A 144,179-nucleotide genomic window follows, 5' to 3' on the forward strand; every position below is an offset into this window, starting at 1 on the left:
GATTCATTGTCAATCTTGCACTCCAGGACTAGTCTGTGTAAAACAATGATTGACTGATCAATAATCCCTTTATTCGTAGGTCCTTCCTTCATTAGTTTTTGTGCTTCCATCATCATGAGTTTAGTAGGATTGATCTCTATTATGTTTTTATTTTCAACATGTGAGGTGTCAATTGATAAAAATGATGGACCAACTACCGGTTCCCTACTAGATTCTCCTTTCTTCTTCTCTAATGATTTTTCCTTTATAGCTTCCTCACTTGCACCCATGGCTTCACCACTTGGTGTAGTCTCTGTAACTGTTGGTTCCTCTGTAGGAACTATAACCTCAACCTGTACATTTTTGTCTGGAGGACTAATATTGAGTATTGAGTATATTAGCCAGTATCTCAATATTTGTCTGTACACTGGTATCTACCAAGGGCTTGATTTCCAATATCTTAATATTTTTCAAAACTAAGGGTGAAGTACTCATAATCCCCTTTCCTTTTCCTTCAACCTGTTGGATATTATTGGCATATGATGATAATGTATATTGTCATTGATGTCAATAAGTTCAAGTGAACTAGTATGGAGAGGTATGAGGAGATGCAGTGAACCAGTGTCAGGGTTTCACTAAAGTGTGACTACCGGTTTGTAGTCTCTAATCTAGGGTTACTAGTTTGGTGATCCAGCTTGTGAGATGCAACCAATGATATTATGTGATGAGTTAGCCAAGAGATGTGAATGAGATTGAGGTTGTTGGAAGTGGGCCAATGTCCCTCATGGAGATTTGCGACATGGTTTAACAGCCTCCTATGGATTCTATAAGTCTAGTGGTTGTGATGGGCATTGATAGGTCGAAGGTCAATATTTTGGTGCAGCGACAACTCTAGCTTGTAACAAGTGGTATCAAGGATTGGTCACAGGTTCGAATCACGCAAGCCATGATGAGTGATGCTGGGAGGGGGATTGTTGGTAGTGGGCCAACGTCCCTTGTGGAGATTCGCGACATGGTTTAATAGCCTCCTATGGATTCTATAAGTCTAGTGGTTGTATCGAGCATTGACAGGTCGAAGGTCGATCTTTTGGTGCAATGGCAACTCTAGCTTGTAATAGAGGTGCCATGTCATCTTGGTGCATGTGAAGGATTTCCTTGAGGATCTCACTTGAGAAGATCGACTACATTAGATGTCTACCTCGGGAATGATCATTCCTCTTAGTAGTATGAGAAGAGAGTGTGATGGGTTACTGATTCCCATGTGCGATGATGAATGAACGATGCAGATTGTCTTGTGATCTGTTTGAAATTGTAATACTCTATGCAACATGTTTGGATAGTCAGGATTGGACCACCTGTGTTATAAACCTAAGATGCTTAGGGGTTAGGGTTTATGATACTGACCTAACTGTTGTCTATAAGGTCGATGATGTTTGTTATTGTAAAGTTATTGGCAAAAGTTGTGTGTGTGTATCGGAGTGATGAGATACTTGCTAGACTAGTGAGTGGAGAACTATAGAGTGTGATTACAAAGTAGAGGAACTAAAAAAGGATCCACCTTAGCATGTTATACTATTATTAGATCAGAGTTTTACCTGTTGTCATCTAATCATTTCAACAGTTGGAAAATCCCTTTACTGGGTAGCTTTAACATGCTTATTATAAAACCTTTAACCGGGTGACTCAAGATCATTGAGTTGTTCAAATCCTCTAGCGAGGTAACCTTTAATAGGGTTTCAACCTTTAACAAGGTATATAGCCATCCCTTAATCCGGTGATCTCTAATAGCATTGGTTCCTAGCAGAACCTATTATAAAGTCTTTAACCAGACTAGGCTCCTAACTGAACGAGCTTCAAAAGAGTTCAAAAACAAGCTTGTGGGTATTCATCCCCATCGTGGTTTTTCCCATTTGGGTTTCCACATGAAAAATCTATGTGTTATGTGTTATGCATTTTTCATGTGATGATTATGTATTCTTTGGTTGAAAAATTATGCATGCAGACTTAATAAGTTATGGTATTACTGGTATATGACATGCATATGTTTATGGGTGAAGTTATTATCAAGTATTGAATGCATTTGATGTGTTCAAACTTATCAGTTTATGGTGTCTGATATCTTAATGTGTTTAACCGATACTGCCATGGTTAAGTTCAGTAATGATGACAATCAGTTGGTATTTCTTTAACTTGATAAGTTGTTGAGAACATTTTTGTTTGTATTGATTCACCACCCCATCTCAGTACCAGTTAGGGTATCTGTAATTCATCATTATTCATCAATTGGTATTAGAGTGTCTCCAGGTCCTCGGTGATATAAGCTTAACCGCTTGAGGTAAAATATCCTATTGTAATGATGAAGAGGGAAGGTCCTAAGTTCAATAGAGATAACTTCAAGATATGGAAGGACAAAATAAAGATTTACATCAAGAGTATGGGTTCTCAACACTGGAGCTATGTTGAGAATGCCTATGTGACTCCTACTAGCACTTTGACAGATGATCAAAAGAGAGAGATACAAGAAAACCGGGTAAGTCATGGAAGCCCTTATCAGAAGCCTATCAGATATTGAGTTTATTGATGTACAAGACAAGGACACACTTAAGGATGTATGGGATGCACTGGAAAAAATTTATGGTGGTGATGAGCATGTAAAGCAAGCTAACGAAGAGAGCCTTAGAGGTAAATTTGAGGATATGAGGATGGTTGAAGGTGAGACCATTCAACAATATGGCATTAGGATTAAGACTGTGGTTGGTGATATCAAAAGCATTGGTGGAACCATTGATGATAGCACCATTGTTAGTAAAGTCCTTAGATCATTGTTACCAATCTATGCAATCAGAGTTGTTGCTATCCAGCAACTAAGTTCTATTGATAAAACCAAGGTATCCTTAGTTTCTATTATTGCAATGCTAACTGCATATGAGTTGAATAGCTATGATGGCAGTGTTCAGAAGACTCAGTCCACCTTTAAAGCATCTATTGTACCATCTAGAAAAGGAAAAGAAACTAGTACCAGTTATGAATCCAGACAATGTAGAGATATGGATGATGAAGAGATTTTGATGGAGTTTGAAGCTCTTCTTGCTAAAATACTTTTGAAGGGAACTGGAAAATATAGAGGTAAACTTCCTTTGAAATGTTTTGTCCTGCAACAAGATAGGACATATAGCTATAAATTGTCCTAACAGTGATAATAAAGATAAACCAGAGAAGTTTAGAAAGTATAAAGGAGGAAACATAAGAAATTGCCTTGTTGCTGTGGATGAAGGTGTCACTGATGAAGAATCAAACGATGAAGAAAATGAAGACATAGTATTTGTAGCTATAAAGGAATAAGTGTCTAATAAGAAAGCACTTGTCTCTCGCATTAACAACTCTAATGAGTGGATTATAGATAGTGGGTGTTCTCACCACATGACTGGTGACCGGAGAAAGTTTCTATCTCTAGAGGAATATGATGGAGGTGTTGTCAGATTTGGCAATGATGCACCATGTTTGGTGAAAGGTAAAGGATCCATCTCACTGAATGGAAAGAGCCATGCAGATAATGTCTACTGGGTAGAAGGTCTTAAGCATAACCTATTGAGTGTTGCTCAACTCAATGAAAAAAGACTCATTGTGGAATTCAAAGGCAGAGTCTGCAGTATAATTGGGAAGAGTGGTGAACTTATTGCCACCGGTAAGCAGACTAGAGGTAACCTATTTCAGTTGAATGCCAAGATAAGTTGGTGTCTAATGGAAAAGTTTGATGATAGTTGGATATGGCATAGGAGACTCTGTCATATGAACTTTGACAATATTGTTAAAGTTGGTAAGATCAAGGCAGTAAGAGGATTACCTTTGCTGAACAAACTTGAGAATTTTTTGTGTAGAGAATGTCAACTTGAGAAGAAGTCTTCCTCAACTTTTAAAGGTAAGTCTTTCTCAATAGAAAATTTACTTGATCTTGTGCATACTGATTTGTGTGGTCCTATGAAAACTAGAAGTATTTAGGGAGATAGGTATTTTATGATTCTTACTGATGACTTCTCAAGAATGATGTGGGTCACATTCTTGAAAGATGAGTATGAAGCATTTGGAAAGTTCAAAGTCTTCAGAGCATTAGTAGAGAAAGAAAGTGGTAAAAAGATAAAATGCCTAAGAACTTATCAAGGAAGAGAATTCACTTCTAATGAATTCAATAAGTACTGTGAAGATAACGGTATCAAGAGGCAGTTGTCTGCCCCAAGGACACCATAATAGAATGGCATAGCAAAGAGAAATAACAAGACTGTAGTTGAAGTGGCTAGAACAATGCTGATCCAAGGAAAGGTTGACCACACCTTTTGGAGAGAAGCGATGAGTACTACAGTCTATACTATGAACCATGTACTTATAAAGAAAGGAAAAGATAAAACCCCTTATGAGTATTGGACCGGGAAAATTCCCACTCTGAGTTACTTTAAAGTGTTTGGTAGTAAGTGATGTATCAAGAGAGGTGAGAATTTGAGAAAGTTTGATGCAAAATGTAATGAAGGAATATTTTTGGGATATTCCTCTAAGAGCAAAACTCTCAAGAGCTACAACAATAGAACACATAATATTGTTGAAAGTATCAATGTCAGGGTTGATGAATCCCTTGAAGAACCTGAGGAAACCTGTAGCAAAGAAGTGGAAGATGGACTGGGTATAGCCTTCTGGGAATTGGTTAAGAAAGAAACTTGTAAAGATCTCAGTGTTCCTGTAGAAGCTGCAACAAGAAAAGAAGAAGAGGTAAGTGAAGGAGAAGAAGAAAAGATAGTAGATCAAGCTAGAGTCATTCCTAGATATGTGAAGCTACATCATGATCCAAAGAAAATCATAGGAGATAAAGATGCAGGGATACTCACAAGAAGAAAAGTAAAGGAGAACTCTTGCATGATTTTTGAATTTGAACCCAAGACTTCTAGAGAAGCTCTTATAGATGAAGACTAGATTAAAGCAATTGAAGAGGAGGCAGACCAGATAGAGAAGAATGTAACGTGGTCTTTGGTGCCTAGACCAGAACATAAAAATGTCATAGGTACCAAATGGGTCTTTAGGAATAAGCTGAATGAAGAAGGCACGGTTGTCAGGAACAAGGCTAGGCTTGTATGCAAAGGATATGCTCAGGAGGAGGGAGAAGACTATGGAGAAACCTTTTCTCCTGTGGCTAGACTAGAAGGTGTCTGAATGCTACTTACATTTGCAGCATTTAAGGGATTTAAGGTTTATCAGATGGATGTGAAGTCTACTTTTCTGAGAGGAAGTGTATATAGAGAAATCGGAAGGGTTTTCCTTATCAAAAGACAATGACATGGTGTGTAGATTACACAAAGCTCTGTATGGACTGAAACAAGAACCTAGGGCATGGTATGAAAGATTACACTCTCATCTTGTGAAGATTGGATTTCAAAGAACAAGTGAAGATAGCAACATCTACTTGAAATCAGAAGGTGATCATATTCTTATCTATGAAGTGTTTGTGGATGATATAATCTTTGGAGGAGATGATAAAATGAGTCATGCATTTGCAGATGAAATGAAGAAAGAGTTTGATATTTCTCTGATTGGAGAGATAAAGTTCTTCATTGGTTTATAGATTCAGCAAATGAAAGAGGGTATCTTTATTACCCAGTCCAAGTATGTCAAAGAGGTATTGAAGACTTTTGGCATGGAGGAAAGCAAACCGGTTGATACACCAATGGTGATTGGCTGTAAACTGACTAAGGAAGATGATTCAGCACTGGTGAATGAAAAGGAGTACCGGTCAATGATCGATAAGCTGTACTACATGGTGCACATCAGACCAAATATTGCTCATGCACTGGACATAGTAGCTCATTTTTAGAAATGTCCTAGAGAATCCCACTTGGTAGCTGTCGAGAGGATTCTTAGATATCTAAAAGGAACAATTGACTATGAATTGTGGTATCCATATAATGGTGACTATAATCTCAAAGTATATACTGATGCTGATTGGGTAGGTAATGTGGACAACCAAAAGAGCACAACTAGTGGAGCATTCTTTCTTGGTGGAAGATTAGTATCATGGACAAGTAAGAAGCAAAGCTATATTTCCCAGTCTATAGCTGAAGTCGAATATGTGGCAGAATTTATGAACTGCACTCAAGCAATTTGGATGAAACATGTATTGGAAGGTTTCAAAGTACCTGTATCTGAACCAATGAATATATTTTGTGGCAACACAAGTGCATTAAATATTTCCAAGAATCTGGTATTGCATGCTAGAACTAGCAAATTGAGCTTAACTATCATTTCTTGAGAGAGAAAGTTCAGAATAAGGAGGTTGTACTACAACATGTTTCCAATAAGGAGCAGCTAGCAGATATATTCACTAACCCCTTACCAAAGACTACATTTACCTATTTGCGAGGTGAATTAGGGGTTCTTCCCCTTCATGAAGTCAACTAAAGATGTGTGCTCTATATCAATCAAGTACTACAGTGACAAATGTTTCAGGATTGATGAGTTGAAGGATGCTACTCCATAGGGGGAGCAGCATAGTAGAGTATGGAAGCTTGTGCCTCCACTTTGGCATTGCTATCAAAGGGGAGAAGATATCTGATGTATGGGGGAGAAGATATCTGATGTATGAGGTGAAGATATCTGATCATGAAGATACACTGGTCTATGATGTTTACAATTGCAATGCTACACTGAGTATTGCCATCAATGCCAAAGGGGGAGATTGTTGGATATTATTGGCATATGATGAACTAGCATGTTGACATGATGATAATGTATGTTGTCATTGATGTCAATAAGTTCAAGTGAACTAGTATGAAGAGGTATGAGGAGATGCAGTGAGCCGGTGTCAGGGTTTCACTAAAGTGTGACTACCTATTGGTAGTGTCTACTCTAGGGTTACCGGTTTGGCGATCTAGCTTGTGCGATGCAACTAATGATATTCTATGATGAGTTAGCCAAGAGATGTGAATGAGATCGAGGTGCCACATTAGCTTGGTGCATGTGAAGGATTTCCTTGAGGATCTTGCATGAGAAGATCGACTACATTAGATGTCTACCTCAGGAATGATCATTCCTCTTAGTAGTATGAGAAGAGAGTGTGATGGGTTACTGATTCCCATGTGTGGTGATGAATGACAATGCAGATTGTCTTGTGATCTGTTTGAAATTGTAATACTCTATGCAATGTGTTTGGATAGTCAGGATTGGACCACCTATGTTATAAACCTAAGATGTTTAGGTTTTAGGGTTTAGGGTTTTTGCTACCGACCTAACTATTGTCTATAAGGTCGATGATGTTTGTGTTGGCATTTTTGATGTTTATGTTGTGATTGTCATTGATGGACACACACTTGCATTGAGATCCCCTTTATATGTATGAGCTAGAGCTCAACCGATATTTGTTACAAACCGGTATGTTGCATTATAGTCTTTAGAATATTAGTATTTTGTAGAATGTGTTTATCGGTCTGAAGTGGCATGTCGACCACAAGCGGTTCATGGATCCCAAGTGGTACGAAGGAATAAAGCGGCATAACACATTTTCACCAGTATTCATTTTTGTCTAACTGGCAACTAGTATTTTGTATGAATTGGTAATACTCTGTGATGAGTTACCAATCAGCATTTTGTGATGAGTTACCATCCACCAATATTTGACGGTGCTGACACTTAAACAGTGCTTTTTGTGTCGAGTTACCAAGTATGCCCAGGTTCATTGAACCTAAGGAATTGTATTGAAATCCTATTGGATCGACATGAAATCAGATTACTATATAAGGACATCATGTCTAGGGTTTTTAGTGTGTGGAGCATTTTGTTGTTGCTAGGGTTTAAGGTGGTTGATAAGTTATTGTGAGAGTGATCTTATCTGAGAAGATCAAGCTATTATAGAGTGAGAACTATAGAAGACTGAAGTAATGCTAGAATGCATTAGCAATGAGCTATACTAAATCTAACCAAGCAATCTGTGCTATCTGATAGATCATATACTTGTTGATTACTCACCTCTTTGACAAGTTCTTAGCCCTTAACCAGGTAGGCCTAAAAGCCTTTGTAAAATCCTCTAACAAGGTGGTTCACCTTTGTTAATCTAAAATCCTCTAGCAAGGTAGTCTTTAACTGGACTTAGCTCCTAACAGAGATTGAGATTCCTAATAGGATCTGTTCTGGTAAAGAACATTGTAAGACCTTAACTGGTCTGACCTTAACTAGTCTGGGTTCTATTATGTAGATAGTGACTTGTGAGTTTCACCTCACCATGGTTTTTCCCATTTGGGTTTCCATGTCAAATATCTTGTGTTATGGTTGTATTGCTTTTGTGGGTGAATGCTCTATTTGCATTTTGGTTTGCATGTGTATTAACTAGTTTGTCTATTAAACTATTTTATCAGTTTACTATTAGTCTTACAAAGTATTTGAGTACAGTGTTTTTCGGTATACTAATTCACCCCCCCTCTTAGTATTCTTTAGTTTGTTATTGTAAAGTTGTTGGCAAAAGTTGTGTGTGTGTATCCGAGTGATGAGATACTTGCCAGACCAGTGAGTGGAGAACTGCAGAGTAGATGAACTGAAAAAGGATCTACCTTAGCATGTTGTGCTATTATCAGATGAGAGTTTTACCTATTGTCTTCTAATCATTTCAATAGTTGGAAAACCCCTTTACCAGGTTAGCTTTAACAGGATTTTACTGGAGGAATCAAGCATCTCTAAAGCTAGAACCTTGAAGGACACTCTTTTTAAGTTTGCCTCTGCTTCTGGTCAGCTCATTAATTGGGTCAAAAGTGAAGTTTTTTTCATCAACACCCCAGAGAGAAGACAACAGAGAATCAACAGAATCCTGGAATGTCGGATTGCTAATCTTCTTGCCACTTATCTTGGCCTCCCTTTGGGAATTGAACCTCCTGATTCTTTCTGGAGCTCCTTAGTGGACAAATTTCACAAAAAGCTAGGTAGTTGGAAAGGAGCCCTTTTAAGTCAGGCTAGAAAGCTACAACTTCTAAAAGCTTCACTTCAAAGCATACCTATCTATACCCTAAGCCTTTTCAAAATTCTAGTTAAGTGTGCTGATGCAATTGAGAAAATTCAAAGAAATTTTCTATGGTCAGGGGTTGAGGACAAGAAAAGAATGTCTCTTGTGGCTTGGGATCAGGTATGTAGACCAAAAAGTAAAGGTGGTTTGGGCTTGAGAAGAATTCAGACCTTAAATGAAGCTCTCATGTCCAAACAGGTTTGGAGAATGTTCCACTTAGATAATGAATGGTGTAAAATCTAGAAAAGTAAGTACTTTCTTCTATCCTCCTCTCTTTCCTCTTTTATCAATTTTGGAATCATTATTAATGGGTCCCACATCTAGAACCATGCCTCTAAGTGCAGAGATAGCATTGCTAAAGGGATTATTTGGAAAGTAGGAAATGGTAGGAAAGTTAAATTCTAGGAAGACCCCTGGCTTTTTGATAAACCCTTGATTGAAATCCCAGAATGGGCCCCTTATGCCTCCTCCTGTATTAGAACTTTTGTTCCTTTAGTTGAAGGGTATTGGATAGGCAATAAATGGTAGAACATTGAAAGTATTCACCCAAGCCTCATTAACCTTAAAAACCATCTGTCTTCGACCTGGTTGAATAAAGAGGAAGACTCCCTCATTTGGAAGTATGAACCCAAAGGTATTATTACCGTCTCTTCAATGTATGGTGTTCTCTCCCCCACCCCTTCTGACAATCCTTTTTGGTCTAAAGCTTGGATAAAGGGTCTGACCCCCAAAATCAACTTTTTCTATTGGATTATTCTTCAAAATAAAATCTTGACCTTAGATAACCTCAAGGGTAGAGGATTTTCCTTTCCTAATAGATGTTCTTTGTGTCTCAAAGAGGAAGAGTTAGTGGACCATTTGGCTATTCGATGTTCCTATTTTGCTTCGATCTAGGAAAGATTTCTTAAGAGTTTTAGCATTGCTTGGATGTTTCCTAGCACTATCAGTGAGTTGTTCTACTCCAAGAATTACCATTGGTCTAACTCCTTTTTGAGATCTTTGTGGCAAATATCACTCCCTCACATTCTATGGGGATTATGGAAAGAAAGAAATAGTCATATTTTTAGGGACACTTCCCTTACTCATGATATTGTGTTCCAGAAAATACAATGGGTGATTGTGGAGAACATTGGGATCATTGGGGGTCCCTATTTTTTGAAAAACCCAATGAAATCTCACATTTTAAGTTCCTAGAATTTGAAGAATGCTGGAAGTTATGACCCCAAGAAAAACAAAAGACTAGAAGCAAGATGGAAAACTCCCCCTCATTGTTGGTTCAAAGTCAATTTTGATGGTGCTGCAAAAGGTAATCCAGGCCCTACGGGATGTGGAGCTATTCTTAGAGATGACAAAGGTATATGCAAGGAAATGATTGTTGTTCCAATAGGAAGTCAAACAAACCACAAAGTAGAAGAAATGGCAGCTCCAAGGTATTCTCCTTGCAAAAAGATGGAATTTCCCCTACATATGGATTGAAGGGGACTCAAACAACATCATCAAATGCCTCAAGGGGACCTCTAAGCCCTCATGGTCTATCAATAACATTATAAAAGCTGCTAGAGACCTCATTAATACTTTTGAGAAAAGTTACATATCTCATATCTACCACGAAGTTAATGGGTGTGCTGACTGGACAGCCAACACGATGTTCAAACAAGACGAAATGATTACTTGGAAGGGAGAACAAGGCCTCCTTGAGGATGTCAAATTAATCATTTTTAAGGACCGATATAATAGCATCCCAAAGATTTTTGATGTACAAAACAATAATGAAATGGATTAAAAGGAGTGCTTCGAGCAATTATAATATTGTTAGCACCATTTATTATAACACTCAATCTATCACTTCCCATGCTTTCTGGGTAAAATTGGTAGCTCCGAGAAACTTTCTGTCTAAAGTTCTCTACAAGTTTTGACATTTTGCTCTGTATAACAAAAATATGGGCAGAAATAGATGTCGATACGAACCTAGCAACTGCAAGGAGTGGAAGCAAAAGGAGGTGGTTTGGAACATACTACAAAAGGGTGGGTTCTCAAAATTTATGGAGAGGCTCCACGGGCGGGACGTCACAGTCACCAATTTCTTTTGTAAAAACTAGAGAAAGGGCATTTTGAAGATGGGAGACTAGTCTTTTGTCATAGATGAAGACCTTATTGCCCAGGCCATGGGTCTCTGAAGGGAAGGAAGTAACTACTACAGGGACAGGAAAGTGAGAAAGGAGGCTATTGAAAGATATTCTGAAACTGAAAAAATGAAAAAATGACTGGTGAAGCTAAGTAAAACTTACTATCCTCGTAGGGATTTTGTTAAACCATGGAGGGAGGTCCTTTTTGTTATAATGCACTATATTACTTTGGATGGTAGATTTACTAAAGTATACGGCTACCATTTTGTTTTGCTAAATCATTTTAGGCATGATGAGAAGCTTAACATTCCATATTTTCTGTTATGTTCTATGAATGCCACCATTAAGGCCTATAAAGAGAACCCTATGGGGACACTGCCATGCATCAAGGCTTAATGGTTCTTGTTTATGATGATCTCAAGGCTAACCAGATAGCCTACCCACAACCCTCTATTTCAAAGTCTGAGGAGGATGGGTTGGACTCTGTTTTCTCTTTGGACGAGGGTTCTGACAGTGATCCAACGAGTGAGTCTGAGGAGAGTATGGATGACTCAGAAGTTGAAGTAGGTAAGAAGAGGAAATATTTGAAAACTAGGTTGTCCTCATCAAAAGGAAAGAAAACTAAAGGCAAGATTCTCCAGATCAGTTCCTCCTCCTTGGAGGTCTTTGAAGATTCAGAGAAGGAGAAACCCCAGGGTTCTCTAAAAAAGAAAACTAAAGTCCATATAGAGACCAGAAACAAATGAAAGATAAAGGATGAGAATGTGAAGGAGTTGGAGGATCACAAGCAGAAAAAGAGTCCAGAAGCTAACCAAAACTTGGAGGAGGTGACCACTGGAGAAGTTCAAAGGGCTGATGACAAAGCTACTGTTGGTGACACCCCAAATAAGGAACATGACAACTCCGGTAAGATTGATCTCTCCTGAAACCCTCCTCCTGAGGGTATGAAAGGTTTTATGGACACCATGGAATGGTTAATCACCAGTTACAAGAAAGTTGTGGATGACAACAAAAATCTCATCCACAAAATACAAATTGTGGAAACTATCAACATAGGGGAAGGTAAGACTATGGTAGATTATATGGAGGATTTGACAAATACTGTTGCTAAAGCTAAAAATATAAGAGACTCCTTCAACCCCAGATTCGAGAAAAATGAGAAAGACCTGCTAGAGATGAAAGCAAATGCTAATGCTATGGATCAAACTATGTCAAGAACTGTTAGTAAAGTCAACAAAATTGAGGAATGTCTCAAAAGTATCACAGAGAAAAGCTTAAACATTCTGAAGGTCTCTGTTGGAAATACCAAAGCTCTCATCAGCAAGTTGGATGAGGAGAAGGATACCCTAGATATTGACCCTGACATTGAAGGCACATGAGAAGTCCAAGGACCTAGAACAAGAACCAAAGGTAAAAATAAGGAGAAGAAGCCTAATAAGGACCTGGATGAACTCAAAGCTGTTGCGGCCTCCTATGATCGGTTAGTGATTAAGGTGGAGCACCTTCTGAAGACTCTTTAACTGTGCAATGTTTTCCTGGTTTTTGTTGTTTTGCTATTTTTATCTTTAGCTATCCTTTCTATTTACTGGATTTTTTGCCAGTCATTTTGTAAGTATTTTTTATGCTCTGGATACTCTATGTTGACTTTTATTAATCTCCTATGTTAAAGGTTTCGAGTCCTGAAAACCTATTTTTCTAATTAATCAGAATAGGCTTATTGTAAAACCTTTAACTAGGTGACTCAAGATCATTGAGTTCTTCAAATCCTCTAGCGAGGTAACCTTTAACAAGGTATATAGCCATCCCTTAACTAGGTGATCTCTAACAGGATTGGTTCCTAGCAAAACCTATTGTAAAGTCTTTAATCGGACTAGGCTCCTAACAGAGCGATCTTCAAAAGAGTTCAAAAAAAAGCTTGTGGGTATTCATCCCCACCATGGTTTTTCCCATTTGGGTTTCCACGTGAAAAATCTGTGTTTTATGTGTTATGCATTTTTCATGTGATGATTATGTATTCTTTGGTTGAAAGATTATGCATGCAGAGTTAATAGGTTATGGTATTACTGGTATACCACATGCATACATTTATGGGTGAAGTTATTATCAAGTATTGAATGCATTTCAAGTGTCTGATGTCTTACTCTGTTTAACCAGTACTACCTATTAGAGTAATTGGGTCTTTACTTGATTAATTAAACAATATTTGTTTAATTCTTTAAGTTTCCAATTATCTTTTTACACTTAAGCTAACATTAGGTGCATATAATTAATTATTATGTGCAAACCTAGGTTTTCCCTTTTTAGGGTTTCTTGACCTTTTAAAGCTTGATTTCTTTCTTTTCATTGTATTATGATGAAGAAGGATTATTATTGACAATACTTTTTTTTTTGGGAGAATATTAAGCTCTCTCTTTTTGAGCATATTTTCTGTGTATTCTTTCCTTTTGTGATTTTGCTTCGTTGCTTCTCCTTGTAACAGGTTTTTCATCTTGTAGAGATTATTTGGGCTCCTATGGTGTTGTATTTTCTCAACTCCTATATGGTATCAGAGCTTCAGATCTGCAGCTACCTGTTCTTGTTTTGAGAATTTTGCTTTGGAAGTAGATCTGGGGTTTCAGAAAGTTTTTATGCACCTAGGGTTTGACCTTTTTTTTTGAGCACTTTGGGCCTAAACGGACCTCACCATCGTGCTCAGAAAGCCCAAAAACCACTATGGTCATATAAAATTTGACCTATTTTGGTTCTTGAGCCTCTAGGAGTATTTTTTTCTCAGATCCAGGCTGTATGGCCCTGGCATGCAAATCGAGAAAAAAATTATAAAACAAAAAATATTTTGCCTTTTTACAGCATGCAGGCTGAAATTTAATTTTAAAAAAAAATTTCTTTCAAAAAAAGTGAAAAAAAAGGGGTCCCCATGGTACGCAGGGTACCATGGGGCCCCTGTGTTGCTGCGTTGTTGCAGGTCTTGGGCCTCGTGCCTCTGGTCTCCAGCCCCCTTCTGGCTCTCGGTCCCCTACCGGCCTCCCTGTGCCCACCGGCCGCCGCTTCCCAGCGGCCCCTGCTGCCGCCCGCCAGAAATATCCCCGCTCGGCCTGACCTCCTTCGCTGCCCGACCGCCTAGCCAGCTCCACTGCCTGTAGCTGCCGCCGCCGGGAACCACTCTGGCCACCTCCCACTGCCTGCTGCACTGTCGGGAACTGCTCCGGCCACCTCCCACCACCTGCTGCACTGCTGGAAACCACTTCAAGCCTTGGGCGCCACCCAGACTTAGCCACCCAACCACCGGGGGACCACCCGACCGCCACCCATTGGCCACTAGACCACCAAAGAGCCACCAGACCTCCCTTTTTGGCTTTTTTAGGGGGGGTTTGGTTTTTTGGCTCTATCTTGGACATATGGAGTCATTTTTTCAAAAACAAATAGGCATTAGAAAGCTGGTTCTGAGCTAGACCTTGTCATATTGGTAATATTTTCCAATTTTTCTATTTGACTATGTTTTTTTCCAGTCAAAGTGAGGTCTTATTTTTGCACTCCGAGAGACGTATAATGAACATTCGACCTCCATTTTTTGAAAACTTTATATTTTCGGAAAGCGTGTGTTGTGTACTTTCTAGCCATCTAAGTTTTATTTCCATATTCAACTCCATACATATTTTATTCAATTTTTTTCTTTTCAGCACTCTGGTGGATATCTTGGTTGTTTCAGGTACTGGGATCTCTTCTCTGGGTAGGATGTCTCTATTTTGGTTCTTGTTTCTAGTTCTAGTCTTGTTATCATTGTAGCTTGTATTTATGCAAACACACTAAGATAAAGTGCCATCATGCATTGTTTACTTGGGATCTTACACATCGTGTGTCTTGTTGTACATGCACTATTCATAAAGTGCCATGAGGGGGTTGATGTTTGCCTTGTTTGCCTTCTGCCTTTGTCTAGTGAGTGTTCCTTCCAGGACATTCCCCTCATGCTATGTGTCAAGTGAGTGTTCCTTCCAAGACACCATGTACTTTTCTTAGCACCTTCGATGTTCTTGGTTCTTCGTCATGTAGTTCTTGTTGGTCATTCTTTTTAGTGTACCTATCCCTCTCCCTTTTCCGCATTATGGGGAGGTTTATCCTGTTGGTTCTAATGCTTCCATGGTTCGATTGATCAGCTCTTCAGGATTTGGTGTCTTATGCCATCTATATCTTCAATTGCAGTTGTTTGCCTTGTTTGCCTTCTGATTTGAGTAGTGTCATTTGAGGGCACTCATACAGATTATAGTCTTCTCTACTTGGTCATGTTCTATTTTAGTGGAGGTTCTTCAGATCAATAGCTTCTCAGAGATAGTGTTTGCATTTATTTCATGCTTCAGTGGTATTCTTTTCCATCTCTTTTTGGAGTAGAGTTTTTTTCCCACGTGGTTTTATCTATTTCTCCAGTTCATAGAGATTTCATTGTATTTGGGTACCTGATCAGGCCTTGTTGCTGGGACCCATCTTTCATGCTTTCAGTAGCTGTTCTAGGTTTTAGCTTCTCCCTAAGTCTAGCTTAAGGGGGGGTGTTAGAGTAATTGGGTCTTTACTTGATTAATTAAACAATATTTGTTTAATTCTTTAAGTTTCCAATTATCTTTTTACACTTAAGCTAACATTAGGTGCATATAATTAATTATTATGTGCAAACCTAGGTTTTCCCTTTTAGGGTTTCTTTACCTTTTAAAGGTTGAGTTCTTTCTTTTCATTGTATTATGATGAAGAAGGATTATTATTGACAATACATTTTTTTTTTGGAGAATATTGAGCTCTCTCTTTTTGAGCATATTTTCTATGTATTCTTTCCTTCTATGATTTTTCTTCATTGCTTCTCCTTGTAACTGGTTTTTCAGCTTACAGAGATTATTTGGGCTCCTATGGTGTTGTATTTTCTCAACTCCTATACTGCCATGGTTAAATTCAGTAATGATGACAATTAGTTGGTATTGCTTTAACTTGATAAGTTGTTGAGAACATATTTGTCTGTACTGATTCACCCCCCCCCCTCTCAGTACCAATTAGGGTATCTTTTGTTCATCATTATTCATCACAACCTGAGTGTCTACAGTGTCTGTCTTTGATTTCGGTGAAGTAAAGAATCCTCTGTTCTCTTCAAAGAACTTGACCTAGGTGTTCTGAGTTTCCTTTACTATTTCATTTACGCTTCCTAGCATCAGACTAGTTATTCTATGTTTGCTATTAAATGCTTTTCTATCTGCCACCTCCATTTCCTTTCCATTTCCTCTAGGGAAATAGTAACACAAATAGATAATAAATCTTGAATTTTAATATGCTTATCTTCTTGTATAACTGTCAGTATTCTAGCATCTAACATATTATACAATTCAACCGGTATTTGATTTTCAATTTATATTAAGGCTTTCTTATAAATATCCAAATATAATAAGACTTCTTCATCTACCTCTCTTTGCTCATCATCCTCTAATTCTTAGTAATAAAATTGTACATTCTTTAATATACCATCCTCAGTGATTTCATCTATTAATTCTACAAAAGTTTTAGGTGGAACATTACCAGATTGAATAGTTGTATTAGTTTCATTCATCTTCTTTCTCTTTGCAGTACCAGATGTAGCTGAAGGTGTTGCATTTGGTGCTTGCTTCTGTGCCGATATTTTGAGTGTGACCTTCCTAACCAGTTTCTTTTTAGCTTCTACTTTTGTTTCCTCTATTTTCTTCCTTACAACCCTCTTGAATGCCAAGGGTGTGTCATCCTTAGATTCAGACTCTGTAGTAACAGATTCAATGTGTACTTCTAGATTCTTCCTCTTCCTTCCTTTCTTCGGGACTGCATCAATTAATGCTTTGATATCCTGTGAGATCTTCTCAACAAATTTGCTAGCCTTTCCTTCCTGATTCTCTATCTACATCTCCTTGAACTCTATTTCAACCTCATGTGACTTTTGTTGTGCAGTCCTACAGGGCTTCTGTGCCTCATCTATAGGTTCAACAATCAACATTTTTGCATAATTATCAACAATCAATGCATCCACTTCATAGCCTATTTACTTAATCCAAATCTTTCAAGGCTTAACTACTTCCATAAGTGTTTCATCCTTCTTCACCATGAAGCATATGTCAGTTGAATATTTTTCTACAATATGCTTAGGAATCCTTACCCTAGACTTCATAGATTTTTGAAATCCCTTGAAATGTCCCCAAACTTTATCATCTCTCTAACTTCCTAAAGCAACAATTGACTATTTCAATTGTCTCCCTACTGGAATGTTAAATGTCCATTGCCTTTTACCAAAACTTGGTGTATCATTCATGAAAAATAACATTAAACAGACTATCAAGTTGCCATACCAGAAGGTTCCCTTCTTTTCTCCCTTAATCTTTCCTAGGTTTATTAATAACTCATCTAACATCCAACCATATAGATCCAATTTCATATTTTCTCTCATCATTTTGTATGCAGCCAAAATGCATGAACTAGAAAAAGAATTCAGTTGGTTTGACCAAGTTACCTTATACCTGATGATCATGCTACTGAATCTGTTGTCCAGGTCGATAATAGTGCTTATCCTCATTGATCTCCTATCAGATATCACACTAGTGATCTTGTTCAAGAAATCATTTGAAACCTTCTTATCCAGATGTTGCCCAACTGATGGTAAACTAGTGATTACCCTGATGAATTCCTCAGTGATCTTGTAAGGTCTATCTAACTAGATAAACTCCCCATGTACTCTACTCAAAACATACCTAATTATCTCATCTTCAAATTCTGGAATTTATAGAATGTCGGTAAACCCTAAGTCTTCAATGTGTTTGTATGTCGGTTTGATCTTTCCAGATTCTCCCATTAGCTCGCTCATATGCATGCCCTTAATTTATAATGTTCCCAAGACCTCAATATGAGAGTGTATGTATGCCCTAACATTCTCAACATAGACAACTCCCTCTAGAACATGGGAAAATGCTCCAACCAAATTTTCCAGGGTAGCCACATGTGGATACCACTTGAAAATTAACCTGGGGAAGTCCTTGACCTCTACCATAGTCAGATTTGAAACAAATATAGGAATATAAGATGATCTTGCTTCCATGTTGAAAGATAAATACCTTGTGATCGCTCTTAGTGAAAACTCTTAACAAATTATTCCAATCGCCAGTGAAATCACTCAAGTAGAAATCTGATTGCTCTAAAATTCCTTGATTTCTCTTAGTCACTCTTGATCACTTTGAAATCACTCTGAATGTAAGATGATCAATAATGAAGTGAATACGACATTTTAACCTCCATGAAAAACCCTAATCTTCCATTGACATAAATGACTACCAGTGAAAGATATCGGATCTCGAACAAAACATATCCATGCCGGATAAGAATCTCCAATGTTTGGAACATCTTCTAGAACCTCTTCTCGGGGCATATGTAGCATCTTCATGAATTTTTCCTACCCCTAAGGCATCTGCCTCAGTTACTGGATGAGCTACCTACTAGAGTAGGAGAAACCTCTTCTTTCGGATAAGTAATCGATGCACTTCCATCCGATCGTTGTTCTTCAGTCTTCCTAACCCATCTCTAAGTATGATCTTGTCGGATTTCACTAACCTTCTCTTTCCCTTTCTCACTTGATCCTCCATTACTAACTAGTAGATTTTTGCTTCTACAAAATTTAGCAATATGTCTAACCACATTACATGCATAACATGTAACATTGTTCCTTTGAAATGCTTTGCTAAAACCACTGAAATTGCTTGACTTGCATTGATTAGCCATATGTCCAAAATTTCCACATGCATAGCATTTAACATTCATTCTACAATCTTTTGTCTTATGACCATACTTATTGCATTTAGAACATTTACCGAGAGTAGAATCAGGGTTCTGATTTGCTTTGTTTCTACATTGTCTAGCCATGTGACCAAATCTATTGCAAACAAAACATCTACCATTCAATTTATAAGCATTAAATTGCCTTATCAGTGCCTTATGGTTTTGATCTTCATTAGCAATACCAGAACTCTGTCATTGCTCAAATCCAAGTCCACCAAAATCTCTAATCTGCCTTTGTCTCTTCAACAACTCATCTATTTGTGTTGAACCAATCTTGAATTTTTCTTTACACTCACTTGCAATAGTTAAATATTCTCTCAAAATTATCATTTGTCTCTCAAGATCTTGTTCATTATTCTGGGATTGTGCTAAATCAGTTCTCAACATATCATTCTCATGAACCAACCTCCCACATTATTCAAATTTTTTCTTCAGGGATACAACAAGATTTTCTTCCTTTTTCTTCTAGTCCTCAATCTCCTTTGACATCCTCATAGTTATGACTTGCATTTCATTTTTCATAACCATGTTCTCCTGACTCAATTTCTGACATTGTTCCTTAAGTGCATCTTTCTCTTCATTATCCTGACTTTGCAAAAGTTCCTTTCTCCTAGCCTAAACAAAAGATAACCTCTCTTTTAGGACAAGAATGAATTCCTTAGCAGAATTCAATTCATCTTGTATCTTTAAATTCTTCAACCTTTTGACATCATAATCTTCAAGTGTCATCTGAAGTTGCTTCTCTAAGGCCATGTCCATGGATTTTGGATACAGGATATTCCTCAAGTTGTTGAACCTCCTCCAAGGCACAAGGCTCTGATTCCAATTGTTGGAATCCAATAACACTGAGAGGGGGGGAGGGGGGGTGAATCAATGTTATATCGGAATGATCAATTTTAGCCTTAATAAAATGTTCATACACCAATCAGTATATCGGTACATACAAAATTGAAAGAAGTAAAGTAACCAATAAGTCAATCACATAAATGAGAATCATAACACACAAAATTTTACGTGAAAAACCTCAAAGAGGAAAAACCACAGTGAGATTTGTGACCCACAATATCAATTAAATGGCCATATGAAGAGATATTACAAAATATGAGGGGCCCGAACTTGCAGGAAGGCTTATAGCCTAGAGCACATTGCTCAATCATAAAAAGGAGTCTCACTGACTACATAAAAATACAGACTACAATTTAAAGAAGTGATGTACTACTAAGATATCATCTTCTTTGCCTAAATACAGTTCTGGTTTAAGCTCTGTCTATTCTGGTTTGAAACCCTAAACCTTTTACTGGAATAAACCTTACATAAATATCCTCACATATGTAATCTCTCTGATATATTTCACATTATATTACATTTGCATATCCATAATCTCCTATATAAAAAATGATCTAATCCAACTGAGCTATATACCCTATGCAATTTTCATGCCTTATGTCAGCATAAAAAGATGATTACAATGTCAAATTATATGTCGGCTATATAAAATAAATACATGAATATAAAAATAAATTTCCAATGCCGGATCTAAGAGATTACAGCTTTCAATACTGATAATCATATTCTAAACCATGTCGGCCTACATTGCTAGTAACCAAAGAAATCCTTTTGTCCTGTCAGTGTCAGTGTAGTATTTGTGAAGTACTTTCCAATACACAACTGAATCGAAACATGAAGTCGGAACACAATACCATGTTGCCATCAATGACAACATAGTGAAACCAACAAATTGAGTGTCAATTTCCAACATTAGATGCAGTGAGCTCTAAGCAGTTGGCCTTTCTGCATGTGTAGACCCCATATTGTACATGCATACTATCTACAGTAGTATCATCTAATTGTGGGTAAGGTTTCCCACCATAGTTTTTCCCCTTATAGGGTTTCCACTTACAAATATCTGTGTCATGTTTTGTGGATGTTATTTGTCTCTCTGTTTGATGCATTAAATGTTGGCATTTTTTATGATTATGTTGTGATTGTCATTGATGGACACACACTTGCTATGAGATCACTTTTTGTATGTATGAGGTATGCTCAACCAGTATTTGTTCCAAACCGATATCATGTATTATAGTCTTTAGACTATCAGTGTTTTGCAAAAAGTGTTTACCGATCTCAAGCGGCATGAAGACCCAAGTGGTATGTAGACCTCAAGCTGTTCGAGGATCTCAAGCAGAGCGAAGGAACTAAAGTGGCAGTTATCATTTTTCTATTCTTCATTCTTGTCAACTAGTAATCGGTTTTATATTTGAACTGGTATTACTCTATGATGAGTTACCAATCGGTAATTGACAAAGTTGTATGAACCAGTAATACTCTGTGATGAGTTACTATCCAACGACACTTTGACGGTGATTTTGCATCGTGTTACGAAATGTGTCTAGATGAATTGAACCTAGGAACTTGCAATGTAATTCTATTGGACCGATATGAAATCAGATTCCTTTATAAGGACATCATGTCTAGGGTTTTAGTTGCTGTTAGGGTTTTTAATATTGCAAGAGTTTTTGCGATCATAGTAGAGAAGAGAAAGTCTATGTGAAGTAATAGAGGGTGGAGATTTTGAAGATTGAAGTAATGCTAAAATGCATTAGAAATGAGCTATCATGGATCTAATCAAGCTGACTATGCTATCTATTAGATCATTCACTAGTTGATTACTCACATCTTCAACAAGTCTGAAACCCTTAATCGGGTAGGCCCAGAAAAGCCTTTGTAAATCCTCTAACAAGGTGGTTCACATCTGTTGATCTAAAAACCTCTCACAAGGTAGTCTTTGATCAGACTTATCTCCTAATAGAGATTGAGATTCCTAATAGGATCTGTTCTGGTGAAAAACATTGTATGACCTTAACCGGTCACCCTGAAGTAGTGAACAAGTACTTTGATGATTTTAGATGCAAGATGAGCCAAAGGGTGAGAATATCTGGTGATATTGTCAAGAAGTATGAAGAAGATATTTTCTTTACCATCAGAGTAGATGAGTGCATAATGGAGGCAGTTGAGCCTAGACAGGAAGAAGTGGAACCCATGGGATATGAGGTGATGTATGACATGCTAGATGGGTATGCCTCTACCCTACTCGCTTCGCCTCTTGATCCAAAAGGGAAGAGAATAGACATCTATTTGGAAAGGGTTACACAGGTTGAAAAACCTTCAGTGAAGAAAGGAAAAGAACCCTCAGTAAAGAAGGGAAAGGAAGTGCCATCTGTATCGACACTAGTTACTTCAGCAAGTCCTAAAGTGACCAAGCAGTCATCGGCTAAGAAGAAACTAGAAGTTGTGTCTGCCAAAGTATTTGAGAGAAAGTGGAAGACAAAAGGCAACACACTGGACTCAGAGGACACTATATCTGAAGAACAGCCTAAGAAGACTAGGCAAACAAGGAAGAAGACAAAGACAACCAGCAATGAACCGGCAACATCAGCATCGGTAAATATTGATATTTCCTCTTAGAAACCATTGACACATTGTCAAAGGACTATCAAGAACATTAGAAGAAAAGTGCTTGGTGATTTGAAAGAATGCTTTGATGATTTTAATGATAATGAAAAGGAAGAAGTTGAATAGGAAGTCATTAAATATTTATGTATTAATGACCGGTGGCCATCAAAAATTAGATCTCAGACACCTGATTCTTTGTATAATTCTTTAGATAACAAATGGCGCATTGCCATAGAGAAGGAACAGGAAATAAGAGAGGAAGTATTTGCACAATATTTTCCTGATGTCCCTAGTTCAAAACTTTATGAAGTTGTGGAAAAATATTAAGGCCTCTTCTTCATGAGAAGAAGGAGATTCCTGTTACTAGAAGGAAAAGTCCCTGAAGTGGTAAGAGATACCCACTCCCTTTCTCAATCCGCTCTAAGGCTGCACCAAGTGGCTGAAGCCAACAGGAAAGCTGAGAAAGAATTGGAAATCAATAAACTAGATGCGGTATATGACAGTGAAGGAGAACCGGTCACTGATCAAATGGACCCTATTGATGTTGATTCCTTGAATAGTGAAAATGTTACTCCTGATACACCAACAAAAGCGGCAGGATAGGAGAAATAGGATAAAGAAAAGGCTGACAAGGAGAAAATGGAGAAAAGGAAAAAGAATCAAGAAGAAGAAAAGAGGAAATAGGCAAAAGAAGAGAAGAAGCAACAAGAAGAAGAGAAGAGAAAAGAAGAAGAGAAGAGAAAAGAAGAGGAGAATAATAAACAAGAGGAAGAGAAGAAGAGGAAGGAAGAGGAAAAGAAACAAGAAGAGCAACAGAAGGAAGAAGAAAAGAAACAAGAAGAGGAGAAGAGAAAAGAAGAAGAGAAGAGGAAGTAGGAAGAGGAGAAGAAGAAGAAGGATGAAGAAGAAGAGAAGCAGAAAGAAGAAGAGAGGAAGAAGGAAGAAGAGAAAAGACAAAAAGAAGCGGAGGAGCAAAAGAAGGCAGAAGAGGACAAGCTAAGAGCCAAAGAGAATGAGGAAGCAGCATAGAGCACACAGGTGGAGACCCCAAAGGCAACCGGTAGTCAAGCCAAACTAGCTGACATTACCAGTCCCATTGACCTCCAATCTACAAATGAATCGAAGCTGCTGCAAAGCATTAAGCTTTCCCAAGAGTGACTGGAAGCGCTAAGGAGGAAAAAGGAGAAAGATGTTATTCTAACTATGGTGGAGACCCTTACCAGTTTGATTCCTGGTACCAATCTCCCAAGTACCGATTCATCTCTAGCTCAATTGAAACTCCTATGCACAGTTGTAGAAGACTAGGTGCAAGGCCTAGAAGAGGTTGCTGAAGCCAATGCACAAAAGAAGCATCAAAAAGGCTCCAAACACTGCCTTGGTGAAGAAGTTAAATGAGCTCCAGTCCAAACTATAGAAAGCAAAAAAAGACATAAGAGATGCTCTAGATGAGGGGAATCTACTCCTCAGTAAGATATGCCAACCCCATCTATTCTATGATGATGTGCTTGCTCAGAAAAACAAACTGCAATCTAACTTGTAGTCATTCATAAGCACCTTTAAGATGCCCTATGATTCCTTAACCACCTATGGGCAAACCATTCACCGGTTTCGACTCCAAACTGCAAGAATAGAGGTAGAGATCAGCAACTGGACCAAAGATTTGTAGGAACTTCAACTGGTTCTACTACCAAGACTACAAATACTTCATAAATGTTATCTCAATCTGGATGCCTTAATGGTCACTCAAGAGATGAGTACCATGGACGCCATGGAGGAATAGGTATCCCAGATGCAAACAGAGAGTGAGGTTGCTACCTCATTGCTTGAGTCATGGTCCTTATCCATGAAAACATTTATGCAGGACTTTAAATTAGTTTTTGACAAGTTTCACTCTTTATTGTCATAAACACTTATTATTTTAATGCTAATGGAAACAGGGGTTATTCAACTATACTTTGTCATTGTTGGCAAAGGGGGAGTAGTATTCTATACTTAAAATTTTGTTGCATTTTATGTATACTTTCTTGTTTATCTCTGTAAGGGAGTAGTATACTTTGTATTTTCTGTAAAAGGGATAGTGCATATGCTTAGGGGGAGCAATTTTGATTATGGCATATTTTTGTTGTAAAACACCTAGATGTCAAAATTTTCCTAAGTGTTGCCATCAATGCCAAAGGGGGAGATTGTTGGCATTTTTGATGATTATGTTGTGATTGTCATTGATGGACACATACTTGTTTTGAGATCACTTTTTGTATGTATGAGGTATGCTCAACCGGTATCATGTATTATAGTCTTTAGACTATCGGTGTTTTGCAGAAAGTGTTTACCGATCTCAAGCGGCATGAAGACCCAAGTGGTATGTAGACCTCAAGATGTTCGAGGATCTCAAGCGGAGCGAAGGAACTAAAGTGGTAGTTATCATTTTTCCAGTCTTCATTCTTGTCAACCAGTAATCAGTTTTATATTTGAACTGGTATTACTCTGTGATGAGTTACCAACTAGTAATCGGCAAAGTTGTATGAACTGGTAATACTCTGTGATGAGTTACCAACCGGTATTTTTGTGATGAGTTACTATCCACCAACACTTTGATGGTGATTTTGTGCCATGTTACCAAATGTGTCTAGATGCACTAAACCTAGGAACTTGCAATGTAATTCTGTCGAACCAACATGAAATCAGATTCCTTTATAAGGACATCATGTCTAGGGTTTTAGTTGTTGTTAGGGTTTTTAATATTGCAAGAGTTTTTGTGATCATAGTAGAGAAGAGCAAGTCTATGTGAAGTAATAGAGGGTGGAGATTTTGAAGATTGAAGTAATGCTGAAATGTATTAGCAATGAGCTATCATGGATCTAATCAAGCTGACTATGTTATCTATTAGATCATTCACTTGTTGATTACTCACATCTTCGACAAGTCTGAAACCCTTAACCGGGTAGGCCCAGAAAAGCCTTTGTAAATCCTCTAACAAGGTGGTTCACATCTGTGGATCTGAAATCCTCTCACAAGGTAGTCCTTGATCAGACTTATCTCCTAACAAAGATTGAGATTCCTAACAGGATCTATTCTGGTGAAGAACATTGTATGACCTTAACTGGTCTGACCTTAACCAGTCTGGTTACTATTCGCAGATAGTTACTTGTGAGTTTCATCTCACCATGGTTTTTCCCATTTGGGTTTCCACATCAAAATCTCTTGTGTTATGGTGATTGTGCTTCTGTGGGTGAATGCCTTATTTTTTGTTTGGTTTGCATTTGTGTTAACCGGTTTGTTAGTAAAATTGTTTTACCAGTTTACTACTAGACTATTTAAGTATTTGAGTTTAGTATTTTTTGGTATACTAATTCACCCCCCCCTCTTAGTATTCATCATTAAAATTTACTGGTATTGTATTTAATTGCTAAACTATTAACCGACACAAAGTTTGGTTTATCGGTATTATGCATTAAGTTTGGTTAAGTTATATTTGGGTTGAAATTAACAAACAACTGATTCAGCCCCCCCTCTCAGTTGCCTCCGGGTCCTAACAATTGGCATCAGAGCCTAATCCTCTTTTTGTAGAAGTTTAACAACTTGGGGAGATTCTATGGCAACTAACTATTTCAGGAAGGACAGTCTGAAACTTGATGGAGCTAACTATGGTATATGGAAGATCAGAATGGAGACACATCTAAATTGCATTGGAAAAGACATATGGGATGTTACAAAGAATGGCTATGTTGGTCCTACTCAAATTCAACCAAATCCACCAACCTTGGCTAAAGATCAGGAGAATGACTACAAACCAAGAGAAGCACTTTTTAGTGCATTGTAAGATCAACAAATCATGGGATTATTAGACCGATCTACTACCAAAGCTATTTGGGACAAATTGGAAACATTGAATGAAGGTGATACCAGAGTCAAAATTGCAAAATTGGAATACTTTTGGGTCAGGTATGAAAATCTGAAAATGGAAGAAGATGAAAAGATTTATCCTTTTATGGAAAGAGTAAATGAAATTGTTTTGGGTATACAATGTTATGGAGGATCCTTAAGTGAAGATGAAATTGTTTCTAAAGTTTTAAGATAATTTCCACTGGAATATAAAATGAAAGTAATTGCTATCAATGAATTGAGAACAATGCGTAATGCATCAGTATCTAGAGATACTCTGGTTGGAAAACTTTTAGCTTTTGAACTTGAGGAATTTGGTCTTGTTGCTACAATTAAGACAGATTTAGCTTTCAAGGCATCATCATCTGAAAAATCTGATTGGAAAGCACTTTATGCAAGAGAACTTGAAGACATCAGAAGGGAGAATGAAGAACTGGAAGAACTTGAAGCACTATTTGCAAGGAAAATGCCTAAAGGTCCAGTTAGAAGTAAGTATTAAGGTAAAGCACCATTTAAATGTTTTAACTACAATAAAATTGGTCATATGGCATCTAGGTGTCTTGATAGACATGCAAGATTGAAAGAAGAAGCTAAAAGAGCATACAAGTCTAACCCTAAATATCAGAGATATAAATTTAAGAAGAATAGAGACAAATCATGTTACTATGCTGATGAAGGAGTTACTGATGAGGAACCGATAGGCAATGGATGGGATTTTGTTGCTATAATAGAAGATCAACTGACACCTACTGTTGAACTGGTAGAGCAGGCCTTATCAGCTAAAATTCAATAAAAGGATGAATGGATCATTGATTCTGGATGTTTGCATCATATGACTGGTGATAAAAGTAAATTCTTAACTTTTCAAGAATACAATGGAGGTCTAGTAAGATTTGGGGAATGATAAAGCTTGTTTGATCAAAGGAAAAGGCACTATATCTTTTGATGGTAAGCACAAGACTGATAATGTTTACTATGTTGAAGGTTTGAAGCATAATTTGTTGAGTGTTGGTCAATTAGTTGAAAAGGGTTTTAGTTACAATTCAAGAATGGTAAATGCAAAATCATGAATAGAACTGGCTTGGAAATTGCAACCGGTAATCAAACTAGAGGTAATATCTTTCATGAAAGTTGGTTACGGCATAAGAGACTTTATCATGTCAATTTTGATTGCATTGTGAAAATTAGTACAACTAAGGCATTAAAGGATTTACCTAAGATTGTTAAACCTCACAATCCGGTATGTAAGGAATGTCAATTTGGAAAGCAAGTTAGAGAAACTTTTAAAAGTATTCCAGAAAAATCCAATAATGTTCTTGACTTAATTCACACTGATTTATGTGGTCCAGCAAGAACTAGAAGATTACAAGGAGATAAATATTTTATGCTAATCATTGATGATTATTCTAGAATGTGTTGGGTTACTTTTCTCAGGGAGAAATCATAAGCTTTTGGGAAATTCAAATTATTCAAGGTGAAGGTAGAGAATGAAACCATTAAGAAAATCAAATGTTTGAGATCAGATCAAGGAGGTGAATTCACATCAAAAGAATTTAATACATTCTGTGAAGTGAATAGAATTAGGAGACAACTATCAGCACCTCGGACAACCCAACAAAATGGAGTTGTGGAAAGAAAAAATAGAACTATTCTGGATGCAGCTAGAAGTATGATATCAGAAGCAAATCTACCTCATGTATATTGGAGAGAAGTAGATACAGCCATTTACACATTCAACAGAGTTCACATCAAAGGTGAAACTGGTAAGACCCCTCATGAACTATAGTTTGGTAATACTCCTACTCTTAAATATTTCAGAATATTTGGAAGTAAATGTTATATTAGGAGAGATGAGTATATTGGAAAATTTGATCCTAGAAGTGATGAAGGAATATTTCTTGGTTATTCATCTAAGAGAAAGGCATATAGATGTTTTAATAAAAGATTACATAAAATCGTTGAGAGTGCAAATTTGAAGATTGATGAATAGTTTAGAGGTAATTCAAGGTCAATGCACTCTAAACTAGATATAGAGATAATATCAAATGAACCTACAATGAGTAAACTGATATAGAATGTTTATCCAGTCACACTAGAATCATCTGAGAATTTCGCAGTGACTAAAGAATAAAAACAAGTAAATACACCCAGGTATGTAAGATTGAATCACTTTGAAAGTCAGATAATTGGGAATAAGTATCAAGTTGTTATGCCTAGAGGAAGATTGGAAAATGAAGAGGTATGTTTAATTTATCGAATTGAATTGACAACTATTATTGAGGCATGTGAAGATAAACATTGGATTAAAGCTATGGAAGATGAATTGGAACAAATTGAAAAGAATAATAACACATGGACACTGGTCCCCTGGCCTAAAAACACAAATGTAATTGGAACTAAATGGGTATTCAGAAATAAACTTAATGAAGATGGTAAAGTAATCAAAAACAAAGAAAGATTAGTGTGTAAGGGATATTCATAGAAAGAAGGAATTGATTATAATGAAACCTTTGCACCGGTAGCTATAATTGAGTTAGTCAGACTATTCTTAGCTTTTGCAGCACAAAAGAACTATAAAGTATATCAAATGGATGTTAAATGTGCATTTTTGAATGGTGGTCTTGAAGAGGAAGTTTACATTGAACAACCCAATGGATTTTCAGTGACAAATGAAAAAGATATGGTTTGTAGGTTAAGGAAAGCTTTATATGGATTAAAGCAATCTTTTGAAGCTTGGTTACACTAAAGGTAATGCTGACAACAACTTATATTATAAAGTGACTAATGATGACATCTTTTTTATAGAAGTTTTTGTTGATGATATGATTTTGGAGGAGAAGATGGATTGTGTAAAGACTTTTCTAATAAGATGCAGAAAGAATTTGAAATGTCTATGATTGGGGAGATAAAATTCTTTTTAGGATTGCATATTTTATAGACTGATAAAGGTATATTCATAAATCAATCAAAGTACTTGAAGGAATTACTTAAGAAATTTGGCATGGAAAAATCTAAACCGGTAATTACACCTATGACTACAACTGATAAACTATCATTGAACGATGAATCAACACCTGTTAATCCAACAAGGTACAAGTCTATGATTGGAGGTTTATGATATTTGACACAAACAAGACCTGATATTATGAATGCAATATGTATTGTTTCAAGATTTCAGAGTGATCCTAAGAAAATCATGAATCAACAGTGAAAAGGATTTTCCAGTATCTACAAGGCACAACAAATCTTGGTTTATGGTATCCTAAAGATGAAAATTTTGATTTATGTGCATACACAGATGCAAATTGGGCAGGAGATGTAGATGATAGAAAAAGCACCACCAGCAGAGCATTTTTTCTTGGTAGTAGATTGATTTCATGGTTGAGAAAGAAACATAGTTGCACATCTTTATCAACAACAGAATCAGAATATGTTGTAACAACAACTAATTGTACCTAGGTATTATGGATTAAGCAAATGTTGAAGGATATAAAGGTAAAATGCAAAGAACCTATAACCATTTACTGTGATAATATGGTAGCAATTGATATATCTAAGAATCCGGTATTTCACTCCAAAACTAAACATGTTTCTATCAAATTCAATTTTTTAAAAGAAAATGTTGAAGCAAAAGATGTGAAATTGGTTTATGTGAATACTAAAGAACAAATTGCAGATATTTTCACTAAGCCTTTGCCCAAGGAAACCTTTGAATATCTTAGAGAGAAGCTTGGAGTTACACCCTCACCGATAGAGACTTAGACAATTGATGCCTGACATCAAACTGACAGAATTAACAGAGAAATCTTTTTTCCGATTTTGATGAGGAGAGCTACTTCTCAGGGGGAGTAGTTGGATAAGTTGGTATTTTGTAATAAGTTCTATGAACTATTTGAATCTAGTTTTTCTTATTGCTTTGACATTTAATGTCAAAGGGGGAGAGATATCCATGGAAAAACACATTATCTTTTGGGGAGATATTATTCATTGGTGGAGAGATTGTTACTCTCTATATCTATATTTTGATTTCTAGTTAATGATATCTTTGGGAGATTTTTGGTTTTTGGCATTTCTGTTTTGGCACTTAGATGGTTTTTCCATCTTGTGTTGCCATCAATGCCAAAGGGGGAGATTGTTGGTATTTTGGATGTGTTGCACTAGTTTTTTCATTGATGTCAACACTTGTCAACACCAATCACCACTTGGGGATCTTTGGTTATGTTCACCGGTGTGTTCAGTGACTTATGCACAGTCACCAGTATCTAGTTCACTAGCAGGTAATATTGTTCATTGGCACTAAGGATAACTTGGAGATTACTTGGTTATGTCGAAGACATTGTTTGGAAATTTTGTTTTGGTGATTTGGTTATTGGTCTAATCGAGTTTTCATATTTCTTGTTACTAACAAATAGGTCTAGGTTATGGACCGGCAAGTGTTATCTATTCCAGATCAGCATGGCGCGTTATGGAGATGATTTTTTATTATTGTAAATGCATTGACCGAACATGATGCATTGCATATTGATTCATTTGTAATTGATTTTATTGTAATATTCTTAGTAAGCCGACCTACACATTTGGTCTTAGGTTTTGGTATATATGTAAGATCTCATTTGTGAGATTGATATGGGAATGTAATAAGTGGTAGAGCATAAGGTATTTTGGTATATATGAATATAAGAAGAGCTATACATGCAAACATAATTTAAAAACTCAAGGAAGGTTTTGAAGGAAAATAAGAGCTTAACCGGTACTGAATCCAGCATATGAAGATGCTATTTTGAGCAGTACATTATCATTGGATTTAACCATCCAATTGTAGTCCGTGTGACTCCCATTTTATGACTGAGCAGTGAGCTCTAGGCAGTTGGCCTTTCTACATGTGGAGTTCCCATATTGTACACACATACTATCTATAGTAGTATCATCTGATTGTGGGTAAGGTTTCCCACCGTGGTTTTTACACTTACAGGGTTTCCATGTGCAAATAGTCATGTCATGTGTTGTGGATGTTATTTGTCTTTTTGTTTGATGCATTAAAATTTACCGGTATTGTAATTAACTATTAAATTGTTAACCAACACAAAGTTTAGTTTACTGGTATTATGCATTTAGTTTGGTTAAGTTATATTTGGGTTGAAATTAAGAAACAACTGATTCACCCCCCCCATCTCAGTTGCCTCTGGGTCCTAATAGATATTATAGGAAGAACAAGGTTATCTTCATGTTTTATGGTGTAGAGTGTGGTCCAGATTCCTTGAGGTGATTGGGCCAACTTATTGGAAGCTGGAGATAATATGTTTTAGGTACAGAATAAGGATTTGTAAAATGATTGAGCCAACATGAGTCTACACATTTCACATTTTTCTGTTTTGAGAAGTTAAGTATTTGGAGATCTATTTTGGTGGTGAGGATATATAAGACCAACTTGGATGATCATTTTGTATGGTGGTATGTATGTGAGATTGTGTTGGAAGTGATTGACTACAATTTCACATACGTATCTTAAGTGTTCATGATCTGATACATGGTAGTAGAGCATAATAGAGCAGTTTTTCTGAGTAGTGACAATGGATCGTTCTTGAGCCTAACTAGAACTAATTCCTAGCATTTGTAGATGATATACTCTAGTTCAGACATTGCCTTTTATTATATATCACATCTTTAGGACATCGAGTCCTTTGGGGTCATAGCCAAATTATGTATTTGAGCAGTGAGCTCTAGGTAGTTTTCTTGAATGTAAATGCATTTCATTTTTGTAATATTGTTCTACTATTGACCATAGTATAATAATATTGTGGGTTCAAATCCCACCATGGGTTTTCCCTTTTGGGTTTCCACATAAAATTTTTGTTGTTATGGTTTCATGTTTAATTAGATTATGTTTCTACACTTTTGTTTCAGTTATTTGCATCTGGTGGTTAAAAAAACAACTTAATAAATTTGTGAACTACATGTTGGCATTGTATTGTCATTGATGTCAATGGGTATAGGAAATCGATATGCTGACAAATGAGTAAGGTGATTTATTGGTAACCATGAGAAGCAGCATCTATCGGTAAGAAAGTGAAAGTCAACAAAAGTCAGTAGAGAAGATCATGATCACTAGTATACTAGGAGACGTGTAGTCAATGGGTATGTTTTTCATCTAGGACACATGAGGAGATTGATGTATGACACTTGGAGATAGTTGAAAGACTATGGACTACCAATATGTAGGCAGGACCTATGTCAATTGGTAAACTAGATTACCAGTCTACAACAAAGTGCAGATGAAATCAACATAGTGAGTCACCTTGGATAACTACATTGAAATGGCTAGTTTGATGATTAGGTTGAGGTGATTCAACCAATATAATAGTAAAGTGTAGGCATGAAGGATAACCAATAGGTTAAGGAAACCAGTAAGCAAGATAGACTGGTTGAGTGTTCAGTCGGTGACTAGTTCTACACTGACAAAGTGGAGATAGCTGAGCTGGATGCTAACAAAGGCTACCACATATGAACCAAGTGTCTAAGGTACAATAGTTGATTAGGGGTACTTCAATGAGGTAGTTGAAGAGTCAGTCGACATTAAATGAAGACTACGAAAATCATGAGCAAGTTGCAAAAGTTTGTGGTTTGATGAAGATCAATGAACGAATCCTGTGTGTTGATCGATGCATGATATTTGATCTCCTTGTTGACCTGGAGAAGAAAACTATTGGAACATTAATGGTGATTGACAAAAATAAGTGTTGTAATTGCCAAAAATAGAAAATGTGTACAAATGGTAGGAGATATGGCAATGCAGTGTTGTCTTGACATAGGCTAGTGATCTCAAAGGTTAGATTTGATGTGATCTGATATGATTGAAGTCAGTAGAGAAAACCCTAAAAATGCCAACATTTGAATGTGTTCTTTGGTGGGAAATTTCACGCATAAATACATAGATTGAAGATCAAAGAATTGATGCCAGTTGTGAGAAATAAGTTTGCTTGAGAAAATAGAGTGAAGATCAAACTAAGAAGAGTGGTGCAACTAAGTATTAGAAGAAGAACTAGTGGGTAAGGTGTAATCGATAAGAGGGTTTAGAAAAGGTTTAACAGGTAAGGTTAAAGGCATATAACAGTCCTATGAACCTACAAAGGAAGATCCAACAAGTCAGTAGAAGAGAGTAAAGAAGAAAAGGGTGAGTACCAGAGGAAATCAGGCAAAGCAAAAGCAAGGCATAAGAGGAATCAAACAAAGAAGAAAAATAACTGGTAGAGAACAATGCAGAGGTGAACTGGCAGGTAGTCATCTGAGAGAGACAAAGTGTAGGGTGAGTATTAGAAAAAATTAGCTGAAGGTAAGAAAGGCAAAGAGGGACTAGTAAGAGATCAGAGGAAGTGAATTGGCAGTTGGTAGTAGAAGAAAGTGAAGTAGAGGAGAGTTGTAACTGGGAGTGAGAATCTGAATAGGTGTTACAAAACTCATTTGTAACAAGGTGCATTCATTGTAATAAGTTTGTATCTCATTATATATTATCGAGTTGGTACATGGTGCAGGGGTTGGTGCTCCTTTGGGTTGGTTCCCATAAATAGGTAGGGGTTGGTGATCCTTGGGTTGGTGCCCATAAATAGGTAGGGGTTGGTGATCCTTGGGTTGGTGCCCAAAATCTTTATAAAATTGTTTTTCATTTTGAGGCTGGATTAGAGCAGTAGTTTCCAGCAACATTGCTCACTGAGGTTTTTTCCAGATTGGGCTTTCCTCATACATCTGGTGTTATGTGTTGTGTGTCTTTGTGTGGTTGTATTTGATCACTTCCCTCAGCTCACCAGTATATCCTCCTTGTGTTTGATTTTCTAAATGGTACCAAAAGTTAGGTTTAAAAGGTTTAGAATATTGGAAACCACTAATTCACCCCCCCTCCTCTCCCAGCATTCATTGATTTCAACATCTACATCCTCCTCATAATCATCTTGGGATTCAGTCCCCAAAAATTGGAGTATTGTGTCATAAGGAGCAAAGTCAAATATTCATGCAATTATCTTAGGAGTAAGATCAACTGTCAAAGTTCCTTTGGAATCCACACATTAGCATGTATCCTTGTTGTAATGTTGAGATATTATCATTATCAGTTGAGGGCTCTACATTATCTATGTGAAGCAAGTCATATGAGATAATCACAAGTTAGCTATCCTTTTATATTTTCCAATGGTTTATCCATAAACACATCAATCTTCATGGATTCTAAATAAATGTGTCTAATCTTTATATCCATAATCATCTTGAATTTAGAGCCATACTTGGAAACAATGGGCACAACTTGGTACTTGTACTTCTTCATTAATGGTTCTTTATCAACCTTCTTAGTAGCTTTCCCTTTCATCTCAAGAGATACTTTTGATATTGCATCCTTCTGTTGAGAAATTGGGATACCTATAAGGTTAGGAAACAAACATATATCCAAAAGAACTAGCTAAATCCATTTTATTAAATCAAATTGTTTCACTTTAAGGAAATTATGTGTTTCCAAGTTGTAGGAGGACAAAATATATGGGGATTGGGACTTTGGGTGCACAAAGGCTACACGGATTAGTCCATAGATCCATTTGGGACCCAAAATCCCTTATGAGTAGTCTATCTCTACAATTTTAAACTCTCTAAAATTGGGTCTTTGGAAGTTCCAAGATTCAAAGATTTTAGTCTTCTAATCCCTTTAGGAACTAAAGTCCCATAGGGATGTGTTAATATGCATAGTAAGTGGCTTAGGAAATGGATTTATGAGTGGAAGAAGGTCTGGAGGACAAGGTATTGATGCCCTTTTGGGCTTCGAAATCCTAAAGGAATTCCTTGTAAGTGATTAAGTGTAAGTCTATAATGTTGGTATTTGAAACGTTCATGGTTTTTAGAAGGAAATCTCAAGATCCTCTTGAGACTCGAAGTACTGAAGTATGTACTTCATAGCTTGGAAATTGTGGGTTTTGGGGTTTTGAAAGCTCTAAGAACTTAAGGAATGTATCCTATGCTCCTATCAAGACCTAAATTTGTAGAGAGGTAGAATTCATAGCTGTCAAAAAGTGTTATTTTAAGTTCTTAGAAACCTTCAAGAATATTAAATTCCACCATCAAAGATTTAAATATCCCTCTAGGACCCGAGGTCCCAGAGTCTATTTCAAAAGCTCCAACACTTATTCATTTTAGAGGGCTTAGTCTAATTTTTAATTGTAACCCCAAAGGTTTGTAGGGTTTGAACTCCTATAAGTGAGATTGTTAGGCATCAAAACTAGTTAAAGGGTAAATTTTATTATGCCAAGGATTTAATGTAATTTTAGGGCACACTCAATCAAAAATGTGGGATTTTTGGAACTCCCACAAGGCACACTTTGAAATGGGAAATTCAATGCGTAAAACCACTTAGGGAAAGGATTGAATGGTATCTTGAGATTTGAATTAAATTTAGGTCTAATTTATTACTAATCTAACAACAAAAAACAAAACAAAACTCTACACTAATGTAAACCTAGAAAGTAGTAAAATAGAAAGGAAACCATAAGTGACAACCAAAATGACAAGAAAAATAAAATAAGAAACAAAAAAAGAAGAAAAAAAGTAAGGTAAGAAAGAAAAGAACCTACATGCTTTTTGAAAACCATGACACCAAAAAAAAACATGGGAGAAAGGAGAACACATTTAACAATAGTGACCATGAGAACCAAAGAGTACTAGGGCACAAAACTCAAGCTTAAATTTGTGTGGAATGTAGGGTTCAGTTGTCTAGTCATTGGGAGTGTTAGGAAAATGATTTCTCAACCTTGCAATAATAAAAGTTTACTGTTAATAAATGAGCATGGGGGGTTGCAAGGGGGGTGTACCCCCTTTGCGGGCTTTGGGGGGGATGGCCCCCTCGATGGGGGATTTGAGGGCGAAATGCCTTGGTAGGGGATCTTGCAAGCAACACCCCTGAAGTCACATTTTATCTATAATTTGTCATTGTAAATCTTGACCATTTATCTTTAGGGCATAGATGTAATAGTGGATATTTTGTGTGCCTTATTTTCTCTAGAAGGAAACCCTATTTTATGAGGGTATTACAACTGAGTATTGTGATGTATTCAAAGAGTCTAATAATTGTTGAGTTCCCTTTGGATCTTTGTAGGTGATATTCCTATAAGAATTTAGCTCTGCAAGTATATTGTAATTTATTGTTGATTTATGAATAATATATTCGGTGGCTTTTTGAGTGTGGGTTTTTTTTTCTTGAAAGGGTTTTCCCCATGTAAATCACTATGTTGTGGTATGCATGTTATTTATGTATATTTCTATTAAGTTTTTTTAACTATTGTAAAAATCTATAAAAAAAAATTGCATTACCCTCTTCTCAAGGTTAGTGTAGGAAGTTAATCCACTACTTAACTTCCTTACTAAGAGAGCTCACAAAATCAATTTATTATACAATATAGCTACATATGAGACTAAAAAAGAGGCTTAAATAGATCAATTTTTGAAAAGGGAAAATGAAAATTGATGTGGTAGTTGATTTAAGTGTCTTTGTAGTCTTTGGGATCCAAAAATAATGAAGGACAAGCCAAAGTGGTTAGGAGTCAAAAACTAGAATGGGCAAAAAATCTAGGAATGCATCTATATGTCCTTGCAATTACTGAAATGCCAAGGGAAACACATAAATAAAACAAAAGGACAAAGAAAGAAAGGGAACTTTAATAGGAAAGAGAACACTAAAAAAATGTCCTATAGTCCTCTCAAGACCCATAGTCCCAAATGAAAAACAAAGCCTAAAAAGGAAAAGGAAATGAGAAAAATCAAAAAGTGGGGATTGCAAGGATATTAGGAATGAGTCTTAAGGTCCTTGTAGGACCTAAAATTTTGAACAATGCAAAACACAAACTAACAAGGAAAAAAATAGAAGTGGAGAAAAAAATTAAAAAGAAAGGGGAAAAAGGAAAGCAAATGACAAAGAAAGAAAAGAGGGGAACACCATTTGACTAGAAAAATGTGTGGGTGTGTATGAAAGGCATAATAAATGGTGACTCACTAGGAAAAATAATTAAAGCATTTTAGAACATTAGAAATAATTATAATATGATTCCTTGACTTATAGTCATTTAAGGCTAACTTCAAACAAGTAAATCTAAAGTAGAAATGGATAACTAAGAAACCCATAGGTCATATTTTAAACCTATGTGTGTGTGTCAGTGATTCATTTCCTTCCATTATATGGTATTGAAATTAGGAAAAGGCACCCATACTCAAGCTACATAGATTAAATCACTTTGTCTCATGCAATGGCATCCTAGGCATTTCTCTACTACTTGCTATGTGTCTATAGCCTAATTAGAGTTAGCTTTGATTCATCCAAAGCATATCTCTACTGCCAACCAAGCATCCATATGCCCAGTAGAGATTACTTGAATCACCCACAAATATTTTTTCTCTTTGACTTTGTAGCATCTTAAATTTTATCTACATATAATTTTGTCCTCACCTAGATCTCACTTTAGTGCTTTGGCGTTTGCTGCCTGGTGTCTGTCTTGATTCTGCTCACATCGCCTATCAACCTCACAATTTCATCACCTTCACTATCTCCCCCTCTTGTTGGAATCTTAATTATCAATACTATCCCTATCCCCAACATGTTTCCCTCTCTTTCTATGTGTAAGATATAGGTGTAGGAGTTGTACTTGAGTATTCTAGCAGAGTCAACAACGACAAATAGATTCAAATTTTGATGGAGGAAAATTCAGAGGACCAAGGTGAATCCGTACTACTAGGTCTTGAAAAATCAATCCAAACTTCTAGGAACAAGTTCTAAACATATTATTCTATAGAGATCTCAATTTGTGGTTCTATGAGATATTTGTAGTTGTAAAGTGGAAAAATTGAACCCTAGTGACTCCCCACCTAGGAGAGAGAAAGTTAGTCACTAGGATGATTTTTCACTTGGGAGAACTTTGCATTCAAAAGAGGGGCTTGAATCCACTAGATCAAAATCCAAGAGAGACAAGGATGTGAATTCCTAGTGGATTGCAAGGGTTAAAGTGTGATTTACCCTCTTTTGTACATAGGAAAGTTGACTTTTTGACTAGGAGGAAAAGAGAGAGAAAATGAGTGAAATAAGGAGCTACCAGTTAGGGATTGCACTATAACTTTGGATCTAAGCTAATTAGATTGATACAGATCTGCGTTGAAAATTTGGAGAAAAGTCAACAGGACTGTGGCAAAAGTGTACATGGTCCTCTGAAAAAATCCGCGAAACAAAAGGGTTTTTTCGCCTCTATAAATGGAGTCCAAATCTGAAAATAAAGTTGCGCACCTACAACCTACACATAGAAAAGAAGGGATTAAGGGATGTGGATAGGGGTTTTCCTCAATCAAACCCCGGTTGAGGAGTCAATCTTGAAAGAAAGTAATTGCAAATGCTGGAATGCAAATAATGGAATTGTATACCTTGTAGATCTACAATTTGTTGATGATGATTGCTTTGCTTCTTGAATGTAATCACAATTGTTGCATGAAATGGCATGTAACATGACAAAAAACTAACACAAACACATGCTTTCAAATGAAAGTTTTAATGTTGCTCCAATGGATGAATAAATTAGACTTGAATGCTTGAGTTCTTGATGATGTATATCTTCGCTTATCCCTTGTATTTTTCCTCCTATCCATATATGTGTCCCTATAAATGAGAAGACCAACTCTCCTTTATACATGCCTACATGATTAATTTTCAATCATGAAAGGCCAACCAAGAGGAGTTACAGATCCTGAAGGTCGAATTATGTATAGGAGACCGAGCAGACCCATTATAGGGCCACCCTAAGAGGTGGGGATAGGGGCACCACGCCCCTCTCCTAGGGAGGATAGGGGTACCACGCCCCTGTCCTACCCTATTTTGGGTCCTGAATAGGGTCTAAGGTAGAAATAGGTCCTAGACCAGGAGGGTTTCAAGGGTGAAAATGTAGGAAAGGGGTCTCATTTAGGAGGGAGGGTGTCATCACCAAGGTGAGAACTTCAAGTATGGTTAAAATTTCTAAGGTTGCAGTTTTATGACACTACATTTATCCCCCAGTTTAGCGGGAGTATGGCTTATGCCAATACTTTTGGTAAAGTAGAAGATAAGAAGAGATGAAGAGGAGGGACATGAAGCAATACCACAAGGATTATAAGACAACACTAATCTTGAGGAGCAAAAATCCCCCAATCTTAGGGTCTCAACTCACACCGACATATGTAAGAGAACACAAAACAAAAAGGAACAAGACACACAAAACAAAACAAAGCACAAAAGAAAAATGACAAACAAGACACAAGACCACAAACTAACTAGACAAAGAGACCTCGATACCAATGTCTCAACAACCAATTGAAACATAAGGACACATAGAACTACATGAATATGAGCAATCACATAAAGGAGAAAAGCTGACATCATCCATGAACTGTCAATAGAAAAACTATGGGTTCATGAGAGGAAGAATAGAGAGGACATGAATACACACTTTAGTGACCCATGAGAAGAAAGGAGAAGAAGAGAGTAACCATGGATGTCTCACCCCTAAAACTAGGTGATCCATGTGGAAAAGGACATGGAAAATATTGCCCAAGAATCTGTCTAGGTGATGCATGTAATGGAGGAGAGTGAGAACACTGTTAGTTCCACCCAACCTCATGCATGTGTGTGCAAGCGAGTTTTGTAGTGCCTCATAGGAGTCTATTCTTGAGTATGTTACAACCTGTATAGAATGTATAGTACAAGTGTCAAGAAAGGTGTGACATCCCAGTCTAAGAGTTTGTGCTCTGGTTCTGAGAATAATCACCCTGCATAAAAGAAAAGTGATGTCATATCTCTCTAAGGGTCCATTCCCTAGTTCCAAGAATGACCCACTGTACCAGAGAAAAGCAACGTCATCTTTCTCTAAGAGTCTATGCTTTGGTTCCGAGAATGACCCACTATACAAGAAAAAAGTAGCGTCATCTTACTCTAAGAGTCTGTGCTCTAGTTCTCATAATGACCCATTGTACAAGAAAAGTGATGACATCTTGCTCTAAGAGGTCACCCTCTAGTTCCAAGAATGTCCCACTATACAAAAAAAGTGATGACATCTTTCTCTAAGAGGCCACCCTTTGGTTCTAAGAATGTCCCACTGTACAATGCATAAGAGAAGTATAGTACAAAGGAGAAGTGTGAGTGCCCCCCCTTAAGATGTCAACATAGGTTGATGTTGATATCTTAAGGAAATTAGAACAAGGATACCTACCTTCAACACAAAGAAGATATCCATTATGTGAGGCCCTACCCTGACCCATCCTATCTCTTCAGTTATTTTCATTTTGGAACTATTTTGGATGCTAGTTTTGACACACTATGGATATAGAACTTTTCATGGTTCCGCGATTTTGGTAACATTGATATATATGGATGCTTCATTTCTATGCCTTGTGGATGATAGAATATTATATGATTCTAGATTAGGGTAATATTGTGATGATGCAGGTTATTAGCTGAATTTCAAAATTTGTTATAATGTTAGAAAAATGTTTGCATATCTTGTAGATGGATCAAATTTTGAGGATTATAATAATTGCTTTGATTTGTGATAAATCATATTTTATAATGACGAGCCTTTGTGGAATGAATGTATTGTATTCTGATTTTGTGTTATATATTATATGAGGTTATTTGGGAAGTACTAATGTTTAAATTGAGATGTGCAGGAAATTATCCATGTGACCATGGAAATATTATGGAGAATCAAGCCTAGGCCAATGTGCGTTAGTAAAACCAGGGGTTGTCTATTTGGAGAGACAACACCTCGTATGTACTGTATTTTATTCGTAAATGTAAAATGTTGCATGAGTGTAATTTGTATTTATTGGATTGTTTAAATTGTTTAAGGGACAACTGCCATGTGTGTATTGTGATGTGGAATTATTTTGTAGTGTCACTTGACACCTATGTAGTATGTTGTGTTGGCAAGTTGTCATGTCACCTTTTTAAAAGTTTTATTTTTGTTAATTGTTATATCTCCTAATTATCCTTGAAGGAACCAAGAAATCTAGGTTAGAGAGCCACAAGGAAGGTCAACTCAGAGTTGACCCGTAGGTTAACTTCAGGTGGACTTTCTGAAGGTCAAATCAACTCCTAGAGTCAATTTTAGAGCTTTTCTATTAGGCCTCATGGGGTACCTATGGGTGAAGGCCAAAATTGGCCATGTGTCTTTCCCTTAGGACTTGTTTAACCACCCAAAAAAGTGGTTTTCCCAAGATGGACGAATTCCATCTATAGGAGTGCCATCCTTGGTAGGATAACCTTCTTGGAGATAGTAATCCCTCTTCCCCATTTCATTTCCCTTCTCTAGACACCTAGGTTAGGGAGTGTGTAAGACCTAGGGAAGACCAACCCAATGGGAGATCTCTCACTCTATCCAAGAGGTTGGAAGGAGTGAGAGAGGCCTTCTTAGGCTAAAAATGGAAGCTTAGGGAGCTAATCACCCACTCTCCATCCTTGGAGATTTTTGGAAAAACTTTGGAGGAAAAAACCAGTTTTTAGGAATAGAGGAATTTGGGGGCCAAAGAATTGCATAAAGTTGTGTGGATTGGGCAGCTCATCTCCAACTAAATTTAGCATACCTATTGGCAGAATAAGGTTGGTTTTTTTTTATCTCCTCTTGTTTATGTTGTTTATGTTAGTTTATGTTGTTTGTTGAAGGAAAGAAATGCTTGTAAAGAAAGTGTTTATGTAAATTTTTGTTGAAGAAAATAATGTGTAGTTTCATTCTATGTTTGTTTTTTGTTTGTGTTCTTGTTTTTTGGGAGTGTCCAAGATCTCTTACTCTTGGGAGAGTAGGATGATCTTGGGGTGGAAGAAGCATGACAGCCTTGGGTGAGAGGCTCTCCTTAAGGAGAGTGATCTCAAGGGTGTCCTTTGTGACCCTTGCTGCATAGCCTTGTGTATGCATTTGGGGGTCATAAGGGGAGAGAAATGGCTTTGAGCCTTTGGGGGGGCATAAGGTGTGAGGGATGAATTCTGTTGAGTATTTTGTGTTGCCATGAGGTGGCTTGTGTCATATTTTGGCTGCAGTCTCCCCAATGGTACTTGGTCCACTTCCACCCGTAGAGTGATCACCACAAATGTGGTGATAGTGTAGCTTGGGATGGGAAAGTGTATGTTTGTGTGTTTGCCTTATTGTTGTGTTGTATTGCTTGGTTGTTACCCCATCTAGGTCTTGATTCTCCTAGCTCGGGGGTGGCTTCTGGTAAGCCTAGGCTGGGAGGTGAGCATCCCATGGTCACAGTCCTAAATTTTACTTGCAGGTGGCTTGGGAAAAAGACTAGGAGTTGCAGATTGTCTTGTTGCAGAGTTTTGTTCAGATTTTAGATTTCCATTAAATGCAGAAAAGCAAAGAAAGAAATGTAACCTTATGATTTGTAGCAAAAAAAAAAAGAAAAGAGAAAGTGCATATGTAAATATAGGGCTTAAGTTGATTTTCTTCCTGTCTAAATAAATGTATTCTTTATTTTCTGTGTAAAGATTAGAAAAAAAAAGACTGTTAGATTATTTACCCATCTTTATATTTGGGCTATTGTAACTTATCATTCTGGAAAGCAATGTAATTTTTATTATATTTTGATGTCTATTGTGTTTGTTGTAGCCTATATTTAAATCTGGTCTATTCACTTATTTATTTACTGCAATATTAAAGAAAAGAAAAAGAAAAATGCATTAGGGATTTCTTATTTACTTGCATAGTTTAAATTCTGTTATTTATGACTGTTTAAAAAAAAAAAAAGAGGGAACTAGTATTGTTTTTATTTCTCATTATTTACTTGCAAAGTTAGATTTCTGTTATTTTATGACTGTTAAAAAAAAGAGAACCGGAATTGTTTTATTTCTGTAGAAAGTTTAAATAAAAGGAAGAAAAAAATAGACCTACTCTAAATGCTGTTAGAAGACTAAAAACAGAATGTAAATGGTTAAAATCTCAAATCAATATAAGGGTTTTTAGCTCTATTACTTCAACATTTAGTCATAAATATATATATCTATAGGTATATAAGTATATATATTGAAAATATATACCTATATATATAAATATATATATAAGTTCCTGTATGTGCATACCCCTGTAACAACGAAATAAAAGACATATATTCTGAATCCTGTGCATCCCTGTTACTAAACATATAAAAGTATTGCAGAATAAACTTCTTAATCATATATATATATATATATAAATATATATATTTCTGTATCTAAAAAAAAACATACTTTGTGGATGCCTGTAGAAAAAAAAAGATATTACATATTTATATGAGGTACTGTGCACCGTGTGTGTATATATATATATATATATACATATATATATATATATGTATATATATATATATATATGTATATATATATATATATGTATATATATATATATATGTATATATGTATATATATAAATATATATATATATATAATATACATTTGATATTCAGAAATAAACACATCACATAATATTTTACCCCCACGAACTATGTATTAAAAATGTTTAAAAAAAAAAAAAAAAAGAAATGGGAAAACGCGGGCCACTGTGAGTAACACAGTGGACGGCCACGGCCAAGCCACTGTGCTACACACAGTGGGCGGCGCTGAAGGGCACCGCACTGTGTGTAACACAGTGGAGCGGTCGCGGCCGCCACTGTGCTACACACAGTGAACGGTGTCCGCCACTGTGTGTATACACAGTGGGCAGCGGCTATGCCGTCCGCCACTGTGTGTATGCATAGCGGTGCCCAGAACCTCTCCCCACTTCCTCTGCCTCATCATGCTTTGCAACCCTCCGCCGTACCTGCGATCTTCAAACCTCAAAAAAATAAAAACAATAAAATAAAGGGGTTTAACAAAGCCTAACCCATTTCGGGTTAGGGTATAAATTGATAAAATAAAAATAAAACGAGTAATATATAGAAAGGCAACCCTAACCCAGTTTCGGGTTAGGGTTAGAATTTTAGGGATTTTATATATATATAATATATATATATACATATATATATATATATATAGAATGGAGTATTATAATTTGACTTTTAATTTATAATGAGGGTTAGTATTTAAGAATTTATATATGTGATTTTATATATATATATATATAAGAAATTTAAATTGGGATTTTAAACTTGATTTTTAATATAAATAATGGGGTTATTTTAATAATGGGATTATTATATGTCCATTTATTCTTTAGGAGATTTAAAACTTTAATATAGTAAAATTGAAGGGATTTAAAAAAAAGAAGGGGTTATTATAGTTGGATACACCATACATTAAATCGATTAATTTATTTAATTAATCAATAGATTTTCCTCAAATATATTTGGACGTTAGGAAAATTTGAAAGGAGGAATTTGAAAATTTATGAACCTTAAGCCCTTGAGACCGATTTTTGGTCGGATTGAAATTTAATTGACAAAATCAAGGGATTTAGGGAAAATTAGAATTGGCCTTAGCTTATTGTCGGTTTTAGTGGGCAAATGACATTGTAGTAATTCGAACCCTCATCAGTTGGATGTATATAATAATTTCGCATGTGCATCAATTAATTAATAGCATTATCCTTATATGGATTGGGAATGATTTAATACAATAAGATAATCAATTATCCCTTGATTTAATTAGTGACAACTTGTCTTAGGTAATTGAGCTAGCTAACTAAACCGCGATGCTAATTAATCCCCTCCCAACAAGTCGCTCGCTTGAGTTGGTTAATTTACCCAACCTTAGAAGTAAGTTTATTTACATCCTAGATAAGGCAAAACTTTAATAAAGTTATTATATTATAGAATATGTTGCGAGTTCATGACGTCAAAAAAAATTTGTTGTTCCGTTTTTGTGCCCTAAAGTTTGGGCATGACACATTATGCAACAATGTCATAAATCCAAGCAAGAGAGGGAATACTCTTCAAGCAAGGATAAGATAGTTGAAAAGAGATCTCTTTCTAGAAGTGTAAAGGAGACCCTTGGAGGAGAAGAGATCCTTGTTCAAAAGACATTTTCCTCTGATAGGAGTTGTCTTAGACAAAATTGACATCTTCTAGAACAAAGCAAAGGAGAAAATGAGAATTTGATCCTTCAACCTACTACTAGGTGAAAGAGATTCTTGATGAGGGATGAATCACTTTTATCCCCAAGAGGGATGGGTGAATTTATCATAGATTTACATTACCAAGTGTGAGAGAGGTTGTAGTCAAGGATTTACACCTCTTGTATGAGAGAGAACCCTTGAACAAACTACCAACAATTTCGCACAAGGAATGACATCAAGTAATAAAGATCACACCATCCACTTAATAGGGAAAAGTGGATCCCTAGAGAAAGAGGGATCATTTCCCCCCAAGCATAGAGACACTGAGAAGAGGTTACAAAATTTTCTAAAGATAGATTAAACATAAGAAAATGTAGAATGTACTTTCATGAATGTATGCGAGAAAAGACATTAGTATATGTAAAATACAAGTCTCATGAAGTGGTAATATTTTAAAGGAAGAAGAAGCATCACATATTCCCCAAAGGAGGGCTAAGCATATGGGCATGATAATCATGTATGGAAAATGCATCCCCTAAAGGAAATAGTGATACACAAGAAAGAGAGAAATTAATTGGAATGAAAATCCTTGCCCCGCAAGTAAGAAGGACAAGGAGAAAAAGGGGTATACATCTTTCAATGGTATCTTATTTTCAAGTGATATGCCTTCCTAATGGAAAAAATTCTCCAAAGGAAGGAATATGTACTTCTCAAGAGATCATTCCATGCAAGGAGGCATATCATGTTTGAGAACAATCACAACCATAGAAGAGATACCTTTTCCAAGAGAAAGAAAGAAAGAGAAGAGGTGCATTACTTATTAAAGAAACTCCTCTCCAAGAAAAGAACATTTATGTGCTCACATAAGAATAACCCAATGCAAGAAAGGAGATCTAATAATGAATAATGCACAAATATAAATGTATACAAAGAAGAAGGAAAGTGGACTTCATTTTGCTGCCCCAAAGTATGTAAAATTGAAACAATATCACCACAAATGATGAAGAGCCCCCAGTTAAGTTGGCTAGTTATGTCATAGGGTGAAGAGAAACATGAAGGGAAAAGATGTGCTAAGGTACTATGCTTTTACTAAGAAGTACAACTAGATCTGTTGTAAGACAAATTTGTGCAAGATCATATTGAATTTGAACAAATTTCTTAAATGCATAACATTTTCCAAGAGAATATGAATATGAATCATGAAAAATGTAGTACTCAATACCTTTAACTATCTTAAGATTTTTGTTTTTGTGATGAGAGGGGAAGGAAATGTTCTTATCATATTTCAATCTCCAATAGATTCTTGCAACTAATCTTTCACGATGGTAAATATCATCTTGACATGAAGGAGAGGGTTTTTTAGAAGAGGAAGGTTCATTATCCATAATTTTAATTTTGTGACTATCTATGCCATCTTGAATAGATTTTTAAAAATTAGGGCAATCATCAGCATTATGGTCATGGGTTTGGTGAAATGCACAAAAAGGATGTTTTGAAGAAGAAGCATTCTTACGGGCTCTTTTGATTTTTTGTCTTTCAAGATGGTCTTTAAAGTTTGGGAGCCTAAGGAATTCATCCATAGAAAGAGGAGTACCATTTCCTAGGCCTCTTATAGTAGTTTGTGTAGGAGGGTTTATAGGGACACAAATTCCATGCTCAAATTTCCCAATTCCTTGTCCTTTAAAACCTTGTTTTATCATTATGAAAGCCACGACTATAAGAATGTTGCAATTGACTAGATGGAGGAATATGATCATGAATTTCTTTGAAATCTAATGCGTAAGGGGGAAGAAAAGGATGTGTAGATGAAGAAGAAGTATCATGTGAAATGACAATCTCCTTTCCTTTATCAAGCTTATCCTTTGTAGGAGATTGGGGATGGACATCTTCATCATCTTTTTAAGTTATTTCTATGTGAGGGGAAAGATCATGAATAAAATGCATGACATCATATTCCCTACATATACTTTGATATTGAAGATAAGTCTTAGGAGAATAAGGAGGATCTAAATAAACATATAAAATACATTTTGTTAACATATAAAATACATTTTGTTAACAACATCACCATAGTGCAACATAAATGATACATGAAAGCTTTGAGATCAAATTGAAAAGAGAATAATTTAGAAATCCTAACAACACAATATGACCAATTTCTATGAATAAATAGAAGCAACGTGAAATAAAAGAAACTCTTATCCAACACATGATTGTAGTAAATATATGTGAAAATTAATTTAATCATATGTGAAAGAGCAAATAAATCCAATTTATTAATTGCCATTGAAAGTTTCTTGATTAAAATATTAATTTACTAGAAAAGAAGATCTAACTTAAAATTTGAATTTGATGAAATTTGAATTTGTGTTCAACCTTAGAAGGTGTTAAAATTGATAAAGTACACCAATTTTTTGGATTTAAACAAAAAAACAAAGTCAATTCCGTCTCCCGAAATTTCGGGAAAAAACTGAGGATTGTGGCGAAAGTGTAGACGGTCCAACCAACTTTTTAAAAAAAATTCAGGGATGATAGTTATTATGATATTATTGCGGAATTCAAAAAAATAGCTGATTAGGAGATGTCTAGGTCGGTCAAATTTGCAATCAAAGGTCAAAAAATTGAAGGATCTTAAAAATTAGGGTTTTATGATTTAACCACTGAATTTTTAGAATAAAGAGACACATTTGAATTGCAATTTTAAAATAGAAATCAGATCTGAAACAAGCAATTAAAAGTTTACACTTCGCAAGCTTAATTTTCTCAAAATGAAAAATTAGGGTTTTTATGCAATTAGCCTCTAAAATTTGCAAATAGATAAAACTTGGAAATGAAAATTTGAAATGAAAATTACAATTAATCAGCTCTAATAATGAGAAATTAGAATTAATGTGTAAGAAATTGAGTTCACCAAAATGTAAAGTGGAAAAATTGAACCCTAGTGACTCCCCACCTAGGAGAGAGAAAGGAAGTCACAAGGATGATTTTTCACTTGGGAGAAATTTACATTCAAAAGAGGGGCTTGAATCCAATAGATCCAAATTGAAGAGAGACAAGGATGTGAATTCCCAGTGGATTGCAAGGGTTGAAGTGTGATTTACCCTCTTTTGTAAATAGGAAAGTTGACTTGTTGACTATGAGGAAGAGATAGAGAAAATGAGTGAAATAAGGAGCTACTGGTTCGAGATCACGCTCTAGCTTTGGATTTGAGCTAATTAGACCGATATGGATCTGCCCTACAAATTTGGAGAAAATTCATCGAGATCATGGCAAAAGTGTACATGGTCCTCTGAAAAATCTGCGAAACAAAAAGGGTTTTTCCGCCTTTGTAAATGGAGTCCAAATCTGAAAATATAGATGTGCACCTACAACCTACACACAAAAAATAAGGGAGGAAAGGTTGTGGCTAGGGTTTTGCCTCAGTCAAACCCCGGTTGAGGAGTCAACCTTGAAAGAAAGTAATTGCAAATGTTGGAATGCAAATAATGGAATTGTATACCTTGTAGATCTGCAATTTGTTGATGATGATTGCTTTGCTTCTTTAATGTAATCACAAGTGTTGCATCAAATGGAATGTAACATGACAAAACCCTAACACACAGACATGCTTGCAAATGAATGTTGTAATGTTGGTCCAATTGATGAATAAATTAGACTTGAATGCTTGAGTGCTTGATGATGTATATCTTCTCTTATCCCACGTATTTCACCTCCTATCCATATATGTTTCCCTACAAATGAGAAGACCAACTCCTCTTTATACATTCCTAAAGGATTAATTTTCAATCACTGAAGGCCGACCAAGAGGAGTTGCAGACCCTGAAGGTCAAATTGTGCATAGGGAACCAGGCAGACCCATCATAGGGCCACCCTAAGAGTTGCAAACAAGGATGCCACACCGCTATCCTAGGGGGAGAGGGGCACCACGCTCCTATCCTGATCTTTTTTGGGGCCCAAACAGGGTCTAAAGCAGAAACATGGCCTAGACCAAAAGGGTTTCAAGGGTGAAAATGTAGGAAAGGGATCTCAGTCAGGAGGGAGGGTGTTGTCACCAAGGTGAGAACTTCAAATATGGTTAAAATTGCCAAGGTTGCAATTTTATGACACTACAGTAGTAGTTTGTTTTTGACAATTGACATCAATTATTCATATTTTTACCCTAATTTCACAACTATCATCCAATTTTCAACTAAGAAAGAGGATTATTACCTACAATCAAAATTTCAGCCCTTTCCTTATTTAGAATGTGGCTAGATCTATTGGGTTCACTCTTCTTTCAATGCATTGGGTTAATTTGGTCTATTAGTGGTTTTATTATCTTAAACCCTAATTCCTAATTTTCCACTCGATATAGATTTTTTTCAAGACATCTGTCTCTTTTTTTTGAACAACTCATTTTCTTGGATCTTTCTTTCCTTTGATGTAGTTATCTTTTGATTTTTCATCAATTTTAATCTAGAAGGTAATGACACCTTGATAGTGGGTTAAGAGCCACTACAAACTATCTTAAGAGGTGTATTAATTGGATTTTTCACTTGAGAACAAGTAACCCCTAACCAAGAACAAAATATAGTTTTGGATTGCTTAATATTTAAGTAGTGCTAGGTTGTCAAATATTAGTTCAAGCCCTTAGATCACAAGTACGCCAAGAATGCTTACTCACTTACCAACTATATATGAAAATGAATCAATATTTCAAGGTACTAGAAAATGCAAGAAGCATAATTCTCATATGGTCTCCATTATGCATGCTAGGAATACACACTTCTTATTTCTCCTATTATAATGGAAACCCAAAAAAGGAAAGGAAAAGAAAACCAACAAAAAATGTAAAATGAAACAACAAACAAACAAGGAAAAACAAGAAAGAAAATAAGAATAAAACCTAGGAAAAGAAGAAGAAAAAAACCTAAACTACTATGGTACAAGGGTAGATCAACTTCATGAACCAGAATAATGTTTATGAAATTGTCCATTGACTAGCATTGGAACAAGTTAACCATTTAAATAGCTAATCCATAAGTTATTATTGTCAAGGATATCTATAATTTGGTATGGTCCAAGCCATAGTTTTTCAAACTTTTGGCAATCACCTTTCTTCTCCTTAACTTTGTCCCACAAAAGGACTAAATTCAATATCCCAAAAGCTTTAATATTGGCTCTATTTTCAAACTAGAATTTGACAACTTCTTGGTTCTTAGAGAAATGTTGCAGAACAACATCCCTCAACTCATCTAGTTGAACAAACATTTGATGACATTGAATAGGTTTTATTTTTGTGGACTCCAATACACCATTTCCGTGAGGGTAATACTTTGAAGAAAAACTTAAAATTACCTTAAAATTAAATGAGAATTGCATAAATTGTGCATGCATAAAATAAATGTCATTATAACAGACAAGAAAGAAGGGCATCCCAAATCGAGTGACAATATTTTCATTGACAAACTTGATTACAATGTTAGTAATGCCATTCTTATAGGATTATGCCTTTGTCTATCTTATGCAGTAATCAATTTTCTAGAGTCAAAATCAACTTGTGAACAGGAAAGGAGTTTGGGTTAATGACACCAACAAAATCCAATGCCCCCTTGGAAAAAGGCCTTACATTGTGCATTGGATGCAGTGGCATTATGGGGTTGGATTTTCCAGAGGCTATCATTTGATGAATGCCAATATTATATACTAGTGTACATCATTGAATATATGGGATTAATAATATCCTACTCTAAGTAAAAAATTCTCTTGAAACACTTCCAACATCTACCTGGCTTCTTTCTAGTTAAGGTACCTCAAATTTTATTCATTCAAATTTCTTCCAAAACAAAATCCTATTTTTCAACATATTATTGACACTCTTTTGTTTAAGTTCTCTCATTTGATTAGAACTTAAAAACCATCATGATACTCATTGTGAAGGAATAGGAAGATGAGATCAACATACTAGGGGTCTTGCATGAATGATTTAATCATGTATTGTTGGCATATGATGTGGGGACTGATTACTATCATCGTTTGAGATAATCCTTATCCCCTGACTAACTTCATGGGTTGAATCTCAAGATAAAACTTTTCTAAAATTTCCATCAACTTCCCATGGCATCTCCCAACTCACTCTACATCAACATAGACTTCACAACCTAAACCAGCCCGATGGAAAAGTTTTTACTAATTAGAATTTAGTGTCTAAACTCCTTAATTTCTCTAACCAACACAAAATTCTATTTGGCTAAGTACAAGCTTATAATCTCAACATTTTCAAAAAGTGATATCATAAATGAAATATATCTTTCATCTCCCACCTCTTTCCTTTGTGTTAATATTATTGCACATGAATTCTTAGATGCAAAGAAATAGATATAGAAGGGTTGTAAATAATTTGGGCTTGTTAATTGGTGCATCTAAAATACACTATTTAATTTATGTGAAATCATCTTTAGCTTCTTGGTTCCATTCAATTTATACATCTTTCTTCATCGCATCATTGAGTGGCTTCACTATCTTAGCGAACCCTATGATAAATTTATTTACAAAGTTGAGCTTCCTAAAGAATTACCTCATCTCTTTCTTGTTGTCCAACATATATAGATATAATATGGCCTCTAACTAATTTGGATATATGAATATCTCATTTTCTGATATCACATGTCCTAAGAAAAAGTATTTTGACAACCCAAAAATGTACTTCTAGGGATTCAAAAGGATCCCATTTTTTCCTACATTTCTCAAAGATCTTGTGTAAATGGGCAGGGTGATTCTTCCTATCTTTAGAGAGCACGATTAGATCACCCATATAGATAATTATACACTTTCCAATTAAGTCTTTTAAAGTTATATCCATTTCACTTTGGAAAGTTTCACCAACATTGATTAAACCAAATGGCATCCTATGTTAAAAAAAGGTGCTCAAATTTGTAGTCAAAGTAGTATTAATTCAATTATCATGGTTAACAAGTAACTGATTGTGCCCTAAGTAGCCATCAAGGAAAGACATTATCTAGGACCTAATTACAATTTGTAAAACCTCATCCAAATAGGAGAGGATAATTTTCTTTCTCTAATGCCTTGTTCAAGTTCCAAAAGTCTACACACAACCATATCTTTCATTTTTCTTCCTTACCAAAACCACATTTTCTACCTAGGTAGTGTGTCTCATAAGAAACATGATCTTAACCAAGAGAAAATTCTAAAGTTCTTTGAAAATGAGAGGCTCTATTAAGGCATTTATCAACCTCTATTTCTACTTGAATGGATTGGTATGAGGCTTGAGTTGCATGGTATAGGTAATTATTGATGTATCAAAAAAATTTAGATCTTCATAACCCCATGCAATTACATCAATGTTATCCTTCAACACCCTTATATTTTCCTCTTTTTTTGAAAGAGAGTAATTTTTACCAATCAATATGCTCTTCTCATGAACTACTTGTAATAAGTCTCACTTCATATATTTTTCTCCCTCAACATTAGCCAAAAACCTCTCTCTTGCTCTAGGGTATAATTCAAAAATCCTTTCTAATGCCACCATACCTTTTGGGATATCGTTGGTCTAGAGATCACCAATCCTCTATGCATCTTCTTCTTCATCAATAATTCAAAAAATCTGGCATTAGTAATAAATTCAAGAATATGCTCATCATCTCTAAACATCTAAAAGTTCCTAATATTATCGGGAACAACTAGTATGGGCACCATCTCTATTGAGAAGCATCTTAATTTAGACTCTATCATAGGTTACAAGGTACTTGTGGCTATTTCTAAGGCATCATTAATATCATTCTTTTTTCTAGTGTTTGAGCTCTATATTAAATTCTTTGAAGTCCTCAATCAAGCTCCATACTTGGATCCTATAGGTAGCCAAGCTTTTATCATGACATGCTTATTGGATCCATCTTTTACCACAATTCTAAATCTCCTTGATCTTTCAAATATTTTACCCTTTTCTATAAGATAAATAAAAGAATCCCAAAGTTTCATACTTTATAATGTTATTAGTGCAGCTGAACTATAATATATAAGAAGCTAATTGTTTTTTCCCTTTTAGCTTCACCATTTCTACTCCAACTTCATTGTCTTATTTTGATCTAGAACCATAAAATTTCAAAAGAAACATGTCTTCTTTCAGTAATGCTTTCATATACTTCTTAACATTAATAGAATTACTATTACATCCCTCTTTTTCATTGATACTATGCTATGCTTTATTTACACTATAATGTGATGTTTAGTTAATGTCAATTGAATAGTGATTCAAAAATTCATGTGGAATGAATTCATTTGATAGTCAATGAAGTTTTGTATTTCCATACAATCATATAATTTATATATGCTAGAATAATTGATGAGATTTCAGGATATCTACATTTTTTTATGATGTATTGGTTGTAGGAAATTCATCGTCCTTTGAGAAGGGAGGGGAAGTATCATTTGGTAGAGGAGGTATACAGGTGAAGGGTCAAGTTGCCATCTAAGTCATTGAAACTTGTAAGTATTGGTCATGTGATGTGCACGGGGGCTTCACCTAGTGAACCTGGGTTATATCACATGCATTCATGTCATACTAAAGAATCCCCGTATTTTAAAAAATTATTGCCCTAAACTCCTTTCTATCCACCCCCTCCCAATACATAGCTTGAATTAAAAGCCCCCCTATTTGCACAAAATATTGCATTTTTTCATAGATCGGATTAAAAACCCCCCTATTTTCATTGATGGGAAATATATTGCACCCTCATTTTTGAGATATTAAACCCCCCAATATGAACACATGCGATATGGTATTGCCTATTTAGTGAAGCCCCCATGGTGATGTGATGTTAGAGCCTAATGTTGTAGAGTCATGAACTAGGTCCCTAGTTTGGTTAACCCTAGACTATTGGTTGAGTTGTTAGGATTCCTTCTTCATTGTGAACTCATGATTTTGACTTAACCAATCACATAATTAAATTCAAAATTAAGAATTAATTTGATTAATCATTTCAGACTTTAATTTAAATGAAATGTATTTAATACATAAATGAGTATGTATGTATAGTATAAGGAATACATATACATATATGTGTGTGTGTGTGTGTGTGTGTGGGGTACATGATAATGATAGCACAAGAGTTATATATATATATATATATATATATATATAGAGAGAGAGAGAGAGAGAGAGAGAGAGAGAGAGAGAGAGAGAGAGAGAGAGAGAGAGAGAGAGAGTCATTATTTTAATCATGATCAATATAAAATAATATAATGGCCATACTAATAAAGTATGTGTAATACATAGCTTGGTGTAGACACTTAAAATTGTCCAGTCTAATTCATTTATGTAAGCTTAATTCTTCTATTAATTAAATAAATCTTTATTTATTTAATTAATTCATTTATCCTCTTCTAGCCTTATTTCTCATTTAAATAAATACATTTATTTATTTAAATTATCCTTTTCCTAAATTAAATAAATATCTTATTTATTTAATTATCCCACTACTTCTATTAATTAAATAAATCTTTATTTAATTAATTCATTAACCTTTTCTACCCATGACACATGTCATTCATCTCTTAATTCATACACTACCTACCTCTTTCATTATTTTATTATTTCTTTTACCTACCCTCTAATCATAGCCGACCTCCTTTTACACCTCTCAATTTTATCCCTCCATTTCATATAGTGTCTTCTATATAAGGAGATTCTTCCTTTATTGTCAACCCTAATCAATTATTCTAATCAATTACCCTAACTACTTGATCAATTGACTACACTACGATCCTACTTGCAACCACATTCCTTTCTTTGTTGAGCTCTTGTGCACATAAAATTTGAGAGCAAATACATCAAGCAAGATCAATGGAGATAGGAAGAATGGAGATCCAAACCCTATTGGACATGTGATGGTATAATCTTTGTGATTTCATTTGATTTGCATTGTCTTAGGTAATCTTCATATGTTATGGTGGATCCTTGTTGTTGTTAGGCTAGGGTTTTGTGGTTGAATCTATTTAGTCTTTCAACATTATTGTTATCCATTTTCACCATATACATTTTGGCACACCCCATGGGACATGGATTTTTTTTAGATCTGTGTTTTTTTTGCAGATTTTTCTAACCCTATATTGTTATTTTGTAAAACAATTTGGAGAATAATCTTGTGCAGCTAGGGTTTTGGACACAAAATCAAGATCTTGGAGAGATTCAATCATATCTCACAAATGGCAAGGAAATTTTGCACCAAATTGTTTATGTACATTGAAGAAAGTATCAGGAGCTCTAAATACAAAATTCAAAATTTTTGGAGCAAATTTTCATTTTCTATGAATTTTTTATGATTTTTCATAAAAAATTAATTTTGAGAGCAAATGAGAGAATTTTTTGGATTTTCTTACATTTTTGGAAATCACTCAGAATTATACACAGGATCTGTTCTTTGTGATTTTAATTTTGATGCACAATATTTCCCTAAAAATTAGATCTTTAAAAATTAGGGTTTTTCCTTATTTTGATCAGATCTCACAAACGGCTTTGAATTTTGGCATCAAATTTTTTTGGTAGGTCAGGACAAGTATTAGAAGGATTTAGTAAAAATTTCAAATTTTTTGGATCAATTTGTCAATTTATAAGAATGTTTTATGATTTTTCATAAAAAATTAATTTTGAAAGCAAATTAGCCAATTTTTCAGATTTTCTTATCTTTTTGGAAATCTCTTACAATTATACACAAGATCTATTCTTTGTGATTTTAAATTTTATGCAAAATCATTCCTCAAAAATCAGATCTTTGAAAATTAGGGTTTTGCATTATTTTACTCATATCTCACAAATTACTTGGATTTGTTGTAGAAATGTTTTTATGCAGGTTTGGAAGACCATTAGGACTCTCCAATAAAATTTCAGATTTTTTGGATCAATTTTGCATTTTATATGAATTTTTTATTATTTTTCATAAAAAATTAATTTTTGGAGCAAATTAGCAAATTTTTTGGATTTTCTTACATTTCTGGAAATCTCTTAAAATTTTACAGGTTGTATTTTTTAATGATGAATTAGATCTTTGAATTGGTCAAAAAAATACATTGTTGAAGGCCCCTATTTCACAAAGTCTTTTGGATATAAAATTTACCTAACTTGTGTGCTTGCAGGAAGGGGTGATTATTTCAAACAAACTACTAATAAATCTTTGTTGCAGGTCCTTGGCAAGGGTTTTTGGATTTTTATTATGTGCCTTGTTTTCATAGACTAGCAAACACTTCAATTGGTGCACTAAAATTGAATCATTATCTTTTGTGTCTTGAGCAATAAGCTCTTTTTGTTTAATCTTTAGAGGGCCTGTCTTCCCGTGTGGTCATTAGGACTACTAGTGAGAAGAGAACGACCCAAGTGGTAGCGAGGAAAACCCACCTCTTCTGAACCACTATAAACAACTGTATTCATGGTGAAAACTATGGATAACATGTGCTGATTAGTTCATACTGACACTATGTCTCCCCATAAACCCGTTTGATCAAATTTATTTGATCAGTTGTAGGGCGTAACCCCTACTGGCTGGGAGCCTTCTATATTTACAAAGCTGAAAGTGCCACATGTATGGCCACACGAGCGAATGCCCTTACTAGCACCTTTTTGCTTTAGAAGCCAAAATCCTTCTAGTTGTTGGGGCAGGAGGTCAGACCTCTGGTAGCAGCCCACACACATACGATTCTTAGTAGAGATACAAAGTTCACCATGGGGAGTTTTCATGGGGATTGATGCTTGGCTGACCTAAGAAGTGAGTGCCGAGGGTGGAGCCAGTGAGGTCAAGCATCTAAGTATCTGCTCTGAATAGCATAGCCTTGAGGGTAAAACCTCATGTGGGATCAACAACTATTGTCTTGGCCAACCATAAGAATTGTGCTTGACTTATTTTAAACATTAAAACATTCAAGACCAAACAACAAAACATTGTGTCTTTTGTGTCTTCAAGTGTATGCAAAACATTTTTACATCAAACAACACACTTTTCTTGGAGTCATTTTGAGTCTAAACACTTGTAAACATTGAGTCCTCATCAACATTGTGTCCTCTTGTCACGAAAAATAGTCAAACATTCAGATTTGGTCACAACCAACAACTTCACAAATTGGAAAAATTTTACAGTCCAGCAAACAAGAGTAGTCAGTTTTGGAATTCTTGAGCTTCCTAGGTTGTTTCTCTAGGTTTTCATCTAGCATTCAACTTGTCTTTGGGTCTCACAAAGTCCATCATTGCTTTACATCTTGCATTAAATTTAAATTTGTCTAAACTTGAGTCAAAAGGTCACTTGCTTGTCCTCATCATACTTTGTCAACACACTACATACAACAACATTTTGCTAAGTGGTCCCTCATCAAGGTCTATCACCTTTGGGTCTCATTTGGTATTACTTAGAGTCAAGGTCAACTTACCTCATCAAGAGAAACTATCCTCTCTTTGGAAGTCACACCTACTCTACTACATACATACTTGGTCTTACACTTTGGACATTGCAAGTACACTTCAGATTCATTTACATTCAATCCAACTCTTGGTCTTCCATACTTTTTCCATTTTCATCTAGTCTCACACATCTCGGTCACTACCTAGTTCATGGTTGAAACTCGTTCACAAAAATCTCAGAGAGAAACTAAAGAGGCTCAAGAGTCCGCAAACATGAGTTCTTATGAGTATGATAATGATATCTTTTTCAATTCCGATCATACTACATTACCTGACATGGATGCCTATAGAAACATTCCAAATGTTGAGAACATGGACACTACAAACAACAATGATACACATAATGACAATATGGACAACTTTTCCATACATTCAGTAGATGTGGAAGAATCCATTATGAATCCCCATTTCAATCGATTGGTTGAGGAAATAATGAGAAGGGATAGACAATACTTCTTACAAATGATGGCACAAAGTGGAGCCAAGATACCTCATGATTTTGGCATGTCTCAAATAATGGAAAACCGACCTTTGCAACAACCTCACTCCAACATGGATCAAAGGAGACCTAATAGTGGAGGCAATAGAGGACCACATATGGTACCTGAATCACCATCATCTTTGTTTCAAAAACCAGAGGTCCCACATACACATGGTCAAGCATATCATACTCACTTTCGTAGACCATTATGGAAGTCTTATGCAGAAAGATATGCTCAATCACATACCAATGCTAAGGATCAACCACCAAAGCAATTGGATATTCAAAGGCATGCTCAAAATTTGGACACAAGGAAATCCCATGTCAAATTTGGGGGCAACACATTAGAACATGACATGCCTATAGAGTATGGTATACATGGATAAAATAGATATTTCATTCCTCAACATGAATCTATACCAAGTGGTCCATATACGCAGCATCACTATAGACCTCCTCCATATGAACATGTGTATGATCAATATCATCCATATATGCAACATGCTTCTCCTCCAATTGGTGCCTCAAGCATGGGGTATGGTCCAAGAAGTCGATCTCCACCTATGAGCAATTTGGAGCAACAAATTAGGGACTTACAAAAGAAAATGGAGGACATAAATACACCAAAGCCAACATACACAATGAGAGACATATGTCCTTATCCATTTGACAAAAGAATTCCAATGCCTCCATTTCCTACACACTTTGTGATGCCTAAGTTTGATAAGTATAGAGGAAAAAGGGATCCTAAGGCACACATAAGATAGTTTTTCACAGCTTGCATTGAGGTAGCAGCAGAAGAGACATATTTGATGAGATTATTCCCACAAAGCCTAGGTGATCAAGCTATGGAATGGTTCTCCCAACTCCCACCTGGTATTAAGTCATGGGGTGACTTAGTAGAGGCATTTATCCAACATTTCTCCTACAACATAGAGACTGACATATCAGTCACTACTTTGTGCAACACCAAGCAAAAAGATGGAGAGTCTTTTGCATCATTTTTACAAAGATGGAGAAATCTAGCCAGCAGATGCTCTTGTGAAATTCCACAAAAACAAATGGTAGAAATGTTCACCCAAAATGTTAACAAAGAGATTGGTTATGACTTAAGGAAAGCTTGTTTGTCCACCTTTAAGGACATCATTGAAAAAGGCATAGTGACAGAAAAGGTCCTAATTGAACAAGGAGTCATTAAGATATTCAAGGAAAACAAAGATGACTTTAAAAGAAAAGACAAGCCAAGATTTTGGAATAAAAACAAGAACACAGTCAATGATGGTGTTGTTGATGCCAAAACAATGTGACCCAAATTCATTTTTTCCAGATGAAATCAGGTGAATACTCAAACAACTTCTAAATCATGAAGGAAGTACACTCCATTGGGAGAACCACTTGAGTCAGTTTTCAAAAAGCTAGTGGCAAACAAGGTAATCACTATGCCAGATTTTCCTCCATATGAGCCAAAGGTCAAACCAAATTGGTGGAATGATGACGAATATTGTGAATTTCATAAGAGCAAGGGTCATAAGACAGGAAATTGTCATCGACTAAAGAACATCATACAAGATCTCATTGATAGAGGTGACATTGAGATTGAAGGACATTCCTCCAATCAAGAACATGAGATGTTTAAGGAACCATTCCCCAAGCATGACAAGGGAAAAGCTAAAGCCACAAATGATCAACCCAACTATACCAGAGCATCCTATAACTATGATTCAACTATCAATCACATCTCGATGGACAATTATGTCTCTACCATTATCATCAAGGACAAAACACCTGAGAATTCTACCCAAAGACCCAAGATTGTCCTAAAAGGCATTGGATCTTCTTCTGAACCTACCTCTGAATGTCATGTCACAACTCATCTAGGTAAAATCACTTTGCAAGGTGCTCCAACTAAAAACACTGCTTCTTCATCAACCAAACCTGAGTATGACCTTGTAGAGTAGTTAGGGAAGACACCCGCACTCATCTCCATCCTTGAGCTCTTACGCATATCCCCCACACATAAAGCTATTCTTGACAAAATCTTGAGAGACACTCCTATCCCTACTGATCTGAACGTGGACCAGTTTCAAGCCATGGTGGGATACCTTTCCATTCCACACTCCCTTACATTCACAGAAGCTGATGATGCCTTTGTAAGTCAGCCACATAATGCACCACTACACATTGAATCCTTCATACACAAACATCGAATAAAATGAGTCTTGATAGATGGAGGAGAATTGGGATATTCAGACAAAGCTATGAATTCTATAAACAAAATTACTATCAAAGCATATGATGATGAAGAGAATTCATCCAAGGGTTTAGTCACCTTACCTCTCAGAGTTGGGCCAGTTACAAAGGATGTGGTTTTTCAAGTACTTGATCTTGATCTCACATACAACATATTTCTAGGACATCCTTGGATTCATGAAATGAGCACAGTCCCATCTACATATCATCGATGTATCAAGTTCCCTCACAATGGAGTTGAAGTGACCGTCAAAGTTGACCCAAATCCATTCATATATTGCAACAATCTATGACCTAGATCAAAAATAACAATCCCAATCAATCGAGCAGCTATTCCTTCATCAGCATATGTGGATCCAGAATCCTTGAAAGCTTCTACATCAAAAAAAGTAGAGCACAAGCAAAACATTAAGTTTAAAGACATGGGATGTGGTGAGTATATCTTTCATGTTGATCAACTCCCACTATCTGCTAAGACATTCAGTCGACAAGAACAATCTATAAACAATTTACAAGGAATTAGGTGTGAACCACCTAGTGTTGTGGCTACTGAGTCTGAATGCAAATCTCCTCTAGTGGTGCAAGCAACTCTTGATATCAATAGTCCTAAGAATGGTTCCAACAAAGAATCTATTGAGCGTATCGCTAGCCCTCTTGAGAACTCACATAGCTTTACCATATCATCCACTCATTCCATTTCCACTCCTTTCCCAGACTTGGATCAACAAGAATTACAAAAGCCCTTACTCATTAAGGATCAAAAATCAAGCTTTGAAAAGAAAAATCTACAAGTCAAAAATAAAGAAAAGTCCTTTAGTCCAAATCAAAATCAAAAGCTATTGGACTCTGAAAAAATAAAGGGCAAGGATAAAAATCCTATGAAGCAAAAAGAGAAAGAGTTGATCTCCCCTAATATCAAAATAACTAGGGGCAAAAGATCTAAAATTTCAAATCAAAAAGCATACTTGTTGATCCTAAGTCTCCATCATGCTATCCTACTTTCACTTCTTTTTGCAATCACAAGCCTTCATCACTCATCCACTTGTTCTATGGATCCATCCCCTTATGGCGATATATCATGGACCTTTAATGGAGCTTCCTCAAGGGACTTTGTTATCAGGGATGCCCAAACTTCTTTAGGTGACACGCATATGGGCATATGTAGTCCACACACTAGTATTTCTATCTCAGTTCCTTTATCAAGGAAGACAGTCACTCGAGCTACATATCATTTAGTCAAGGAACAATGCAGTTACAATAATAAAGTCAAGCCTCACACATTTGAGGTGGGTGCCTTGGTTCTCAAAGAAAATCCCAAAAATCAGCAAGATAAAGAGAAGAAGGGCAAGTTCGAACCAAATTGGCTTGGTCCTTACATCATTACAACAGCATATGGATCTGGGGCATATCAGCTCTCAACTACAGAAGGTGAACCATTGGAGGATCCTATCAACAACATGCACCTTCACAGGTTCTACACATAGCTCTTTGGAATATCCTAATTCAAAAAATACAAAAAAAATCAAAAATTTCAAAAATTTCAAAAAATCAAAAATTTCAAAAATACAAAAAAAATCAAAAAATTCAAAAATACAAAAAAAATTATAAAACAAAAAAAAATTGTTACTTGGTGAAAACCTGGCAAACAGGCACCTTGTGACACAAAAAATATTGAAAAATCAAAAAAAGTAAAGAGAAATAATTTCGTCCAATGGTGAAAACCACTTCGGTGGCACCCTGGGCAAGTACCATGGTGAAAACTGGGTCACCAACACCATGCATAGAGACATTGCTCCTCCCTCCTTTAGGATTCACTTTCATCCTTTCACTTTGCACATACTCACAACCTATTCATTCATAATAAACTTACCCATTCCCATCATGGCTTGTTATTGATCTACCTAAGATTAGTTAGCCATTCATAATAAACCTCCCTTTTCACCTCCATTTCCATCCATAATAAATCAGATCCTACCTATGGCTAAGGCAAATCCTACGTCTAGTGATGGGTGTGGAACTGAGAACATCACATGTTTTGAGGAGTACAGTTTCTTCCAGCTTCCTTCAGTCTATCCGTGCACAATCCGCAATAAAGAAACATTTGCATCACAGATCTGCAATAAAGTTTCATCTTCTCCACAATAAAGTATCAGTTTCATGGATTCAATCAGTTTCAGATGAGACACAGCAGTAACAATGGGCTTCAACAAATCAAATATTTCAACAGACTCAGACAACATTATGATTCAGTGCTATCTATCCATTTTGTGAAAGTAAACATTGTGACCACAATCAAATAAGACTTATACAAGTGACAAGAGACACTAAACTTGAGGGCTACAGTAGATGTTGGTGTTGATTCTTGGTTTTCTTTTGATTTCATCTTTTTTGGTGACATGTCTTTTAGCTTTTTTGGGATGTCTCGGACTAGAGATTCTATCTCCAGGATGTCTTTGACTAGAAAGGCGAGGATGGGGTATCGTCACCTATTTGTATTTGTTGTCTGTGGATTGTCTCTTAGTAATGCTATGACTTGTCCAAGGATATGAGGACACTGTGAGTCTAGTGTGAACTGGGGCATTCTTTGTTTGTGACTGTCTTATCTCCATGCAAATGGGTACAATGACTTTCTGGGTCGAACATATGCCTTGATTGTCATAACCTACTTGCCATAATAAAGCTCAATGATGATAATGCACAAGAAGCTCTTTCACTTTCATATCTTCTATCTTTCATCCCCCTTTCTTGATTGACTTCCATCATCCTTCTCGAGTCCGCGTAGCCTGCTATCACATGACTGAGTATAATGACACACCAAAAATATTTACATTTCATGTAGTTTCACCTACATTACCACATATTAAGCATTTCATACATACATATAGATATCACAACTGCATCACATCCTGCACACAACACATGTTAGCACAATTTACATTTGCATTATCATATTCATCTGCATTATATACATTCATATTTGCATCATGCATACACATATAAAACATAAAAGAACAAAAAAATATATATTGCATTGCATCATATACATATTTGCATCCATATCATAAGCATCACATAAGAACATCTCATCACATAAGTATGCATGCATATAGCTGCCACAAAGATGAATCATCTCATATATATAATCATAAGTGTCATGAAACAATGATGTCAAAATCATATGGCTACAATCACCTGAAGGTGTCTACATCATCATACAAAAATGGTACAAAACTGATACAAAGGAACCCACTGATCACTCCTGCCAACACTATTGGTAGTGCTAATCCTGTCCATGTCATGGTATCCCAAGCCACATGTCTAGCCCTCATCTCTAGTCCTGGATCCTAAAACACTCATCTCAGTGCATCCCTGTCTCTATCCCGATCGTAAGGAATCAGCTCCCCATTGATCGGTATCCGCAAAATCCTGTATACATCCTCCAAGGTGACTATCATCTCCCCCATCAGCAAATGAAAAGTGCAAGTCTCAGAGTGCCACCTCTCCACCAGTGCAGTCAGCAATCCTATGTTCGCTTGAAACTCAGGCACATACAGAATATGTCTCAATCCCATAGCCTCAATCGCAGCTCGGTCCTCGGCTGTCAACTCAGATCGCAACCTCTGAGTCAATGGGAATCTCTCCCATGACTCCAACATAGGCAAATACTCTTGCAGTCACACAAATCAATCATCTCAGTCCTAGTGACACTCACTGTTCATCACAAAGTGTTGCTTCTATCTTAGTGGTACTCCCTGTTCATCACAAAGTACTACGTGTTTGGCACTCCCTGTTCACCACAAAGTGTTGCTCACATTTGCACTCACTGTTCATCACAAAGTGCTACTCATATTTTAGTACTCCCTGTTCATCACAAAGTACTATATCTTGGTACTCACTGTTCATCACAAAGTGCCTTGATCTATCTTATCCTAGGGCCTATGCTTGAGTGAATCCTCTTGAGTAGTTTCCTAATTGGCAATGTATGTTCTATCACAGAATTGTCAATCCTAGCCCTATTTTCTATCCTAGTCTTCCCTAGAGGACCTGCTTGAGTGTATTCTCTCAGTAGCTTATCCAATTGACAGTGTATGTTCATCACAAAACTACCAATTTGACCTAGAAGACACAAATTCACATTTTTGGACACAAATGCATTTTCCTGACATAAACACGCATTTATTACACTACCTAGCATGCATTAATGACAACAATAAATGCATCAAAGTACAAGGAGGTTTTGTGGTACTTACTAGCTCTCCTGCCTCTGCTGGCCTCTAGAATCGACGAACGCAGTCGAATATGTGAACCAAAGCCATCGCTACTGACTGTTGCTGCTCTTTTCTCTCTCTGCACTCTAATCTCTTGGAGGTGTAGATGACAATGAGGATGTATTTCCCTCGTGGTCTATCTTATAGACTGCCCTAGCCCTCGTTTCCTGAGTCAGTCTTCATTATCCCATGACTCTATCACTTTATCCGGTTAGTCCTTTCTATCCCGTCTTTCTTATCGAGAGATTGTCTGCAATTTTTTCAGACATTTTTTCATCCAATCTCTCAAGGGGGCATATCATTCCCATCTTGGGGAAACTTTGCATTAGTTCATATTATCTTCTTTGAAACAACGCGACAAGCCGCATTGTCTCAAAGAGGGGCAAAATGTAGACACTTAAAATTGTCTAGTCTAATTAAATAAATATTTTATTTATTTAATTATCTAAGCTTAAATCTTCTATTAATTAAATAAATCTTTATTTATTTAATTAATTCATTTATCCTCTTCTAGCCTTATTTCTCATTTAAATAAATACATTTATTTATTTAAATTATCCTTTCCCTAAATTAAATAAATATCATATTTATTTAATTATCCCACTACTTCTATTATTTAAATAAATCTTTATTTAATTAATTCGTTAACCTTTTCTACCCATGACACATGTCATTCATCTCTTAATTCATACACTACCTACCTCTTTCATTATTTTATTATTTCTTTTACCTACCCTCTAATCATAGCCGACCTCCTTTTACACCTCTCAATCTTATCCCTCCATTTCATATAGTGTCTTCTATATAAGGAGATGCTTCCTTCATTATCAACCCTAATCAATTATTCTAATCAATTACCCTAACTACTTGATCAATTGACTACACTACGATCCTACTTGCAACCACATTCCATTCTTTGTTGAGCTCTTGTGCACATAAAATTTGAGAGCAAATACATCAAGCAAGATCAATGGAGATAGGAAGAATGGAGATCCAAACCCTATTGGACATGTGATGGTATAATCTTTGTGATTTCATTTGATTTGCATTGTCTTAGGTAATCTTCATATGTATGGTGGATCCTTGTTGTTGTTAGGCTAGGGTTTTGTGGTTGAATCTATTTAGTCTTTCAACATTGTTGTTATCCATTTTCACCATATAGACTTGGCAATTCCAAGAACATATGTATTGAATAGACACTATTATGTTGACATCGTAGAAATAGATATTAATTGTGTGAATGCGGGTGAAGGTATTAAGAAGATTTAGTTGATGAAATCCATTGGGAATGAATTCAATACTCATTTAAATTAATACAATGAAATGAAATAGTCTTTAACCATTTTGAATCAAGACTTTTGAGAGAGAGAGAGAGAGAGAGATTCATTATTTAATCATGATCAATATAAAATAATATAATGACCATACTAATAAAGTATGTGTAATACATAGCTTGGCAATGTGAACCACATATGTATTGAATAGACACTATTATGTTATCATTGTGGAAATAGATATTAATCATGTGAATGCAGGTGAAGGCATTGAGAAGCTTTAGTTGATGAAATCCATTGGGAATGAATTCAAAACTCAATCTAATTAATACAATGAAATGAAATAGTCTTTAGCCATTTCGAATCAAGAGTTTTGGAAGTATTTTGATGTCCATAGCATATATATCAAATAGAGGCTATTTCAAAATAGAAGAGGAAGAAAAAGAAGAAATATATTATATAAATTTGAAACATCATTTCTCACTAAATTTTGAGACAAAAGGATTGCAAATTGGAATGATTTATTTTGGGAGATCTGTTCAATGAATTCAAAAGTATTTTTCAGCTATAGAAGCTTAGTTTAGCCAGCTCAAACCAGGTTACATTTTGAATCACCTTTGAATATTTTGAAATTACAAAGATATTAAGTTGAAAGAATAATTTATTGAAAGAAAAGCTTCCATGAATAGATTTAATAGCTTGTATAAGCTTATAAATTGCAGCTATTCTTAAATTTATTAAGATGTTAATTGTTTTAAGAAGGAAGCATAAGCTTGGTGCTATAATTCAAGGCTAACATAGAAAATTTTTTGTGTCTAATTAAGTCTTTGTTTGGGGGTAATCTAGTAAGAGAAGTAGCAAAATTTCAATGAAATTGTTATACTTAAAATATTGTATGAACTATTTACAACCTGAGTTGGTCTAATGGTGGAGAATTTGTGCTCTTGAAAAAGAGGTCACAAGTTCAAATCCCAATGGGGGTAGGGTATGTACATCTTATAGGCTTTGACCTATTGCCGAGAAAAAAAAATAGAGTATGAAGTGCTCCATTCTACAATCTAAAAATATATGAAGAAAATATGTTTCCTAACAAACCCTTGAAGGATTAAAGCTTAATGACAATAATTAAACATTTTTTATTTAATATGCTTAGCATTTAGGTAAATATTGTTGGTAGCCTGAACAAGCTGAAATAATCATAAGAGAGGAAACAATAGCTGAAACTGAGCTCTATACCCATTTTTATCAGCATGTGTAAAGAAATAAAAAAGTTTAATAATATTAAGCTCTTTGTTGTTAAGAACAATTATAGGATAGAGATAGATTATAATATCTTCTTTAAACTAATTTATATGTTCTTGTACACTATGTTGGCATTTGAATAAAGATTACATTAATGATATGTTATGTTGTCATTGATGTCAATTAACTGGTAATGATATTGTTGATATTGTTGTAATATTGTTTTGTAACCAGTAGGAAGAGCTAAGTGAAGGAAATTGTAAGAGGTATGTAAGTCTATAGAGTGAATCAGTATTGCTATATACTGGAGAGTTCAATCGATAACCAGTAAACCAAACTTGTTGTTTTGATAAACCCTAACCGATTAAGTTTAGTGAATTGGTTATATTGGTTTATAATTTGATGATGAGTGGTAATGATTATGACACATATGATTATTGTATGAAGAAAATTTCAAGTGATTTCAGCGCGTTGATGTAACTGTTTTTGTCTAGGGAATGAACAAGTATGGTGCATATAATGCAAAGTGCGTGATGAGCTACTAAGTTCGATGAAGTGGTGATCAAGGAGCAATTGAGGTTTTCTTGATTGATGTGTGGAGATTGCTATGTAATCTAACGGTCATACTTGAACTAACTTGTTTGTAATATCTATGAGAATTAGACTTTTGTTGTGTTACCAACCTAATTGATTTGTTTATAAGATCGATGAGTTGTTTAGTTTCAATGTTGGCAAAGATCAGTTGAGTGTGTGGTTGCCAAACCGGATGATGTATCTGTAGTTTGAGTAAAGGAAGATAGGAGCATGAAAAGGATCTAATCAAGCAAGTGTAGTGCTACTTGAATAGATCAGCAAACTCCTATTGTTTTCTAACAATTACAACAGAATTGAAATCCCCTAATTGGGTAAGATCTAACAAGCTTGGTGCTATTCAAATCCTCTAACAAGGTGATCCATTAGCTTGGATTTTCAAATCCTCTACCGAGGTTACTCCTTATAGGGCATTGCTTCTAACAAGGCATTGTTGTCAATCCCTTAACCGCATCATCCCTAACAGGATCTATTCTTAACAAAACTTTTGTAAAGTTTTAACAAGCTAGGCTCCTAATAGGCCAAACTTCAAAAGAGTTCAGATAGTTATCTTGTTAGTCTCATCTCATTGTGGTTTTTCCCATTTAGGTTTCCATGTCAAAAAATATTGTGTTAAGTGGTGAATGTTTTTGTGGTTATGTTCTTATGGTTGATTTTCTTAACTACTTAACTACTTTGATAAGTCATGATAACCGGAAGCAATGAGAAATGTTTTACTGATATATGAAAAAGCATTTGGATGTTTAGGAGTTTGAAGTTGTTTACTATAAATTTTTGGTAAGAGTCAACTAGTTTATCTTATGAGTTTTTATATTGACAGTGATATTACATTGATAGTTTACTTTAAGAGATTGATTTTGAGATTGGTGAAGTTAGTATCAATTTTTCTATCTACTGATTCACCCCCCCTCTCAATGGTTGACTGGATACTTATTATTTCATCATACCATCAATTGGTATCAAAGCATATCAGGTCCTCTAAGGTCTGAAGTTTAATAGAGACAACTATAGGATATGGAGTGACAAAATAAAAATTTATATCAAGAGTCTGGAAAGCCAGTACTGGGAACATGTTAATACTCAATATGTTGCACCTACTGAGATTATGACCGATGATCAGATTAAAGAGTAAAAAGAAAAATATCAAGCATTAGAGGCCATTATCAGTTCTTTGTGTGATGCAGAATATGTAGATGTTCATGGTCTAGAGACTACATATAAGATATGTAAAAAACTTGAAGAGATTTATAGCAATGATGAACATGTTAAGATTGCTAAAGAAGAGAGTCTAGGAGTAAAGTTTGATGACATGCAGATCGCTAAAGGTTAGAATATCCAGTAGTATGGTCAAAGGATAAAAGAGATAGTCAGTGAAATTAAGAGTGCAAGAGGTAAATAGGAAGATGCAACAGTGATCAGTAAGGTACTGAGAACCCTGCTATCGGTCTACGATATCCGAGTTGCAACCATTCAAGAGCTAAAGTCTATTGACAAAACTAAGGTAACCCTTGACTCCATCATTGGAAAGATTAATGCTTTTTAATTAAATGGTTATGATTGTAGTGTACAGAAATCTGAGTCTACATTTAGAGCTTTAGTTTCTAACGCATCTGTGAGAGAAAGTAGAGATGCCAGTCACAGTCATGAATCCAGATCCAGTAGTGAAGATGAAGACAATTTAGTTGAGCTTGAAGAATTATTGGCCAAGCGGTTGCCTAGAGGAAATGGTAAATATAGAGGTAGATTACCTTTGAAATGTTTTGCATGCAACAAGATTTGGCACATAGCTGCTAACTGTCCTAATGGTCATAATGAGCACAAATGAGAGAAATTCAAGAACTATAAGGGTAAACGGAAAAGAGATTGTCTTATTGTTGTTGATGGTGGTATCACTGGTGAGGAATCTGATGGTGATGATAATGAAAATATTGTGTTTGTAGCCATTAAAGAAGAAATATCAGACCAGAAGGCATTAGTATCCAGGAAGGATAACTTTGGTGATTGGATCATTGATAGTGGTTGTTCATATCACATGACCGGTGATCTGAGAAAATTTGTTTCTTTGAAGGAATTTGATGGCAGAGTTGTAAGATTTGGTAATGACTCACCCTGCATGGTTAAAGGCAAGGGAACTATTTTTATTAATGGAAAGAGTAGTGCAGATGATATCTACTAGGTTGAAGGTTTACAGAACAATCTTTTAAGTGTGGCACAACTCAATGACAAAGGATACCCATTGGAGTTTAAAAATGGTATGTGCAAAATCTATGGTAGCAAAGGTGAACTGATTGCAACTGGGAAGCAAACTAAAGGTAACCTATTTCACCTTAATCCTCAAGTCAGCAATTGTTTAATTGCAAAGATAGATAATAGTTGGCTTCAGCATAGGCGATTTTGTCATGTAAACTTTGATACCATTGTTAAAGCAAGTAAGTCCAAGACAATGAGATGTTTTCCTCAGTTGGACAAAATGGTTAATGCTATATGTAAGGAATATCAGTTGGGAAAGATGACATCCTCAACTTTCAAGAGCAAATCATTTTCAGCAAAACATCTATTAGATTTGGTTCATATAGATCTTTGTGGACCAATAAGGGTAAAAAGTATTCAAGGTGACAGATATTTTATGATATTCATTGATGATTGCTCAAGGATGATGTGGGTCACATTCTTGAATGATACGATTGATGCTTATGTAAGTTCAAGGCATTCAGGGCCTTAGCTGAGGTGAAGAGCATTAAGAAGATAAAGTGTCTAAGGATAGATCAAGGCAGTGAATTTACTTTTGAGGAATTCACTAGGTATTGTGAAGAAAATAGTATCAAATGACAAATTTCTACACCAAGGACACCACAATAGAATGGTATTGTAGAGAGAAACAACTGGTCAGTTGTTGAAGCTTCTAGGATGATGTTGATACAAGGAGGTGTAGCAAATTTTTTTTGCAGAGAAGCTGTCAGCACAACTATCTACACTATGAACCAAATTCTAGTAAAAAGAGGTAAGGACAAGACTGCTTATGAATAATGGTATGGAAGATCACCTGATGTTAGTTATTTCAAAATATTTGGAAGCAAATGTTTTATTAAGAGAGGTGATTATATTAGCAAATTTGAAGCTAAAAGTGATGAAGGCATATTTCTTGGTTATTCCGACAAGAGTAAGGCCTACAAGTGTTTTAACAACCAGACACAGAGAATTATTGAGAGTGTCGATGTTATAGTGGATGAATACCCTGAAGTCTCAGAGGAAACCAGTTTGGAGAAAAAGGATGAAGATCCTTGCATTTTGTTTTTGGAACCAGAAACTATGAAATCTGAAATCGGTAAAGCAAATACTGATGTACCAGTTCAACTAGAACAGATAAATTCATAAGAATATGATGATAATGAAGAAGATGAAGCTGATGATAATGATCATGTTATTCCATGATATGTGAGACTCAGTCACAATCCTGAACAGATTATTGGGAATAAGGATGCTGGAGTACTATCCAGAAGAAGAATCAAAGACAATTCCTACATGATCTCCACTATTGAACCAAGAACTTAGATCATTGGGTTAAATCTATTTGGAGATGCTCATTGGGTTAAAGCTATGGAGGAGGAATTAGATCAAATTGAGAAGAACAACACATGGAACCTAGTACCCTGACCAGTAAATAAAAATGTAATAGGTACTAAGTGGGTATTCAGGAACAAGTTGAATGAAGATGGTGTTGTAGTTTGCAACAAAGCTAGGTTGGTTTGAAAAGGTTATGCACAAGAGGAAGGAGAAGATTATGGTGACACCTTGGCACTAGTGGCAAGACTGTACGGTGTTAGAACTTTACTTGCATTTGCATCACATAAGAAATGCAAGGTATAATAGATGGATGCTAAGTAAGCATTTTTGAATGGAATACTGGAAGAAGTATACATTCAACAACCACATGGGTTTGCTTTGATTGATGAGAAAGACATGGTATGAAGGTTTCATAAGGCTTTATATGGATTAAAGAAGACACCGAGAGCATGGTATGAAAGGTTTCATACACATATGATGAAGATAGGCTTTTTGAGAACCAATCAAAATAACAACATATATCAAAAATTTGGAGATAAAATACTAGTCAACAAAGTATTTGTAGATGATATCATATTTGGAGGTAATGATGAAATGAATAATGATTTTGCAGATGAAATGAAAAATGAGTTTGAAATGTCTCTAGTGGGAGAAATAAAAATTTTCATTGGGTTGCAAATACAACAAATGAATAATATTATTTTCATCAGACGGTCTAAGTATGTGAAAGCAGTCTTGAAGACATTTGGCATGAGTGAATATAAATGAATTGGGACACCAATGGTTACAGGTTGTAAGTTGTCTAAGGAAGATGAATCCACGTCTATTGATGAGAAGAACTACAGGTCAATGATTAGAAAATTACACTATGTTGTTCACAGCAGACCGGATATAGCTCATGCAATTGACATAGTTGCTAGATTCCAGAAGAATCCTAAGGAAACACATTTGATACCAACCAAGAGGCTCTTTTGATATTTGAAAGGTATTGTTGAATATGGATTATGGTATCCATATGGAGGAAACTTTGACTTGAAGGTGTACATAGATGCAGATTGGGCAGGAAATGTTGATGGTAGGAAAAGAACAACCGATGGAGTATTTTTTCTTGGAGGAAGACTTGTTACATGGAATAGTAAAAAGAAGAGTTATACTTCACAATCTACTGTTGAAGCTTAGTATATTGAAGCTTTCATGAATTGTACTTAGGCTATCTAGATGAGGCACATTTTTTAAGGTTTTAAGATGAAGATTTCAGAATGTATAAAGGTTTTATGTGATAATACAAGTGCCATAAATATTTCCAAGAACCATGTTTTGCATGCACAAACCAAGCATACTGAATTGAAGTATAATTTCTTAAGAGAAAAAGTTCAGAGTAAAGATGTGATCTTGGACCATGTTTCTACGAAGGAGAACCTTGCAGATATATTTACTAAACCTCTACTTAAGACTACTTTTCAATATCTTAGAAGTCAGCTAGGGGTTGTACCCCTTCACGAGGTTAGTTGAGTATGATGTAGATTAAACCAGTCCTAGAGCTACTTGTAGAATTTTACAGAAGGATTGGTGTAGAAGTTGAAGTTATTCCATGGGGGGAGCATCAAGTTGCAGGTTGTTGATGCTGCACAGTGAAATTTGACATTACATGTTTTACTTTCAATTTGGCATTACTGTCAAAGGGGGAGAAGAAATATGTGATTATGGGGAGAAGAACCAGTGACAAGATGAAGACATGGAGAGAATGGTGAATACCTGGTAATGTAAACCAATATTCCTATTCACAATCACAACAACAATCAATGGTATTGATATTTGTATTTCCATCAATGCCAAAGGGGGAGATTGTTGGAAGTTGCATGAAGATTGCATTAATGATATCTTATATTGTCATTCATGTCAATTAACTCATAATGATATTGTTGATATTATTATTAACTTGTTTTGTAACCAGTAGGAAGAGATAAGTGAAGGAAACTATAACTAATATGTAAGTTTGTGGGAGTGAACCAATATTGCTATGTCTTGGAGAGTTGAACTGGTAACCGGTAAACCCTACCTATTGTTTTGATAAACCTTAACCGATTAAGTTTGGTAAATTGGTTATATTGGTTTATAATTTGATGATGAGCGGTAATGATTATGACACATATGATTATTTTATGAAGACAATTTCAAGTGATTTTGGCGCGTTGATGTAATAGGTTTTGTCTAGTGAATGAGCAAGTATACTACATATAATGCAAAGGATGTGATGAGCCACTAAGTTCATTGAAGCGGTGATCAAGGAGCGGTTGAGGTTTTCTTGATTGATGTGCAAAGATTGCTATATAATCTAATTGTCATATTTGAACCAACTTGTTTGTAATCTCTATGAGAATTATATGTTTGTTTTGTTACCGACCTAATTGATTTGTTTATAATTTTGATGAGTTGTTTAGTTTCAGTGTTGGCAAAGATCAGTTGAGTGTGTGGTTGCCGAACCAGATGATGTATTTGTAGTTTGAGTAAAGGCGGATAGGAGCATGAAAAGGATATGATCAAGCAAGTGTAGTGTTATTCAAACAGATCAACAAAATCCTATTGTTTTCTAACAATTACAACAAAATTGAAATCCCATAACTGGGTAAGCTCTAACAAGCTTGGTGCTATTGAAATCCTCTAACAAGGTGATCCATTAGCTTGGATTTTCAATTGGTCTATCGAGGTTACTCCTTACAGGGTATTGCTTCTAACAAGGCATTGTAGTCAATCCCTTAACCGGGTGGTCCCTAATAGGATCTATTCTTAACAAGACTTTTGTAAAGATTTAACAGGCTAGGCTTCTCTCATCGTGGTTTTCCTTGTTTGGGTTTCCACGTCAAAAAATATTGTTTCGTCATGAATGTTTTTGTTGTTATGTTATTATGGTTGATTTACTTAACTACTCAACTACTTTGATAAGTCATGATAACCGGAAGCATTGAGAAATGAAGTTTTACTGACATATGAAAAAGAATTTGGATGTTTATGAGTTTGAAGTTGTTTACTGTTAATTTGTTGTAAAAGAAAACTGGTTTATCTTATGAGTTTTTATCTTGACAGTGATATTACATTGATAGTTTTTTTTGAGAGATTGATTTTGATATTGGTGAAGTTAGTATCAATTTTTCTATATACTGATTCACCCCTCCCACCTCTCAATAGTGTTGGCAAATGCACACTCCAATGAGAAATTGTAGGTGATTGAAGGTATTATCACTGATTTGCAATCATGTGATACCGATAGACAAATATAGGCACCAACACCGACATACAGAACATCAACATCGAAAAGGAAGATTACCGGCACCCTGGCCGACAGGAATTTTGTGTATTTATATTTTGTAATTAATTGTAAAATCTTTTGTAAGCCGACTTGGTGGATTGTAATATGACTCATATAAGTATGATATCATTGTAGATCATTTAGTGTGTGTAATGCGAAGATAATAGCAGACCTAATGTGTGAATTATTGGGATAAAGGTTTATGTATATTGCAGAGCTTAAACTGGTAGTGAATCTGGCATAGCAGATGCTGATCTGAAGAAGTACAAGATATTGGATTTGTATAATCCATTTTTGTAAGTTAGTGTGACTTCTTTTGTAACTGAGTAGTGAGCTCTAGGCACTTGGCCTTCTTGCATGTGCAGGCCCCTATTGTAAACAATAATATTCCCTTATTGGCCAGTAAGCAAATATTGTGGGTTACAAATCCCACTGAGGTTTTTCCCAGACTAGGTTTCCTCATAAAAAATACTGTGTTATGGTGTGCTTTTCATGTTGTGGTTGTTGTTCTTAATTACTGCATTATTTCTGGTTTACCGGTACACAGTTTTAATATGCTTTTCATGTTATAAGTTAAGTAAATTATTTTATCAGTCAGATACTGATTCACCCCCTCCTCTCAGTATCTTTGGGAATCCTAACAATTGGTATTAGAGCCTGGTCCTCTATTTTCAAAAGCCTAATAGCTTGAGGAAGATCTTGACATTGGTAGAGATGGAAAACCTAAGGAAGCAATTGGAAACAACTCTTTCAGACTATGATGCGGAAAAGATGAAAAATATCAAACTTGGAGATGATTTGAAGGCTGCACAGGATATTATTCAAGGACTTCAAGAAAATATTACTATTGCAAGGAATAAGAGAAGAGAACTTTTTGAAAAGATGCAGAATGATAATGATGATAAAGAAACTCTTAATGATCTAGTGAACAAACTGAGACAAGAAAACAGTACAATGAAGAATGAGATGCAAGATATGACTATGAGATTTTGTAAAGAAATTGAAGATAGAAAGAAGAATGAATATGACTTGGTTAGAAGACTAAATGGTGCTAGAAATTAAAACACAAGACTTAGTCATGAAAATGATAGGTTGAAGACAGATTTGATGCATACACAAAATGACACAAATGAACTCATGAGACAAAAATGAATCTTGGAGAGAGAACTAGCTGCTGCAAATCAACACAAGGAGAAATTCAAGAAAAGCTAAGAAGAACTTGATGACATGTTGAAGAACCAGAAACCAAATGGTGACATAAATGGCCTTGGCTTTGAAGTTGGTGAAAGCTCCGGTACTGCAAACAATCATGATCATAGTAAACTGGTAAGACAACCTAATGCTTACAAATTTAATGGGAAATGCTTTAACTGTAACAAGTATGGTCATAAAGAAAATCATTGTAGATCTAGAAACTATCAGAACACTAATAAACCCACTGGTCAATGTTCTAAGTGCAACAAAATTGGTCATAATTCAAAAAATTGCAGAATGTATGTAAGATGTTATGTTTGTGGAAGATTTGGACACTTATCTAATCAATGCAGAACACAAATGGGCATAGGATATGGGAAATCTATTTAGAAAAATAATGTGACTTGTTATGCTTGTAACAAAATTGGACATATTGCAAAATTTTGTAGAAGGCATCACCGGCAAATAATAAAGGTCCTAGCTTGAAAGGTAAAGAAAAGGTTGAAGAGGTAAAGAAAGAATTCTCAAAACAATGGATTAGAAAGTCAGATCAGAATGTTGATGGGAATACCCCTCTACCGATAGAATAGAGTAACACTCCACCAACAAGAGACTCCTCATCTAACTGAAGGAAAACCCTTTAGGGGTTTAGCAACAGATTGAAAAAACATGCTATTATACCCTCGGTTGATGGTAATAAGTTGAATTATGTCTATACCGATAGATGAGTTAAGTTATGACTTAATCGACAATCATTAAATACGGTAGTTAGAGAAAATAATATTATAAAGAAAGTTTTTTGGATCCTTTTTCATTCACCGAGCATTCAAATCTTTGAGAGCACAAAAATTCCCGAGCAAAGGCATCCTTAGCGAAAAAGTGAAGTAGTTCATCCAAGCACCTATCCCTAAGGCAGATTGAGGTATTTATAATCATGGCATCCTCCTCTGCTCCTGAATTTATTGCAAACCCTACTGTGATTGAGGTTATCAAGTGCTCTAGACCCATATTCAAGCTTGTCCCCAAAATTGCGAAGAAAGAAGATACCATAGGTGCATTCTCTAAAATACCTAAGGGAGTAGTCTATGCTGAAGATCCTAGAATATACATACATTGTCATATAGAGGAATTAGGTGATGATGAGATCAAGAACATGTATAGGATTGTGATTTGTGATGTAGATGGTAATGTCAAGCCGAAACACAAGATAGTAGAAACCCTAGGCTTTGTGGATATTCTTAGCTTTCTTGATTTTCCCAAAGATGTAATAAGAATAGTTCTAAGAAAAGTCCATGGAAAATTCTTTTGGTTGGATTCTATCCATAAGATCACCAAAGAAGTGGTTAAGGCAGTAATAGGGTTACCTTCCACCGGTAGTAGGCCTAACAGAACAAAAAAGGTCTCAAATGCCACAGTGATGAAACTAACCGACGCAACCTTTGACAAAAGATCCCTAAGGGTAAATGATGTGAAGGACATCAATGTCAGATTTGTTAGTATGATTTTAGGCTACAAGGCTACACATGCAAATAGGTTGAACTTAGTTTCTAGCCTATGTATCAAAAGTGCATATGACATGGCAAATGATAATGCTAGAATAGATGTGTGTGAATGGCTCAAAGATGAATTGATAGACAATCTAAAGAAGATTAAAGGAGATAAGAAAGGAACCTTTAGATTTAGAAATTTTCTTGTATGCTTAATGTTTTACATTACTAAGCAAGTACCTGGTATTGGTAGGAGAGATTTTGGCTTTGATATACCAGTAGGAAAGCAACTATTGGATTTACAGAAGAACATGGGAGAAGATAGAGAGAAAAATATAAATGAACATTTTCAAGCATTGAAGGCTCGAATGAAAACTAGAATAAGATTGTCACAGGCAATTGTGGACAAATATCAGAAGGAAATATGTTTTGTAATCAAGAAAGATGAAATCTGGATGGAGGTAGTTGTCCCTAGAACTATCTAGGTAACTAAAATGGGGTATGAAACAGTTGACAACATCATAGAAACTTATGCAAAAGCCCTCCTTGAAGCACCAAAGGAACCCTATGAAAAAGTCTTTGGAAATGCAGAAACAATTGAGAGTGGAATTCAATCTAGGAAAAGAGTTAAGAAAGTTGAACAAATAGTGAGAAAAGGCACTAGACAAGCAAAGGCAATTAAGGAAGATGTATTGAAGTAAACTGGTATAAAAGAAAGTGAGTTGAAAGGACTTCAACCGGAAGCTCATCTTTCACCATTTGGAACTTCTTCTGAGGGTGATATACTAGCGGTATTCAAAAGGGTAGAAAGAAAAAGAAAACCCTCACCAGCACCCTCACCTACACCCAAGAAAACCAAACAAAAGCAATAGGTAGTTAGGCCTCCTGTTAAGAAAATGACTCCAAAGAAGAAGATAAAACAAGATATTGCTCCACTAGATAAACTTCTTAGTGAAATAACAAAGGATGGAAAGTTGAAAAACATTAGCAAACTGGACAACACACTTTCTGCTAATGACAGAGAGAGCATTGAAAATAGTGTAATTTTACACTTAGATATTTACAAGAAATTTTAGATGGAAATTGTTGATGAGATACCCAATGAGTTGTATAGAAGACTAAAAGCCATAAGGGTAGCCATTGTTGAGCTGGATAAGAAAATAAAAATTGAAAAATTACTTGCAGTGCATCTAGTTAACTCACCTGATGAAATAGACCAATTAATCAGTGAGGCTAACTAGACAGTGTTTTCAACCGCTCACCGACATGTAGCACTGATGGCAGGTAGAGTGAATAAAGTCTCTGAAGAAACAGCAGATGCATGGGACATATTCTTTGTAGAAAAAGAGAAATAGGAAGAACTCAGAAGACCTAAGACCATCAGGGTATACCAAAAGGACAAGGATAAGGGGAAAGGTAAGGTAGGTGGTCCTCCAAGTCTTAAAATAACTGATAATGTATGCCCACCTCTTTCTGATACTCCATCATCACATACTACTGATAGTCAACTGGTCACAGAGAGTATAGAGACTCCTCTAGAGGATACAAATCCTAAGTGAGAGATACTATACATTATGAATATAGACACCCAAGAGGTGAATATTGTGGTAGACAAAGAGACCATTGAGGATAAGAAGAAAGATGTGAATACTGAGTCACCTACTGTAGATGTTGAGGTTGAGGTCAATGATACTATAAATATAAACATAGAAAAACCTATTTAGACAGAGCAACTGATAGAGGAAACCACTGGTAAACCATTAGAAGAACCGGTAGATAAAACTGGAAAACAATCAAGAGAACCGGCAATAGATAGTGCAGAGGTACAAACTGAGAAACCAGAAGTGCATACAGAGACTACATATGAGAAACCAGCAGTTGAGAGCTCAGAGAAACCTTCTGAGACACAGATGGAGAAACCAGAACAGAAATAGGTTGAGACATAGGTTCAGACCGAGACAGTGCCACTGACAAAAACTGAAAAGCCTAAACCTTTTCTAATAGAAATGCAAACATAGACTGACTTACCAGAGGTTGAAACAAGCAAGGTTATTACTATAACTGGTAGCATGGAAATTGTGAAAATAGTTGGGTAGACATCTGGTACTTCAATGACAGAATATCGGCCTAGAAATGTGACAGAGGTCTTACTGTATTCAATAAAGAAGATCATAGAGTGTAATGCTCAAGCCTATAAGGCTATTGATGACACAATTCCTATTCTTAGATTGATAGCACCAAAGTGCATTGTAGATAACAAAGATTCTTTAAGACAACTAGAGACATTGTCTAAATTCATCATTGGCAACATTTTGACAATTGATCAAATAAATGAGGAGACACTTAAAGAGAGAATGATTAAAGAAAAAGTTAAACTCTTTGAGGAAATAGTGAAGAAGAATAAGGAGAAAATCAACACCTTATTACCGGAACTAGGAGAGACAATTTTGGATTTCAAGAAACTGTATAAAGATACTTGTAAAACAAATATTTTGACAGAAGACCTAGACAAAGAAATCAGCAAAGCACAAGATGAGATTAACAGTATTGCTGACAATCTAATAGGCACATAAGATTCATTTTTGGAGATAGAAAAGAAAATTGTAGATCTTGAAGAGAAAATAGAGAAGTTAGAAAAGAATAAAGAGAAAATTAAGCATAAGGCAAAGAGCTTAAAAAGCAAACTAGGTCCTAAACTAGATTAACTCATTTCTTTGAGAAAAGAAATTTTTGAGGCTCTAGTTCCTGGACTCAAGACACCGGAAGAGTAAATGTACATACTCACCGGTATAGCTCAGAGAATAGAAGCGGAATTAACATATAGCAAAAGATTCAGCGATAGTTTAAATCTGGTACTGGCAGACCTTTTTCAAATTGTAACCCACCGGTTACAAGGATACAGACAAGACCCACACTCCACTAATAGTGAATGAAAACCTTTGTCATTGATGTCAAAGGCAGAGTAGTGGAGATGAGAAAAATGGTCAGAAGAAAGGACATCATCTACTCAGGGGGAGCACTCAATTTTGAGCATATAGTTGTGGTAAGATAATTTTGGCAAACCATTTTTGGATATACATTTTTGGATTTTTCTCATGAGTGTTGCCATCAATGCCAAAGGGGGAGATTGTTGGCAAATGCATACTCCAATGAGAAATTGTAGGTGATTGAAGCTATTGTCATTGATGGAAACCTTGCAATCATGTGATACCGGTAGACAGATATAGGCACCGACACCGGCATACATAACACCGACATCGAAAAGGAAGATTACCGACACCCTGGCCGACAGGAATTTTGTGTATTTATATTTTGTAATTAATTGTAAAATATTTTGTAAGCTGACTTGGTGGATTGTAATATGACTCATATAAGTATGAGATCATTGTAGATCATTTAGTGTGTGTAATGCGAAGATAATAGCAAACCTAATGTGTGAATTATTGGGATAAAGGTTTATGTATATTGCAGAGCTTAAACCAATATTGAATCTGGCATAGCAAATGCTAATCTGAAGTAGTACAAGATATTGGATTTGTATAATCCATTTTTGTAAGTCAGTGTGACTTCTTTTGTAACTGAGCAGTGAGTTCTGGGCACTTGGCCTTCTTGCATGTGCAGTCCACTATTGTAAACAGTAATATTCCCTTATTGGCCAGTAAGTGAATATTGTGGGTCACAAATCCCACCGAGGTTTTTCCCACACCGTGTTTCCTCATCAAAAATACTATGTTATGGTGTGCTTTTCATGTTGTGGTTGTTGTTCTTATTTGCTGCATTATTTTTGGTTTACCGGTACACATTTTTAATATGCTTTTCATGTTATAAGTTAAGTAACTTCTTTTACCGGTCAGATACTGATTCACCACCCCCCTCTCAGTATCTTTAGGAATCCTAACAAATAGTTGACCAGATACTTATTATTTCATCATACCATCAATTGGTATCAAAGCATATCAGGTCCTCTAAGTTCTAAGCCTAACAGCTTGAGGTAAAGATCTTGCAAATCTTGATGAAGAAGGAAGGTCCGAAGTTTAATAGAGAGAACTATAGGATATGTAGTGACAAAATAAAAATTTATATCAAGAGTCTGGAAAGCCAGTACTAGGAAGATTTTAATACTCAATATGTTGCACCTACTAGGATTATGACTGACGATCAGAAGAAAGAGAAACAAGAAAAACATCAAGCATTAAAGGCCATTATCAGTTCTTTGTCTGATGCAGAATATGTAGATGTTCATGGTATAGATACTCCATATGAGATATGTAAAAAACTTCAAGAGATTTATAGAAATGATGAACATGTTAAGATTTCTAAAGAAGAGAGTCTAAGAGGAAAGTTTGATGACATGCGGATGGCTGAAGGTAAGAATATGCAACAGTATGGTCAAAGGATAAAAGAGATAGTCAATGAAATTAAGAGTGCAGGAGGTAAAGTGGAAGATTCCATAGTGTTAAGTAAGGTACTGAGAACCCTACTATCGGTCTACGCTATCCGAGTTGCAGATATTTAGGAGATAAAGTCTATTGACAAAACTAAGGTAACCCTTGACTCCATCATTAGAAAGATTAATGCTTTTGAATTAAATGGGTATGATTGTAGTGTACAGAAATCCGAGTCTACATTTAGAGCTTTAGTTTCTAATGCATCTATGAGAAAAAGTAGAGATGTCAGTCACAATCATGAATCCAGATCTAGTAGAGAAGCTAATGATGAAGACAATCTAGTTGAGCTTGAAGCATTGTTGGCCAAGTGGTTTCCCAGAGGAACTGGTAAATATAGAGGTAAATTATCTTTGAAATCTTTTGCATGCAACAAGATTGGGCACATAGCTACTAACTGTCCTAATGGTGATAATGAGCACAAATGAGAGAAATTCAAGAAGTATAAGGGTAAAGGCTAAATATATTGTCTTATTGTTGTTGATGGTGGTATCACTGGTGAGGAATCTGATGGTGATGCTAATGAAGATATTGTGTTTGTAGCCATTAAAGAAGAAATATAAGACCAGAAGACATTAGTATCTAGGATGGATAACTCTGATGATTGGATCATTGATAGTGGTTGTCCATAACACATGACTGGTGATCAGAGCAAATTTCTTTCTTTGAAGGAATTTGATGGCAAAGTTGTAAGATTTGGTAATGACTCACCCTGCATGGTTGAAGGAAAGGGATCTATTTCTCTTAATGAAAAGAGAAGTGTAGATGATGTCTACTTGGTTGAAGGTTTAAAGAAAAATCTTTTGAGTGTGGCACAACTCAATGATAGAGGATACCCATTGGAGTTTAAAAATGGTATGTGCAAAATCTATGGTAGCAAAGGTGAACTGATTGCAACCGGGAAGAAAACTAGAGGTAACCTATTTCACCTTAATCCTAAAGTCAGAAACTATTTAATTGCAAACATAGATGATAGTTGGATTTGGCATAGGAGATTTTGTCATATAAACTTTGATAACATTGTTAAAGTGAGCAAGTCCAAGACAATAAGAGGTTTACCTTAGTTGGACAAAATGGTTAATGCTCTATGTAAGGAATATCAGTTGGGAAAGATGACATCCTCAACTTTCAAGAGAAAATCCTTTTCAATGGAAAATTTTGTTAGATTTGGTTCATACAGATCTTTATCGACCAATAAGGACAAAAAATATTCAATGTGACAGATATTTTATGATCTTCATTTATGATTGCTCAAGGATGATGTGGGTCATATTCTTGAAGGATAAGACTAAAAATTTTAGTAAGTTCAAGGCATTCAGGGCCTTAGCTGAAGCAGAGAGCATTAAGAAGATAAAGTGTCTGAGGACAGATCAAGGTGGTGAATTTACTTTTGAGGAATTCACTAGGTATTTTGAAGACAATGGTATCAAACGACAACTTTCTGCACCAAGGACACCACAACAGAATGGTATTGTAGAGAGAAACAACTGGTTAGTTGTTGAAGCTACTAGGATGATGTTGATACAAGGAGCTATAGCAAAAAGTTTTTTGGAGAGAAGCTATCAGCACAATTGTCTACACTATGAACCAGATTCTAGTAAAAAGAGGTAAGGACAAGACTCCTTATGAATACTGGTATGGAAGGTCACTCATTGTTAGTTATTTCAAGACATTTGGAAGCAAATTTTTTATTGACAAAGGTGATTATATTAGAAGATTTGAAGCTAAAAGTGATGAAGGCATATTTCTTGGTTATTCCACCAAGAGTAAGGCCTACAAGTGTTTTAACATCCAGACATAGAGAATTATTCAGAGTATTGATGTTTGAGTAGATGAATATCCTGAAGTCTTGGAGGAAACTGGTTTGGAGAAAAAGGATGAAGATCCTTGCATTTTGTTTTTGGAACAAGAAACTATAAAATCTGAAATCGGTAAAGCAAATACTGATGTACTAGTTCAACTGGAACAGATAAATTTAGAAGAAGATGATGATGCTATGTGACACTCAATCACAATCCTGAATAGATTATTGGGGATAAGGATGCTTGACTACTAACCAGAATAAGAATCAGAGAGAATTCCTACATGATCTCCACTATTGAACAAAGAACTACTAAGGAAGCATTTGGTGATGATCATTGGGTTCAAGCTATGGAGGAGGAATTAGATCAAATTGAGAAGAACAACACATGGAACCTAGTACCCCAAACAATAAATAAAAATGTAATAGGTACTAAGTGGGTATTCAGGAACAAGTTGAATGAAGATGGTGTTATAGTTCTCAACAAAGCTAGGTTAGTTTGAAAAGGTTATGCACAAGAGGAAGGAGAAGATTATGGTGAGACTTTTGCACTAGTGGCAAGACTGGAAGGTGTTAGAACTTTACTTGAATTTGTAGCACATAAGAAATTCAAGGTATACCAGATGGATGGTAAGTCAACATTTTTGAATGGAATACTAGAAGAAGAAGTATACATTGAACAACCAGATGGTTTTTCTTTGACTGATGAGAAAGAAATGGTATGCAGATTGCATAAGGCTTTATATGGATTAAAGAAGACACCGAGAGCATGGTTTGAAAGGATTCATACACATATGATGAAGATAGGCTTTTTGAGAACCAATGAAGATAGCAACATATATCTCAAATCTGAAGGAGATAAAATACTAGTCAGCGAAGTATTTATAGATGATATCATATTTGGAGGTAATGATGACATGAGCAATGATTTTGCAGATGAAATGAAAAATGAGTTTGAAATGTCTCTAGTGGGAGAAATAAATTTTTTCATAGGGTTGCAAATAAAACAAATGAAGAATGGTATTTTCATCACACAGTCTAAGTATGTGAAAGAGGTCTTGAAGATATTTGGCATGAGTGACTATAAACCAATTGGGACACCAATGGTTATAGGTTGTAAGTTATCTGAGGAAGATGAATCCACGTCTATTGATGAGAAAGAATACAGGTAAATGATTGGAAAATTGCACTATGGTGTTCACAATAGATCGAATATAGCGCATGCAATTGGCATAGTTGCTAGATTCCAGAAGAATCCTAAGGAAACACATTTGATACCCACCAAGAGGATCTTTTGATATTTGAAAGGTATTGTTGACTATGGATTGTAGTATCCATATGGGGGAAACTTTGACTTGAAGGTGTACATAGATGCAGATTGGGTAGGAAATGTTGATGACAGGAAAAGCACAACTGATGGAGCATTTTTTCTTGGAGGAAGACTTGTTACATGGAGTAGTAAAAAGTAGAGTTATACTTCACAATCTACTATTGAAGCTGAGTATGTTGCAACTTTCATGAATTGTACTCAAGCTATCTAGATGAGGCACATTTTGGAAGGTTTTAAGATGAAGATTTCAAAACCTATAAAGGTTCTATGTGATCATACAAGTGCCATAAATATTTCCAAGAACCCCATTTTGCACGCATGAACAAAGCATATTAAATTGAAGTATCATTTATTAAGGTAAAAAGTGCAAAGTAAATATGTGATCTTGGAGAATGTTTATACCAAGGAGCAGCTTGCAGATATCTTTAATAAACCTTTGCCTAAGACTACTTTTCAAGTATCTTAGAAGTTAGCTAGGGGTTGTACCCCTTCATGAGATTAGTTGAGCATGATGTTGATTACATTAGTCCTAGAGCTACTTGCAGAATTTTACAAAAGGATTGGTGTAGAAGTTGAAGTTATTCCGTAGGGGGAGCATCAAGTTGCACGTTGTTGATGCTACATAGTGAAATTTGACATTACATGTTTTAATTTCAATTTGGCATTGTTGTCAAAGGGGGAGGAGAAATATGTGATTATGGGGAGAAGAACCAGTGACAAGTTGAAGACATAGAGAGCATGGTGGATACTTGGTAATGTAAACCAAAATTCCTATTCACAATCACAACAACAATGAATGGTATTAATATTTGTATTTCCATCAATGCCAAAGGGGGAAGATTGTTGGCATTTGCATGAAGATTACATTAATGATATGTTATGTTGTCATTGATGTCAATTAACTAGTAATGATATTGTTGATATTGTTGTAACATTGTTTTGTAACCAGTAGGAAGAGATAAGTAAAGGAAACTGTAATTGGTATGTAAGTTTTTGGAGTAAACCGATATTGCTATGTACTAGAGAGTTGAACTGGTAACCGGTAAACCCTACCTATTGTTTTGATAAACCCTAACTGATTAGGTTTGGTAAATTGGTTATATTAGTTTATAATTTGATGATGAGCGGTAATGATTATGACACATATGGTTATTGTATGAAGACAATTTCAAGTGATTTTGGTGCGTTGATGTAACGGGTTTTGTCTATGGAATGAGCAAGTATACTACATATAATGCAAAGCACGTGATGAGCTACTAAGTTCGATGAAGCAATGATCAAGGAGCGGTTGAGGTTTTCTTGATTGATGTGCAAAGATTGCTATGTAATCTAATTGTCATACTTGAACCAACTTGCTTGTAATCTCTATGAGAATTAGACTTTTGTTGTGTTACCAACCTAATTGATTTTTTTATAAGGTCAATGAGTTATTTAGTTTCAATGTTGGCAAAGATTAGTTGAATGTGTGGTTGCCGAACCGGATGATGTATCTACGGTTTGAGTAAAGGAAGATAGCAGCATGAAAAGGATCTGATCAAGCAAGTGTAGTGCTATTCAAATAGCTCAGCAAACTACTGTTGTTTTCTAACAATTACAATAGAATTGAAATCCCCTAACTGGGTAATCTCTAACAAGCTTGGTGCTATTGAAATCCTCTAACAAGGTGATCCATTAGCTTGGATTTTCAAACCCTCTATCGAGGTTACTCCTTATAGGGTATTTCTTCTAACAAGGCATTATAGTGAATCCCTTAACTGGGTGATCCCTAACAGGATCTATTCTTAAAAGGACTTAACAAGCTAGGCTCCTTACAGGGCAAACTTTAGAAGAGTTTAGATAGTTATCTTGTGAGTCTCATCTCACCATGGTTTTTCCCATTTGGGTTTCCATGTCAAAAAATATTATGTCAAGTGGTGAATGTTTTTGTGGTTAGGTTCTTATGGTTGATTTACTTAACTACTTAACTAGTTTGATAAGTCATTATAGACAGAAGCATTGAGAAATGAATTATTACTAACATATGAAAAAGCATTTGGATGTTTATGAGTTTGAAGTTAGTATTAGTTTTTCTATCTACTCATTCACCCCCCCCCTCTCAATAGTTGAATGGATACTTATTATTTCATCATACCATCAATTGGTATCAAAGAATATCAGGTCCTATAAGGTCTAAGCCTAACAACTTGAGGTTAAGATCTTGCAGATCTTGATGAAGAAGGAAGGTCCAAAGTTTAATAGCGAGAACTATAGGATATGGAGTGATAAAATAAAAATTTATATCAAGAGTCTGGGAAGCCAGTACTAGGAACATGTTAATACTCGATATGTTGCACTTACTGGGATTACAACTGATGATCGGAAGAAAGAGCAACAAGAAAAACATCAAGCATTATAGGCCATTATCAGTTCTTTATCTGATGCAAAATATGTATATGTTCATGGTCTAGAGATATGTAAAATTTTTGAAGAGATTTATATAAATGATGAACATGTTAAGATTGCTAAAGAAGAGAGTCTAAGATGAAAGTTTGATGACACTCAGATGGCTGAAGGTGAGAATATCCAACAGCATGGTCAAAGGATAAAAGAGATAGTCAATGAAATTAAGAGTGCAGGAGGTAAAGTGGAAGATGCCATAGTGATCAATAAGGTACTGATGAACCCTGCTACTAGTCTATGCTATCTGAGTTGTAGCCATTTAGGAGCTAAAGTCTATTGATAAAAATAATGTAACCCTTGACTCCATCATTGGCAAGATTATTGCTTTAGAATTAAATGGGTATGATGGTAGTGTACAGAAATCTGAGTCTGCATTTAGAGCTTCTGTTGCTAACCCATCTGTCAGAAAAAGTAGAGATGCCAGTCATAGTTATGAATCCAGATCCAGCAGAGAAGCTAATAACGAAGACAGTTTAGTTGAGCTTGAAGCATTTTTTGGCCAAGAAGTTGCCCAGAGGAACTGGTAAATATAGAGGTAAATTACCTTTGAAATGTTTTGCATGCAACAAGACTAGGCACGTAGCTACTAACTATCCTAATGGTGATAATGAGCACAAACAAGAGAAATTCAAGAAGTATAAGGGTAAAGGCAAAAGACATTGTCTTATTGCTGTTGATGGTGGTATCACTGGTGAGGAATCTAATGGTGATGCTAATGAAGATATTGTGTTTGTAGCCATTAAAGAAGAAATATCAGAAGGCATATCAGTTGGGAAAGATAGTAAGTCCAAGATAGTGAGAGGTTTGCCTCAGTTGGAGAAAATGGTTAATACTCTATGTAAGGAATATCGGTTGGGAAAGATGACATCCTCAACTTTCAAGAGAAAATCCTTTTTAGTGGGACATCTATTAGATTTGGTTCATATAGATCTTTGTGGACCAATAAGGACAAAATGTATTCAAGGTGATGAATATTTTATGATCTTCATTGATGATTGCTCATGGATGATGTCAGTCACATTCTTGAAGGATAAGATTGAAGCTTTTAGTAAGTTCAAGGTATTCAGGGCATTAGCTGAGAAGGAGAGCAGTAAGAAGATAAAGTGTTTGAGGACAGATCAAGGCGGTGAATTTACTTTTGAGGAATTCACTAGGTGTTGTGAAGAAAATGTTATCAAATGAAAATTTTTTGCACCAAGGACACCACAACATAATGGTATTGTAGAGAAAAACAACCGGTCATTTGTTGAAGTTTCTAGGATGATGTTGATACAAGGAGGTGTAGTGATTTTTTTTTTGGAGAGAAGCTATCAGCACAACTATCTACACTATGAACCGGATTTCGGTAAAAAGAGGTAAGGACAAGACTCCTTATGAATATTGGTATGGAAGATCACCTGATGTTAGTTATTTCAATATATTTGGAAGCAAATTTTTTATTAAAAGAGGTGATTATACTAGCAAATTTGAAGCTAAAAACGATGAAGGCATATTTCTTGGTTATTCCACCAAGAGTAAGGCCTACAAGTGTTTTAACAACCAGACATAGAGAATTATTGAGAGTGCTGATGTTCGAGTGGATGAATATCCTAAAGTCTCAGAGGAAACCAGTTTGAAGAAAAAGGATGAAGATCCTTGCATTTTGTTTATGGAACGAGAAACTGTGAAATCTGAAATAGGTAAAGTAAATACTGATGTACCAGTTCAACTGGAATAGATAAATTCAAAAGAATATGATTATAATGAAGAAGCTGAACCTGAAGATAATGATCATGTTATTCCAAGATATGTGAGACTCGATCACAATCCTGAATAGATTATTGGGAATAAGATTGCTGGAGTACTAACCAGAAGAAGAATCAGAGAGAATTCCTGCATGATCTCCATTATTGAACCAAAAACTTAGATCATTGGGTTAAATCTATTTGGTGATGATCACTGGGTTAAAGCTATTAAGGAGGAATTAGATCAAATTGAGAAGAATAACACATGGACCCTAGTACCCTGACCAATAAATAAAAATGTAATAGGTACTAAGTGGGTATTCAGGAACAACTTGAATGAAGATGGTGTTGTAGTTCACAACAAAGCTACGTTTGTTTGCAAAGGTTATGCACAAGAGGAAGGAGAAGGTTATGGTGAAAATTTTGCACCAGTTGTAAGATTAGAAGGTGTTAAAACTTTACTTGCATTTGCAGCACATAAGAAATTCAAGGTATACCAGATGGCTGCCAAGTCAACATTTTTGAATGGAGTGCTAGAAGAAGAAGTATACATTGAGCAACCAGATGGTTTTTCTTTGACTGATGAGAAAGACATGGTATGCAGATTGCATAAGGATTTATATGGATTAAAGCAGGCACTGAGAGCATGGTATGAAAGGCTTCATACAAATATGATCAAGATAGGCTTTTTGAGAACCAATGAAGATAGCAACATATACCTCAAATCTGAAGCAGATAAAATACTAGTCAGCGAAGTATTTGTAGATGATATCATATTTAGAGGTAATGATGAAATGAGCAATGATTTTGCAGATGAAATGAAAAATGAGTTTGAAATGTCTCTAGTGGGAGAAATAAATTTTTTCATAGGGTTACGAATGAGGCAAATGAAGAATGGTATTTTCATCACACAGTCTAAGTATATGAAAGAGGTCTTGAAAACATTTGGCATGAGTGACTAAACAAATTGGGACACCAATGGTTACAGGTTGTAAGTTGTCTAAGGAAGATGAATCCACGTCTGTTGATAAGTAGGAATATAGGTAAATGATTGGAAAATTGCACTATGTTTTTCATAGCAGACCGGATATAGCTCATGCAATTGGCATAGTTGCTAGATTCCAAAAGAATCATAAGGAAACAAATTTGATACCAACCAAGAGGATCTTTTGATATTTGAAAGGTACTATTGACTATGAATTATGGTATTCATATGGAGGAAACTTTCACTTGAAGGTGTACATAGATGCAGATTGGGTAGGAAATGTTTATGATAGGAAAAGAACAACTGATGGAGCATTTTTCTTGGAGGAAGACTTCTTACATGGTGTAGTAAAAAGAAGAGTTATACTTCACAATCTATTGCTAAAGCTGAGTATGTTGTAGCTTTCATGAATCGTACTCAGGCTATCTAGATGAGGCACATTTTGGAATGTTTTAAGCTGAATATTTTAGAATGTATAAAGGTTTTATGTGATAATACAAGTGCCATAAATATTTCCAAGAACCCTGTTTTGCATGCACAAACCAAGCATATTGAATTGAAGTATCATTTATTAAGGGAAAAAGTGCAGAGTAAAGATGTGATCTTGGAGCATGTTTCTACCAAGGAGCAACTTGTACATATCTTTACTAAACCTCTACCTAAGACTACTTTTCAGTATCTTAGAAGTCAGCTAGGGGCTTTAGCCCTTCATGAGGTCAATTGAGCATGATGTAGATTGCATCATTCCTTGAGCTACTTCTAGAATTTTATAGAAGGATTGGTTTAGAAGTTGAATTTATTCCATAGGGGGAGCATCAAGTTGGAGGTTGTTGATGCTGCACAATGAAATTTGGCATTACATGTTTTACTTTCACTTTGGTATTGTTGACAATGGGGGAGAAGAAATATGTGATTACGGGGAGAAGAACCAGTGACAAGCTGAAGACATGGAGAGCACGGTGAATACTTGGTAATATAAACCAAGATTCCTATTCACAATCACAACAACAATCAATGGTATTGATATTTGTATTGCCATCAATGAAAAAGGGGGAGATTGTTGTCATTTGCATGAAGATTGCATTAATGATATATTATGTTGTCATTGATGTCAATTAACCGGTAATGATATTGTTGATATTGTTATAATATTGTGTTCTAACCAGTAGGAAGAGATAAGTGAAGGAATCTGTAACCGGTATGTAAGTTTGTGGAGTGAGCCGATATTGATATGTACTAGAGAGTTGAACTGGTAACCGATAAACCCTACCTATTGTTTTGATAAACCCTAACTAATTAAGTTTGGTAAATTGGTTTTATTGGTGTATAGTCTGATGATGAGCAGTAATGATTATGACACATATGATTATTGTATGAAGACAATTTCAAATGATTTTGGCATGTTGATGTAGTAGGTTTTGTCTAGGGAATGAGTGGGTATACTGCATATAATGCAAAGCATGTGATGAGCTACTAAGTTCGATGAAGTGGTGATCAAGGAGCGATTGAGGTTTTCTTGATTAATGTGCATAGATTACTATGTAATCTAATGGTCATACTTGAGCTAACTTGTTTGCAATCTATATGAAAATTAGGTTTTTGTTGTATTACCAACTTAATTTATTTGTTTATAAGGTCGATGAGTTGTTCAGTTTCAGTGTTGGCAAAGATCAGTTGAGTGTGTGGTTGCCAAACTAGATGATGTATCTACAGTTTGAGTAAAGGTAGATAGGAGCATGAAAAGGATCTGATCAAGCAAGTGTAGTGCTATTCAAATAGACCAGCAAACTCTTGTTGTTTTCTAACAATTACAACATAATTGAAATCCCCTAACTGGGTAAGCTCTAACAAGCTTGGTGCTATTGAAATCCTCTAACAAGGTGATCCATTAGCTTGGATATTCAAATCCTCTACCAAGTTACCTCCTTATAGGGTATTGCTTCTAACAAGGAATTGTAGTCAATCCCTTAACTGGGTGGTCCCTAACAAGATCTATTCTTAATAGGACTTTTGTAAAGCTTTAACAGGCTAGGTTCCTAATTGGGTGAAGTTCAGATGAGTTTAGATAGTTATCTTGTGAGTCTCATCTCACCATGGTTTTTCCCATTTGGGTTTCCACATAAAAAAATATTGTGTGAAGTGGTGAATGTTTTTGTGGTTATGTTCTTATGGTTGATTTTCTTAACTACTTAACTACTTTGATAAGTCATGATAACCGGAAGCATTGGGAAATGAATTTTTACTCACATATGAAAAATAATTTGGATGTTTATGAGTTTGAAGTTGTTTACTGTTAATTTGTTGTAACAATCAACCAGTTTATCTTATGAGTTTTTATTTGGATAGTGATATTACATTGATAGTTTACTTTGAGAGACTGATTTTAAGATTGGTCAAGTTAGTATTAGTTTTTCTATCTACTTATTCACCTCCCCTCTCAGTAGTTAACATGATACTTATTCTTTCATCATACCATCACACTATTGCTATGAGACCACAAAAATTATGTCAAGTATGGATTATAATATAGAATAATAACTAACATTTGTAAATATTTGAGATGAAGGCACATATACGTAAACATGAGGGTGCAAGTGATGGGGGTCACCTAGTTGGTGTTACTTAGTTCCACCAACTCACCAGGCCTAGTTTCTCTCTAGATCTCCAAGTACCTATTATTCTATTCTAGGGCTTGACTCTTGACCATTCCAATGTGTTTTCTTCAAGTGTTTTGGCTAGGAACCCTACCAATTCACAGTGCTTCCTAGGTGCTCAATTATGGCTTCTTGGCTTCAACTTGTCAAATCAACCTCCTACTATTGTGAGATGATCCAGAGGTGTGGAGGTGGTTACTAACATGTTTTGAATGCATTTAGGGTCCATTTGAGGTTTGCAATCATTAGGTTTCTTACCGATTTCAAAATCTTGCCTAGAAAAGGGCTACAAGGAATGAGCCCCAATTAGGCCTCAAAAATCTGGTTTTCTAGGGCTTGAAGGAAAACAGTACAAAAGAACCCCTAAAATGTTTGGTTTTTCTTCAATTATTTACCTAACCTCAAGTATTTTGTTTTGTTTTTGGCTTCTTGTTTCACCGTACAACATGCTAACCCCAAAATGAGGGTTTTGAAGGGTTTCTAGGCCTTCTAGCCGGTACTGACTGGTCAAGCTGGTGTTTCGAAATTAAATGACCTTATCAAGGATTATCCTTGTATTGGAAACTTTTTCACAACTCCATGGACCCCTCCAAAATCATAGATGGTTATTTGGCATTCACCCCTGCACTTAGCTCTTCAATTTCACCTTATTTCCTCTAACCGGGTTGCTCCTGGACTCGCCTAGAATAAGGTGACAATAATATTGAAACTCATCTCCAACACTTGTCCCTAAATATATAAATTTTAAAAATGGTTTCCCTTCATGTCCCAACAAGCAGTGATGACAACACGTGTGGACTTCATGGGGCATCCATTTTTACATAAAATTGCTATATAAGCCAAAACTAGCTGTTTGCAAACCAAAGCAAGAAAACACTAATGTAAACTATATACAAAACTTGAAATTGAACCAAAAATACTGTAACACACTAGAGAGACTCAATCCATTACTAGATCAATGGATTCAATCCATTTTCAATTACAAAATGAGTAAAATCAAGCCAAAATATTACCAACTAGTCTTAAAATGAGTAGTTTTAGATTGTGGAACTTACATAACACATTTTCCAACCTTGGTAATAGTGCAAGAGATGGTACTTATATTTTTCCCATGTGTGGAGTCATCTTAGGGTGTAGGAAAATCCCTAACTCCATCGCTAACCAATTTTTGGACAAAAGTTGTCAAAAAAGTTGTCATGACAACTTTTTGCAACTTTGCACTTTTCCACTTCTTGGTCTTCCCAGCCTTTGGGACCTATTCTAAGTCATCACAAATGACTTTTAAAACATTTCTAAGACTAATTTAATCCTCCCTAATGCCTATACCAATTTTTGACACTTTTGACCATCAAGAAGGTCAAATACCTACTCAAATCTACTATTTACAAAAAAATGCAAACCTAAGAAGAATGAACTCAACCTAGGCCTACATTGACTCAAAAAACTAACTCTTGGACCCTCCTAGAGTCCTTATTCACTACTGAATTGGCTAGGGTCAGTACAAGCCAAAATTGTGGAAACTAGATAGCCTAGGTCCTAGGTGCCCCTGCACCATTCTCCCAAACAAAAGAAAATCATGTCACCTCCTTGGGAATCAGATTCTGATCAATTCCAAGCTTCTTAAATTTGGTCTCAAGTACCCAGGTAGCTTCAACATCATCCATACCCTGCTATTTGATTATGTGCTCCCAATAGGCTTGATGCCTTGTCTTCTTGGCGATCCTTGAACTCAACACCTTCTCAGCCATTGGATTTGGTTTGGCTGGTAACTAAAGGTTGTTCACATCATCTGATACCTTTGAGTGACTACAATCTGAACCTTGAATTGGTCCCTTGTAGTAAATTAAGTCTTCTATGTTGAAAACTAGTGATAATCCTATGTCACTAGGTAGATCCACCTTGTATGCATTTTCTCCATACTTGGCTAGAATGGCACATGGACCTATCCTTCTCATTTGCAACTTGTTGGGCACTCCTTGCTATAGCCTTTCTTTGTTTAGGTGCACCATGACAAGATTTCCCACTTGAAATTGTAGGTTTTTCCTATTTTCATCAACTTTTTGCTTGAGTTTGCTTATGTTCTCCATCAATGCTTGCTTGAGTGATTCATGGACCTCCTTCATTTATTGAGCAAAGTCTTCTGTATATCCACTTCTTGTTGTTGCACTACCTAAGTCTCTCAACTCCAAAATACCTCTTGGGTGCACACCATAGACCACTTCAAAAGGACTCTTGCCAGTTGTGCTATTTATGGTGTCATTATATGCATATTCAACTTGTGAGATTACTTGATCCCATGTCTGACCATATTCCTTAGTAAGGAACCTTAATGAGTTTCCCAAGCTTTTATTCACAACTTCAGTCTGCCCATCTATTTGAGGATGGTAGGTTGATCCAAAAGAGAGGTTGGTGCCAAGCTTTTGCCAAAGTGTCTTCCAAAAATGACTCATAAACTTTGAGTCCCTATCTGAAACAATGCTCATGGGTAAACCATGTATCCTCACTACCTCTATGAAGAATAATTGAGCTATTTGGCATGCATCATGAGTAGTCTTGCAAGGCACAAAGTGAGCCATTTTGCTAAATCTGTCCACAATGACATAAATGTTGTCATATCCCTGTTTTGTCCTTGGTAAACCTACGACAAAGTCCATAATAATGCATTCCCAAGGTCTATTTGGTATGGGAAGAGGTTGGCATAAACCGGCATTTGTAGAAGTACCTTTGGCCTTTTGGCAAACTATGCAAATCTCCACATACTTCTTCACATATTAATTCATCCTTGGCCAATAATAGTACCTCTGAACCAACTCTTGAATCTTATTGAATCCAAAATGTCCACTAAGGCTGCCATTATGCTTCTCTTGTATAAGGTTTTCTCTCATTGCGCCTCTAGGCACACAAACCTGCCCACCTTTAAACAATAGCCCATTTTGCAAAGTAAATTCAAAATACTCACTATTGAAGTGATTTTGATAATCCTTACACACCTTGTAGGCATTTGAGAAGTCTTCATCCTTCGGGTATAAGCCTTTAAAACTATCAACACCTATGCTTCTCAATTGGATTTCTTGGACTGTCAAAAAGTCTTCTACCTAATGCATCAACTACTTGGTTTAGCTGCCCTTTCTCGTGCTTAATGGTGAATGTATAGGCCTGTATGTGCTCCACCCATTTCATGTACTTATGACTGAGTTTGTCTTGTGAGTTTAGGAAACTCAATGCTTGGTTGTCCATATACACTACAAATTCCTTAGGGAAGAGATAGTATCTCCACTTCCTCAAAGCCTGCACTAAAGCATATAACTCAAGGTCATAAAAGGAGTACTTCCTCTTGGCATCACTTAGCTTCTCACTATGGAAAGCTACTAGTCTTTCTTCTTGGCTTAGGACAACACCTACTGTAACAATGCTTGCATCACATTCCACAATGAAAAGTTTCTCAAAACTAGGCAACCCTAGCACCAGTTGAGTAGTTATCTTCTCCTTCAAGGTTTCAAAACCTTTGATTTCTTCTTCATTCCATCTCTAATGGTGTCTAACATTGGTGCACATATAGCACTAAATTGCCTAATGAACTTCCTGTAGTACTGAGCTAGTCCATGGAAGCTTCTCACCTCTGTTGCTGACTTGGGAGTAGGCCAATTTACTATGGCTTCAACCTTGTTGGGATCCATCTTGAGGTTTCCTTGAGACAACACAAACCCAAGGTAAACCAACTCCTTCTTAATAAACTCACACTTATCCAAGTTCATGGTTAGATTTTCACCATACAATCTTTGTAATACATCTTGCAAATGATTAATATGATCTGCCCTATCCTTACTAAAAATGAGAATGTCATCTAGATATACCACCACAAATTTACCTATGAAGTCCTTCATCACCTCATTCATGAGTCTCATGAAGGTTCTTGGAGCATTGGATAAGCCAAATGGCATTACAAGCCACTCATAAAGACCCTCTATTGTCTTGAATGTTGTTTTCCACTCATCACCCTCCTTAATCCTAATTTGGTGATATCCACTTTTAAGGTCAATCTTGGTAAAGTACTTGGCTTCCCCTAAACAATCCATGAGGTCTTCTATTCTAGGAATAGGGAACCTATATCTGATGGTGATCCTATTTATGGCTCTAGAATCAGTTCACAATCTCCAAGTACCACCTTTCTTTGGGGCTAACATGGTAGGGATAGCACAAGGGCTAATACTTTTCCTAATTAGGCCTTGGTCTAAGAGCCCTTGGATTTGCTTGACAATCTCAACATTTTTTTGGGGAGTAATCTTATAAGCTACCTTGTTAGGTAAGGATGCCCTAGGGATGAAGTCTATTTGATGGCTTATGGTTCTTTCAGGAGGTAAGGTGGCTGGTTGTCCATCACTTACTATGCCTTTGAAGTTATTCAATAAATCTTGCACCTCTATTGGGAAATCTGGCTGCTCTTTCTTGTCTTCCCCTTTAGGCTTCATCACTAGTGCAAACCCTACACCTTCACCTTCCTCAAGTGTCTTCAAGAATTGCTTTTCACTTACCAAAAGAACATTAGGACCTGCTGCCCTTTTTTCACCTTCCTCAAGGATAGACTGAATCTTGAATGTGACTCCATCTTTCTTGAATGAGTATGCATTCTTGGATCCATCATGGATAGCTTGTCTATCAAATTGCCATGGTCTTCCTAATAGAAGATGGCATGCATCCATGGGTAGGACATCACATAACACTTTGTTCTTATACCTCCCAATGGTAAAATCCACCCATGCTTGCTCATTAACTAGGACATGTTGGCCTTTGTTTAACCAAGTCACTCTATAAGGATTGTTGTGAGGTATCCTTTAAAATTTGAGCTTACTTGCTACCTCTTTTGACACAATATTGTCTATAGACCCTGAAACAATTATCACTTTGCACACTTTTTCCATAATCTTACATTTGATTCTAAATAAGGACCTTCTTTGGCTAGGCTCTTCTCTAACCGGTTGTTTGATCAACGTTCTCCTTATCATCATGTTGTCACCTACCTCTGACTCTAAGGCAACCTCTAAGGTCTTGCTTCTTGAATACTCTTCTTGAAGATAGCTCACTCTTCTTTCACTACCATGTGATGATGTTCCCTTCTCTGGACACCTATATGCTGGATGACAAGGTTGGTTACAATGGTAACACTTCATTGTTGCAAAATATGAGGAACCTCTACCTTGTCCACTAGATCTTCCTCTAGAACCACTATTTGATCCCCTTCTTCTATTGAATCCTCCTCTACTAGTGCCACTCTCTTGCTGCTCAGTGAGTTTAGACTCACCTTGTGTTCTTTGTTCAAAACTTCTTCCTCCAAAGCCTCCCCTATGGCCTCTATTATCTCTTCCTCTACCTTTACCCCTATTGTTGCTTGAGTCATGTCTTCTTTTAAGTTTTTCCTCCACTTTAAGGGCAAGTTGATAAGTTTGATGGACTATTTTTGGGCTCATTAAACTGATTTCTTCTTGGATGTTCCACCGTAGACTATTTAGGTACCTAGAAACCTTGAGACTCTTTTCTTCCACCACATGAGATCTAAGACTAAGTTTGTGAAACTCCTCCGTATAGCTATTGACATCAAGATCTTTTTGTCTTAAGTTTTTCCTCTTCCTATGAATTTGCACTTCATAGTCATCAGGGAGATAGACTTCTTTGATTTTGACTAACATCCCTTTCCAAGAAGAGATGGGTGATTTTCCCATTTTCTTCCTCTCATCTTGCACAAATTGCCACCATGTGAGAGCATCTCCTCTCATTCTAGACTTGGATACCTTGACTCTCTAGGCTTCAATTATGCCTTCACATTTAAAATGGTTCTCCATACCTTCTATCCACTCTAGGACCACTTCTGCCTCCATCTTACCAGTGAACAATGGCAACCCTTCTAATGATTTACCACTCAAGGCTTTCAACACCTTTAGGAAAGGTTCTTTCTCTAGGATAGGATCAAGTTCAAGCACTTTGTCTGTCTCTAACACTTCTTTACCCTTCCCTTCTACTCCTTCAACCTTTACCAACACTTCATCTGCCTTGGTTTCAATTGCACCAAGCTTACTCTCCAATTCAACCAACTTTTCTTTCAAGAGTCTATTCTCTTCCTCCTGATCATCCACTTTCCTTGCTAGCTCTGCATTGGTCACCATGTTGTTGTCTCCTACAAATTCCACTAAGGACATCAACTCTTCTAGCCCAAATCTTATAGGCTCTGATACTAATTTGATGGGGGTCACCTAGTTTGCTTAACACTTCACCTAGTTGGTGTTGCTTAGTTCCACCAACTCACTAGGCCCAGTTTCTCTCTAGACCTCCAAGTCCTTCTGAGTCTCTTCTAGGGCTTGACTCTTCACCATTCCAAGGTGTTTTCTTCAAGTGTTTTGGCTAGGAACCTTACCAATTCACAATGCTTCCCAGGTGCTCAATTATGGCTTCTTGACTTAAACTTGTCAAATCAACCTCCTACTATTGTGAGATGATGCAGAGGTGTGGAGGTGGATACTAACATGTTTTAAATTCATTTAGGGTCCATTTGAGGTTAGCAATCATTAGGTTTCTTACCGATTTCAAAATCTTGCCTAGAAAAGGGCTACAAGGAATGAGCCCCAATAGGCCTCCAAAATCCGGTTTTCTAGGGCTTGAAGGAAAATGGTCCAAAATACCCCCTAACAAGTTTGGTTTTTCTTCAATTATATACCTAACCTCAAGATATTTTTGTGGTTTTGGCTTCTTGTTTCACCGTACAACATGCTAACCCCAAAATGAGGGTTTTGAAGGGTTTCTAGACCTTCTAGCCCGCAATGACTAGTCAAGTTGGTGTTTGGGCATTAAATGAACTTCTCAAGGCTTCTCCTTGTATTGGAAACTCTTTCCCTATTAGGATTCCCAAAGATACTGAGAGGGGGGGGGGGGGGGGTGGGTGAATTAGTATCTTACCGGTTTATGAATTTACTTGATTTAAAACATGAAATGCATATCAATATTGTGTACTAGTAAATAGAAATAGTGTAGTAAGAAAGAATAACAACAACCACATGAAAATCACACCATAACATAGTAGTTTAACAAGGAAACCCAGTGTGGGAAAAACCTCAGTGGGATTTGTGACCCACACTATTCACTTACTGGCCAATAAGTGAATATTACTCTTACAATAGGGGCCTGCACATGAAGGAAAGCCAAGTGCCTAGAGCTCACTGCTCAATTATAAAATGGGAAGTCACACTGACTTACAAAATGGATTATGCAAATCCAATGTCTTGTACTACTTTAAATTACCATCTGCTATGCCAGATCCAGTACCGGTTTTAGCTCTGCTTCATACATAAACCCTTAACCTAAAATTTGCATATTAGGTCTGCATAATCTCGCCTATCACCTTATTACAAAATGTTCTTACAATGATCTCATACATATATGAGTCATATTACAACTCGCCATGTCGGCTTAAAATGATTTTACAATTAATTACAAAATATATTATTAACAAAAGTCCTATCGACCTGGGTACCGGTATCCTTCCTTTTACTGTCAGTGTTCTGTGTGCCAGTATAGAGTTTGTTGTTGGTGGTGCTGGTAAATTGTCTTGCCGGTATCCTATGATTGCAAGGTTGCCATCAATGACAAAACCTTCAATCATCTACAATATCTCATTGGAGTGTGAATTTGCCAACAATCTCCCCCTTTGGCATTGATGGCAACACTCATGAGAAAAAATGTGTCATCCAAAAAGAATCTGCCAGAATTGTCTTACCAAAAATGTGTGCTCCCCCTGAGGGGATGATCTCTTCTTCTGGATTTTTCTCATCACTAACACTAATCCCCCTTTGACATTGATGAGAAAGGTTGTCAAGGTGTCAATTGAGTGTGGTTTTAGCTTCAACCCTATAACCGGCTGGTTACAATCTGAAAAAGGTCTGCCAATACTAGATTTAGGCTATTAGTGAACCATTCACTATCCTTTAATGTGGCCTCTATCCTCTAAATTGTACCAGTGAGGTGTTGCATTTGTTGTTCCGGTGTCTTCTATCCTTGAACCAATGCCTCAGATATCTCTTTTCTCAAGGAGGTGAGGTAGTCCAATTTTGGACTAAGTCTCCATTTCAGATCTTTTGCCTTTCCTTTTATCTTTTCCTTCTCACTTTCAAATTTCTGAAGTTCCTCCTCAAAACCTGTTATTTTCTGCTCAAGAACTGATAGTGGTTCAGATGAATTAATGAAATTTTCAGCTAATTTATTTATTTCTTCTTGTACCATATTGATCTTCTTGTCTATATCTACTGTCAAAAAGTTTGTTTTACATGTATCTCTGTACAACATTTTAAACTCTTTTAGTGTTTTACATAGTGCCGGTAAAAGAGTGTCAAATTGTCTCATGCACTTCTTTATTTCTTCTTCAAAGAATTTATGTTTTACTTTCTCAATTTTCTCTTTGAATACTTCCTCATTTATTTGTTCAATTGTCACAATGTTGTCAGTAATATACTTAGACAATGTGTCAAGTTGATTTAAAGAATCCTTATTATCTATATCACACTTGGGTGCTATCATTTTCAAAATTGGGATTGTGTCATCAATAGCTTTGTATGCTTGTGCACTGCACTCTGTTATTTTCTTAATTGAATCCAATAGAACTTCTGTCACATTAGTTGGTCTGAATTCTGCCATTGAAGAACCAACAATCTATATACCACCGGTGTGAGTAACTTCTTTGCTTGTAGTGACCTCTGGTAGGTCAGTTTGTGTTTGCATTTCTCTAAGCAAAGGTTTGGGTTCCTCAACTTTTGCCGATGGCACTGTCTTTGCATGAACTTGTTCCTGTGAGGGAGCCTGTTACTCTACCTATTTCTCAGTGTTGTCCATTGCCAGTTTCTCTTCTGTGCTGCCTATTGCCAATGGCTCAGTAGATGAATCATTATGTACATCTATGGTCTTTCCTTTTCCAGTGTCCGGGGTCACTGTAATGTTTTCTACCGGTGGCTCTTTTGCCACATCTGATTTACCAGTTGATTCCTTATCTACCACAATATTGACTTTCTGAGTGTCAATGTTCATTGTATATAACACCTCAGAGTCACGATTTGTATCCTCAAGTGGTGTGCCCACACTCTCAGTTGTCGGTTGATTGTCAGTAGTAACTACCGGTGGAGTATTTAGAGGCAGTGGGGATAACTTGTTTGTTATTTTTATACTAGGTGGTCCACCAACCTTACCTTTTCCTTTGTCTCTTTCCTTTTGATATACCTTGATGGGTTTAGGTTAGCATGTTGTTCTAGCTTATTCTCTTAGTTTAGCATGTCTATCAGGGCATCTTGAAGCCATATGACCAATTTTGTTATAGTTAAAACATTTAAAGGGTGCTTTACCTTCATACTTACTTCCAACTGGACCTTTAGGCATTTTTCTTGCAAATAGTGCTTCAAGTTCTTCAAGTTCTTCATTTTCTCTCCCGCTTTCTTCAAGTTCTCTTGCATAAAAAGCTTTCCAATCAGATTTGTCAAATGATGGTCAAATGATGTTGATGCCTTAAAAGCTAAGTTTGTCTTTATAGTAGCAACAGGACCAAATTCCTCAATTTCAAAGGTTGAAAGTTTTCCAATCAATGTATTCCTAGTTATTGATGTGTTAGGCATTGTTCTTAGTTCATTTATAGTAGTAACTTTCATTTTGTATGCTGATGGTAATGCTTTTAAAAATTTTTAAAACAATTTCATCTTCACTTAAGGTTCCTCCACAACATTTAATACCCAAAACAATTTCATTAACTCTTTCCATAAAAGCAGAAATCCTTTCATCTTCTTCCATTTTTAGATTTTCATACCTAACCCGGAAGCTTTCAAGTTTTGCAATTTTGACTGTGGAATCTCCTTCATTCAATGTTTCCAAATGATCCCAAATAGCTTTGGCAGTAGACCTATCTGATAATCCCATGATTTGTTGATCAGATAATGCACTTAAGAGTGCTTCTCTTGCCTTGCAATCATTCTCTTCATCTTTAGTCAGATTTGGTGGATTAGGCTAACTTGTAGTAGGAGTAGTATAGCCATTCTTTGTAACATCAAACTGAGAGAAAAATCAGAGAAAAATTAGAAGCACTTGGGAAATTCAAACTGTTCAAAGCAATGGTAGAAAATGAAACTGGTAAGAAAATTAAATGTGTAAGATTAGATCAAGGAGGAGAATTTACATCTAAGGAATTTAATGCATTCTATGAAGTGAATGGAATCAGCAGATAGCTATCAACACCCCAGACACCACAACAAAATGGAGTTGTAGAAAGAAAGAATAAAACTATCTTGGATGCAGCAAGAAGTATGTTGTCTGAATCAAATCTACCACATGTATATTGGAGAGAAGAAGTAAGTACAGTGGTCTATACATTCAACAAAGTTCACATCAAAGGTGAAACCGGTAAGACCCCTCATGAACTATGGTTTGGTATTACTCCTACTCTTAAATATTTCAGAATTTTTGGAAGTAAATGCTATATTAGAAGAGATGAGTATATTGGAAAATTTTATCCTACAAGTGATGAAGGAATATTTCTTGGTTATTCATCTAAGAGAAAAGCATATAGATGTTTTAACAAAAGATTGCAAAAAACTGTTGAGAGTACAAATGTAAAGATTGATGAACAATTCAAAGGAACTTCAAGGTATATAGACTCTGAACTGGCAACATAGATTCTGACAGATGAATCTACATTGAACCCACCAGCATAGAATGAAGATCCAGTTACACCAGTATCATCTGAAAATTTCACTGTGACTGAGGAACAACAACAAACAAAGACACCCCAGTATGTAAGATTTAATCATTCTGAAGATCAAATAATTAGAAACAAATATAAAGGAGTTATGATAAGAGGAAGATTGACAAATGAAGAGGTATGTCTTATTTCTCAAATTGAACCAACATCAATTAATGAAGCATATGAGGATAAACATTGGATTAAAGCTATGGAAGAAGAATTAGAACAAATTGAGAAAAACAACACATGGACATTAGTTCCCCGGCCTAAAGACAAAAATGTAATTGGAACCAAATGGGTATTTAGAAACAAACTTAATGAAGATGGTAAGGTAATCAGAAATAAAGAAAGACTAGTGTGTAAGGGATATTCTCAAAAAAAAGAATTGATTACAATGAAACATTTGCACCGGTAGCTAGGATTGAAGCAGTTAGATTATTCTTGGCTTTTGCAACACATAAGAACTATAAAGTTTATCAAATGGATGTCAAATGTGCATTTCTAAATGGATATCTTGAAGAAGAAGTTTACATTGAACAACCTGATGGATTTTCTTTGATAGAAAACAAAGATATGGTTTGCAGATTAAGGAAAGCTTTGTATGGGTTGAAGCAAGCTCCAAGAGCTTGGTATGCAAGATTGGATAAATATCTTTTGAAGATTGGTTTTTCTAAAGGCAATGCTGATAGCAACTTATACAATAAAGTGACTAATGATGACATCATGGTTATAGAAGTTTTTGTTGATGATATAATCTTTGGAGGAGAAGATGGATTATGTAAAAACTTTTCTATTGAAATACAGCAAGAATTTGAAATATCTATGATAGGAGGTCTACTGTATTTGACACAAACAAGACCTGACATTATGAATGCAATATGTATTGTTTCAAGATTTCAAAGTAATCCTAGAGAAAATCATGAATCAACAGTAAAAAAGATTTTCTGGTACTTACAAGGCACTACAAATCTTGGTTTATGGTACCCTAGAGATGAAAACTTTGAATTATGTGCATACACAGATGCAAATTGGGCAGGAGATGTAGATAACAAAAAAAGCACCACCGGTGAAGCATTTTTTCTTGGTAATAGATTAATTTCTTGGTTGAGTAAGAAACAAAGTTGTACATCTTTATCAACAATAGAATCAGAATATGTTGCAGCAACAACAAACTGTACATAGGAATTATGGCTTAAACAAATGCTGAAGGACATAAAAGTAAAATGCAAGGAACCTATAACTATCTATTGTGATAAAACTGCAACAATTGATATATCTAAGAATCCGGTACTACATTCTAAAACTAAACATGTTCCTATCAAATTAAATTTTCTGAAAGAGAATGTTGAAGCAAAAGAAGTAAAACTGGTTTATGTGAACACTAAAGAGCAGATTGCAGATATCTTCACTGAACCTTTGCCTAAGGAGACTTTTGAATATCTAAGAGATCAGCTTGGGGTCATACCCCCACTGGTAGAGACTTAGACAATTGATGTTTATCATCAACCGGCAGAACTAATAGAGAAATCTTTTACTCCAGTTTTTTGATGAAGAAAGCTACTTCTCGAGGGGAGTAGTTGGTATACTGAATTGGTTGGTATTTTATACTTGCACTTGGTTTTGTAGTAACTTTGGCATTTGATGTCAAAGGGGGAGAGATAGATATAGAAAAACATCGAGTAAACACATGTTACTCTTAGGGGGAGAGATTCCTAGGGAGAGATTGTTATTTTGGGAGAGATTGATTACTCTCTGCATTTAAATTCTGTTATGATCTTTTTGGGAGATTGATTGGTTTTTGGTATTTGGCATTTCTATTTTGGCACTTTGATGGTTTTTCCATCTTGTGTTGCCATCAATGCCAAAGGGGGAGATTGTTGGTATTTTGGTATGGTTTTGTCATTCACCGGCAAGCAAGTGACTTATGCACAGTCATCAGTATCTGGTACACCCATAGGATATAATGATCACTGACACTTGGAATAGCATGGAAAACATCTGGTTATGTGGAAGACATCATTTGGACACTTTGTCTTTAAGATTTGTTTATCAGCATATTCATATTTGCATATTTGCTGTTACCGACAAATAGGTCTAGGATATACACCGGCAGGTTCATCTTTTCCAGATCAGCACGACACACTATGGAGATGTTTTATTATTGTTGTGAATGCATCAAGTTGACATATTGAATTGGTTATTGCATCGGATATTGATTTATTTGTAAATTGATTTTATTGTAATATCCTTTAGAGCTGACCTACTATTGGTCTTAGGTAATGGTATAAATGTAAGATCTTATTTGCAAGATCGGATGTGGAATGTGAAAAAGAATTGTGTGAAGGTATATGCAAAAATAAGCAGAGCTATACATGCAGACATCATTTGAAGACTAAAGGAGGTTTTTGTGAAGGCAATCAGAACTACACTGGTACTGAATCCAATATAGAAAGATGCTAATCTAAGTAGTACATCCATATTGGATTTAATCATCCAATTGTAGTAAGTGTGACTCCCATTGTGATTTAGTAATGAGCTCTAGACGCTTGGCCTTTCTGCATGTGCATACCCCATTTGTATACACATACTATCTGCAGTAGTATCATCTGATTGTGGGTAAGGTTTCCCACTGTGGTTTTTCCCCTTACAGGGTTTCCAAGTACAAATATTGGTGTTATGTGTTGTGGATGACTTTGTCTTTTTGTTTCATGCATTAATCCTTACCGGTATTACAATTAACTGATAAAACTGTCTACTGGCATAAAAGACCGGTTCACCGGTATTATGCATTAAAGTTGTTTAAATTGTTTTGGTATTAAATTTACTAGACAACTGATTTACCCCACCCCCCCTCTCAGTTGTCTCTGGGACCTAACATTCCCAACTCCATGGACCCCTCCAAAATCTTAGATGGTGATATGAAATTCACCTCTGCACTTAGCTCTTCAATTTCACCTTATTTCCTCTAACCGGGTTGCTCCTGGACTTGCCTAGAATAAGGTGACAGTCATATTGAAACTCATCTCCAGCACTTGTCCCTTCATATATACACTGTACAAGTGGTTTCCCTTCATTTCCCAACAAGCCATGATGGCAGCACATGTGGACTTCATGGGGAAACCATTTTAACATAAAGCTGCTATATACAAGCCAAAACTGGCTATTTGCAAGCCAAAGCAAGAAAAAACTAATGAAAACTATCTACAAAAATTTAAATTGAACCAAAAATACTGTAACACACTAGAGAGACTCAATCCCTTTTTGGATCAATGGATTCAATCCATTTTCAATTGCAAAATGAGTAAAATCAAGCCAAAATGTTGCCAACTAGTCTGAAAATGAGTAGTTTCAGATTGTTGAACTTACATAACACATTCACCAACCTTGGTAACCATGCAAGAGAGGGTGCTTATAGTTTTCTCACATGTGGAGTCATCTTAGGGTGTACAACAATCCCTAACTCCATCTCTAACCAATTTTTGGACAAAAGTTGTCATGACAACTTTTTGCAACTTTGCATTTTTCCACTTCTTGGTCTTCCTAGCCTTTGGGACCTATTCTAAGTCATCACACATGACTTTTAAAACATTACTATGATTAATTTAACCTTCCCTAATTCCTATACTAAGTTTTGACACTTTTGATCATCAAGAAGGTCAGCTACCTACTCAAACCCACTATTTACACAAAAATCCAAACCTAAGAAGAATTAACTCAACCTAGGCCTACATTGACTCAAAACACTAACTCTTAGACCCTCTGGGAGTCCTTATTCACTACTGATTTGGCTAGGGTTAGTACAAGCCAAAATTGTGAATACTAGATAGTCTAAGTCCTAGGTACTCCTACACCAACAAGTATGCAAGTTCATGTTAACATGTATCATGTCAAATAGTCTAGCACCAATTAACTTAACTAAAAATAACATGAACATGTTGTGAATGGTAGTTTTCCATGAACTTAGAAAAACAAAGACCACACCAAGAGTGGTCCAATAAGTAGTTCTTAAACTTGGAGTAAAGTGTGTTTCTAAACCCTTGTTAGTATGTAGTTCACATAAGAGATGACCTAGTTTGTCAATATGGCAAAACCTTAGTTTGATTTTTTAGCTGAGTAGGGTAGTGAACATTCACTATAAGTTCAATCATTCTTGCAACTAAGAAAACCTTTGGCCAAGGTGGCATTGTGTTATGCAAGTGTTTGTTAGTTCACATGGTCTAGATGCACTGCCTAGTTAGAGGTCATACCATTTAGGAGGCACCTATTATGTGTGACTAAGTAGAGTTGTGTGGGGTGCAAACATCATGCTTATATGGAATTAGACCTATCATCTATTTATTCCCTCGTGAAGGGCAGGGTCACTTCCAATGGGAAGATGTGTTTCTAAATCCTTGTTAGTATGTAGTTAACATAAGAGATGACCTAATTTGTTAATATGACAAAACCTTAGTTTGATTTTTTAGCCGAGTAGGGTAGTGAACATTCATTATAGGTTCAATTGATCTTGCAACTAAGAAAACCTTTGGCCAAGGTGGCACTGTGTTATACAAGTGTTTTACAGTTCACATGGTCTAGATGCACTTCCTAGTTAGAGGTCATACTATTTAGGAGGCACCTATTATGTGTGACTAGTTCTATAGTTGTGTAGGGTGAAAAAATAATGCTTATATGGAATTAAACCTATCATCTATTTACTCCCTAATGAAGGGAAGGGTCACTTCCAGTCAGAAGATGTGCATGAGACCATCAAGTCTATGGTTGGGTAGTAAATTCCCCTAATGATAATTTCACTCTGGTCAGTTACTTTGGTCCTAAAGAATTTATAATGGAATATGAATGCTATAAAATCATAAATTCTCTTGTACTTAATTTATTGTTATACTATGATAGAGTATCTCTTTGATCTATTCACATGCACATGCAATTATTCATGTTTCCCTAAAAGGAACTTAAGAAATATTAAAGCATTGAATTAGGAAAAATTAATATAGGATGAGTAGGTTTCTAGGAAGAAGGGTTTAGTGATGTACAAGATATTGCTCCTGATCAAATATAGAGGGATAACATCAACCTCTTTCCCAAACTAGGTTCACAATCTACTCCCTTTGTTTGATACTCAACCTTCACTAGATTTCATTAAATGCACTCAACTATGGATTACAAATCCAAAGGCTTATCCAACACACACAAGGGTATCAAAACACTCACATTAATTTTACAAAATGTTATCCACTCTTAAAATTCAGGGTTCTAACTTCATTCCCCTGCACTACTTTATAAGGCTTATTCCTACTAGCAGGCTACTAAATGGGTATTCGCAAATTAACTCCAAATTCTTCAAAAAATTATTTCCAACAAATTTACATATTAAGAAACCCATTTGTAATTTCTACAATATATCCAAAAATTAGGTATAGGTACTTTGGACCAACTATATCAACTAGGACCTTGCTACGCATGAAACTAGGTTAATTAGCCTACTTTTACAAAGCAAATACCTCAAAAACTCATCACCAAACCTCAAAAACCCAAAAAAGTCTTACTAAAGGATTAAAATCAACATATTTTCAAATTTTTAGATGGTTCCATGAACATTTACACTCCCAAACACAAAACCCTCCTTTTTAGGACTACAAACAAGGGCTTTCTCAATCTCACCCCTCATATCATTTCAAGCCTCCAAAAATGGATGAAACACATTCCATATGACTTGCATAAAATTCAAAAATCATAAAATAACCCACTCATTTAATGGTTTCACTCAACTCCACACATAACACAAGAAACTCACTTACTCAACACACAATTCCTCACCACTCTTCAACCTAGGGCTTCACCATCATGTCTCCATGACCATACCTGCACTCCAATTGTTATAATATGATATAATACAAATTTCCAAACCCATTCCAAAAGAAACAATAAATACATAAAGTGGAATGGGTCAATTCTTCAATGTGACCCTCAAACCCCTACAAAACTTGTCAAAGTGACTATTTTTAGGACAGTCGATATAAAATGCACAAAAAAAATTAAAGAAACCTCAAACTAGAGCAAAATGAAAGTTAAAATATTTACCTATCACTTCCAAAAATAATCAGATCAAAATATTCTTTGAATGGAAAGATACAGTAGTTGGAAGTTCGGGTTTTAGACCAAAATTGTAGTGAAAACTGTGTATTTCATTGCCAAACTCCAAATATTTATAGTGCCAATAAAGTTTGACCATAAAAATCCATTACTAGGCATGTAAATGAGTATTTAAACTAGTCTAATTCCCATCCAACTGACATCAAACTCCTAACCAACTTTCAAAACTAATCATGAGCATTGGAATTCAAATTTGATGACTTTAACAAGTTGTTTCATGACAACCTTACATTGCTTGATCTTTTACATAATTTGATTAATAAATAAACCTAATTAGACTCAAAATCACCTAAAACATGATCTTCACACCAATAAGGATCATTTTAACATTTATTTGCTCATATGGCAACATTTGACACAATTTGACAACTTTTTGACACAATTAGACAACATGACATATTGACCCAAACGATTACATCATGGACCATAAATGGTCTTATTACCTCACATATTGATAAAAAATGACCTTATTACACTTTATCTAGACTCAACTTGACACATTTACTCATGTGGTCTCATAGGACCCTTGGGTGCTCCTGCACCATACACCCCCGTTACAAAAAGTCTCTTGTCACAAGAGAATGTACTGAAAAGGGGTCTTCCTCTTACTCCATTCATCCTCCTTTGTGGTTTTCTATTGTCTTGGCCATAACTAGAAAAATATTTTCCAACTCCACCATGCATTTGCATAGTAGACTGCTACAACAACAGCTCCCTATTGCCCCTTGCTTCTTTCACCAACCTTTGACCTGCACATGCATCAAATTTGCATGAAATATTAGTCCTCCAACATTTATCAACAATTCTCTGCCATTTTTACTCATTCCTTGGCTTTCTAGAGCCACCATCAACTGCAAAATAGAACATAATTGCTGTCCCACTCTTTTGGACATAATAGGAACCATACCAACACATGGTTTGCCATTAAAGGAACATTCTATGCTCCCAACCATCACACTCATTTGATCATCAACCAAATTACTGTCTCATACCTTGCACCAAGGTCTCCATAGGCTTATCCATCTTATGACTATAACAAACTTCAATCTTCTTCTCACATGACTGGTCAACAACATGCTTACCCTTGTACATAATTCCTTCGTTAATAGGAACACCTGCATTTAACAACTATTTTCTTCTCATGAAAATAACTTTGGAAGTGTTAGAAACTTCATAATCTTGCAAATAATGTAACATAAAAACTTTCCCATCTTTCTTGATCGTATATACCTTATTCAAACCATCGTATAGAGTCTCCCTATCATATTGCCATGGTCTACCCAAGATCAAATGACAACAATCCATTGGTAATATGTCACACAAGACCCTATTCTGATATTCACCAATCTTAAAATCAACATAAGCTTTCTCATTAACCAAAAGAGATTTCTTATCATTCACCCAAGATTCTTTATAAGGATTTTGATGTGGCAATCTTGCTAATTGAAGCTTATCTACCATTTCTTGAGAAACAATATTCCCTTGAGAACCAAAATCAATAATCATTTTACATACCTTACCCTTACTCTTCAAATGGATTTTGAAGAGAGATTTCCTTGGTGTCTTTTGTTGCTCCTTTGATACTTTGAATAGTGTTCTCCTAAACAAGAGCATCTCACCAACTTCTGCAATCATTGTGATTGGTTTAAAAGATGTAACATCTTCACCTTCATCTTCTTGTACTAGATGCACTCTTTTCTCATTCTTCCTCTCAAAATTTGAATTCTTCTCAGGACACTTGAATGACTGATTTCCTGCCTCATTACAATGGTAACATCTTCCTGTGAACATAGTTGAACCTCTACCTGATCCAAATCCAAATCTGCCACCTCCACTAAATCCACCTCTTTGATCTGCACTTGCCTCTTTGTCCTTGCTGCTATCTCCTTGTCCTTGAATCTCAGTGGTTTTCCTAGAGCCTCTTCCTCTATTATAATTACATCTACCACCTCCTTTTCTTTCTTGTTTCCTCTTAACTCTTTCCTCAACCCTGATTGTAAGCTGAAAACATTCACCCAATGTCTTAGGAACACTCAACCCTATCTCATCTTGTATGTGATACCTCAACCCATTCAAATACCTTTCTACCTTTTCTTCTTCATCCTCTAGACCACGTCTAATACTTAGCTTGTGGAATTGCTCAATATAAGTCATCACATCAAGATCTTTTTGTTTTAAATTCTGCCTCAACATCCTAGTTTGAATTGCATAATCAGAAGGAAGAAATTGATTTTTCACCATAGCCGCGATTCTACTCCAAGAAGTAACTTTTGTTCCTCCTTTAGCCACTCTCTCTGCCTGCTCATTAGTCCACCATGTCAATGTTGTTCCTCTAATATTAGTTTTAGAAAACTTAAAACTTTAATCCTCACTCATTTCCTCATACTCAAAGTAGTTTTCTAGGGCATCTATCCAACCCAATACTTCTTCACTATCCATCTTCCCATAGTATATAGGAAACTAAATGTTTTTTTTAGTTCCACCACCTTTAACAACCTTAAGTAATCTCACCATTCTCCTCTCATTAGGATCCACATCCTCTTCATTCCATCCATGTGGATTCTCATTTTCTTCAACATTTCCATCCTGATCAACATGCTCATCCCTTCTAGGATTCCTCTCTAAGGCTTCCAACCTTGCTTGTATTTCTACATTCTCTCTTCTTACTTGTATCAGTTCTCTTTCCCTTGATGCATCATGTTCTCTACACTCTCTCAACTCTCCATCTCTTGCTTCCAATGCTTCTCTCAATTCCTACACCTCTCTAGCAATCTGGTTCTTAGGAGGCATCTTCACACACTATCTTCAAACTCTAACTCAAGGAACCCCATAATGTTCCCACAAGGTCCTTATTTTTGTTCTGTTAACAATATGATGTAGAGGATATTGGTCTTGATCAACTCTAGAGGGATAAAATCAACCTCTTTCCCAAACTATGTTCACAATCTACTCACTTTGTTTGATACTTAACCTTCACTAGGTTTCATTAAATGCACTCAACTATGGATTCCAACTCTAAAGGATTATCCAACATATTCAAGGGTCTCAAAACACTCAAATTAACTTGAAAAAAGGTTCTTCACTCTTCAAACTAAGGGTTCTAACTTTATTACACCCGGACTTCTCTATAAGGCTTATTCCTACTAGCCCTACTAAATGGGTATTTTCAACTTCACTCCAAATTCTTCCAAAACAAATTGCCAAATAAATTACATATTTAGACACCCATTTGGAATTTACACAACATATCCAAAAATAATGTATAGGTACTTTGGACCAACTGTACCAACCAACAGCCTGCTATGCATGAAACTAGGCTAATTAGCCCACTTTTACAAAGCAAATACCTCAAAAATTCATCTCCAAACCTAAAAACCCAAAAAAATGTCTTACTAAAGGATGAAAATAAACATATTTTCAATGTTTTAGATGGTTCCATGAACATTTACACTCCCAAACACAAAACCCTCCTTTTTAGGACTAAAAACAAAGGCTTTCTCAATCTCACCCCTCAAATCACTTCAATAATCCAACAATGGACCAAACACATTACATATGACATGCATATCCAGAAACCTTAAAAAAAACCCACTCGTTCAATGGTTTCACCCAACTCCACACATGACACCAAAAATTCACTTACTCAACACACAATTCCTCACCACTCTTCACCTTAGCGCTTCAACATCACATCTCCATGACCATACCTATAGTCCAATTGGAATAGGATATAATAAAAATTTACAAACCCATTACACAAGAAACATTATATACATAAAGTGGAATAGGTCAATTCTTCATTGTGACCCTCAAACCCCTACAAAACTTGTCAAACGTGACTGTTTTTAGGACAGTCAATATAAAATGGACAAAACAAATTGAAGAAACCTCAAACTAGTGCTAAATGAAATTTAAAACATTTCCTATCACTTCCAAAAGGAATAAGATCAAAATATGCTATGAATGAAAAACTATAGTTGGAAGTTCAGGTTTTAGACCAATATTGCAGGGAAAACTGTGTAATTCATTACCAAACTCCAAATATTTACAATGCTAATCAATTCTAACCATCAACAACTATTACTAGGGATGTAAATGAGTATTTAAACTTGTCTAATTCCCATCCAGCTGAAATCAACCTCCTAACCAACTTTCAAAACTAATCATGACCGTTGGAATTCAAATTTAACAACTTTAACAAGTTGTTTCATGACAACCTTACATTGCTTGATGTTTTACATCATTTGACTAATCAACAAACCTAATTAGACTCAAAATCACCTAAAACATGATCTTCACACCAATAAGGAGAATTTTTACATTTATTTTCTCATATGACAACATTTGACACAATTTAACAACTTTTTGACACAACTAGACAACATGACATATTGACCCAAACCATTAAATCATGGACCATAAATGGTCTTATTAAATCACATATTCATAAAAAATGACCTTATTACACCTCATATAGACTCATCTTGACACATTTACTTATGTTGTCTCATAGGACCCTTGGGTGCTCTTGCACCATCTAGTGATAGACAAGAGATAATGACATAAGGTTATAACTTAAAACCAGGAACCGCTAACTTCTAGTCAACTTGAAAACATAATATGCAGGGCTTTAGACATGAAATAGGAATTTGTGAGAAAAGGGCTTAGGTTTTAAGGGGCTAACATGGTTTAACTAAAAATAAAACAAGAAATATTTAGGGAAATTAAGCTCAAAATTTGTAGGTGCTACCAAAAAGTGGGTTCTCCTGGATTACAAAACCATCTCCCATGCATAGGTAGACAAGTTATGTCCAAAACAATGATGCTTTGTGTTATTGCCTTGTTGAAAATAAGAATTTTCAAACCACTAACACCCGTTCTTCTATAATAGTAAATTTACATGTCCAATTACTCCCACTGCACAGAAACTTGCCAAATCCACAATTAGGAATCAATCATTCATATAGTTACTTGCTAAAAGGAACTCACCATAATACAAATTTCCAAACATTAACTCCTCTTGTCCTACAAGTACTAACTTAACAGTATCCATATCCCGCTAAGAGTTAACTCAACAACCAACGACACATGGAACCCAAGCACACCTTTGAGAGGGTTTTACAAAATACTCTCTCCAAATGATCACCCAAGTTACAAGTGATTCAATTTCATGCTCTGCACTTTGCATGTAGGAATCCAAATCACAATTGGCTCCCACAAAGTGACATAATAACTTAGAAACTTAACTCTTAGGATATAATTGTTAGTCCATATTTTTGTCCTTCTCAAGATAATCTTAAAAATGACTCCTTAAAACCAAATGAAAGATAAACCGAAATAACAGTTGAGTGAGGTGTGATAATTTTTGACACTGACTCTCTGCTTATTTTAGAAGGTGTGGATACCTTCATATGATGGAAAACAACTAAAATAAAATGGGTATGCTTTTGACCTGAAAGTAGAAAAATCTCACTAACATCTACACATAACTATGCTATAGATGTGAATAACATATTTACAAACTAATGAGAGTGAAAGGAAATGGCACAAATTTTATTTATTCCACACCCATAACAAATAATTAGGAAAATAACATCAACTCATTACATATTGTGTGAATATTACTGACTCAAAGTTCATGAAATAGACAAACCCATTATTTGATATACCAAAATGAATCACCCAAGAAAGATTGTAATTGACATAGTAAAATCATGATAAAATAGAGACACAAATGAACACAAAATTTCAAAAGAACTCCATTATTTCTTGATAAAAATCAAAGAGTTCAAAGCTTGTTTATTTTTATACAAAAGACCATGTTTCTCTCCAAAAAATTGTTGATATTCCCCTTTTTACAAAATTAGAGAAAGAATCCGCTTTCTTAGCATAAGCTTCCAGAAGTAAAAAAAATCCCCTCCCTATAGAGCTCACTCCTTTGCCGCTCTAAAAAATCTTACAATAAATAACTGCCCATTGACTTCTCAGTTCTGATAATTGATTCTTGAATTGATTATCAACATTAAGTCTTTTAGTCTTCTTGTCTTCCTATCATATTTTATTTTATTTTTTAGTCCAGGGTATCTCTGTGACTCAACCCAATAACATAGGTTTTCCATTATGGGGTGAGTTAAGGCGAGACTAGTCCATGTAGATGTACCAAGCCAGCTGTAGGCCAAATCCATTGGTTGATTTTAGGCCTTAGAATCGAACTCAAGACCAATGGGGAGCAAAACCACTGTCCAAGCCAACTTTGCTACCCATTCTGGCTATGTTCCTATCATATTTAATTTATTACCAATGAATCAAAATATTTTGATTAAATGTTATGAGTGCAATACTCATCTAACATATTATATGTTGACAGGTGGAGCTAGTAATTGTTTCCACCTTTTTACCTCTTTCTTCATCTTTCATAGCTTAGGTTTCTAAGTTATGTTGATCTTGCTTTCTTTCATACTTATAAAATTTATTCTACTACATTTATGATCTTTCCAGTATATTGATTGACCCCTTTAAGTATTGTATGGTAAGGAAGAGTATCTTTGAGTGTTTCCATTCAATGTGTGATTGTAGTTGAATCCTCAAGAATAGATCATGCTTGCATTATAACTTCTAAAGCTTGATCCATGCTTGCCATAATTTATTGTAATTGGTTTGCGAGAGACTCTCCCCACAAGCTACAAATATCCATCAACACTAGATGCCTCATGCTGGAATTGGAGCATTGAATGCTTGACCCAATAACATGATTCATACTTTAATGAACCCATGAACATATGTATGCAGATTCATATCTTCATTGTTCAAGACAGCATTACCACTTCCTTCTATTGTCGTGGAAAATGCAAAATGCCACTCTTCACTATAGCACAAAGTCTAAATCAAGATCATATTTCCTAGCATTCAAGGAATCATTTAGATATAAACATTGATGATAGCATCAAATATAGATCAAAACTCTAATTGAACTAGCACAAAGTATCCTTCAAGCAGAATTCCATTAAACTTTCATAAAATTGCAAAAAATTACTGTTAACCAAAAATCATATCATTTAGATCCCAATCAGAACCCCTACCAATGGTCCATACCATCCTTAAATAGTTTAACCATAACCTAATCAAAATAATGGCTTCTTGGAGACAACCCATTAAAGAGAGTTTAAACATAACTTTAAGATAAATAGTCTACTAGGACCAATCAAAATAACGACATAGAGAATAAACAACTAACTTAAGAAATAGGAAATCAAATAGCCACGTCCTCATCTACTTCATCTTCTAATTCTACCGCATCACCTATTGTTTCTTGATCTATTGTGGTTTCAGTGGTAGCATTGACTTTGATTCTCCACTTGGTGATCTTCTAGCTAGCTTCAACAATTTTGCTAGATATATCCTTAACTTCCTCACTCACAGGGTTTGACAACACTATTGCATCCCTTAAATTATTCAGAGATTTAGATCCGTTATTGGTCACTAAGGGACTATCTTTTGCCTTCTGGCAAAAGGCTCTTTTCACTATCTTCCCACTTAACAACTCTTTCCCATCATTTCCAAGTATGCTTACACCAATTGTATCAAAAGAGCTCTTTAAGTCTCTTTGAATATTTTTCATTTTGGACCACTGAAGTTGTAAGATGGGATTGGAGTTCATTTGTGATGTGATGTCTACATTCTAACATTTTTGTCTAAATGGCAATGCTGTCTACATCAGGGGCTTCGATGATATGCTCCGTGATCAAGACATTTTGGTGCAATTTGATGACTTCTCTCATTTCTAGAAGGGGAACTGATAACCAGTTGATTTCTCTCACTGTCTTATGTAATTAGAACTAATTCATAGTGATCATCTCATTAAGAGTGTCATAGTTTCTCATACCATGCTCTATAAATGATAGTCCTTTTAAAATTACTTGAATAGCCAATGATCGACTGCTTTAGCTATGGCTTGTGATCTTTTAACAAGCTCTAACTTATCAGAATTGATAAATTTTGTGATGCATACTCCTAGAGATGAACTAGTTGAAAAATTTTCAACACACCAAACAGATCAAATAAAGGAAGTGAGAGCCTCTACATATTGTGCAAGCTCTTGGTTTTTCCTTTCTACAACTCTAGTTCTCTTGGATAAAACAACAACATAGTGTTTAGCATGATAGATATCACCTTCAATAATTGGGGGGCCCATGTCAATTCTTCTTATGCTCAATTAACCTTCAATGATTTCTTATTAAGTCTTGTCTAAGATAGAATCAACAATATCTAGCACATGAGGCTTTATTTTTGGGTCACATGAGGCCTTATTTTTGGGTCCACAATCATCCTAGCCATTCACCTTGCTTTATTAGGTTTTGGTGTTTCTCCTAACAAGCATGCCACTTTATCCACTCACATCTCAATGACTGGCAAATATTGTTTCCTTTGTTTCTCAATGGCCTTTTTGAGCCAAGGAGTAGATGAATTACTTGTTGGACTTTTGATAGACAAGGTATCGAAGGCAGCATCAGGTGTCAACACAAGAACATTGGAGGTGGGAGTTTGAGGATCTTCATCATCAATGAGAGAAATTAGGGGGTTCTATTCTACCAACGAATAAAGAAACTAAGTATCTTCCTCAATAAAATTGATTTGCAAGGCTATCATTTTCTTTTTGGGTGGTGTTTTAGTGCCTACTTCATAGACAAATTTCAATTTCCGATTTCTTTCAGGAGGGGCACTATCCCCACCAGATTGTGAGATTAACCGATCACTAATGTCAATTTTCCTGTCATCCATTGAGAGGTCTGAATAATTGTGCTCATCTCCTTGGGTGCTCCTTTCTTTGATGAATAGCCAGAATGATTTTGAACCACATGATTTAACCAGGCATGTGAACTATCCATAACTTGAGAAGTTCTATCTTTGACATCTATTTCTTCTTCATCTTTGGACCATTGAAAAGGAGGCAAGGTGGCACCTAGATATGAGTTTTCTATCACATTATAGTTTTCATCTATAACATTATCAAGAATAGAAGAGATAACATTAAAATTCAACATTTGGCTTATAGTTAGTCACATGAAACCTCTTCTAAAAAATTTCTTTCCATCAACACAATCCTCCTAGAAAATTTCTAGCTTGGGTACATGAAAATAGTGAGTATCTCGATAGAAATTTTGTCTAACATAACACTTAATATCAAAATGGGACCTCATGGGTAGAGAATGGAAACCATCCTCAGGTAGAAGTTTATTAGAAAACTTTGCAGCTTGATTATTTTTACAAGAAAAGTGAGACAAGCTCATAGGGAAATAGTATCCCTTCTTTCTCATCTGAACATACCTTATATTCATAAATCTCATCTTACAACACAATTCTAAAAAGATGAGATAATGAGAAGCATGCTTGGGTTGTTTTAATAGAGAGCTTTCGTAACCTCCAATTCTCAAGTATGAGAAGCTTCTGAACGAAATGTAAAAACTACCATAATTTTGGATTAGGGCCATGGATCCCTCTGATATTATCTTCTCAGGATTCCCTTCAATATATCTAATGACTGCCATGAGGAAAGCATAATGGACACGAGAGAAACTCTACATACCTTCTCTTCTTTGTTATTGAGGGAAACAATTATAAACATGAGCACCATCTATGAGATTGCCAATTTGTCTCAAACATGGCCAAGAAGTTCTCCCGATAGCTAATACATAAGAAAGATCAAAGAAGAAATGAAATTCTCTCCTATCAATAAGCTTAACAAGTTGTTCATGAAGGGAATCACATATTAATCTCGCCCAATCAATCTAGTTTCTATCATCGCAGACAGTCGGGACAAACTGACACATCCATTTGTTGAAGACAACTATTCTAGGTTGACCAACCATACAACACAACAACACAACAATATCCATGATATTATCTCTAAACAACTCCATTTTCATCTAGGAAGGTAGCCTAGATTTACCAAGTTGAGGGGCTTTTAACCACCCTTGGGCAATAGTGTCCAGACACCAATCTACTTGATTCTGAGAGAATTCAAATTTTCCTCACCTTCTCTTTCATGGATGCGTAGTGCAAGGGAGATATTATCTGTATCTATTTTGTCTTATCAGAGCTTGATTCACTCTTTCGATTTCATGGTAGTTAAGATGGTAATGTTGCACACAAGAGAGGACCAGTTCTGGGCATGCAAGGAAATAAGGATAACCCCTGGCCTGAGATAGAGTAGATTCGATGACCTTTTGCATAATGGGAGACTTCTCTGAGCTATGTAGCCTCTTTTGAATTTCATACATTGTAAATGGTCTGACTTCTGTGTCTTTGATATTGTCTAATTTGCTTTCAATGGGCTGAGAGGGTTTAGGCACCATAAAATTTGAATGCAAAAAGGCTAGGGTTTCTAATAGAGGATGAAATCTCAAATTGGGATAGAACAAAAAGGAGTTGTGGGATGAATAGATGTTCATGAATGCTGAATTAATAAACTTCCCCTATCTATTCAACAAGAAAACTAGAAATTTCAACAATTTATAGGAAAGAGAGCTTCTATCTTCAAACCTGGTTTTGTTCTTTCGCTTGGATGCACCTTCAATTTTATTAGAAGTCTCAAATGAAAATGACATGAACAAAGGTGACAAACACATGAAAACCTAGACCAATTAATTTTTTCATTTCGGTGGTTGTTGTACTACTTTGAGATTTGAAATGAAACATTTTATTAATGTCTCATTTATTGCCCATTACAAAAAGGTACTTTATTGATGTCACTGAACGAGTTCTCGGTCTTTAGGCTCCTACTATCGGCATGTCAAACAATCATGCTCTTTTGGAGATTAAAATCCCTTTAATATATTAAAATCCCTTTAATATATTAAAAAGTGGGTTCTCAGAAGGGAAATCCCTTTAATATATTAAAGGGATTTTAAAAGGGATTTCCCTTTAATATATTAAAGGGATTTTAAAAGGGATTTCCCTTTAATATAGTGGGTTCTCAGAAGGGAAATCCCTTTAATATATTAAAGGGATTTTAAAAGGGATTTCCCTTTAATATATTAAAGGGATTTTAATATATTAAAGGGATTTTAAAAGGGATTTCCCTTTAATATAGTGGGTTCTCAGAAGGGAAATCCCTTTAATATATTAAAATCCCTTTAATATATTAAAATAGTGAAATAAAAACATAGTTTTGATTTCAAATGTGTCGTTGATGTTGTTTCATCATATCAAACACCTTGCAATATGGATTCCTTTGAAAAATGAATGAAATGCTAAAACAATTCATTCTCCTTTAGTAATTGAAAAGTAATTAATTATTTTTTCAAAAATCGCTAGCTTTTCCTTCCCTTTTAAGCATCCAAATTGAAAGAATAAGACAAGAATGGAATGCCAAAACTCACTTTTCTTATGATCACTTTTCTAGGCATCAAAATTGATAAAAATAAATATTAATTATTCTTTACAAATTCCTCTAACATGCTAATGGACTCCTTCAACCATTCAAACCTTGAAATTATGTAATATAATCACATTAAACAACCTAGTTGCCTTCGATTTTTGAAATGAAAGCCAAGTATTATTAAATGAATATTTTATCCTTAAAACAATCCACAAGATGCTCTTGAAGCCCAATCGACACCAAAATTGTAACACATGAATTTGATTGATGTGAGTTTAATAAAGAAGAATTCCTTAGAATTAAGAATCTTACAAAAACCATCTCCTAAAAGTCTACCAAAACCATCTCCCACAATATATTAAAGGGATTTCCCTTATGAGAACCCACTTTTTAATATATTAAAGGGATTTCCCTTCTGAGAGCCAATCACAAAATAATTTTTTTTAGCACACACACTTATTTTGTTCCATAGTTCTTAAAGAGCATGATTGTTTGACATGCTGATAGTAGAAGCCTAAAGACCGAGAACTCGTTCAGTGACATCAATAAAGTACCTTTTTGTAATGGGCAATAAATGAGACATTAATAAAATGTTTCATTTCAAATCTCAAAGTAGTACAACAACCACCGAAATGAAAAAATTAATTGGTCTAGGTTTTCATGTGTTTGTCACCTTTGTTCATGTCATTTTCATTTGAGACTTCTAATAAAATTGAAGGTGCGTCCAAGCGAAAGAACAAAACCAGGTTTGAAGATAGAAGCTCTCTTTCCTATAAATTTTTGTAATTTCTAGTTTTCTTGTTGAATAGATAGGGGAAGTTTATTAATTTGGCATTCATGAACATCTGTTCATCCCACAACTCCTTTTTGTTCTATCCCAATTTGAGATTTCATCCTCTATTAGAAACCCTAGCCTTTTTGCATTCAAATTTTATGGTGCCTAAACCCTCTCAGCCCATTGAAAGCAAATTAGACAATATCAAAGACACAGAAGTCGGACCATTTACAATGTATGAAATTCAAAAGAGGCTACATAGCTCAGAGAAGTCTCCCATTATGCAAAAGGTCATTGAATCTACTCTATCTCAGGCTAGGGGTTATCCTTATTTCCTTGCATGCCCAGAATTGGTCCTCTCTTGTGTGCAACATTACCATCTTAACTGCCATGAAATTGGAAGTGTGAATCAAGCTTTGATAAGACAAAATAGATACAGATAATATCTCCCTTGCACTACGCATCCATGAAAGAGAAGGTGAGGAAAATTTGAATTCTTGTAAAAATAATCAAGCTGCAAAGTTTTCTGACAAACTTCTAGCTGAGGATGGTTTCCATTCTCTACCCATGAGGTCCCATTTTGATATTAAGTGTTATGTTAGACAAAATTTCTATGGAGATACTCACTATTTTCATGTACCCAAGCTAGAAATTTTCTAGGAGGATTGTGTTGATGGAAAGGAATTTTTTAGAAGAGGTTTCATGTGACTAACTATAAGCCAGATGTTGAATTTTAATGTTATCTCTTCTATTCCTGATAATGTTATAGATGACAACTATAATGTGATAGACAACTCATATCTAGGTGCCACCTTGTCTCCTTTTCAATGGTCCAAAGATGAAGAAGAAATAGATGTCAAAGATAGAACTTCTCAAGTTATGGATAGTTCACATGCCTGGTTAAATCATGTGGTTAAAAATCATTCTGGCTCTTCATCAAAGAAAGGAGCACCCAAGGAGATGAGCACAATTGTTCAGACCTCTCAATGGATGATAGGAAAATTGACATTAGTGATCGGTGAATCTCACAATCTGGTGGGGATAGTGCCCCTCCTGAAAGAAATCGGAAATTGAAATTTGTCTATGAAGTAGGCACTAAAACACCACCCAAAAAGAAAATGATAGCCTTGCAAATCAATTTTATTGAGGAAGATACTTAGTTTCTTTATTTATTGGCAGAATAAAGCCCCCTAATTTCTCTCTTTCATGATGAAGATCCTCAAACTCCCACCTCCAATGTTCTTGTGTTGACACCTGATGCTGCCTTCGATACCTTGTCTATCAAAAGTCCAACAAGTAATTCATCTACTCCTTGGCTCAAAAAGGCCATTGAGAAACAAAGGAAACAATATTCACCAGTCACTGAGATGTGAGTGGATAAAGTGGCATGCTTGTTAGGAGAAACACCAAAACCTAAGAAAGCAAGGTGAATGGCTAGGATGATTGTGGACCCAAAAATAAGGCCTCATGTGACCCAAAAATAAAGCCTCATGTGCTAGATATTGTTGATTCTATCTTAGACAAGACTTAATAAGAAATCATTGAAGGTTAATTGAGCATAAGAAGAATTGACATGGGCCCCCCAATTATTGAAGGTGATATCTATCATGCTAAACACTATGTTGTTGTTTTATCCAAGAGAACTAGAGTTGTAGAAAGGAAAAACCAAGAGCTTGCACAATATGTAGAGGCTCTCACTTCCTTTATTTGATCTGTTTGGTGTGTTGAAAATTTTTCAACTAGTTCATCTCTAGGAGTATGCATCACAAAATTTATCAATTCTGATAAGTTAGAGCTTGTTAAAAGATCACAAGCCATAGCTAAAGCAGTCGATCACTGGCTATTCAAGTAATTTTAAAAGGACTATCATTTATAGAGAATGGTATGAGAAACTATGACACTCTTAATGAGATGATCACTATGAATTAGTTCTAATTACATAAGACAGTGAGAGAAATCAACTGGTTATCAGTTCCCCTTCTAGAAATGAGAGAAGTCATCAAATTGCACCAAAATGTCTTGATCACGGAGCATATCATCAAAGCCCCTGATGTAGACAACATTGCCATTTAGACAAAAATGTTAGAATGTAGACATCACATCACAAATGAACTCCAATCCCATCTTACAACTTCAGTGGTCCAAAATGAAAAATATTCAAAGAGACTTAAAGAGCTCTTTTGATACAATTGGTGTAAGCATACTTGGAAATGATGGGAAAGAGTTGTTAAGTGGGAAGATAGTGAAAAGAGCCTTTTTCCAGAAGGCAGAAGATAGTCCCTTAGTGACCAATAATGGATCTAAATCTTTGAAGAATTTAAGGGATGCAATAGTGTTGTCAAACCCCGGGAGTGAGGAAGTTAAGGATATATCTAGCAAAATTGTTGAAGCTAGCTAGAAGATCACCAAGTGGAGAATCAAAGTTAATGCTACCACTGCACCCACAGCAAATCAAGAAACAATAGGTGATGTGGTAGAATTAGAAGATGAAGTAGATGAGGACGTGGCTATTTGATTTCCTATTTCTTAAGTTAGTTGTTTATTCTCTGTAAAGCAGAAAAAATGAACCCTAGGTGTTCCCCCACTCCAAAGAGAGAGAAAGGAGGTCACTAGGATTGACGGTTTTCACTTAGGAGAGACTTTACATTCAAAAGAGGGGTTAAAACTCACAAGATCCAATCCCACACAATGCAAGATTGAATTCTAAATGAGTTTCAAGGGTTGAGACAGCAAGGGTACCCTCTTTTGTAAAGAATGTAGATAGAAGGATTGAACTAGGAGTGTATGTGAAAGTAAGAAAGATTCACTTGTAGACGGAGATAGGGACACGGGATGAAGCTATGAACCTGAAATTAGCAGTAAAATGTTGAGACGATGTTGTCCTGCAAGTTTGAGTGAAAGTTGACAAGACGATGGCGCCAAGAGTGCACATGGTCCTCCGGAAAATCTGTGAAATGAATGGGGATTTGTTCATCTCTGCACAAGGATTCCAGATCTTCAATTACAGTCGTGTACCTGCAACCTACACACAAAAAAGAGAGGATGATTGGGGGGTTAGGGATTAGGTTTTGCCTTCAGGTCAAACCCCGATTTTGGAATTAACCAAGAAATGAGAATGTTGTAAATGTAATCAAGTACTGATACCTTGTTGTAAGAATGTTTGTATTCTTACATGTGAAGGTGTAATGATGTTGTATGTTTTAGGTGATCTCCTCTTCAATGGTTGAATCCTTGTCTTGAATGCAACACCTAGCCTTGAATGGAGACCTAGAATGCTTAATTGCTTGAAGGAATGCTTGAATGTTTGAATGTTTGAATATTTGCCTATCGCTTCCACCTCTTGCACACATATGTTTTTTCTCCTCTCCAAATGGGAGGGGAAATGTAGTTTATATACTTGTCAATTAGGGTTAGGAGACTGATTTTTTCGACCTTAGGCTGACCTAGGAACATTATTTTCCAAATTGCAAACTTGAAGACCCGATGCCCAATAAGAGACCAGGCCCAAAATAGGGCCAAGGACCAGGGCACTGGGCGCCATGGTCCTGAGGGACCAGGGTGCTAGGTGCCATGGTCTTGAAGGACCAGGGCACTGGGCACCATGGTCCCACCTCCTGGGACAGCAGGGTGCAGAAAGATGCAGTTTTTGATGTTGTGAATAGGTTTCGAGGTCTCCATTTAGGTTCAATGTTGCGCCGCCATCATGAAGACCCAAATGTAGTCAAAATTTCAAGTGTCACAATTTTATGATGCTACATTTAGCCCCCACTTTTGTGGGAGTATAAGCGTATGCCCATACTTCTGGTAAAGTACAAGGAAACAACATTGAAAGACTTTCACCACATCAAGGAGGCAAGATACACCAAGCCCCCAGTGGACTAAGGATCTTACGACTTCAATTGACAAAGTAAAAGGGAAGATCACAAGGGAGAACCATGACTGATAGTAGTACGGTTCCCTCACTATGATTCATGCAAGAAAAATAACAAAAATTTTCAAGGCAAAGCTAAGTTCGCCAAGAAATTTTTAAGAATCTTGAAGAGATATGGATGGAGTGTATGACCCCTACGTTAAAACAATTGCACATGCCTCATCGGGGGTGATTGCTTTAAGGTAGTGATACACATAAGAAATGAGAAGGGAAAGGAGCATGTTATCACAAAGATTCAGCCCCCAAGTGTGAGATAAACCCAAGGATAATAGACACAAAACACAAATCACGAGGTGACTTCACTTTCCTTGGGGTCAGTATGTTGTATGATAATTCATATATATCATATATATGTATGCATAATTGTTCTTCATTCCCAAATCAAGGAGGGTCACCTAGAAGAAGGGAACGCATGTGTCTTTTGAGTCAACATGAGAGAGACCAAAAGAGATCTCAATGCTTTGCATCATCCTCAAGTAGACAACACTAAGGACAACAAATAGAAGAATGAGAATAACACATATAAGAAGTAACAAAAGAGATCAAGAGAGGAGGAGAGAGTCTACTATGCTAATGAACTAGTCTAGCATGTCATCCACCCCCCGATCTTGCTAATCAATATTTCAGGAAGGAAAGGAAACATGCTAGAGGAGGAACATCCAACATAGTAGATGGAGCTATCACAAGATCCAAAAAAGGGCTATGTTCATGTTCCAAGCCACGTTGTTCTTGTCTAGGAGCTAAGATAAGTGCTTTAGAAAATTTGTTAGATAAATGGTTATCAATATCAACATATTCATATTCACTATCAAAAGCAAGAGAAGTAACATTTTCATCATGAATAACATTTTCATCTATATCATCATCAAGATTTATAAAAATAGGATCTTTAACTCGCACAAGATCAAAACCATCATGCATCTTATGCTTAGGAGATTTTGGCTCAATTTTCGGTTGAGGAGAAAATGGAATAATACTAGCTAAAGGTGTTTTTGGGGATTGCAAAGTTTGAGAAGCAGCTGCACGAGCTCTAAGACGACACTTTCATCAGTGTTCACGCGCAGAACAATTTCATCTAGTCTTAGTAGGAAGTTGAGAAGATTGAGGAGGAGGAATGTTCTCATCCTTATCACTTGGGTGTTTAGGTTGTGGTCTCTTAGGTTGGGTAATAGGAGAAGAGGAAGGTCTCTTCTCTTTATAAGAGGAAGGAGGAGGGACTGCTCCATATAAAGGAGGAATATTTGGTTTAGGAAGGAGACCAAGTCCATCATGACGAGGAGGTATAGGTCTACTTTTAGAAAGTTTATTAGACATAGACATAGTCACATCCATAGGAATGGGTTGGGAATCTTCTTGAGGAAAGACATTAGTTTTATCTTTCAAAGAAAGAACTTCCTTCTCAAGAACGATAGGAATATCAAGTTTGGGTGTTCGAGGTTCACTTAGAGATAGGATCATATCTTTTTTCCACTTTTGATAAGATTTGAAAAGATGATCACTTCGCAGTGGAAGAGATTGGAATTGTTTAGACCAAAAATAATCAATAGGAATGCTAGAAGTTCTTTCAGCTGGTTTAAAGAGACTATGATTGACAGTAACAACTTCACCATTATGGGGAAATTTCAAACACTTGTGAATAGGAGAAGCAATAGCTTTCATGGAAGATAGCCAAGGATAGCCTAGCTTCACATGAAATTGTTCGGATGATGGAATAATAGCAAAGCTCACATCAAGGGATTTGTTATGGACCTCAATAGGTAATGTAATAGAACCAATTGTAGGAGAAGAAAATGCATCAAATAATTTCACAACCACATTTGTTTTGTCATAGATCACTTGATTCAATTGCAAAGTAAAAAGAAATTCTTCAGTAATGACATTAATCATACAAGAAGGATCAATAAGCACTCCATGGCAAGGTGTATTCTTGACTTTTGCAACTATATATAAAGGACCATCAGGTGCCCTAATAGTTTCACTGGAATCAAATGTGATGGAAGGCTCTTTAAGGATTTTCTGCTGCTCTACAAAGTTAATCACATTCAGAGTCATAGACACAAGACCATCAGGTGAGAAAGAGGAATCATTAGTCTCAATCACATTAGAGGTATGAGAAGGTAATGGATCAATAAAAATCTTAAGATTTTGGTTAGGAAGACCTACAGATGTGTTGCCTTTATCATTCACACCTGAAACAGAGATAGTATTATTATCAATCAAATCTTGAATTTTACCCTTTAAAGAAAAACATTTTTCAGTATCATGCCTAGGTTGATGATGAAATTGACAAAAAGATTTGTTATCAAAATAGGGTGAATTAATCTTTGTAGGATCTATTTGCTTTATAGGAGGGAGAGTAAGCACATTTTGTTCCAATAACTTATTCATAATACTATGCAATGATTCATTCAAAGGAGTAAACTCTCTTTCTCTCTTGAAAAACTTAGAAATAGGAGGCACACCTAATGTTGCATTCACATTGTTGTTGGTGATGTTTTCATCGAACTTAATGAACCCTCTGTTCGGTTTAAACTTCCCAAATGGTTGTTGACTACTATCACCCTTATCGCTTGGAGCCATAGGATTTGCTTGTTCCATTTGACTCACAGTCAGTTGATAATTGTGAAGAGTTGCACACAACTGTTGGAAAGAAGTAAACTCAGAAAATAGAAGTTTTTCTCTAATATCTTTTTGTAAATTAGAAATAAAGATTCTTTGAATATCATTGTTAGGTACTGGAAAAGAAATTTGAGCACACAAATGCTTATATCTACCAATGAAATCAGTCACTTTTTCTGTAACACCTTGTTTACAATGCATTAAATCAATCAAAGTAACTTTAGGACTTATATTGTTTTGAAATTGTTGAATGAAAGCATTTGCAAGTTGTTGGAAAGAAGTAATAGAATAGGAAGGCAATGAGCAATACCATTGTAGAGCCTTATCTCTTAATGTTCTAGTAAACAGTTTTGCAAGCAACCTTTGGTCATGAGCAAAATCGATACATATTGTTTCAAAGGTCTTAACATGTGTTAGAGGATCACCTTTACCATTATAAAGCTCCAACTGCAGGATTTCAACATGCTTAGGGGGGATAGCTCGAACAATGTCAAGAGAAAGTGGGCTCACAACATCAAATGTGGGCACACTAAACTTAGATTGATTCATAGAGGCAATTTGTTGCTATAACGAAGAGACAGTTTGTGCAAGATTGTTAATGGTCGCTTCAATCGAAGAGTTCATATTAGACATGTTAGATTGTGATGGAGGTATTATGTTATTGAAAGAAGGTACTGATTGAGAGTAAGGTGGTGAAACACTATGATAGTTAGTCATAGGAGATGATTGGAAAAAAGGAGCGCTACAAGGAGGAATGGAATGGTTGAATGAATTGCCCCCTTGTGTCATGTTCATTTGTGGAGATGTAATAGGGACACTCATTGAAGGAATGAATGAAGAAGTCGGATTGAATGAAGGAAGAGGGTTGATTGAAGAGGAAGGATTGCCCCCATGACTGGTGATCATAGGTGGAATGTTTTGTATTGAAGTAGTCATTATGTTCGATGTAAAAGTAGGTATACTAGCAATAGAAGTTGTCAAAGGGATAGAATGATTGACTTGAGTAGGAGGTTGTGTATAACCTAAAGTTTCAGCACAACTCTTCATAGGCATCACATTCAAATCCATGATGTGTGCAGTATTACGCAAAATATCAATTCCATTCTTATCACTTTGAACCATACGTTTTAGATCCTTAATTAATGAAAGAGCTTGGCTATCGGGGTATTCTTGAGACATCCATTGCTGAAAATCATCAAATTGGTTATCCAATTTCAAAAGTTGTTCTATAGAAACCTCAAGGAGAGCTTCTTCATCATTAAGAGGATTAGAGGAATTACCCATGTCCTCGTTAAAATATCCATTCAAATTAGGTTCCATCTCCTTGGTAATTAAACCTTGGAAAGACTTAATTCTAAGGCTTCGTCTAATGGGAATAGTGTAAGTAGGGCTTATTGTTGTAAAACTCATGCACTAGAGAGGGAGAGAAGATTTTGAATTTTGAAAATAAATTTGGCAAAATTGAACAATGAGATAATGATTATCCAATTTGAACTTTGTGAAAGAAGAGGGAAACACAACTTCCAAGAAAGGTAGGCACAATTGAAAAATTAGGGCCAAGGGGGGTAGCTCTTAATTTTAATTGTTATCTTGAAAATTGAAATCTTGAATTTTGAATTTATTTTCAAATTTAGAGGTAGCAAATTTTAATAAAATCAGCCAATCTCCTAGATTTAAGCTGTTAAATGCAATCATGACAAGCTCCCGAAATTTTGGAAAAAATGTTAGGGACTATGGCGAACGGAGTGCACACGGTCCTCGCAACTTTTTTTGAAATTTTCAGGGATGAAATTTATGATGATTTTAAAGCTAATCTGAAAAAATTGAGTGATTTTACGATCTGTAGATAAGCCAAATTAAAGTTGCAATCTCAAAATTGAACCCTACCAAGATTGCAAAATTTGAATTTTGAAAAAGAGAGGGAAATTGAAATTTTGAATTTTATGATTTTAGAGGGAAAACTAAAAGCACTGCAAGCTTTGAAATTTAAAAGTTGACTCAATTTCATGCAAAATTCAATTTTGAAAGCAGAAATCAAAGTTGTTGCAATCAAACACTTAATTTCAAAAGTCATAAATTGCAAAAATTTGAATAAAGCACTGAAACTTTGAATGAATGCCAGCACACTTTTCAGATTTAGGACAGTAAGAAACACAATTTTGACACAAAATTTCAATTTCAACAATTTTTGAATGATTAGAAGCCTTAATCCAAGCAATCACTAGACCAACTTTGACTTTAATTTTGAAAGTGTTAGAATTGATGAAATCAGCCAAGATTCTGGATTCTAGCAGAAAAATACAGTAAGATCTAGCTCCCGAAATTCTGGAAAAAATGTTGGGGACAATGGCGCTCAGGGTGCACACGGTCCTCGCAACTTTTTTCAAAATTTTCAGGGATGAAAGATATTATGATTTTGTTGTGGAATCCAAAGTTACAGCCGATTTGGAGGTGTTCTGATCAGTGAAATCATCAGTCAAAGGTTGAATCAAAAGGGTTTTAAAAATTAGGGTTTTGACACTTAACCACTTAACTTTCAGAATTAAAGCACAAATATGAATTGATAATTTGCAATAGAAGGGTAGATCTGAAACAAGCATTAACAATTAAACATTTCACAAGCTCAATTACTAAAAAGAAAATTTAAGGTTTTTTATGCAATTATCCTCTAAAATTTGCAAAAGATCAAACATGGAAATGTAATTAAGGAAGAAATTTTTTCAGATCTAACCATGAATAATCTGAATTAGGATGTTCACGTCGGGTTCACCAAAATCTAAAGCGGAAAAAATGAACCCTAGGTGTTCCCCCACTCCAAAGAGAGAGAAAGGAGGTCACTAGGATTGACGGTTTTCACTTAGGAGAGACTTTACATTCAAAAGAGGGGTTGAAACTCACAAGATCCAATCCCACACAATGCAATATTGAATTCTAAATGAGTTTCAAGGGTTGAGACAACAAGGATACCCTCTTTTGTAAAGAATGTAGATAGAAGGATTGAACTAGGAGTGTATGTGAAAGTAAGAAAGATTCACTTGTAGACGGAGATAGGGACACGGGATGAAGCTACGAACCTGAAATTAGTAGTAAAATGTCAAGACGATGCTATCCTACAAGTTTGAGCAAAAGTTGACAGGACAATGCCGCCCGGAGTGCACACGGTCCTCCAAAAAATCTGCGAAACGAAGGGGGATCTGTTCATCTCTGCACAAGGATTCCAGATCTTCAATTACAGCCGCGTACCTGCAACCTACACATAGAAAAGAGAGGATGATTGGGGGGTTAGGGATTAGGGGTTTGCCTTCAAGTCAAACCCCAGTTTTGGAATTAACCAAGAAATGAGAATGTTGTAAATGTAAATGTTTGTAATGTAATCAAGTACTGATACCTTGTTGTAAGAATGTTTGTATTCTTACATGCAAAGGTGTAATGATGTTGTATGTTGTAGGTGATCTCCTCTTCAATGGTTGAATCCTTGTCTTGAATGCAACACCTAGCCTTGAATGGAGACCTAGAATGCTCAATTGCTTGAAGGAATGCTTGAATGTTTGAATGTTTGAATGTTTTAATGTTTTAATGTTTTCCTCTCGCTTCCGCCTCTTGCACACATATGTTTTTTCTCCTCTCCAAATGGGAGGGGAAATGTAGTTTATATACTTGTCAATTAGGGTTAGGAGACTAATTTTTCTGACCTTAAGCTGACCTAGGAACATTATTTTCCAAATTGCAAACTTGAAGACCCAATTCCCAACAAGAGATTGGGCCCAAAATAGGGCCAAGGACCAGGGCGCTGGGCGCCATGGTCCCACCTCTCGAGACAGCAGGGTGCAAGGAGAATCAGGCCAAGGTGCAAAAAGATGTAGTTTTTGATGTCATGAATAGGTTTTGGGGTCTCCATTTAGGTTCAATGTTGCACCGCCATCATGAAGACCCAAATGCAGTCGAAATTGTAAGTGTCGCAATTTTATGACTCTACATTCTCTATGTCGTTATTTTGATTGGTCCTAGTAGAGCATTTATCTTAAAGTTATGTTTAAACTCTCTTTAAAGGGTTGTCTCCAAGAAGCCATTATTTTGATTAGGTTATGGTTAAACTATTTAAGGATGGTATGGACGATTGGTAGGGGTTCTGATTGGGATCTAAATGATATGATTTTTGGTTAACAGTAATTTTTTGCAATTTTATGAAAGTTTAATGGAATTCTGCTTGAAGGATACTTTGTGCTAGTTCAATTAGAGTTTTGATCTATATTTGATGCTATCATCAATGTTTATATCTAAATGATTCCTTGAATGCTAGGAAATATGATCTTGATTTAGACTTTGTGCTATAGTGAAGAGTGGCATTTTGCATTTCCCACGACAATAGAAGGAAGTGGTAATGTTGTCTTGAACAATGAAGATATGAATCTGCATACATATGTTCATGGGTTCATTAAAGTATGAATCATGTTATTGGGTCAAGCATTCAATGCTCCAATTCTATCATGAGGCATCTAGTGTTGATGGATATTTGTAGCTTGTGGGGAGAGTCTCTCGCAAACCAATTACAATAAATTATGGCAAGCATGGATCAAGATTTAGAAGTTATAATGCAAGCATGATCTATTCTTGAGGATTCAACTACAATCACACATTGAATGGAAACACTCAAAGATGCTCTTCCTTACCATACAATACTTAAAGGGGTCAATCAATATCTTGGCAAGATCATAAATGTAGTAGAATAAATGATATAAGTATGAAAGAAAGCAAGATCAACATAACTTAGAAACCTAAGCTATGAAAGATGAAGAAAGAGGTAAAAAGGTGGAAACAATTACTAGCTCCACCTGTCAACATATAATATGTTAGATGAGTATTGCACTCATAACATTTAATCAAAATATTTTGATTCATTGGTAATAAATTAAATATGATAGGAACATAGCCAGAATGGGTAGCAAAGTTGGCTTGGACAGTGGTTTTGCTCCCCATTGGTCTTGAGTTCGATTCTAAGGCCTAAAATCAACCAATGGATTTGGCCTACAGCTGGCTTGGTACATCTACATGGACTAGTCTCACCTTAACTCACCCCATAATGGAAAACCTATGTTATTGGGCTGAGTCATAGAGATACCTTGGACTAAAAAATAAAATAAAATATGATAGGAAGACAAGAAGACTAAAAGACTTAAAGTTGATAATCAATTCAAGAATCAATTATCAGAACTGAGAAGTCAATGGGCGGTTATTTATTGTAAGATTTTTTACAGCGGCAAAGGAGTGAGCTCTATAGGGAGGGGATTTTTTTTACTTCTGGAAGCTTATGCTAAGAAAGTGGATTCTTTCTCTGATTTTGTAAAAAGGTGAATATCAACAATTTTTTGGAGAGAAACATGGTCTTTTGTATATAAATAAACAAGCTTTGAACTCTTTGATTTTTATCAAGAAATAATGGAGTTCTTTTGAAATTTTGTGTTCATTTGTGTCTCTGTTTTATCATGATTTTACTATGTCAATTACAATCTTTCTTGGGTGATTCATTTTGGTATATCAAATAATGGGTTTGTCTATTTCATGAACTTTGAGTTAGTAATATTCACACAATATGTAATGAGTTGATGTTATTTTCCTAATTATTGGTTATGGGTGTGGAATAAATAAAATTTGTGCCATTTCCTTTCACTCTCATTAGTTTGTAAATAAGTTATTCACATCTATAGCATAGCTATGTGTAGATGTTAGTGAGATTTTTCTACTTTCAAGTCAAAAGCATACCCATTTTATTTTAGTTGTTTTCCATCATATGAAGGTATCCACACCTTCTAAAATAAGTAGAGAGTCAGTGTCAAAAATTATCACACCTGACTCAACTGTTATTTCAGTTTATCTTTCATTTGGTTTTAAGGAGTCATTTTTAAGATTATCTTGAGAAGGACAAAAATATGGACTAACAATTATATCCTAAGAGTTAAGTTTCTAAGCTACTATGTCACTTTGTGGGAGCCAATTGTGAGTTGGATTCCTACATGCAAAGTGCAGAGCATGAAATTGAATCACTTGTAACTTGGGTGCTCATTTGGAGAGAGTATTTTGTAAAACCCTCTTAAAGGTGTGCTTGGGTTCCATGTGTCCTTGGTTGTTGAGTTAACTCTTAGCGGGATATGGATACTGTTAAGTTAGTACGTGCAAGACAAGAGGAGTTAATGTTTGGAAATTTATATTATGGTGAGTTCTTTTTAGCAAGTAACTCTATGAATGATTGATTCCTAATTGTGGATTTGGCAAGTTTTTGTGCAGTGGGAGTAATTGGACATGTAAATTTACTATTATAGAAGAATGGGTGTTAGTGGTTTGAAAATTCTTATTTTCAACAAGGCAATAACACAAAACATTATTGTTTTGGACATAACTTGTCTACCTATGCATGGGAGATGGTTTTGGAATCCAGGAGAACCCACTTTTTGGTAGCACCTACAAATTTTGAGCTTAATTTCACTAAATCTTTCTTGTTTTATTTTTAGTTAAATCATGTTAGCCCCTTAAAACCTAAGCCCTTTTCTCACAAATTCCTATTTCATGTCTAAAGCCCTACATATTATGTTTTCAAGTTGACTAGAAGTTAGCGGTTCCTAGTTTTAAGTTATAACCTTATGTCATTATCTCTTGTCTATCACTAGATCGTGCCAGAGCACCCAAGGGTCCTATGAGACAACATAAGTAAATGTGTCAAGTTGAGTCTAGATGAGGTTTAATAAGGTCATTTTTTATGAATATGTGATTTAATAAGACCATTTATGGTCCATGATTTAATGGTTTGGGTCAATATGTCATGTTGTCTAGTTGTGTCAAAAAGTTGTTAAATTGTGTCAAATGTTGTCATATGAGAAAATAAATGTAAAAATTCTCCTTATTGGTGTGAAGATCATGTTTTAGGTGATTTTGAGTATAATTAGGTTTGTTGATTAGTCAAATGATGTAAAACATCAAGCAATGTAAGGTTGTCATGAAACAACTTGTTAAAGTTGTCAAATTTGAATTCCAACAGTCATGATTAGTTTTGAAAGTTGGTTTGGAGGTTGATTTCAGCTAGATGGGAATTAGACAAGTTTAAATACTCATTTACATCCTTGGTAATAGTTGTTGACGGTCAGAATTGATTAGCATTGTAAATATTTGGAGTTTGGCAATGAATTACACAGTTTTCCCTGCAATATTGGTCTAAAACTTGAACTTCCAACTATAGTTTTTCATTCATAACATATTTTGATCTTATTCCTTTTGGAAGTGATAGGAAATGTTTTAAATTTCATTTAGCACTAGTTTGAGGTTTCCTCAATTTGTTTTGTGCATTTTATATTGACTGTCCTAAAAATAGTCACGTTTGACAAGTTTTGTAGGGGTTTGAGGGTCACAATGAAGAATTGACCTATTCCACTTTATGTATATAATGTTTCTTGTGCAATGGGTTTGTAAATTTTTATTATATCCTATTCCAATTGGACTACAGGTATGGTCATGGAGATGTGATGGTGAAGCGCTAAGGTGAAGAGTGGTGAGGAATTGTGTGTTGAGTAAGTGAATTTTTGGTGTCATGTGTGGAGTTGGGTGAAACCATTGAACGAGTGGGTTTTTTTTATGGTTTCTGGATATGCAAGTCATATGTAATGTGTTTGGTCCATTGTTGGATTCTTGAAGTGATTTGAGGGGTGAGATTGAGAAAGCCTTTGTTTTTAGTCCTAAAAAGGAGGGTTTTGTGTTTGGGAGTGTAAATGTTCATGGAACCATCTAAAACATTGAAAATATGTTTATTTGCATCCTTTAGTAAGACATTTTTTGGGGTTTTTAGGTTTGGAGATGAATTTTTGAGGTATTTGCTTTGTAAAAGTGGGCTAATTAGCCTAGTTTCATGCGTAGCAGGGTGTTGGTTGGTACAGTTGGTCCAAAGTACCTATACCTTATTTTTGGATATGTTGTGTAAATTCCAAATGGGTGTCTGAATATGTAATTTATTTGGCAATTTGTTTTGGAAGAATTTGGAGTTATGTTGAAAATACCCATTTAGTAGGGCTAGTAGGAATAAGCCTTATAGAGCAGTCTAGGTGTAATAAAGTTAGAACCCTGAGTTTGAAGAGTGAAGAACCTTTTTTGAAGTTAATTTGAGTGTTTTGAGTGTTTTGAGACCCTTGAATATGTTGGATAATCCTTTAGAGTTGGAATCCATAGTTGAGTGCATTTAATGAAACCTAGTGAAGGTTGAGTATCAAACAAAGTGAGTAGATTGTGAACATAGTTTGGGAAAGAGGTTGATTTTATCCCTCTAGAGTTGATTAGGACCAATATCCTCTACATCATATTGTTGTTAGAAGAAAAATAAGGACCTTGTGGGAACATTGTGGGGTTCCTTGAGTTAGAGTTTGAAGATAGTGTGTGAAGATGCCTCCTAAGAACCAGATTGCTAGAGAGGTGTAGGAATTGAGAGAAGCATTGGAAGCAAGAGACGGAGAGTTGAGAGAGTGTAGAGAACATGATGCATCAAGGGAAAGAGAACTGATACAAGTAAGAAGAGAGAATGTAGCAATACAAGCAAGGTTGGAAGCCTTAGAGAGGAATCCTAGAAGGGATGAGCATGTTGATCAAGATGGAAATGTTGAAGAAAATGAGAATCCACATGGATGGAATGAAGAGGATGTGGATCCTGATGAGACGAGAATGGTGAGATTACTTAAGGTTGTTAAAGGTGGTGGAACTAAAATAAACATTTAGTTGCCAATATAATATGGGAAGATGGATAGTGAAGAAGTATTGGATTGGATAGATGCCCTAGAAAACTACTTTGAGTATGAGGAAATGAGTGCGGATTAAAATTTTAAGTTTTCTAAAACTAATTTTAGAGGAACAACATTGACATGGTGGACTAGTGAGCAGGCAAAGAGAGTGGCTAAAGGAGGAACAAAAGTTACTTCTTGGAGTAGAATCGCGGCTATGGTTAAAAATCAATTTCTTCCTTCTGATTATGCAATTCAAACTTGGAGGTTGAGGTAGAATTTAAAACAAAAAGATCTTGATGTGATGACTTATATTGAGCAATTCCACAAGCTAATTATTAGAGGTGGTCTAGAGGATGAATAAGAAAAGGTAGAAAGGTATTTGAATGGGTTGAGGTATCACATACAAGATGAGATAGGGTTGAGTGTTCCTAAGACATTGGGTGAATGTTTTCAGCTTGCAATTAGGGTTGAGGAAAGAGTTAAGAGGAAACAAGAAAGACAAGGAGGTGGTAGATGTAATTATAATAGAGGAAGAGGCTCTAGGAAAACCACGGAGATTCAAGGACAAGGAGATAGCAGCAAGAACAAAGAGGCAAGTGCAGATCAAAGAGGTGGATTTAGTGGAGGTGGCAGATTTGGATTTGGATCAGGTAGAGGTTCAACTATGTTCACAGGAAGATGTTACCATTGTAATGAGGCAGGAAATCAGTCATTCAAGTGTCCTGAGAAGAATTCAAATTTTGAGAGGAAGAATGAGAAAAGAGTGCATCTAGTACAAGAAGATGAAGGTGAAGATGTTACATCTTTTAAACCAATCACAATGATTGCAGAAGTTGGTGAGATGCTCTTGTTTAGGAGAACACTATTCAAAGTATCAAAGGAGCAACAAAAGACACCAAGGAAATCTCTCTTCAAAATCCATTTGAAGAGTAAGGGTAAGGTATGTAAAACGATTATTGATTTTGGTTCTCAAGGGAATATTGTTTCTCAAGAAATGGTAGATAAGCTTCAATTAGCAAGATTGCCACATCAAAATCCTTATAAAGCATCTTGGGTGAATGATAAGAAATCTCTTTTGGTTAATGAGAAAGCTTATGTTGATTTTAAGATTGGTGAATATCAGGATAGAGTCTTGTGTGACATATTACCAATGGATTGTTGTCATTTGATCTTGGGTAGACCATGGCAATATGATAGGGAGACTCTGTACGATGGTTTGAATAAGGTATATACCATCAAGAAAGATGGGAAAGTTTTTATGTTACATTATTTTCAAGATTACAAAGTTTCTAACACTTCCAAAGTTATTTTCATGAGAAGAAAATAGTTGTTAAATGCAGGTGTTCCTATTAACGAAGGAATTATGTACAAGGGTAAGCATGTTGTTGACCAGTCATGTGAGAAGAAGATTGAAGTTTGTTACAGTCATAAGATGGATAAGCCTATGGAGACCTTGGTGCAAGGTATGAGACAGTAATTTGGTTGATGATCAAATGAGTGTGATGGTTGGGAGCATAGAATGTTCCTTTAATGGCAAACCATGTGTTGGTATGGTTCCTATTATGTCCAAAAGAGTGGGACAGCAGTTATGTTCTATTTTGCAGTTGATGGTGGCTCTAGAAAGCCAAGGAATGAGTACAAATGGCAGAGAACTATTGCTAAATGTTGGAGGACTAATATTTCATGCAAATTTGATGCATGTGCAGGTCAAAGGTTGGTGAAAGAAGCAAGGGGCAGCAGGGAGCTGTTGTTGTAGCAGTCTACTGTGCAAATGCATAGTGGAGTTGGAAAATATTTTTCTAGTTATGGCCAGGACAATAGAAAACCAGAAAGGAGGATGAATGGAGTAAGAGGAAGACCCCTTTTCAGTACATTCTCTTGTGACGAGAGACTTTTTGTAAGGGGGGTGTATGGTGCTGGAGCTCCCAAGGGTCCTATGAGACCACATGAGTAAATGTGTCAAGTTGAGTCTAGATAAAGTGTAATAAGGTCATTTTTTATCAATATGTGATGTAATAAGACCATTTATGGTCCATGATGTAATCGTTTGGGTCAATATGTCATGTTGTCTAATTGTGTCAAAAAGTTGTCAAATTGTGTCAAATGTTGCCATATGAGCAAATAAATGTTAAAATGCTCCTTATTGGTGTGAAGATCATGTTTTAGGTGATTTTGAGTCTAATTAGGTTTATTTATTAATCAAATTATGTAAAAGATCAAGCAATGTAAGGTTGTCATGAAACAACTTGTTAAAGTCATCAAATTTGAATTCCAATGCTCATGATTAGTTTTGAAAGCTGGTTAGGAGTTTGATGTCAGTTGGATGGGAATTAGACTAGTTTAAATACTCATTTACCTACCTAGTAATGGATTTTTATGGTCAAACTTTATTGGCACTATAAATATTTGGAGTTTGGCAATGAAATACACAGTTTTCACTACAATTTTGGTCTAAAACCCGAACTTCCAACTACTGTAGCTTTCCATTCAAAGAATATTTTGATCTGATTATTTTTTGAAGTGATAGGTAAATATTTTAACTTTCATTTTGCTCTAGTTTGAGGTTTCTTTAATTTTTTTTGTGCATTTTATATCGACTGTCCTAAAAATAGTCACTTTGACAAGTTTTGTAGGGGTTTGAGGGTCACATTGAAGAATTGACCCATTCCACTTTATGTATTTATTTTTTCTTTTGGAATGGGTTTGGAAATTTGTATTATATCATATTATAACAATTGGAGTGCAGGTATGGTCATGGAGACATGATGGTGAAGCCCTAGGTTGAAGAGTGGTGAGGAATTGTGTGTTGAGTAAGTGAGTTTCTGGTGTCATGTGTGGAGTTGAGTGAAACCATTGAATGAGTGGGTTATTTTATGATTTTTGAATTTTATGCAAGTCATATGGAATGTGTTTCATCCATTTTTGGAGGCTTGAAATGATATGAGGGGTGAGATTGAGAAAGCCCTTGTTTGTAGTCCTAAAAAGGAGGGTTTTATGTTTGGGACTGTAAATGTACATGGAACCATCTAAAAATTTGAAAATATGTTGATTTTAATCCTTTAGTAAGACTTTTTTTGGTTTTTGAGGTTTGGTGATGAGTTTTTGAGGTATTTGCTTTGTAAAAGTAGGCTAATTAACCTAGTTTCATGCGTAGCAGGGTCCTGGTTGATATAGTTGGTCCAAAGTACCTATACCTGATTTTTGGATATATTGTAGAAATTCAAAATGGGTTTCTTAATATGTAAATTTGTTGGAAATAATTTTTTGAAGAATTTGGAGTTAATTTGCAAATACCCATTTAGTAGCCTGCTAGTAGGAATAAGCCTTATAGAGCAGTGCAGGGTAATGAAGTTAGAACCCTGAATTTTTAGAGTGGATAACATTTTGTAAAATTAATGTGAGTGTTTTGATACCCTTGTGTGTGTTGGATAATCCTTTGGATTTGTAATCCATAGTTGAGTGTATTTAATGAAATCTAGTGAAGGTTGAGTATCAAACAAAGGGAGTAGATTGTGAACCTAGTGAAGGTTGAGTATCAAACAAAGGGAGTAGATTGTGAACCTAGTTTGGGAAAGAGGTTGATGTTATCCCTCTATATTTGATCAGGAGCAATATCCTGTACATCACTAAACCCTTCTTCCTAGAAACCTACTCATCCTATATTAATTTTTCCTAATTCAATGCTTCAATATTTCTTAAGTGCCTTTTAGGGAAACATGAATAATTGCATGTGCATGTGAATAGATCAAAGAGATACTCTATCATAGTATAACATTAAATTAAGTACAAGAGAATTTATGATTTTATAGCATTCATATTCCATTATAAATTCTTTAGGACCAAAGTAACTGACCAAAGTGAAATTATCATTAGGGCAATTTACTACCCAACCATAGACTTGATGGTCTCATGCACATCTTCTGACTGGAAGTGACCCTTCCCTTCATGAGGGAGTAAATAGATGATAGGTTTAATTCCATATAAGCATTATGTTTTCACCCTACACAACTATAGAACTAGTCACACATAATAGGTGCCTCCTAAATAGTATGACCTCTAACTAGGAAGTGCATCTAGACCATGTGAACTAAAAAATGCTTGCATAACACAGTGCCACCTTGGCCAAAGGTTTTCTTAGTTGCAAGAACAATTTAACCTACAATGAATGTTCACTACCCTACTTGGCTAAAAAATCAAACTAAGGTTTTGTCATATTAACAAATTAGGTCGTCTCTTATGTGAACTACATACTAACAAGGATTTAGAAACACACTTGGCTCCAAGTTTAAGAGCTACTTATTGGACCATTCTTGGTGTCATCTTTGTTGTTCTAAGCTCATGGACAACTACCATTCACAACATGTTCATGTTATTTTTAGTTAAGTTAATTATTTCTAGATTATATTTGACATCATACAGGTTAACATGAGCTTGCATACTTGCACCCTCATGTTTATGTATATGTGCCTTCAACTCAAAGATTTTACAAATGTTAGTTATACTTCTGCATTGCAATCCATACTTGAAATAATGGTTCTGGTGTCATAGCAATAGTGTACAAGAACATACAAATCAATTTAGAGATGATATTATAATCTAGATCTGTCCTATATCATAGTATAACACTAAATTAAGTACAAGAGAAGTTGTGAATTTATAGCATTCACATTACATTCTTAATTATTTAGAACCAAAGTAACTAAAACCAGAAGGAAATTATCTTTAGGGCAATTTACTACCCAACCATAGACTTGGTGGTCTCACGCACATCTTCCCATTGGAAGTGACCCTACCCTTCACGAGGGAATAAATAGATGATAGGTCTAATGCCATATAAGCATGATGTTTGCACCCCACACAACTCTACTTAGTCACACATAATAGGTGCCTGCTAAATAGTATGACCTCTAACTAGGCAGTGCATCTAGACCATGTGAACTAACAAACACTTGCATAACACAATGCCACCTTGGCCAAAGGTTTTCTTAGTTGCAAGAATGATTGAACTTATAGTGAATGTTCACTACCCTACTCAGCTAAAAAATCAAACTAAGGTTTTGTCATATTGACAAACTAGGTCATCTCTTATGTGAACTACATACTAACAAGGGTTTAGAAACACACTTGACTCCAAGTTTAAGAACTACTTATTGGACCATTCTTGGTGCGGTCTTTTTTTTTCTAAGTTCACGGAAAACTACCATTCACAACATGTTCATGTTATTTTTAGTTAAACTAACTGCTGCTAGACTATTTGACATCATACATGTTAACATGAACTTGCATACTTGCTGGTGTAGGAGTACCTAGGACTTAGACTATCTAGTATTCACAATTTTGGCTTGTACTAACCCTAGCCAAATCAGTAGTGAATAAGGACTCCAGGAGGGTCCAAGAGTTAGTTTTTTGAGTCAATGTAGGCCTAGGTTGAGTTAATTCTTCTTAGGTTTGGTTTTTTGTGTAAATAGTGGGTTTGAGTAGGTAGCTGACCTTCTTGATGATCAAAAGTGTCAAAAATTACTATATGAATTAGGGAGGGTTAAATTAGTCATAGTAATGTTTTAAAATTCATGTGTGATGACTTAGAATAGGTCCCAAAGGCTAGGAAGACCAAGAAGTGGAAAAGTGCAAAGTTGCAAAAAGTTGTCATGACAACTTTTGTCCAAAAATTGGTTAGCGATGGAGTTAGGGATTGTTGTACACCCTAAGATGACTCCACATGTGAGAAAACTATAAGTACCCTCTCTTGCATGGTTACCAAGGTTGGTGAATGTGTTATGTAAGTTCAACAATCTGAAACTACTCATTTTCAGGCTAGTTGGCAACATTTTGGCTTGATTTTACTCATTTTGTAATTGAAAATGGATTGAATCCATTGATCCAAAAAGGGATTGAGGCTCTCTAGTGTGTTATAGTATTTTTGGTTCAATTTCAATTTTTGTAGATAGTTTTCATTAGTGTTTTCTTTCTTTGGCTTGCAAATAGCCAGTTTTGGCTTATATATAGCAGCTTTATGTTAAAATGGTTTCACCATGAAGTCCACACGTGCTGCCATTATGGCTTGTTGGGAAATGAAGGGAAACCACTTGTACAATGTATATATGCAGGGACAAGCGCTAGAGATGATTTTCAATATGACTGTCACCTTATTCTAGGCAAGTCCAGGAGCAACCCGGTTAGAGGAAATAAGGTGAAATTTAAGAGCTAAGTGCAGAGGTGAATTCCATATCACCATCTAAGATTTTGGAGGGGTCCATGGAGTTGGGAATGTTAGGTCCCAGAGACAACTGAGAGGGGGAGGTGAATCAGTTTGTCTAATAAATTTAATACCAAAACAATTTAAACAACTTTAATGCATAATACCGGTGAACCAATCTTTTATGTCGGTAGACAGTTTTATCAGTTAATTGTAATACTGGTGAGGATTAATGCATGAAACAAAAAGACAAAGTCATCCACAACACATAACACCAATATTTGTACTTGGAAACCCTGTAAGGGGAAAAACCACAGTGGGAAACCTTACCCACAATCAGATGATACTACTGTAGATAGTATGTGTATACAAATGGGGTATGCACATGCAGAAAGGCCAAGCATCTAGAGCTCACTACTAAATCACAATGGGAGTCACACTTACTACAATTGGATGATTAAATCCAATATGGATGTACTACTTAGATTAGCATATTTCTATATTGGATTCAGTACCAGTGTAGTTCTGATTGCCTTCACAAAAACCTCCTTTAGTCTTCAAATGATGTCTGCATGTATAGCTCTGCTTATTTTTGCATATACCTTCACACAATTCTTTTTCACATTCCACATCTGATCTTGCAAATAAGATCTTACATTTATACCATTACCTAAGACCAATAGTAGGTCGGCTCTAAAGGATATTACAATAAAATCAATTTACAAATAAATCAATATCCGATGCAATAACCAATTCAATATGTCAACTTGATGCATTTACAACAATAATAAAACATCTCCATA

Source organism: Cryptomeria japonica, chromosome 4 (genome assembly GCF_030272615.1).
Source record: "Cryptomeria japonica chromosome 4, Sugi_1.0, whole genome shotgun sequence".
Taxonomy (NCBI): Eukaryota; Viridiplantae; Streptophyta; class Pinopsida; order Cupressales; family Cupressaceae; genus Cryptomeria; species Cryptomeria japonica.